The following is a 132,473-nucleotide window of genomic DNA, read 5'->3' as shown; positions in this document are numbered from 1 at the left end:
GGGCTCAATAAAGGACAGAAATGGTATGGGCCTAACAGAAGCAGAAGATATGAAGAAGAGGCGGCAGGAATACACAGAAGAACTGTACAAAAAAGATCTTCATGACCAAGATAATCACAATGGTGTGATCACTGATCTAGAGCCAGACATCCTGAAATGTGAAGTCAAGTGGGCCTTAGAAAGCATCACTACGAACAAAGCTAGTGGAGGTGATGGAATTCCAGTTGAGCTCTTTCAAATCCTGAAAGGTGATGCTGTGAAAGTGCTGCACTCAGTATGCCAGCAAATTTGGAAAACTCAGCAGTGGCCACAGGACTGGAAAAGGTCAGTTTTCATTGCAATCCCAAAGAAAGGCAATGCCAAAGAATGCTCAAACTACCGCACAAGCTCTGTGTTGCAGGGCATTTAATATTCACAAGGATTCCAGATCTGTAAGAAAAAACAAATACCCTCAAGGAATGTCTTAGGTGTTGTCATTGAAAAAGAATTCAGAACAAGGCATGTGTTAATGAAGCCAATTTCAAGATATAAGTTTAACTCACACCTTTTTAAAAAAATCACAAGAAAAGATGTCAACATTGCTAAATAATACCGAAAGGCAAAGCTAAACTACATTGAAGTATCACTTCACATCGGTCAGGATGGCCATTGTCAAACACTCAAACAATAAGTGCTGAAGGCAAGGGAACCCTGCTATTGGTGCTTGGGTTGTAAATTGGTAGCATTCACTGTGGAGGATATTGTGAAGATTCCTTTGACCATGAGAATGAAATTAGAAAACTCCTTAACACCATACACAAAAATAAAGTCCAAATTGATTAAATATCTAAATTTAAGGATGGCTACTGTGAATTGCTTGAGAAAAATATAAACAGGACCCAATTTGACATAAATGCAGCAAGTTCTTTGTGGATTCTCCTTGATGGATGAAAGCTTAGAGTGTTCCGCCAGATTTCTGGTCTCTGAAGGATAAGGTTTAACTCAGGGACCAAAGACAGTCGCAGTCACTCAGAGCTTTGTGTAGTAGAATTTTTATTAAAGTGATAATGGCAGAAAAAATCTTCTGACATAGACATCAGAAGGGGGTAGATTACCGCCTTGTTAGTTTGAAGCAGGGCATTATATACTTTTCTGTTAGTTGTTGAGAATGGAAAAAAGAAAAAAAAAAAAAAACTCATGGCTGTGAAAATTTTTCCCACACCCTTTCCTGTAACATACATCCTGGGATGACATCAGCACGAGATTCAGTTCAGTTCAGTTCAGTCGCTCAGTCGTGTCCAACTCTTTGCGATCCCATGAATCATAGCATGCCAGGCCTCCCTGTCCATCACCAACTCCCGGAGTTCAATCAGACTCACGTCCATCGAGTCAGTGATGCCATCCAGCCATCTCATCCTCTGTCGTCCCCTTCTCCTCCTGCCCCCAATCCCTCCCAGCATCAGAGTCTTTTCCAATGAGTCAACTCTTCGCATGAGGTGGCCAAAGTACTGGAGTTTCAGCTTTAGCATCATTCCTTCCAAAGAAATCCCAGGACTGATCTGAGAAGTACCAAAGGATGAAGCAATCCCATTTTGGGGCATAGATCCAGAGAAAACCATAATTTGAAAAGACAGGTGCATCCCAATGTTCATGGCAGCGCTGTGAACAATAGCCAAGGCATGGAAGCAACCTAAGTGGATAAGGACACGTGAATCAGCAAACAAGACTGGGTACTCACACACAGAGCAGTATCATTGAGCCACTAAAAGGGTGACATCATGCCATGTCCAGCAACAAGGAAGAAAGTAGAGAGGATCATAATAAGTGAAGTGAGACAAAGAAAGACAAGTATCATATGATATGATATCATATGGATATATAGGAACTTCTTTCCAAACAGAAACGGCCTCACAACATAGCAAAGCAACCTCATGGTTACTGAAGGGGAAAGGTGATGTGAGGGGCAGTGAGAAATGAGCAGGTGGAGATGAATATACAAAAATAATCAACAAGGACCCCTAATCAACACTGTGTAATAAACTATATGGGAAGGGAACCCAAAAAAGGACATGTCCACATCTATGGCAAAGGGAATCATGTTGCTGTACAAAAAACACCCTACGACCTTATAAGTCACCTAATTCACAAATACAAATTATGAAAAGAGAATGTTGACTCTGTTCCCCTCAGGCCTTGGTGCCCTGGGCTGCTGGCACATCCCTAAAGCCTGGGCAGGCTTGGTTCCCAAGGATGGACTGTCATGGGGCTGACAGAGCTGGGGAGGATGTACCAGCCAATGAGCCCTGCCCCATGGACCTGGCATGCCTGCTTCCCTCTGTAGGGGCCCACAACATCCAGATCCAGGGGGTCCTCCTGCAGTGAAACTATGCCTACTGCACCCAAAGGATGTGGAGCCTCTGGGCTGGAAGAGATTTGAAAAGCCCCAAGGGCTCCATGTCTCGTGGTGTTGGGGTTCCCACCTCCAGCCTCCTTCCTTGGGGTTCTCCCACCTATGGATGAAACCACCCTCCACAGAGTGGGTGTTAAAGGAATTGGGGTTTGTCCAGGGGATGGGGGAAGGAAGAATGAATGGGACACAGGCCTTGGGTGTTTCTCCTGGCACTTTCCACTCTGACAATCTAGGAACTGGACTTTCCCTAAGGCTACGGTTCCCCCAGTAATCAAAGTTGGGCATAAAGACATGCTGCCCTGTGCCCATTTCCACAGCAAATTTGAAACCAATGCTGATGGGCACTTAATATTCACAAGGCCTGCGGGGCTGGAAGTAAAACACACCTGCCCTCAAGAACTGTCCTAGGGGAGGTCTTCAGAAAAATATTCAAAACAGGGCAGGTGTTCAAAAAGCCAATTTGAATAAGTATGTTAATTCACATTGTTTATAAAAACATCACCATGTAAAGATATCAACATCACTAACTGTGAGAGAATGTGAGAGAAACATAAATCAAAACTTGAGCGAGGTATCACCTCACACCGTCAGAATGGCCATAGGCAGAAACTCTACAAACAACCAGTGCTGGAGAGGGTGTAGAGCAAAGGAACCTTCCTGCACTGATGCTGTAAATGGGAACTGAGAACAGCCACTGTGGAGGACATCGGGCAGCTTTCTTAGCAATGAAAATGAGTGGAGTTGGAATACTTCCTAACACCATACTCAAAAAGAAACTCCAAATAGATTAAAGATCTAAATGAAAGGACAGCTACTATGAAACTCTTGAGGGAAAAAGCAGAACAGGCTTTGACATAAAATCCAGCATTTGTGATCCACCTCTTAGATTCATGAAAAGTAAAACAAATGTAAACAAATGGGATCTAATAAACAATAAAAGCATTTGCACAGCAAAGGAAACCATCACTGAAAGAAAAAGACAACCCTCAGAATGGAAAGTATTTTTGCAACCAAAGACACTCATAGGGAATTTATCTCTAACACATACAAAACACTCCTACAGCTCCACAGCAAAACAAAACAAAACAAAAAAAAAAACCTAATAAAAAATTGTCCAAATATCTAAATGCACATTTTCTCAAAGAAGTCATAGAAATGTCCATAAAGCACATGAAAAGATGCTCAGCATCACTACTTCTTAGAGAAAGGCAAATCAGATATCCAATGAGGTATCACCTCACACTGATCAGAATGACCATCTCAGAAAATCTACAAGTATAAATTCTAAAGAGGGTGTGGAGAGAAGTGAACCCTCCTACACTGTTGGTGGGAATGTAAACCGGTACACCTACTGGGGAGAACATTATGGAAGTTAAAAAAAAAAAAATAGAAGTACCACCTGACGCAGCAATTTCATACCTGGGGTAGATCCAGAGAAAACCGAAATTTATAAACAACACCTGCACCCAAAGATCACGGCACCACGGGGTACAATAGCCAAGACGTGGGAGCAACTTAAGTATTCATGGATGGGTGAATGGATACATAAGATGGGGTATACACACACAGTCAATATTACTCAGACATTAAGAAGGATGAAATAATGCCATTTCTAGTTACAGGGAAGAAACTAGAGGTGATCATACCAAGTGAAGTGAGACAGGGAATGACAGGTGTCATATGATACCACTTCTGGTGGAATCTAAAAATGGATACGAATGAACTTCATTATAAAGAGAAACAGATTCACAGACTTAGGAAAGAAACTTATGGTTACCCAAAAAGAAATACAGTAGCGGGCAGAGAGTAATTAGCTGGTTCCCATTAACATATACACCTTAAAACAGGTGCTGCTGCTGTTAGTCACTCAGTTGGATCTGACTCTTGGCCTCCCATGCCCTGTAGCCCCACCAGGCTCCTCCGTCCATGGAATTTCCCATGCAAGAATACTGGAGTGAGTTGCCATTTCCGTCTCCGGGTGATCTTCCCAACCCAAGGATCAAACCCGCATCTCCTGCAAGTCTCTTGCAATGCAGGCAGTTTCTTTACCACTGAACCAGCAGGGAAGCCACAAAACAGATGCTGAAGGGCTCCTAATAGTCACTAGTCCAACAGGGCTTTAAATGACACCTGCCCTCAAGAAATGTCCCTGAGTAAATCTCACAAAAGAATTCCAACAGGGCCAAGTTTCAAGAGGTAAATTGCACTCACAAGGTGAAAAAGAATAAAAGCACATGGAAACATGGAAAGATACTCCACATCAATAATTATTAAGTCAACATCAATCAAAATTACAATAAGTTATCACCTGACACTGGTCACAATGACCATCATCAAAAAGATCTACAAAGAATAAATACCGCAGAGGATGTACAGAAAAGGGAATCCCCCTACAATCTTGGTGGGAATGCAAAAGGTGAAGCCACTATGGGAAAGAGCATGGAGGTTCCTTGAAACACTAAACGCAGAGATAGCATATGATCCTGCAATCCTGTTCCCGGGCTTAGATACAGAGAAAATCACCATTCAGAATGACATGTGCACCTCAATTTTTAGGGCAGCACTATTTACAATAGACAAGACACAGAACCCACCAAAATGTCCATTGACAGAAAAATGAAGACTAAGTGGTACATCTGTACACTGGAATACTGTGCGTGTGTGCTCAGTGACTTCAGTCGTGTCCGACTCTTTGCAGCCCTATGGATTGCTGCCCACCAGGCTCCTCGGTCCAGGGGATTCTCCAGGCAAGAATACTGAAGTGGGTTGCCATGCCCTCCTCCAGGATCTTCCTGACCCAGGGATAGAACCCACGTCTCCTTCATTGTAGGCGGATTCTTACTGATAAGCCACAAGGGAAGCCCCACACTGGAATACTACTCAGCCATAAAACAAAACGAAATAATGATACTGGCAGCACCATTGATGGATTGAGACATTTTCATGCTAAGTGAAGTAAGTCAGAGAGAAAGAGACAAATATCCCAAGATATCACATGCTGGTGGAATCTATAAAGTCATACCAATGAACTAATTTACAAAACAGACTCACAGCCTGAGAAAACCAAATTATGATAATCCAAAGAAAGTTAGAAGGGAGGAATAAATTAAGAGTTCAGGATGAAAAATGCACACTAATATATACCAAATTGATAATGAAAAAGGACCTACTGAATAGAACAGGGAGCTCCATGGTAAAAAAAAAAAAAAACTGTAGCGTCCTATATAAGGAAAAAAACAGAAAAATAGATATACTTCTATGTATACCTGAACCAAGTTCACATACACCTAAAACAAACAGAACATTGGAATTGGAAATCAACTCTATTCCAATATAAAATAACAATAAATTATAAATTAAATTACATGAACTCAGTCTAGAGGAAACCAGACCGTGGCGACCCTATGAATTAGGTATGTGATATGCTATGATATGACTGTCGCATCACCAAAGGTTTTCACTCAGCAGAACACAGAGCAGCAACTCACTCAAAAGTGCCTGACCTCAAATGAATGGGACAAGATGATGAGAAGAAAAAGGACCATGGGTTAATCAGGGCAACATCCTCAATTCAGATGCTGGGAATCTCAGAGGGGACAAGACACACTGCAGGTAGAGAGCAGGCTTGGGGTCTCCAGGTGCAGGATCCTGACCCGTGCAGCTGGGATGAGACCCACACAATCCCCAGACCTGGCACCTGGGGACACAAGTCCACAGTCTGCAAGGTGACACCTCCTCCCCAGGCCCCGCACCTGGGGTGGCATGACCCTTGGACAGGACACCAGTTTCCGCTGGTTGGGTCCTTAAGGTAGAAATGAGTGGGTTGCGGTAACCTCCTGGGATGGTAGAAAGAAGTGCAGGGTCGGTCCCTTCTCCCCACACTTTTCCGGAGAAGTCCTCCTCTTTTCCCTTTGGTTCTGTGTGATATTAACTGCTTTTACAGCTGTCATGATAATGTTGAACACACTATTTAGTCTGGCAAGCTTGGTCCTTTCTTGTCTCACTGAAATGCTGAGAAAATACAACACATGCAAGGCAGGAAGACTAGGGGCAGGTCTGGTTTCTGTTGAGTAGAAACAATCTGATGAAGATCACAGCAGCAGCCTCACCTGCTGCCCGTTGACTTCTTCCCCGATCCATGTGCCCTGCAATCAGTTCATCAGGGGAACCTGCCTCCCTACTCAATGTGAAGGCGCTAGAAAATTGGAATAATTACCAGGTAGCCCACCTGAGGAGTCTCCATGAGCCCCAGGGAGGGTGAACCTAGCAGGGGGAGAGACTCAGAGCCCACTGCAGCCCCGACCCTGGGAGGGCCACGGAACCCCCTCAGAGAAGAGCACGTTGCCCAGAGAAGCCACCTCAGGTCCAGACCCCAGGCATCTGAGCACTGACATTCAGACGCAGGCAAGGAGTTTTCCAGGACAGAGGCAGGCCAGGTCCTACCCAGGACTCCAGTCCTAGCGCACAGAACAGGGTCAGGTGTAAATGTTCTAACTGTAGAAAGCCCATGGTCTCATCTACACATCATCAGTGTATACAGGACTTAGGGGTGTAAATCCACCATGTAGACTGAACTTGGTCAGGTTTTAACTAGCTTAAAGCTGCTCTCCCAGGAGGCACAGGTCACACACTGGCAGAATCACTCATTGTTGGAGGGGGTTCACCCTCATGTGGGAAATAGGATGTACATTTCTTGAAGAAGAAATCGTTGCTGGGCTCCACACTGCACCTACACCAGGGAACTGAAAGAATCCGTGCCATTGCAACAGGCAAAAGAAAAATGTCACCAACTTCTCTGACCATGTGATGGCCAGGATCCAGGGGAGAGCCAGGAACTTCTTACAGTGCAGCCTGGTGTCCTGTAAAGCCAGGACGTGGCCTGATTCCAGCATTCCAGGCTTCCAGCAGGAGGCAACCACACTGGAAGCCTTCTGGAAAAGGATATTCTTTATCAGAATAAAAATACATTGTTGAAATTACAAGTATACTAGCTATCATTTGCAAACCTAAAATGTTCTTAAAAGCTTGCCACCCTGATCTTTGTGGTTCCCCTTGGTTCCTTGGTATTCAGATTTTCTAGGTAGAAGCAAGCCATCATTTCAAATTAAGTTTCTTCTATTTATATTATTTCTTATCAATGAAAAGTCACACTTAAAAAAAAAAGAAAATTCCTGGAAACAATTAGTGATTCAAAGAGTCCATAAGCTGTGTATACTTCATCTTCTAACAGTTTCATTTTTCTCCCTGAAGAAACCTGAAAAAATAGGCCCGCTGATTTTTTGCTTCTCTATTCAAACTGAGATTAAATGAAACATAGTCATATCAACAGGTAAGAATCTCTGAGGTTTGAGATGTCATACCAGGGTAACAGTGCCTGGAGAAAAGGGAATGCTCCTACGCTTTTGGTAGACAAGCCACATCCTAAAAATAAAGCTTAAAATAAAGCTTTTGGGTGCAATATGATTCCTTTAGGATCTGTTATGGGCTGAACTATGTCTCGCTGCAACCCAAATTCTTATCTTGAAGCCCTCACCCTCAGCACTTCAAAATGTGACAATACGTGGAGATAGGGTCTGTAAAGAGGTAAGTTAAAGTGAGGCCAATCTGACTAGTGTTCTTAAGAAAACAGGAGGTTAGAACACAAGGGATGATGTGTGTGCAGAGGAAATATCATGCAAAAACACAGTAAGAAGGTGCTCACATACAAGCCAAGGAGAAGCCTCAGAAGAAAGCAACTCTGCCAGCATCTTGGTCTTGAATAGCTACCCTCCACAACTGTGAGAAAAACATCTCTGTTGTTTAAGCCACTTAGCCTGATGCTGTTATGGCATCCTAGCAAACGGACACAGGTTCTGTTTACACTTTCCCATTGTTTTTCCTTTCTGCTCCCAGACTTGATAATGTCAAGTTTCCTGTCATCCAGCTCACTGACTCTCTTGCCTGCTCAAACATGCTGTTTATCCACTCCAGTGAATTTTTCATTTCAGTTACTTACTTTTCAGGTCCAGAATTTCTTTTTGATTTCTTTTTATAATTTCTCTTTGTTTATACTTTGTTGCTCATAAAAATTCTCCTGATTTCCTTTCCATGTCTTCCCTTAGCTCTGAGCATATGTAAGACAAATGATAATAGTCTTTGTCTAGTAAGTCCAATATCTGGGCCTTCTCTGGGATAGTTTCTATTCACTCATTTTGCTCCATTGAATGAGCCACATTCTCCTGTTTCTTTTGTATGCTGTGACTTTTTTGTTGAAAACTAAACATCTATTATGAAACAGTTCCTATGGAAATCAAATTCTCCCTACCCTGGGTTTGCTGTGTGTACTCAAAATTATTGTTGTGGGCTGGAGGAGTCCGTTTGTCTTGAGTTCCAAACATTTTTCTCAAACATTATTTCCTTTTGAGGATGATCACTGAGGTTTCTTTACGTCATCTTCAAATTAAGATCCCCTTGACTGCCAAGAGCTGAAATAAAAACGAGGGGAGAGGAAGAGAGGGAGGAGCTCCCTCTCCCAAATCTTTGCAAACTGGCTCTGCAAAGAAGGACGTTTCTCCTCCTTCCCCCTTCAGCTAGGCTTGCTCTGAGTGCAGGCATCAGCGTGAGATCCAGCATGGTTGCTTTCACCCTAGTATCCCTGTCTCACCACAGCTCCTCTCCTCAGCCTCAAGTGCTCTGTTGTAGATAGACCTCCACCAGTATCTTTTTCAGGCAATTGAGGCTTTGTCATCCCCCTGTCGGAGAAGGCACTGGTAACCCACTCCAGTACTCTTGCCTGGAAACTCCCATGGACGGAGGAGCCTGCTAGGCTGCAGTCTGTGGGGTCGCTAAGAGTTGGACACGACTGAGTGACTTCCCTTTCACTTTTCACTTTCCTGCATTGGAGAAGGAAATGGCAACCATTCCAGTGTTCTTGCCTGGAGAATCCCAGGGACGGGGGAGCCTGGTGGGCTGCCGTCTATGGGGTCGCACAGAGTTGGACACGACTGAAGCGACTTAGCAGCAGCAGCAGCAGCATCCCCCTGCAGCACTCACAAGCAGTGCCTGCTGCCTTTCCTACCCACATCCCAAGTCATGGAGACTAAGACACGCCCCTGATGCCCATCCTTCACTATCCCCAAGCAGCTAAGAACAATGGACATGATCATCTACAAACAGGATTTGCTTTGCTCCCTCACGTGTTAAGAAGCTTTCCTACCATTTTGAATATCTTTTTTCTTGATTGGGCATTTACTTGGTTACTATGAATTTTCAACTATTTCCAGGACTACAAAGCCGGTTCAGCTCCTGTTTGCTTCTCCAATGTTTCTGTTGGGGAACAAGGGCCTGGAGTTTCCTATTCTACCTCTTCCTGATGTCATTCCAAATAAGCACTGCTGCTCTTTTTTTTTATTATTTCATCCATTCTTATGTATCTTTGCACCTCCAATTCCCTACCATCATACGTGAGATGCAAGGCTTTTTGAAATGTTATTGACTGCCAGTGAAGAAGAGACATGATTTCAACACAGTGTGATAAATATCATGAAAGAAGCCTGCAGAGCATGACAAAGCTGGCTAGAGTGCCAGGATCCAAGCTGAGAACTGTCCCACTCACTGTCTTTGCTTTTTTGGTATCATTTCTGGGAAATGTACATTGGGAAACTGGCAGGTTTGGGTTCCATGATTTCCCAGGATTCATTGCTTTAAGTGGGACTAACAATGTGTTTTCAACCCAGAAGAACTAGGTGATCTGTCCAGGACAGAGGACTGATGAGTCTTGGGCTTAAAAGTTTCATTTTCAAATCTATTCCATAAGCTAAAGCTATGAGCTAACAAGAAATCTGGGCACTATTTTTAATATTCCTACTGAGTCTCAGTGTGATTTTGTAGCCCTCACTTTTTCCAACTGTAAAATATTATCAGAATATTTCACCAATTGTTACTACTGTTTAGTCACTAAATCATGTCTGACTCTTTTGCAACCCCATGGACTGTGCCCACCAGGCTCCTCTGTCCGTGGGATTTCCCGGACAAGAATATTGGAGTGGGGTGCCATTTCCTTCTCCAAGGGATCTTCTTGACCCAGGGATTGAGTCTGACTCTCCTGCTGGCAGGCAGATTTTTACTTCTGAGCCACCTGGAAAGCCCATTTCACCAATAATTGATGATAAACACTTAGAAGAGCAGTCATTTATTATCATTGTTATCATTATATTTTCTTTATAGGGACCAACATCCTTCTAGTGGCCCAAGAACATTGTTTCCAATTTAATGGCTCTAACCCTGAGATCAGAAATTATATTAACCCTGAATACCATGAATAGAATAGTATGAATGAGAATCCCAAGAAAATTCAATGTCTGAGAAAGGAGGATGTGAGGCAGGCTAAAAAAGAAAAGGGAAGGAAAGAAGGGGAGCAAGAGGAACTGAAAAGGAGAGGCCTGAGAGGCAGCAAAAAAAAAAAAAGAAAACATCAAAGTGATGATTCCTGACTTTACAGCAAATGCAGAAATTCTAAACTTTTGAGCATCAACATATGCTCACACTCAGCTGGCAAAGGCTGTTGGTCTTCTGGCTCACTGGTGTTTAAACACAGCTGGAGGTCAGATCAGTTCTGAAGATGCACATGGAGTCCACTCATGGGTGGCCCGTCTCTGAAAGTGAGCAGAGATGACAAAGGATTTATGAAACCCTACAGAATGGCATTTCCAACTACGTTAAGGAGAAAACCTGACCTCAAAGTGGTCTGTTCTCCAGCTGATAATAATTACAAAAATATATCAGCTTGGTGCTGAGCCAAGGCTAAAACCCAGGAGGGAAATCTGTTTTTCCCCCTTCTTCTTTCTTCTCCTGTAAATAACACCCAAAAGGCTCTGATTTTATTTTTACAAGCAAAAAACACCACCACTTGGCCACTGTGAGAGTCAATATGTGCTTTCTGCCTGGAGGTAGCTCGTACTAACCTGCCAGCCACGCTGCCCACACAGCAAGGCAGGAGGGCCAGCTTAGGAGCTGAGGGCACAGGCCAGCATCACGGGCCTGTCTTCCTGTTCTTGCCCTCTGTGACCCTCTTCATATTATTCTAGGAGCAGCAGTGGTCATTCCATTCTCCACGGGGCCTAATTGCTAGAAAAATATTTAATTCATATCTCCAGAGGCATCATGCTTTGATGGCTTATTACAATGCCATTCTTTCTTATTCTTGAAACCAAGTCCATCAGAGGTGGCACAGGCCAGGGCTGGGGACAGAGGTGAGGATGACTCTGACCCCTTCCTCAGTTCACCCTTCAAGACGGTGACGGTGAGTGGCGTCTCCAGGCTATGGAGCAGCAGCAAGGGACTGGCCTTCGCAGAGGGTGAAGCTTGTCCTGAGACTCCAACACTCTTTCCACCTCACTGTATTTCTACGGTTTCTTCTTGTCCCCACGACCCCATCAAAGAATTTTTAAAACGTGGCTGGTTTTATATGTGGTGCACATGTGACAGGAAATGTGGCAGATGATGGAAAAGTCTCAGAATTCTTCCTCTACAATCTAACCACTTATTTCCCTGATGCTAAAGGACACTAAAATGGTCCCCTAAAGGCAAGGCTATTCCATGATGTGTCAGGGCCAGGCCCCATGGTGCCGACCACAGCACGTTACTAGAGCACCATGGGCACCCACCCCTTCTCTGTAAGGCTGACAAGGTATAAGCAGCAGGACTTGGGGAGGAAGAGACAAAGCTAAGACTCAGGTGACACATGGACACACCCGGCCATGAGCAGTGGTGTCTGGCACAGGTCTTCCCGTAGGCAGAACTGACCAAGGCTGACTGCGGTCCTAACTGGTCACTGAGCCACCTCCACCACATGTCTCAGACCATGCCGTAGTGCCCTTGCTGAATCTGGGTGCTGAGTCAGGGAGTCAAGGTGCTACTGTGAGGGAGGGGGCCAACTTGGGATCCCACCTGGAGAATTCAGACAGGCCCCCAGCCAGGAGGTCTGCACTCAGACACAGATGACAGAATCCTACACACAGGGATCTGCGGGGCCCGAGAGCCCGGCCTTAGCCGGAAGCCGACAGAGAGATGGTGGTGGGGCGGGCACGGAGGCGTTTCACTGCACGAAGTCACCGCTTGGACACCCTTCTTTGCCCCCTTGGCTGGGGCGCCAGTTCAGCAGATGCAGAGTAGGAGCCAGAGGGCCAGGTCAGTGTCTAGTCCCAGTGTCATCTGGTTAGGAGACTGAGCTCCGGAAGGATAAGGACCCCACCCCTGCAGACAGTGGTCTGCAAGGGGAACGGGTGCTCTTCCTAAGAGACTGTGGTGGGCAGCGGCGAGGCTGCCAGATGGAGAACGCATGTCAGGGTCAGCAAGGGGAGGAGCAAGGCCTGGACACGCACCAGCAGCAAGAGTGAGGTCGGGGCTGCTTGTGGCTTGACCATTCTCCTGCTGAGAAGGAGAACTGAAGCGCTGGGGTTTTTCTCAGAACAGGACTGACACCTAGCCTGATGAGGAAAGAGCCAAGCAGGAGGGGTGGCAAGGCCTGGGTGCTGTCGGGGTTTTACCCTGTGGGTTGGCTCAGCACTTTCCGAACGCACTGCTCCGTCCCAGATCCCATCAGGGGCGGGGTGACCATGCACCCAGATGGTTCACATCTACTTCTGTGTTTATGTCCAAGAGGTATGGCCCCTGGACTTGACAGGCTTCCTGGTTCCAGGAGAGGGTGCCACCCACATGGGGGCCAGTGGGCAAGGGGAGTTGGGGCCACGCAGGCCCAAGTCCCTGCCAGGCTGCCCCACAGGGCAAATCCCAATGCCCACACTTGAACCAGCATCACTACCCCACACAGGACTCAGAGCATTCTGAGGTTAATCTCATCAGTAGAAGGAAACAGCTGTACCTGGAATCCAAAACAAAACCTTAAAGGCAGTTTTGCTGACTTAGAAAGGCCTCACAGGATGTTTAAGTGGATTTAGCACAGTTCGGGACTCAGAGATCTAGGACAAAGAGATGGAGTCTCAGGGGATGCAGAGCCCCCTGCCGACCCCCGGGGGAGACAGCAAATCAACAGAAAACTAGAACACATGCAGAGTGCTCAACCAGAGGTGGCAATCCAGGGCTGCAGGCAGAGCGGCCTTGAGGAAGAGCCGGCCTCAGAAGTAAAGCAACCGAAGAAGGAGAGGCCCCAGTCTGAACCAGGACGGTGTCCGCCTGAGCCTAGGGGCCTGGGACGCATGAGAAAGAGGCAGAGACACAGCCCTGAAGGGTGATGAGCCTCACCTGACTGCTGGCCAGCCCTGCAGTGAGGCCTCCCTGGCACCCCACAGGCCCCTTGATATAAGTCAGTGCAGCCTCTCACTAAGCTGGATGGTAGGCCTTCCTGGAGACTTGCAGCTCTATCCTCTGCCACACTCTCTGTTCCCTGGCCTCCCTCCCTCATCTATGCAGCCCCCACTAAGCTCAGGCCCTCAAGTCCCCACCTCCACCTGCTCCCCCGACCATGGACGCATGGCCTCAGGGCAGGTGTTGGAGGTGGAGGTCTCCAGCAACCCTTGGCCTCCTCTGCTTCCTCCCAAGGCTGGAGTCTCCTGCTCCAGCATCTGGAGGCACATGGGACTCACCCCCAGCACAATCTGACATGGAACTGCTCTAGAGAAAGACATGAGGACCTACATTTTTTATAATCCCCCCTGTCCCTGGGTGCCCATTGTCAATGAAGGGCAGTGGGTGCCCCCAGTCCCTGCAGCTGCTGGTGACCGCTCTCCCACAGCCGTGTTACTACCCATGTCCTCTCTGGGGTGGGCCTCGGCACTGGGGGCGCCTTCTGGTGCCGGTCTTTCCGGCCACACGCCCCTTCCAGGACCACTTTGACTAAGCGGGCAACCTACCAGGTCTTTGAACCTTCAGTGGTTCCCCTCGGCTTCCGAAGAGCTTACCTGTCCTTGAGGTGGTCTTTTCCAAAAGCTGAGCTCTGCAGTCACACATGGGACCAGTGTCTCAGTCCACCAGTGAGCATCTAAGTATCGTGGGCCAGTTGGTTAACCTTGTAAAGCCTCGGTTACTTAGGTCAAATGGGGGTTCTAAACTCTCCTTCCCTGGTATTTGTGAAGATTAATTTAGTACCTGCACCAGCTGTTACCAAACCAAACTAGGGTCTGCTGGGGTAGGGGTGGGGAGTGGGGGAATCAATAAAGCCACATTGGGAGCTCAACTCAGTACTCTGTGACAACCTAGAGGGGTGAGATAGGGGTTCAAGAGGGATGGGACATAGGTATACTTGTGGTTGATTCATGTTGCTGTATTGCAGAAACCAATACAACACTGTAAAGCAATTATTCTCCAATTAAAAAAAAAGCCAACCTATTGATGCCAGGGTGCTGGAAAGAAAAGTTCAGCATTTATTGTAGGACCTGGCCAGAAGTTCAGACAGCTTGTGCTTAAAGGACTCAGAGGCCCCAAAGGCTTTTTTTTTTTTCTGATTTTTTTTAATTGAAGGATAATTGCTTTACAGAATTTAGTTGTTTTCTGCCAAATGTTCCCCAAAGTCTTTTAGTTCAGTCGTTCAGTCATTTCTGGCTCTTTGTGACCCCATGGACTGCAGCCTGCCAGGCTTCCCTGTCCATCGCCAACTCCCGGAGCTTACTCAAACTCATGTCCATGGAGTTGGTGATGCCATCCAACCTTCTCATCCTCTGTCATCCCTTTTCCTCCTGCCCTCAGGCTTTCCCAGCATCAGGGTCTTTTTAAATGAGTCAGTTCTTCACATCAGTTGGCCAAAGTATTGGAGTTTCAGCTTTAGCATCAGTCCTTCCAATGATATTCCGGACTGATCTCCTTTAGGATGGACTGGTTGGATCTCCTTGCAGTCCAAGGGACTCTCAAGTCTTCTCCAACACCACAGTTCAAAAGCATCAATTCTTCGGTGCTCAGCTTTCTTTATAGTCCAACTCTCACATCCATACATGACTACTGGAAAAGCCATAGCTTTGACTAGATGGCCCTGTGTTGGCAAAGTAATGTCTCTGCTTTTTAATATGCTGTCTAGGTTGGTCATAACTTTTCTTCCAGGGAACAAGTGTCTTTTAGTTTCATGGCTACAGTCACCATCTGCAGTGATTTTGGAGCCCCCCAAAATAAAGTTATATGTAGAGTACATCATGAGAAATGCTGGGCTGGAGGAAGCACAAGCTGGAATCAAGATTGCCGGGAAAAATATCAATAACCTCAGATATGCAGATGACACCACCCTTAGGGCAGAAAGTGAAGAGGAACTTTCATCACTCTTGATGAAAGTGAAAGAGAAGAGTGAAAAAGTTGGCTTAAAGCTCAACATTCAGAAAATGAAGATCATGGCATCTGGTCCCATCACTTCATGGTAAATAGATGGGGAAATAGTGGAAACAGTGTCAGACTTTATTTTTTTGAGCTCCAAAATCACAGCAGATGGTGACTGCAGCCATGAAATTAAAAGATGCTTACTCCTTGCAAGGAAAGTTATGACCAACCTAGATAGCATATTAAAAAGCAGAGACATTACTTTGCCAACAAAGGTCAGTCTAGTCAAGGCTATGGTTTTTCCAGTGGTCATGTATGAATGTGAGAGTTGGATTGTGAAGAAGGCTGAGCGCCAAAGAATTGATGCTTTTGAACTGTGGTGTTGGAGAAGACTCTTGAGAGTCCCTTGGACTGCAAGGAGATCCAACCAGTCCATCCTAAAGGAGATCAGTCCTGGGTGTTCATTGGAAGGACTGATGCTAAAGCTGAAACTCCAATACTTTGGCCACCTCATGCAAAGAGTTGACTCATTGGAAAAGACCCTAATGCTGGGAAGGATTGGGGGCAGGAGGAACAGGGGACAACAGAGGATGAGATGGATGGATGGCATCATCGACTCGATGGACATGAATATGGGTATACTCCGGGAGTTGGTGATGGACAGGGAGGCCTGGCGTGCTGCAATTCACGGGGTCGCAAAGAGTCGGACATGACTGAGAGACTGAACAGAACTGAACTGGAAATAGTCTGTCACTGTTTCCATTGTTTCCCCATCTATTTGCCATGAAGTGATGGGACCGGATGCCATGATCTTAGTTTTCTGAATGTTGAGTTATAAGCCAACTTTTTCACTGCTTTCCACCAAATATTCCCCAAAGGCTTTCAGGGGCTATTTTAAAGACCAGGTGATGGAAGGGGGTCAAGAGGTGTGTGGAACCAGGTTGCAGACATTCTTCTGACTGGTGAAGTAATCAGGAACCAATATCCTCAACCTGGTTCCAACCCATCCAGGTGCTTGTGAGCAGTACACAGTTAACTTCTTCCACTTGGTGGGGTTTCAGTCTCTGCAAAACAGCTCAAAGGACATGGCTCAGAATATTATCTGTAGCACCTGAGGAGGAGCTAAAGTCCTTGACTTTGTTTAATGGCTAAACTGTGATTTTGTTTTGGTTGACTTTCTGCATTTTCTTACCTCATTGCATTTATTCTTTGACTAAAGTTTTCTACGGACGAAAGGCAGGTGGAGGGTGTGGGGCAGGGGTGCGTTCTGGGAAGGCCCTGTAGGGTCCTGCTGTTACACTAACTGCTAAATAAATGCTAACGGCTCACCCTTCACTGGCGAGCTCAGTGCTGTTACTGTTGTGTTGGTTTCTAAGCAGACGATGCTTTGTTTTCTCCCTAGACCCCTTCAGTCACAGTGCAGGGGGCGCATGGAGCCTGGCCGTGCGGTGGGCATGGTGACAGAGGTAGTGGGGACGGGGTGGGGGCATCCTGGGGCACTGGCATCCGCTCTCACGTGGAGCCAGGTGGAGGGGCGAGCCCTCTGAGCACAAGTGGATTTGGACACAGATGCCTTTGGTGATGAGGGCGCCCCACCAGCACATGGCAGTCGTGGCTCTGTGTCCTCAGCACTCACCTTGTGCTGACCGAGCACCAAGTGAGGACTTAACCCAGATGATCTCATTTAAACCCTGAAACTCCCCTGAGGGAGGTGCCTGTCTCCCTCCCAGAGACAAAGGTTCTCAGAGTAGCTTACACAGCTGCTGGGATGAAAAGCCCAAGTTGGACCACGGTGGGAGGGTGAGTGACAGTGAACGGAGCAGGCAGTGGGCAGGGCAGCATCTTCAGGGGACAGGGGAGGGATGGCAGAGAGAGGGTGGGATTCGGGGGCTCTGAGCTGTGGGGGGTGCGGGGGTGGGGCTCAGGCACAACAGGTGGCTGGGGAGGAGCCGAGGCTGTGAGCGCTGGTGCTTGGAAGGTGGTCAGGGCAGCCGTCGGGTCCTACAGGGGAGCTCAAGGAGGGAGGCCAGGCTCTGGCACCGCCCTGGGCCTGGTGGACACGCAGCTGGACATGCACCCACCGTTGCTCAGCTTCTCTACTTGAAGGCCTTTGCTAACCTGCAAACCATTCTTCTGACCCAGGGACCAGCAGTAATACATCCGGAGAGGACAGGAAGTCAGAAGCCAGTCCCTCCAGACCAGGACACACGCCCCAGGGAAGCTGGATGGCATCGAAAGCCCAAGACCGGGGGAACAAAGTAGTCCCTGGTGGTTCCTAGAGCTGTTCCCTCCTGGGGGGTCCCGCCCAAGGTCCCATTCCTCCTATTTCCAGGCCCTCAAAGGCTTTCCAACCCACACAGGTACTTCCCTGCAAGTGAATGCAACATCTCCCACAAGAGGCAAGTGCCACAGGGCCCCTGGGATGTTCAGCCCCCAGAGCTGGAAAAGAAAACCAAACTGAGTCTGTTAAGTTCTCAGAGGGCACGTGGCCACCAGCCCACACTTTAAATGCTCACCCATGGCAAGGGGCTATGATGAATAAAACTGCTGTATCCATTTGTGTGCAGACTTTTGTATGAACATCAGTTTCCTTTGCTCTGGGACAAGTGGCCAAGAGCACAAAATCTTGTTGTATGTTGTCGCATGGGGAGAAACTAGCTGTTTTCCAGAGTTGGGCTGGACCAAAAATTCCTTGTAGGAAAGTTTTCTTTCTACAGTTTTGTTTTTAGACTTAGTGGGGGTACCGTGGACCACTCTGTATTACCTGTGAAACTTCCTGTGAATCTATCATTATTCCAACAATAAATTGGAGAACACGACTCTATTTCTAAAATGATGATCCTCGAATCAGTATGGCATTTGGAATCTACTGGGTATGCCAGAAAGTGATGTAAGTTTTAAAAGTGTTGATATTTACACCAGCATAGCAGACAGATTCTTTACCGTTTGAGCCACCAGGGAAGCCCATACACCAGAAATCATATACCTAATAACTATACATACTTAATGATTTTTACTTAAGGCCTCCTGAATTCTTTCAGTGAACATGTCAGGTAAAACATCAGCTGGTGTAACTGCATTCATGACCACAGGGTGTGAAGGGGATGCTTGTGTGGTCACGGATAATCTGCAGTGCATGTCACTCAGCAGTCCTGTCTGAGGTCTGGCTTTCAGACTCTTGAACCATGAGCATCAGGGAGTCTGCTCTGCTACCCGACTGAAGGTTAGTGAAGACAGAGTCAGTCAGGGTGACGTCAAGATTTCCCCTTTACCAAATGTAGCATTTTTTATCTCGGGAGATTCCTACAACTGAATATGACACGAGGGCCCTGTCTTTGTATTCCCACTGTTTTTCATTTTTCCCACATCCTCACCATCATCACTATTTAAAAATATTGCTTATCCCGGTACAACATATACAACATAAAATTTACCATTTTAACCACCCTTACATGTATAACCCCAGTGGCAATACATTCACATGTGCAATCAACACCACCATCCATGTCCACAACTTGTTCACTGTCCCAGACACTTTGTCCCCAGCAAACAGCAGCTCCTACTTCTCCAGAACCCAGCCCCAGGCAACCTCCAGGCCACTGTCTCTGGATTTGCCTACTCGAGGGACCTCACTAAGCGGGACCCTACAGTATTTGTTCTTCTATGTCTGAATTATTTCTTGCGGGGGGGGCGGGTGCGGTTTCCAAGGTACATCCATGTAACAAGAAGCATCATTCCACTTTTAAGGCTGAAGGATATTCCACTGCACATGTACAATCATCCCTTGGTAATGAACCAATGTCTTGGTGAACTAGGGCATTGGTTCCAGGACACCCCTCAGGAGCAAAATCCATGGGTGCTTAAATCCTTCATATAAAGTGGCCTAGTGTTTGCATATAACCCACACCACCTCTCAAGTACTTTAAATCATCTCTAGGTTACTTATAATGCCTAATATAGTGTCAGTGCTATGTAAAAAGTTGCTGAGGCTGTGATCGCTGGTGCTCAGAAAGTGGTCATGGGAGCCGGAGCAGGGAGGTCAGGCTCCGGCACTGCTGTGGGATCCGCAGCTGGACACACACCGCTTATGCTCCACCTGCCCCAGCTTCTCTAAGACATCTGCTGTGGGGGAGATAGAAGACCTGAAACAAAGCTTGGGTCCCTTTTCCCTAAGGGGAAAGATTTGGTTGTATTCTTCTCAGACATTCTGTCTGTTAAATGACTACTGATAAAGCCCTGTGCTAAAAGTACTCGGAAGCTGTACTCCCTGTACTCCCAGCTTCTCTCCCTGAAGGCCTCTGCCAACCTTCTGCCAACCATTCCCCTCACCAGGGACCATCACATTCCGCTCGGAAATCAGCTACATGGTCTCACCTGGGCCAATGCTTCCCCTCACAGGCCAGTCCCTTCCAACCCAGTTCAGAAGTCGTGCCGCCAGGCCTGCTAGAAGCCCAACTGACTGCTTCTCCCTGGAAGCTGCCACTGTGAGCAGTTCCTTATAGTCAGTACATAGCTTCCTATGTCTGATGTCAAAATCCTGACTATATTTTGTTATTTGTAAATGTCAAACTTTTTAAAGATTCTTCAAATGCATAAAGGTTAAGCATGAGTACAGTCTCTGAGTACTTTTAGCACAGGGCTTTTATCAGTAGTCATTAAACAGACAGAATGTCTGAAAAGAATACAACCAAATCTTTTCCCTTAGGGAAAAGGGACCCAAGCTTTGTTTCAAGTCTTCTATCTCCCCCACAGCAGATGTCTTAGCATAGACTGCAGTCCCTGCTTAGAGAAAACCTGTGTTTTTTTACCAGAGCAACGGGAGCACTGCTTTACGTCTAATCCACTTAGGGCTATCCCTGCGGTGGAGGGGGCCTTAGGTTCCTCTGTACCACCAGTCTCCTTAAAACACTGGCAGGTGTGTGCTCTGTCCAAGAATGAGCAGAAAGAAACTGGGCTGGCTCAGGTTTCATCCCAGTTCTGCAGGAACAAAAGCACAGGGTTTCTGTTTGTGTGCGCCACGTGTGGAGTGGTGGGAGGATGAGACAGTAGATGCTGTCCTGACCCCCAGCTTCCCATGTGTGAGTGGGCATGTGTGCACATGTCTGCACGGCATACTCCGCATGTATGCACAGCGGGGTCAGAGGGTGGCCCCTGGGGGAACGCCCTCACCTCCGTCCAGCCTTTCGAACCCAGGGTGTGCCTGACCCGAAGCAGGAAGGAGGGAAATGAAGAGGCTGAGCTGCTGCCTTTTTTTTTGAGAAGCTTTTATAAATGAGGTTTAACAAACACCAACGTGCAGGTGTGTTAGTAGCACAAGTCCGTGGCACCAGGCGCAGCCGCAGCCACACCAAGGCCATGGCGGGAGGGGCGGCCTCCAGGCTCCTGCCTCGTTTACACCTTAAAATCTCCCGAGACTCCTTTTCTGTCTGCATGTCGACAGTGACGGGCAGCGACCTTCCAGACCCACACTCACTCCCCTCTCCTCTGTCAGAGCCAGGGCACGGGGCAGCGGGGTGGAGGTTTTAGGGTCCAAGAAGGCCACCCCGTCACCAGAGCTGCCCTCGGGACAGAGGGTGCCTCCCTCTCCGCCGAGAGGAGTTGAGAAGAAAGGATCCTCTCAGGTCTAGCGCTTTCAAGTCACAAACTCAGAGAAGATGCTACCCCAGGAGGATGAAGAGCTGTCTTCCGCTGCTACCAGTTCTCATGGCAGTGTCCACACCACTTAGAAAAGAAAGGTCAACACAGTCTTGAGTGTTCAATTAAAAAACCCAAAGTATAAAAAATTATGACCCTGAACGTTTAGCCCCATGATGACTATGTTCTTCTACGTGAAAACCATCCGGTGACAGATGAGCGGGAGCAACCTTCTGCGAAGCTCCTGCTCCAAAAGGCTTCATGTCAGGAGTGAATGCAGCGGCGTGTCTGAGGCTGGGAATGCCTGCTCGCAAGGAACAAAGGCCTCTGGATGGTGTTCCTGACGCCCCTCGAAACAGGCAGCGGGTCGGGTGGACAAAGACTTCATCACCGTCAGGAAACTGTCTTGAACCCAGGCTCATGCTTTGCCCACCGTCAGTCAGGCCGTCGCCTGGCTACCCTTCCTGCCATCTTTAGAGGCTGGCCTCATGACCCCGAACAACAGCCTCCTGGGAGATGAGACGGAACCTGCACTGTCTTCATGGCAGAGGGACAGCGGAGGTTGCTGTCTTGAAACAAATGTAAATGTGGTTGACAGGTTTGATTTCAAAACTGCCTTTGGCCCTGGACCATCCCATGAACTGCATAAGTAGTGTGTGTGTGTGTGTGTGTGTGTGTGTGTGTGTGTGTGTGTGTGAAAGTCACTCAGTCATGTCCAACTTTTTGTGACCCCATGGACTATACAGTCCATGGGATTTTCAGGCCAGAATACTGGAGTGGGTAGCCTTTCCCCTCCCCAGGGGATCTTCCCAACCCAGGGATTGAACCCAGGTCTCCCACACTGCAGGCAGATTCTTCACCAGCTGAGGCACAAGAGAGGCCCGCATGAGTAAGTAGAAGGAATTTAAAGGCCTGACAGCAGAGCTGCTGTGTTTACTGAGCCACGCACAGCCACAGAGCTTGGGCTCCGGGAAGCCAGGCTGGGGGACCACACGGAGGACCCACCCTTGGACCCCACCCTTCCAGCCCCCTTGACACTATCCTGGGTGGACCTACATGGCAGGTGAAGGGCACTGTCAGAGCTGTTCTGCCCAGGGCCCGTGTCGCGGCATCAGGTGGATGAGGGCATGAGGGCTGGCCTGGAGGCTCAGGAGCCAACTCCGCTCTGAACAGGCATGCGGCTGGTGCACCTGTGTCTCAGGGCCTGGGGTAGGGGTGGGGGTAGGCCCAGGGAAGGTCACCCAGGAGCCCTGCGTCTCTTGTGCACGGACACAAATAGACCATGAGGTTACTCAGCTGGAGTTTTCTCAAAGGTTTCCTAAGCCACCAGTGGTGTTTCCAATTGAACAGGAGCAGTTTGGGCTCCCTAGTTTAAGTTGAACTTAAAAAAAAAAAAAAAAAAGATACAGTATTTAACGGCGTACGACAACTTATTTACAATTTAAATAGAAATTTTCAATAATCAAAATACATCTTTAGCAAAAATTTAGACTGTAAAATTTTATAAAATAAACACCCATAGAAAAGCAGAACATCATGTCAGTACCATTTCAGATTCAGCACAAGATGAAGGCTCTCCAATGCTGGGACCCTCTGTGGATGAGCAGGGTTCCCACAGCTAAGAAGATCCCTCCTTCTAACAAGCTGTTTACTGTCCTGATTTGGGCTGCTGTTATCAAATGCTGACCCAAAAAGAATCCCTCAGATGGACACCAGGACTATCTTGGCAAAGCCTGGGGATGAAGTGGCCCCGGGGCCACTGTGAAGCCCTGTCACTGCAGCCAAGGCTCGGGTCATGACCCTGGCTGCCAGCCCTGGATGCTCATGCTGGCGTGGCCCCACCACGGGACAGGTCACCATGCCTCCTGAGCCCAGGCTGCCCACCTCGAGGCTGGCAGACCCCATGGGGTTGGCTCCGCGAACCCGGCCACTTCCTCGCCTTGTGGTGACTTGCCCATTTCCAGGAAAACTCTTTTATTCGTGTAGCTTGTTAAAAAGTAAGAAAGGAGTAGCGGTCAACTTTGGCCAAAACAAAAGCTTTTGTGCATGTGTCTAGCCCCATCTGGCGCCCCTTGCGGGGCTGCTCCTGGCAGGGTCCCCCGTGGAGGTGTCTGTGTGTGCACATTGCCGTGCCACCATCTAGATCACGAACGAGGACTTGTGTCTGAAGTCACCCTGAAAGGCCAACATAGCAGGTTAGAGGGTGGCCAGCAGGTAGGAAAGGAGCCTGACACCACTTCCCTCGATGTGCTTTTAGATGGGAATGGCCACAAGGCCTGCGGACCGAATGCCCCATGAGCACACCGCCGGGGGCATGCTGAGGGGCTCGTGTGCTGGACATAACTCAAATCTCTCTCCTGGGGACCCGCCTGGTTTTCGGGGGGATGCCATCTTCCCTGTGGAGACACCGTCTCCAGGCTCCCTTACCTCCTCATCTGTCCTGATGTAGTTAACTCCATCTGGCTTCCCTGGGTTCTTGTAGCTGAAACAGAGCAGAGGAGCTGGGTGACGCCTGACAGGCCATAGCAATGCTCAGGGCACGCTGTTCACGCAGGACAGGCTCACCTTTCCCCGCTCCGGTCATGGCTGATGAAGTAGCCACGTCTATAGGCACAGCAGATGCCCCCTGTGATGAGGGCCAGGACGGTCAGCACGACTAGGACCCCCCCAATGATGCCGCCGATGTTGAGGTCATCTGGAGAAAGCGAGGGGTGAGAAGATGCTGTCCCCCCACCAATACCACCCCCAGCCTGGAGCAGCTCTGCCCACAGGCTGTGACACCACCTGCTGCACCACAGCCGCCACAGCCACGGAGCATGGCCTGCGCCCTGGGGAGTAACAAGCCTCTGGGGCACATCCTAGGGCTTTCTTACTGAGAAACGGTTCCCCTACAGATCAGAACTAGGAGCCAGAGTCCTAAGGAAGAAAAACCCCTAAATTTCGAGGGCTTTTCTTTGCTGATTATTTAGCTTCAAGTGGTCGTTAAAAGGGCAAATAGGAGCTAAGAACGTGGCCTTGCAGCCACCAGCCGTCCCTCAAGGAGACCCTCAGCTGCACTCTCGAGCTTCAGTGTGGGGCCTGAGGCTGCACCCTTTGTGCAGATAAAAGCACAGTGGAAACCACACAGGGGTGTATCGACCAACGCTGTCCAGGCTGGGAGCTGCTGCAGTTCTCCCTTGTCTGGTAGAGGGTTCTTGAATGTGAACACATGGTTAAAGATGCATTTGAATTCTGATTTCATAACGTCAGTTTCCAAGCTCCGTCTCTCGGGTCAGGAACTCTGGGGCACAGCCCAGGAATCTTCTTCCTGCCCAAGAGCAGCTCCCCAAATCTGGCAGCAGCTGGGGAGTCCCCTGGGGACCGGTTCCACGGGGTCCCTGTGGGGACCTGGGGTGGGCCCTGGACCCTGCCCACCTCCACTGAGCTCCGACAGCCCAGAGGAAGAATCACCCCAACAGCATAAATTACTGGGGTGAGCCCTAGTTTCCGCTTACTGCAAAAAAGTTAGACTGGGTAAATTCCTAGAGACCTTACACAACCTTACGTTTCCATGATTCTATCAGTTACCAAAGAAATGGAGTTCAGGATACTTCAGTGAAAGCTGTGGGTTGAGCAGAGAACCCGTGGGTCAGTCCTTCAGAGGGTCCTCCCACCAGACCCGGCAGATTCCAGGGAGCCCGTGCGCACTGCAGAGAGCAGCTGGCACTGAGCTGAGGGCACCAGCGAGCGTGACCGGCCCGCCAGCCCCCGGGTCGAGGCTCAGCAGACACTCACACACTTCCATGTCCTGCTCCTCGCAGCGCGACGAGCCCGCGTCATTGGATGCGATGCAGTAGTACTGGCCTGAGTCCTCCTTGTGGACGGCGCTGAACACCTGCCAGGCGTCGGGAGTGAAGGGAGACCCAGTGCTGTCCCACCTCCCCACCAGGGGCTGTCCCCAAACACAACAATGTGGCTCAGTCTTGCCCATGACACCATGAGCAGCCGGAACACACCAACAATGTTGCAATGTCATTGTGTGGCCAGTGAGCAAGGCCCACTGCCTCCAGACTCTGCTCCAGATGGCGCTGGGCAGGCTGCCCTGCACTCCCCTTGGCCACTGTCCCCTCAGCTCTGCCTGCCCTCCTGCACCCACTTACAGGCTTTCCTGTCTATAAAGGGCGGGGTCGGGGGGAAGTGGTGGTTCCTGATATTAGGGTCTGTAGCTCTGGTCTCCTGTCTGCTCACAGGTGCTCTGCCCACAGCACAGACGCCCATACCGCACCTCTTCCCGGAGCTCTTACCAGAGTGCCCGTCTCAGGGTTTAAGACGAAAGAGGAGTTTCGAAAGCGGGGGTTGGCCCTGGAGTCTGTGGGCAGTGGCACGTCATTGCGGTACCAGCTGTAGTGCGGCCGCGGGAAGCCCTCGCCCTCCTGGCAGGACAGGGTGGCCGCCTTGCCCACAGGCACGGCCCTTGGCACCCTGCACACCGGGGCCACCGGCTTCACTGTGGGAGGAGAGTGGGCGGGGGTGAGAACCAGCAGCAAGGCCTGCTTTTACCCGAGCCCACTGAGAAAGCTGCTCCACAGTGGGAATCCCAGCCCCCGTGAAGACCCCCAGCCTTTCCAGTGCCTCCGGCTTGTGAGGGGCGAGGCAGAAGCTCCACTTCCCTCCGCAACCCCGACCTGTAGCTCTCAAAAGCCCTCCCTGCCTAGCCCCTGTGGGTCCTGCCACACCCACAGGGACGTGACTCTGGAAGAAAAGGAAGCTGGTCTTTTCCACCAGCAGACGCCGAGCCGAGGGCAAGGGGCCTCTGCCCCGCGTGCACCCCCACCTTGCACGGTCAACTCGATGACGATCTCGTCGATCTCCTTGCGGTCATTCCGAGCAACCACCTCGCAGCGGTAAAGGGCCGAGTCTTTCCTCGTCACGTTCCAGATCTTCAGAGACGTCTTCCCCAGCAGCTCTGCACGGTCGGTCAGGTCTCCTGTGAGAGGAGAGGCACTGAGGGAGTCCCTGCAGATGCCTGGCTCCCCCTAAGGCTTTCCCGTTAAAGGAGAAAACTAGTCACCCGGCACCAAAAGACAAGGAGCATTCCACAGACAGTGCTGCGACCACAGGGTACCCCCGTGCAAGAGCGACCTGGACCCCGACCTCGCAGCCCACACCATACACAACACACCTTACTGCACGAGCTACACTCAAACCCTTAGGAAGAAAGAGATGTGAACCACATGACCTTGGACTAGACAGTGATCTCTCAGATATGACGCCAAAAGCACAAGCCCTGCACAACCTCTAACACACACAGTTATATTGTTCCAAATTGGGAAAGGAGTACGTCAAGGCTGTATATCGTCACCCTGCTTATTTAACCTATATGCAGAGTACGTCATGAAGCTCCCTATGCTTCCATGTCTTTGTGCCCCGCGTGCTCCTGGCCCAGCATCTCCTGCAAAGAGTCAGACACAACTCTGCACCCCTGCCTTGCTCTCCTGCGAGGTGTTATCGGCATCCAGGTATATGCAGTGGTCACTGCTGTCCCGCTGCTGCTGAAGTCACTGAACTTGTAAGTCATGGCTCACGAGAGGGAGGTGGCCTCAGAGAACGTTCACTAGATACCTCAAAGAGATGGCTGCATGGAAACTAAAGTCCTCCTGAGGAGGTGATATTTACTGAAGCAGAGAGGCAGCTACAGGGAGGCTCCACCCCTATCCTCACCACTTCTGCAGGCTCGAATTCGCCATAGGAAAACAGACAGAAAACCAATTCCGGCTCCAGATGTAGGTCCACGCAGAGCCAAGTCTTGGCCGCAAGTGCACACCAGGGCCTTCTGTACAAAGAGGACCACAGGATCATACCCTGAATCTTGTTGTCGAAAAACACATAGGTGGTTTGTTCATCTTGGATCTTCTTCCATTCAATCCTGGGGTCATTTGTCTGTGAATCCGTAATGATACAAGATAGTTCCACACCTAATGAGAAAGGGGTTAGAAAAAAGGGAGAGAAAACTCTCTGTGATTGTGGAACAATTTCAGGTTCACTTGTATACCCAGACCCTACGAGCTATGTCTATTTAGGTCTGTCGTGTAGATTAAAAATCCAGCTAGTGCCAGACTCTGAGAAAATTTAATTTTAGCCAGAAAAACAATGAAGATGATTAGCAAAGAGAGTGCACGTCCCCCTCATCCTGTGCTTCTACGTCAGAATGCTCTTGGCCATGTAAATGCAGACGCGCCAGGGACCAGGTGGTGGCCAGCAGGGAGCCTGCTGAGTTGCCAAGAGCCGCCGAGGCCATGCTGCGCTGACACGCGTGCACACCGGGGGTGCCGACGGGCCTCTTGGGCACGCACGTCCGTGTGCCTGTCCTGTGTCGGCCGCCAGACCACCGAGTAATGCCCCTTTGCCTCAAGCCTCCGTTGTACTTACTTTCAAATTCCTGAACCACTGGGGTTCGGTTGCTGGATTTGAGATTCACAGCCCCGATCAAGCAGCCTGAGAGGAGAAAGAAAAGCCAAGTCAGAGACGATGCGGCTCTGAAACGGCAGAGAGCCTGCATCTGAGGCCAGATTTTCCTTCATGGAGGCTGCAGTCACTAGCCACAGGGGACAGAAGACATCCTATTCCACAATCTAGTCTTTTAAGAAACGGCAGGGTGACAGCTTTCTCTCGGTCTGACCTTCACCAGAAGGAACCCGGAGAAAAGAGGAGAGTTTCCAGAGTGCGCTCTCTTTCTTTGCCCCAGAATAAAGACGCTAGAGCTCTCAGGACCTTCCTTCTAAGTATGTATTTGTGAGGGACTGCAAGAGAAGAGCTACACATCGACAGATTGGACAACCCAGAGGAAACGGACAAATTCTTAAATCCGTACAACTTTCTAAGACTGAATCATGAAGAAAGAAAATCCAAATAGACCCATCACTAGTAAGGAGATTGAAACTGTAACCAAAACCTCCCCTAACACAAAAGTCCGGGACCAGACAGCTTCCTTGGTAAATCCTAACAAACATTCAGTGATTTGATACCTGTCTTTCTCAAACTACGCCAAAATGGAAGAGGAGGGAAGGCTTCCTAACTGATTTGTCAAGGCCAATATCACCCCGATACCAAAACCAGACAAAGGTGACACACAAAAAGAATATTACAGGCCGGTATCTCTGAGGAACATAGATGCAAAAAACCTCAGCAAAGTATGAGCAAACGGAATATAACAATACACTGAAGAGATCATATGCCACGAACAAGTGGGATTTATCCAGGAATGCTTCAGGAATCCAAAAATGGTTCTACTCAACGTTAGATATGACTGAGCAATTTCTCCACTCCTGGATATTTATCAGAAGAAAACAAAACATTAACTATAAAAGATATATGCACACCAATGTTCACTGCAGCATTATTTACAGTAGCGAAGATACGGAAACAAACTAGGTGGCCATCAGTGGAAAAACAGATAAAAGGTGTGTGTGGCGGGGTGGGGGTGGGGGGCAATGTGAATGTATAAATCCGGGTGGGATGGAATATTACACCGCTATACAAAGGATGAAATCTTGCCATTTGCAACAACATGGATGAAACTTGAGTTGTTATTCCAAGTGAAACGTCAGATGGAGAAAGATAAGTACCGTGTGATTTCAGTCACCGGTGAAATAGGAAAGCAAGCAAAGGAAATGAGAAAATAAATGAACAAACCAAAGGATGATAGGTCAAGAAGAGAGAGTAACGGTTACAGAGCGGGTGGGGACGGGTGTAGGGGTGAGCAGTACAGTGACAGATGGAAACTAAACTTTTGGTGGTGAGCAGCTGTAGTGGAAACAGAAGTATAATGTTGTACACATGAAGTTTATATAATGTTATAAATCAATGTTATCACAATAAAAAAATTTTTTTTTTAAATTTTATCTTGCTTGGAGTCACTGTTAATCTTTCTATCATCTCCCAGATCCACATAGGCCTTCCTGCCATTCCTCCCTCTGGCCTGGCACTTCCCAGTAGGATGGCATGGACATTCTGGGTACAGTTACCAGCCACGCAAGGGTTCACTTCGCTGGATTTGCTGTTTATCTAACCTGTGGTTCCCAACATTAAAGGCTTTCTCCAGTCTTGAATAAAAAAAGAAAAATAACAACATGGTGATTTTCATGAAGTTTAGTTGAGTGAAGCTAATGGATGAAATCAAAATATGCTATTTGCATGGTGATCCCTTTCAAAACTAGCTCCTGACTCTCCATGAGTTTAAACAATGTTGTAATTGGTTATCATGGTCTCAAAATGTTTTAGCCGATTTTCTTGGGTGAAAAGATTAAGTAGGTACACTGACCACCTATGAAGAGTCCTTCGGCTGCTTGGCCTCTAGGAAAATCTGCCATCCCCAGAGACGGCCTTCCTGGGCCTCAGCTGACAACACAGGTAAGAATACGTGAAGACCTGTGCTCTGAGCTCCAGGTCACAACCATCCATTCAACAAGCCAGAGAGATGGTGGGGTGGGTACGGAGGTGTTTCACTGCACGAGTCACCGCTTGGACACCCTCCTTTGCCCCTTGGCTGGGGTGCCAGCTCAGCAGATGCAGAGTAGGAGCCAGAGGGCCAGGTCAGTGTCTAGTCCCAGTGTCATCTGGTTAGGAGACTGAGCTCTGGAAGGATAAGGACCCCACCCCTCTAGACAGTGGTCTGCAAGGGAAAACGGGTGCTCTTCCTAAGAGACTGTGGTGGGTGGCGGCGAGGCTGCCAGATGGAGAACGCATGTCAGGGTCAGCAGGGGGAGGAGTGAGGCCTGGACACGCACCAGCAGCCAGCGTGGGGTTGGGGCTGCTTGTGGCTCGACCATTCTCCTGCTGAGAAGGAGAACTGAAGCGCTGGGGTTTTTCTCATAATAGGATTGACGCCCAGCCTGCTGAGGAAAGAGCCAAGCAGGAGGGGTGGGAAGGCCAGAGTGCTGCTGGGGTTTCACCCTGTGGGTTGGCTCCAGCATCTCCTGAAAGCACTGCCCCCTCCCAGGTTCTGTCAGGGGCGGGGTGACCATGCACCCAGCTGGTTCACATCTATGAGCAAAGAACCAAAACCAGAAGCCAGGAGTTTCAATGCACAGTCCCTACTTCACTGCTCAAACAGTCCCTTATTTATACAGAGAGCAGCAACAGCAGGTGAGAAGAGGATCTGGGGCTGAAGGAAGCCTGATTCAGACCCTGAAGTCCCGCTCACATTACTCTGTTCTGCAGGACCTTCCTTAGCCGAGAGGCCAGGGAAACAGCCTTGAGGAAGCCTCTGGAAGGCATGGCAATGGTGTCTTGTCTCCAGCAGCTCCCTCCTCCTTCCAGGAAGCCAGGACACTGAATCTGGGGAGCAGAGGAGCGGGCAGGCAGGGAGGAGGCCTCGCTGGGTCCTGCAGCCTCCTGTCCCCGTCCCCCACCACCCAGACGCCTGCGTTGCTCTCCTGGTCTGGAACAATGCCACAACTCTGAGTAGCAAGTACATATTTCTACTTTGTTTTGCGAGACCCCCAGGCCTGGGGGTCTGACGCCAGGCAGGCTGTGGGGAGATTACTTTGGGGCCCCATTTAAAAGCCCACGTCCCACTCCACCTCCTTGGCCCTAGAGGACATACCCCGAATTCTAACTCAGCAGGCTGGGAAGGGCCCGGGTCTGTGTCTCTCCAAGCCCCTCATGTCAAACCAGGGTCACCCCAAGTGCAGAGCCCGGTCCCCAGAAGCACAGGCCTGTTGCTGGGTATGAGGACTCGGCTTGCCCCCACTTTGCTTTCTCAAGAATCACTGGCTACCAAGTGCTTCTGGATCCCCAGGCCGAAGGAACTGATAACAATAAAAAACAGTCATAGAAAAGTAGACTGTGAGCTGGAACAGCTGCTGAGGTAAGGCCATCTCGGCCGCAGGCAGCCAACTCCGCAGAGGGTACCCTGCTCTGGTCACTTACCCCAGAGCCCACACTGGTGCCTATGTCCTGAGGCAGTCTGAAACAGAGGGAAAATGAAACCCCAAAGGCACCACTCAACCCACATCCATACACATCAGATGGCGAAGTGCAAACTGCCCATCTTCTCCTCCCGTGGAAACAAAACCAATCTGAATAGCAAGACAGGCCTGCTGGCTCCTGGGCCAGGCCAGGCGGAGGCCTTCCTTTTGCCTTCTGAGTGCCTGCAACCATCTTAACTGCAGAGACAGCTCTCAATGAAAAATCACACTGATCTGGGTTTACATTCATTACTGTAAACTGAGAGGGGAAAGCGACTCTGTTAGAAAATGTTTCCACTAAAGCCGGATGCTTGGCTCACTCGGGACTCGCCTGCCTGCGTGTGTCTGTAAAGAGTTATATTTAGCTGCTGACATTCCGTCCAGTCCAGTGAGCGGGCCCGGGGCCGCGCGGGCGCACAGAGGTTCCACCGCGAGCCGCCTCGCAGGTCCCAGGACTCCGGGCTAAATATAAACAGCAGTGCAGGCCCTCCAGTGAGAAGGCTGCACATCCGCCCTTCGAGACCACGCCTGCGTGCCTGGTGAGCAGGGCCTGTCCCTGGAAGAAGGCCTCCCATCACAGTACGTTTTCAACATTGCTTCGGTTCCTTAAGCAAGTTTTACGGAATTTAAGAGCAGGGGGAGAAGGTCCATGTCAGTGATATTTTCCAGACACATTGTAGAGGGTTCTGATGAGAACACAGGCAGCTGAAGCTCTGGTTAAAGCTGGCCTGTTGTTACTCTGGCTCAACTAAATGGTTATTCAAAGAGACCCTTACAAATCAAGTATGAAGAGAACCAACCAAGCATCATGGAGTTCCAAGTAAATCTGACTGCGATGGTCCAAGTGTTAACTTGAGAGTGTTTGTGTTGTGTGTGTGTGCTAAGTTGCTTCAGTTGTGTCTGACTCTTTGCGACCCTATGAACTACAGCCCCCGAGGTTCCTCTGTCCATGGGATGCTCCAGGCAAGAATACTGAGGTGGGTTGCCATTCCCTTCTCCAGGGGATCTTCCCGACCCAGGGATAGAACCTGTATTCCTTAAGTCTCCTGCACTGGGAGGCGGGTTCTTTACCAATAGTGCCACCTGTGATTAGTATTAAATTGTGGACTTTAACTGCACTGTCCTCTTTAATGTGTGTGTGTGGGGTGGGGTGTGGGCAGCACTCATCCAATCAGTCAGGAGGCACCAACAAATCAAAAATGCCAGTCTCCCAGGCAGGAGGGCACTCTCAGCCCTCCTGGTCTCCAGCCTGCAGGCCTTCCCTGCAGAGTTTCAAGTCACCAGCCTCCATAATCACACAAGCCAGTTCTTAACAGTAAATCTCTGTGTGTGTATAGAACATACATACGTAAAGGAAATGCATTCTGTTCTAGCCACACACACACACACACACACACACCCTGTTTGCTGCATTTCTCTGGGGGACCCTGACTTACACCCTGGACACAGAGCATCTTGTCTTGAATCCCAGATTTATTGGGCACAGCACGTGTACCCCCATGACTCTAGACAGAGCCTCAGCACTATCACATCCTGCTCCAGGGCTCCGCTAAGCAGCAAGACGTCAGCGAGGCCCTGCTGACGCCAATTCAGATTGCTATTTCCTTTAACTCATCTCCAGGCCAAAGCCATAGAAGATTCCTGACCACAGCTCCCACTAACCAGGCCAGGGCACAGCAGATGAAAAGTCTATCAAGTGGTACCTGGACAGTGTCTGAAGAGCTAATGCCCTGGAGGGAGCCCTCCCCTCACCCTCCCTTCTCAGGCAGAGGGGTTCACACAGTCCAGGGAACCCTTCCAGGGTCACAGTGGGAGGAGTCCCATCACTAAAGGAAGCTGAGGGGGGCAACCTGGCGAGGGGGAGGAGGAATGGCTGGGTCCTATATGTCCCTCAGCATCAAACCACCCGGTAAACCAGAGCCTGGGGGGTCAGCCTAGAAGGGCAGAGGAAGGAGGGCACAGCCAGGGTGGGGGTGGAGGTGCTGGGGTGGGGAGGAGGGGTCTGTGCACACTGGTTTTAATGCCACTGGACTTGAGGTGGAAGAATACATTCTGTTTCTTCTCTAACACCAGTGTATGAAAACCATTTCCTACTGATGGCGTCTGAGTCATACACAGAATAAACAAATTATTATGAAGCAATTTAATTTGCTTTTTCTTATCTTAACAAAGAGTGAAACTTTCAATCTACTTATATTTTAAGTTCAGACCAGATTATACATTCAATAAATACAGCCAATGCAAAAAAATATATATTTTTTTAATTTTACATTAAAGCTAGTTGTAAGGAGACAGAAACAGGGCAGTATGAGAGAAAAATCTAGAGTTTAGAGACAGAGGCACAGTCAGGACAAAATACATAAAGTTTACTATATAAATGCACATAAAAATAGACATAGAAAAAGGGAGAAAGTGCAAAACTGTAAAAAAAAAAAAAGTAGATAGAAGAGGAAATGGAATACAGATCAATGGTCGGCACGAGAGACTGCTGAAACATCTGCAGGGGTGGCCTCGGTCTGATTTTTTTAACTGGTCTTCACCTGCTCCACTAGGAACAGGAAAATCAGACATGCCTGTCTAGAGAGGAAATTCTTCCCTGGGAAGCCACATCAAAGACACTATCATTCTGGGACAAAAATCGAGTAAAGCCATGGTCCTCTTCACTTGTTTTGCTAACAATTTCAGTCTAACAAAACAAGGACTCCAGCCCTGGCTGACCTGCAGAGTATTTCATGTCAAAAGCTGCTCTGAAGGAACGACTTTAGCATTACGTGTTTTATTTTAGTAAAAAAACAAAAAATACACTATAAGGACCCATGAAATCATTTATTCTAATAAATAACTTCAATTTTAAAAAAGAGGTGAGGGGCTGCCTGATAGACATAACAGGGTGTGGTGCTGTGATGGCGCATCTGTGGCCAAGCGTTCACCAAACCCTTCAGAACCGTATACCACAAAGAATGAACTTTGTATTTCATGAACACTGAAAAGTACAGGGACTTCCCTGGTTGCTCCAGTGGTTAAGAATCCACCTTGCGATGCCTGGGGCACGGGTTTGACCATGAGATCCCATGTGCCACAGAACTAGGCCCATGCATTGCAAATGGAGAGTCCACGCGCTGCAATCAAAGAGCTGCGTGACACAGTGAAGACCTGGCGTGCCGCAGCTCAGACCCGATGCAGGCAAACATATACACACACACATACATATACATATCATACAAGATGTCCTGGGAACCAGGATGGGATGCAGACTGACAAATGAAACTAACTGTATTACGAGTGAAATAACCTCACTTAAGGGGGAGGGGAAGAAAGGAATTGACAGAAATAACTTTGGAAAATATGTTCTGAATGGATATAACAAGGCTACTAAGACAAGAACGTTGCACAAACACTGCACTCTAGTTGATAAAGTTACGTCTTACAGCAGTACAGGTGAGCAACTCTGAAAATACTTTACACATATAACTGGGTTAAACAAATAAAAACTATAAGGGCCACCATCAATAATGAGAGACAAATTCTTCACTGTCAGAAAAAAAAAGAAGTTATGAATATGCAAGGGGGAAGCCAGAAATAGCTCTGTAGCGCTAGATCAGTCAGAGGCACTAATACAAACTAATGTTTATTTCATGTACACAAGTACAGAAATAAATACAAACGTGTGTGCATACACGGGTCACTAAAAACACACACACTTCCTAGCCCCGTCCTCCAAGAGCCTAGAAGTCCTGACACCTCCATAACAAAGAACACACTCAGTACTCAGATCCTGATTTCTAAATACCATTCCCCGGTGAAGGGAACTAGAATTCCTTGGAGAAATAGCTAATTCTGAGGCTGGGGTGGGGAAAATATTACAAGATAAGCCTGGAACATCTTGTAGTGCCAGAAAGTGAGGAAGTGTTAAAACAAACAAACAAAAACATCAAAGGACCAGAAGCCAAATTGAAAGAGCTTCCAAAGACTAAAGCTGGAAGATCTGAGCACAAAAAATAAATGACAGACTGTGTTACAACACAAAGAATAAAATAAATATCCATGAGTCCATATGATATGCATATGCTAATGAATATGCAAATGGATGGGACAGAAAGAACTTTCTTTATGGAAGAATCCCAATTAATAATGTAGAATGAATGAGGGAAACAGAAAACCATCTTTAGAATAACAGAGTAATAGCTGCTTCCGGCAAGATCCATTGATGGTTGCCAAAATTAGTGGGAAAACTTTAAGGAGAAACAGAACATTTGGACAGTTTCAGAATATCTGATCCCCCAAATATTTAATAGCTATTGTGGTGGTTTTACATATGAACACAGATTATTTGATATTCTGCCCTGTAGGAGGTGAAGTTTAACACCCCTCTCCTTGAGGTAGGCTGGCTGAACCTCAAACAGTGTTAAGGAGAAATAGTAACTTCACAGGGTAGAAACCAGAAGCCACCACCTAAACCCAGAGATTCAGGCAGCATTATCAATGACACATCATGGTGATATTATAAGAAGGGTGCTGTACCTCTGTGGCAGTCACTCAGCCACCCCCTTAAAATCTATGACACAAGTCTAATCATTAGGAGACATCAGAAAAACTCTGAGGAACATTCTACAAAATATCCAACTGCTACTCTTTTCTTTTTTTAATTTTAAAAAGTGATTACAGGTTTTTCTATTACATCCTAGTTTAGGGCTTCCCTGATAGCTCAGCTGGTAAAGAACCTGCCAGCAGTGCAGGAGACTCCGGTTTGATTCCTGGGTCAGGAAGATCCGCTGGAGAAGGAATAGGCTACCCACTCCAGTATTCTTGGGCTCCCCTTGTGGCTCAGCTGGTAAAGATCTGCCTGCAACGCGGGAGACATGGGTTCGAGTCCTGGGTTGGGAAGATCCCCTGGAGAAGGGAAAGGCTACCCACTTCAGTATTCTGGCCTGGAGAATTCCATGGACTGTATAATCCATGGGGTGCAAAGAGTTGGACACAACTGAATGACTTTCACTTTTGTTGATACAGAGTTCTATTATTTTTCTGTTGACCAATCATGATACAATGGTATTAAGTGAGTAATAGTTATATAATCACAATAAGTAAAAGATGTTTATCAGTTTTCACAATCAATAGCCAGATAAAAAATAAAAGATAATTACAATTGCAAGCCGTAATGGGAATATGACTAACTTAACAATACAAAATAATTACATACAATTGAGGGAGGGGGCTCAAGCAGAGTGATGTGGTAAGTGGAAGTGTATAAATGCACATGTTTTCATCTACCCAGCCAGTCTATGTCTTTTGGTTGGTGCATTTAATCTATTTACATTTAAGGTAATAATCGATATGTATGATCCCATTACCGTTTTCTTATTTGTTTGGGGTTTATTTTCTGTAGGTCTTTTCCTTCTCTTGTGTTTCCTGCTTAGAGAAGTTACTTTAGCATTTGTTGTAAAGTTGGTTTGGTGGTGGATTCTCTTAACTTTTGCTTGTCTGGAAAGCTTTTGATTGCTCCATCAAATCTGAAGGAGAGTCTTGCTGGGTAGAGTATTCTTGGTTGAAGGTTCTCCCCTTTCATCACTTTAAATCTCGCCTTCCCTTCTGGCTTGTAGAGTTTCTGTTGAGAAATCAGCTAATAGCCTGATAGGAGTTCCCTTGTATGTTATTTGTCATTTTTTCCTTGTTGCTTTTTAAATATTTTATCTTTTTAAATTTTTGTCAGTTTGACTACCATGTGTCTCAGTGCGTTCCTCCTTGGGTTTATCCTTCTTGGGACTCTTGGTGCTTCCTAGACTTAGTTGACTATTTCCTTTCCCATGTTTGAAAAATTTTCAGCGACTCTCTCTTCAAATATTTTCTCAGGTCCATTCTCTCTACTCCTTCTGGGACCCTTATAATGTGAATGTTGGTACATTTAATGTTGTGCCAGAGGTCTCTTAGGCTGTTTTTATTTCTTTTCATTCTTTTTTCTACATTCTGTTCTGTGACAGCGACTTACATCATTCTGTCCTCCAGGTCATTTATCTGTTCTTCTGCCTCAGTTATTCCACTATTGATTCCTTCTAGTGTATTATTCATCTCAGTTTGTTCTTTAGTTCTTCTAGGTCTTTGGTAAACATTTCTTGCATCTTCTCAATCTTTGCCTCCATTCTTTTCCTGAGATCCTGAATCATCTTCACTGTCATTATTCTGAATTCTTTTTCTGGAAGGTTGCCTATCTCCACTTCATTTAGTTGTTTTTCTGGGGCTGTATCTTGTTCCTTCATCTGGGACATACCTTTCTGCTTTTTCACTGTGATTAACTTTCTGTAATATGGTTGTTGTTTTAGCTGCTGTGAGATGGTGCTTCTTCTGTCTGCCCTCTGATGGATGAGGCTAAGAGGCTTGTGTAAGCTTCTTGATGGGAGGGACTGGCATGGGAAAAACTGGGTCTTGCTCTGGTGGGCAGGGCCTTGCTCAATAAAGCTTTAATCCAATTATCTGCTGATGTGTGGGTTTGCACTCCATCCCTTGCAGTTGTTTGGTCTGAGGCGACACAGGTCTGGGGTCTGGGATCACTTTTTAAAATCCAGATGCATATCAGAATTACCTTAAAATTTTTTGAAGAATAAAAATGCTCAGGTATTGCTTTTTTTCTCTGGAGCTCCAGATTCCTAATGAGCAGTCATGTTTAAAAACAACTAGACTATATGACGATCTTTTACTTTTACCTAGTTTGTTTCACTTTTTCTATTTCATATTCAGTGCTCCTATTTCATTTAGTTTATGTTCTCCAATTTCTCCATCTCTTCATTTTTTTTTGGTATTCCTTCTCAATTTTTATCAAGTGTAGTATAAAAGCTTTTGTGTGTGTATATATATATAAATACATATACATATTTTAGAAAATGTATGAATTTTTGCATAACTAAAAAAATTATATTTTGATTCTGCTTGTTTAACTTAGTATGAATAGAATGCTAGATTTCTAATTTAAAAATATATATTCAATAAGCAACAAAGGTTTACTGTATGGCATAGGGAACTATAGTCAATATCTTGTAATAACCTGTGATGGAAAATAATTTCAAAAATAATATATGTGTATTTTTTTTATATATGTGTATTTGTATAATTGAATCACCCTGCTCTGCACCTGAAACATTGTAAGTCAATTATACTTCAATAAAATATACATTTTTTTTAAATCACAAATTAAAAGCAAACGGTATACAAAATAAACAACGATGTCCTACTGTATAGCACATGGAATTATATTCAATATTTTATAATAAGCTACAAGGGAAAAGCATCTGAAAAAGAATAGATATATATATATGTATAACTGAATCACTGTGCTGTACACGTGAAACTAACATTATAAACCAACTATATTAACTTTTTAAAAATAAATTACATGGCATATATACACACTCTTTAAATACATTTGATTTTTTTCAAAAATAATTTGTAAAATGAAAAAATAAAGCAAACTGGAGCTTGGGAAAAAAGCGTTGTTCTCATTCCAGATAAACAATAAAGCAGGAATCTCTGTGTTCTTTTGAAATAATCCATCTCAATGGAGAAGGTTGTCATTTTTCGCTTCTGTAGACCCACAAATTCAGAGAAGGAAATGGCAACCCATTCCACTATTCTTGCCTGGAGAATCCCGTGGATGGAGGGGCCTGGTGAGCTGCTGTCTATGGGGTCGCACAGAGTCGGACATGACTGAATTGACTTAGCATGCATGCATGCATTGGAGAAGGAAATGGCAACCCACTCTAGTATTCTTGCCTGGAGAATCCCATGGACAGAAGAGCCTGATGGGCTGCCATCTATGGGGTCGCACAGAGTCGGGCTTAGCAGCAGCAGCAGACCCACAAATTACCAGGACACCCACACACCCGATTTCCCTCTGTTGTAACGCAGGTCCAGTGTGGTCCCTGAGCCAAGCCACAGGGTGACGGGGACCCAGCCTCTCCTCCCCTAAACCTCCTTATCACACGGCTGTGATTTCAGAACCCAAGAGGACAACAGGTCTCTAGAAACAGAAACATAGCTTGTACGTGACAGGGCCCATCTCATGTGGCAAAATTTAACAGGGGAGAGCAATTTAAAATGAGCTGTACACTCTGGATTAGAAATGATGTGCAGGTTCCAAGTCAAACTACAACCACAATCTAAACAAGAATCTGTGTGTATACAAATACACAGATACACAGGCTGTGCACCATCTCACACACATGCACGCTGACGTCCCCAGGAGCACTCCTGCGTGCCGAGTGCTGGGCGCCCCAGGAAGCAGGGCAGTGCTGACTCTCCCTCCCCCGACAGAGAGGCCACTGGGGATGAGGGTCAGCTGTGGCCCCAGACATGTGCTCTCGCCCAGGCTTGTGACTTGCTGAGTCCCCAAGGGCTATTCTTCATTTTCTCCCTACTTTCCCGGGACCTGCCCCTAGCTAGCGCTCCCACGGTCACCCCAGCTCCCCATCTCAGGACGTGGGATTCCTGTGGACACAAAGGCCTGTATACTCACATGACATTCTCCTGAACTCATCCATTCTTCATACTTATTCATCTAAAAAGATGCTTATTTTTAATGTAAACACACAGATTTATATTGGCAGCTTCTTCACTTAAAGATATGCTGGAATTTCCACTGAAACGTTTTATTATTCAAAGTTTGCTAGGGCAGGCATATGAATGTCCCCAGGCAAAAGAGGTCTAATCTTCTCTATAAACATCGTGGAACCACTTTTTAAATACAAGAAAATCAGGTAATTTCTTCTTTAATCTTGAAACTTAAAACTAGACTTCTGGGTTTTTTTTTTAAGAAAAAATCAGGACACCAATCTGTACTTCAGATGAAATGTCTTTCCTATATAGAGAAAATAAGTGTAAAAACTTGCTGTCTCATCAAAACAAGCCATCAAGGAAGCTTCAATATGAGAAAGTTCCTCTAAATCAGGATTGTAGGCTAAAGAACCAGAAGATTAATGAAACTCTAGGACTCACAGGGAACAAAGCCGAGAACGGTACCATTTACATCTGCACAGCATTTTATAATGTACAGACCACTTGCACACACAGTCTCGGCTGAACTCTGGAAAATCCCTGAAAAGTGGATATTATCTCCTCTCCACAGATAGAGGGCTCAGATACACTGCTGTTGTTCAGTCACTAAGATATACCAGCAGACAGGAATAGCTTCAAAACTGAACATATCAGAGATCAAAGTGGAAACCAGGTCTTCTGACTCGCAATTATTTTAAAATAAGTTAAGAAACACAAGGATTTCCCTGATGGTCCAGTGGCTAGGACTCCGCACTCCCAATGCAGGGGTCCCAGGTTCCATCCCTGATCAGGGAACTAGATCCCACATGCTACAACTGAGAGCTCGCAGGCCACAGCTAAAAGATGTCATAACAAAGATCCTCCAAGCCAGAACGAAGACCCAGCACAGCCATATAAATACATAATATTAAAAAGGGAGGAAAGGAGGCCATGGTTTCTCATTTGTCCAGGCTGTTATATGTTTGAACAGAAATCTCTGTCAGCCCCTATCTAAAATGGCCAGTGAAGCCCCTGCCTCTTTCCCAAACAAAAACTAAGGACAGACACTCATCTCCGTGCTGCGCTAGAGCAAGGCCACCTGACGTAAGGAGAACAGCAGAGGGGAAAAAGAAGACACTCTTACCTGATTGCTGCTAAGGCGGCTAAGCTCTGCAAATCTGAGGATACTGCTAGGATGAAACTCGGGGTTTGAAAGGGGCCTCTTTGTAATAGTGGAGTCCAAAAGCCTAAGCCTGATGAGGTTCACTTTCGATTTGCCTCTGAATAATTGAGGATCAAACACAGTGCAGTAACATAGTTATGGGCTTCCCTGGTGGCTCAGTGTTAAAGAACCTGCCTGCCAGTGCAGAAGATGGGGGTTCATCCCTTGGTCAGGAAGATCCCCTGGAGAGAGGCATGGCTACTCCCTCCAGTATTCTTGCCTGGGAAATTCCATGGACAGAGGAACTTGGCAGGCTACAGTCCAAGGAGTCACAAAGAATAGGACAGGTCTTAGCAACTAAACAACAACATGGTAATAGTATCAGCAGCAGCAGCAACAGTTAGCACTGACAGTAAATCTCTACAACCGAATGCTGAGAACTTATCATTATGCCCAACCTCTGCTAAGCGCTTATGCAATTACACTAGTAATTGTAATTTTACTATATTAATTGGTATAATTTTTGTTACCACTCATGCAGACACTTTGATAGGAGCATGATACATAGTCACTGGGCTGCAAAACAATCCCACAAAGTTATATGTTTTTCTACTCTTTTATGGCTAAGGATGTTGACTTGGACACGCTAAGATTCAAGCTTCATTCTAGCTTATGTTCTTCCTGCTGAACGTGAATTCAGAAAGCAAGAGATTACTCTAGGCTAGAGAGCTAAGAAAGGCTTTATGGAGAAGTACGCTGAGCTGGATACTAGGGAATGAACAGGACTGAACAGGAAGAGGGTGACCTGCATTCGGGTGGATGGGCCATGATGATAAAGCGGAAACACAGCACATAAGGTGACTCAGAAGCCGGTGATGAAATGCCTTACAGAGCCCAAGACCATGTTCCAGATTGTATGATTCCCTGATAAAACTGAATTGAGTAAATACACTGTAAGGATCAATTCTTCTCTTTATGACATAACCGTAATCTTATAAAAGAAAAGGAAAACGCTGCATTTCTCAAGACTCCCAACTCCTCTATGGAGAGGGCGGGTGTGGACACCCAAGTGCCTCGACTTCGTCACCCCAAGCCCAAACCCTGTGAGCCCCACAAAGGCGATGTTCCCCACTGGAACCCAGCCCCCACAGAGGTGGGGCAGGCAGGAGGACCAGGACAGGGCATCCCAAGTCAAAGCCTCCAAGTGCCGGTTAAAGCATCTTCCTCAAGGGTTCATGAGAGGCAGAGTCAAAACTGAGCCACTCATGAGGACAGAAGCACCAAATCCTAACAGGTTTTATTTACCCCGCATTACTCTGCACGTAGAAAGTGTACCTGATGAGAACAGCACAGAAAGCAAAATCTGTGAGCCGAAGGGAAAACAACACACATACAAACACAGTCCTCCTGGGGAAAGCTGCCAGCCTCAGGGTGCTGCGGGGGGTGGGGGTAGGGGTTAGCCACACGCCACCAGGAAGGTGTGTGTCCTGGCTTCTGTGAAGGCCGGATCCCTCAGCCGATGTCATGAGGTGTCCTTTAGGCCTCTTGCCTCATCCCCACTGCCTATGGTAGAGACAGACGGACAAGGACACTGAGGGAAATGGAAGGGCGGGCCCAGCGAGGGTTTCACTGCTTTTCCTATGGCCTCATCCTGCACACCTCCCGGAGCTCTGCTAACATGATGAAGCACTGCAGAAACCACAGACTGAAGTGTCCCTACAGCCATCTAAATCAAGTCTTCCCTCTGACCTAACCACAGAGTGAGGCAAACTGGCAACGTACGGAGATTATGACCACATGTTTCACAACAACAGTCACCATCTGTAACACAGCCTAACAGAAAATTTGGGCTGGAATAGAGTTAAGGGGAAGAAGAAACAATAAAATAACCCTCCTGGATGTATGCTGGTCCCAAAACCCGCATACAGTCGGCATCGACTCAGAACACAGGCCCTGTGCCCTTGAGCAGGCCGCTCCCCCTGAGGGGACCTTCTGGGGTTTGTAACCCACCCCCCAAGACAGCATATAAAATGTCCATATATATACATGAAAGTACCATGTGGAGGGAAGGGCCCTGAATTTCATCACCTCCTACAGTGTTCACGACTCTGCAACATAAACGACTCTAAAACAGCACCCGGTGAATTAAAGACATGAACACTTGTTCTTATTGAACTGCTGCTTCAGGGATTCATGGCGAAGGGGTTCCACCAGCAGTGGACTTGAAAGCGAGACCGAATGTGGTCAGAGCGAAAACTCCACAATCTGATGCGAGATATCAAACAGTAATCACCAGCCCAACCAAACAGTGGTCCACTGTTTTCTTCCTGGTAAACAAACATAGGAACTCTCAAAATACTAGATCTAGTAAGTAAGGTCACAGCAGATTAAAAAACAAAAAAACCCCAAAAAACCTGAGGTTCTGAAAGATGAATCGTCCTAACCTCTTAGAGTAGAACAGGGCTTGAAACCAAGGTTGTGTGTGTGTGTACCAAGTCACTTCAGTCATGTCAACTGTTTGTGACCGCATGACTGTAGCCCACCACACTCCTCTGTCCATGGGATTCTCCAGGTAAGAATACCAAAGTGGGTTGCCGTACCTTCCTCCAGGGAACCTTCCTGACCCAGGGATCGAACTGGTGTCTTTTGAATCCTGCACTGGTTTCCTGGCTCTAAAAGCTTCTAAACTTTCAGAAGATGAAGACATTTCTATGAATTAGGCTTTCAAAACTTTCACTTACACTTGTAATTAACAAACTAATTCAACGAATCCGTCAACAGAAATGTGAATGTGTTGGTGGGAGGGGAAGAGGAATGCTGCTTAAATTACTTTCAAGTGACTTGGATTAAAACCAATATAATTAATATTTCCCCAAGGTCCCCAAATGAATCACATGCAAAGCTGGGAAGCGGGTCCAGAATGCCTGACACCCACACGGGCTCCCTCCTCCACCCAGAAAAGGATCTGGGAGGCAGTGCACAGCATAGCCTGGGGTGGGCTATCCCTCTCGCCTCATCCAGCAAGAATCTGAAAATCTGGGAAGCTCCTTCCCTGTGGAGAGGGGAGAGCTCCTCCACCAAACACTTGTCTAGTGTGGAACAGCAGTAATTCTCTAAATTTCAAGTTGCTGGGTCTCGAATCGTTGATGCTCACTGCTCTTCAGATAAACCCACCCACAGACGGGGATGACAGCTGTGCAGCAGAGTGTGTGTGTGTCTAAAGGACATTACAGCCCCATCCTGGCAGCACTCAGCAAGGCTCCTTCAACCCCTTCCCCTAAACCTATCAGAACCTCCGTGGGGGCATATGTGCTCCCTCCCCCCCAAAAAAGCCAGTATTTTAACTTCATCTTACACTTGAAAAATGAAAACAGAAGCATTACCTTCATAATATAAAAGTTTAGGATGGTGTGTGACTTAAGTTTTTCAGGAGGAGGCCAGGGTTCCTGTTTACAGCAGTGGTTTAACTACACTCCAGTGAGACCTTATGCAGACAAACTGTAGTTTTTACTGTACCTCTGGGCTCATGGGAAACAAGTAAACAAGTTCAGCTGTAGGCTGAACCCAAGAAGTAATAGGATGGGTGGGCCGTGACCCTGAGGGTCATCATGGAGACTGTGCAGCTGGGCCAACAGGAAGGCAGAGCTGAACCTGAAGTTTCCAGACAATGCCAGGGACCCTGAAAGCCATCCCAGACGACTGCTGCCCAGCACGAGCACATTCTCTCACAAAACACATCCCAGAGCTACATAGATTGCGATCAACCAGACATCAGTTTACAAGGAAAGAGAAACAAGCCACGACGAGTAACGGTCACGAGAAACAACAAGCATCAGGTTTAGACTCCAGAGAACTTCAGATATTTGAAGTCTCACATGTACAATATAAAACAGTTTTGTGCGAAATGTTTAAAAACAAAAAAGAAATGAAAAATGAGCAAGTAAAATAAACTAGATTATAGAAAGAACCAGGTAAATTTTTTGAAATGAATATAATGGGTTAAAAAAAACCACTTCATACACTGGTTAAACAGATTATAGACATGGTTGGCAAGAGAAACAGTTGTAAAACAAAATTTAATAAATAACCCAGAGCAGCAACAAGAAAGAAGAACATGAAATTATGACAGAAAGGTTAACAGTCTGGGAAGATGAAAGACTGAATATATCCAATCGGAGTTCTAAAAGGAAAGAATTAAGAAAATAGAAGCTAGGCAGTGTTTGAATTGACCCTCTCTGAGAATTCTCCAGAAAGATATAAACTCACAGATACACAACTTATAACAAATTAACAAGGAGAATACAGGTAGTAACATTGCAGCATGCCAAAGAAAAGACGAGATCCCTAAAGCAGGTGGAGGAAGACAGGCTGATGACCTGAGAGCAGTTTCACAACAGGAGCAAAGGAAGCCAGACAGCATCAGTATCACAGAGATCAGGCTCTGGGTCAAAGCAGCTGTCACCCAATAAATCTATATCTCAAGAACAAAGGTAAAAATACATTTTCAGATATGAACAAAACTGAATTCAAGAGACTTCCGCTAAGGGGAATGGGCATGAACTACTCTGGAAGCTTCCTAACTGACTCTCCCTCTCCAGCCTTCTTGAATGCAGTATCAGGCCAACACACCTAAAAATATTCGATCTGATCACTTTCTGCTCCAAACTGCCATAGGAATTTCTAGAACCTACATGACAAGGTCCACATTTTTCAGCCCGGCATTGAAAGCATTTTTCAGTCTCACAGTCTAGTTACTCTGCGACATTCCCTTCCATTGGTGATCTGGATCCTTGACTTACCAGCTGTGACCGGGGCCAGGTGACCAACCTGCGCAAGTGTCAGGTTCAGCACCTGCAAAGTGAGGCTTATAGGGACTGACTGCTGAGATGGACTAAGACTCCCGTGAGGTGGCGCAGTCAGCGGTGCCTGGCGCAGCCTGCTAATAACTGGCAGCTGTCCTTAGTTATCATCATGATAACTCACTGGTCCCAGAATACAACACATGCATTCCCAACACCTCTGCTTGTGGCATTTCCTCCACTTTCCTGGCCCCTAACACCTCCACTCCCCCAAATCTGCACTAAGTCAAGCAAATTACCCCAAAAGGTGCTGCTTCTTGAAATGTCCCTCTCCCAGGTCAGCCCAGAGTTAAGAGCTCTCACTTCTGTACATGTAAAACACTTACCCGAAGGGCTGCTCTGTTTGTTAACCACCTAAGCCATGTACTGCTTCTGGTCTGGGCAAGCGCTTATGTTAGATGTCCCTGTTTTGCTGATGTGAAAATGCAAGATTGTGAAATAATTATGGCTTGGCTGATTAAGCTCCAGCACCCTTGTAGAGATGCTCTAGACGAGAATCAAGGGACCAAATTTTAAAAAAAGAAAGAAAGAAAGAAAAGGCAGTTGTCTTACGTTGTGTGGCATTATTTGTAATCCTCCAGACAGCTGCACTTCATTCTAAAAGACGTCAAAAGTTTCCCTTAGAGAAAGACATCCAAGGAGGAAGTCGTGGCAGGCAGGAAGACGTGATAAGGGAGCTTCAGCTCTCGGCTGACTTCAGGAAACATCTTTCAGAGTCAGTTTCCCAAGGAAGTCAACTTGACCTGGTATTCCTATCACCCAAGACAAAGAAAACTGGCCCCCCAGGAGCTGCCCGACTGGCACAGAGGAAGGGATCCTCTAAACACGGGCTTGTGCAGAACAGGCAGACCAAAGCGGCTACTTGGATGATTTCACTTGTTTGTTCAAAAACGGAGACGCAGGTATTCTCATCAGTGCACTCTCAGTCTTCCCACCAAGCACTTGCTGAGGACACCACAGCTGGCGCCCCGACCCAGAAGCGGTGACAGCAAGTCTCTCAGATGAGTCACAAAGGATGCCTGATCAAACCGAGCCCCAGGGCTGCCCCTCCTCCTCGCTCTGCAGCTGGCATGAACTCTGAAGCCAGAAGGAGCCACAGTCACAGGCTAACGCATTAAACTGTTTTCCCATTTTAAAAGAAAATCCTTACCAACTGTCAAACTTAAAAGTCCACTATGTTATTGGAGGACCCCCCAAATGAAATTTTTTCCATTACATATAAAAAAATTCCTTATAAAATAATCAGCCAGGTAAATAAGGGAAAAGTAGAAAACAATCAGCCATAAGACCTGCCAAAGAAAAACAGAACCCCCATCAACATTTTGATTATCTTTCAGTTTTGATTATCTTTTCAGGTCCTCCAAACATCCCCTCCAAGATGTTTTGTGTTGTTGGAATCATAAGGTATATGACTGTGTCACTTAAATGACTTCACAAGCATTTCCCCATGTTTTCCTTCTTAACATCATATAACCGCATAGAGTGGGTGAGAGAAGATATTTAAAGTAAACCAAGTCGAGAAATACCATCCTCATTCTTCCACAAAAACTACTGAGGTAAAAACCAAGAATCTCCAAAAGTTTCTGGGGTCACGAGATAGATACATAAAAAATGCTTGGATGCACTGGAAGTGTTTAAGAAATGTTAACTGACTTTTAAGTGACAAAGACAATACTTACTATAGCCATCCCTGGAAAGATACAAAAGAAATTCAATTCAGCCTCTGTTCCCAATGAATTTTTAATAACATTGAGAAGATAAAATGCATTTATACCCAACAACAAAAGCGCAACATAATTCGGTGGGCAGTCATCCTGGCTTGAGGAGCCTTATTCATGTCTGCACCCCTAGCACCACGGACATATTACAGACACACACTCAATGTCTGTTGCACAGACTACAAGCTCTGCTGTTTAGAAACAGGAAGGATCACTGTGAGCTGAGTGAAGCTGGGCAAAGCAGACAACACACACATGGCAGGGCTTGATGTGGGCAATATTCTGCAGAAAGAAAGCTGAGTCACAGAAGCCTTGGGATACTCTGAAAATGAAAGATGGTATGAGAAAAAGAATGGACTTCCTCCTAGTTCAGTCTGTAAAGAATCTGCCTGCAATGCAGGAGACCCGGCTTCAATTCGGGGGTTGGGAAGATCCCCTAAAGAAGGAAATGGCAATCCACTCCAGTATTCTTGCCTGGAGAATCCCATGAACAGGGAAGCCTGGCAGGCTACAGTCCATGGGGTCGCAAGAGTTGGACATGACTTAGCGACTAAAACTGCTACCAATCTATTAACAAGTTTTATGCTTCTACATAACTAGCTTTGAAATCTCGGCTGTTCATATTAACTACTCATAGGAACATAACACACGGTTGTTGTTTTGTCCCTAAATTGTGTCCAACCCTTTTGCGACCCCATGGATTGTAGCCTGCTGGAGTCCTCTGTCCATGGGATTTCCCAGGCAAGAATACTGGAGTGGGTTGTCATTTCCTTCTCCAGGGGATCTTCCAGACCCAGGGATTCTTCACCCCCTGAGCCACCAGGGAAACCCTGCAACACATAGTAAATACTCCTTAAAGACAAACACCAACACAAAGTACAACAGCATTCCTAGACATCAGAAACAAAGGTCAATTCTCAGAAGGCTTTCTGTGTGTCAGGACGTGTTAGAAAGATGCAGTAAATTAAGGCTTTAGAACTCCATATAGAGAACCACAGTGGATACTGTCCTTGCTAAACTGGGTGTAAAAGAATGTGCTTACCAAAACTTTCTTTCAGGAATGCTTTAGAATCCACTGAAGCTATCTGTATATATTATGAGGATCCAGAAAGTAGACACAAGAGATGTGAAATCTGCGCTCGGCCCTAACAGCATCACATTCACCACCTGATCACAAACACGTCTTGAGAAGGGTCCAACTTCAAGACGAGGGTATCATTCAGCAGACTCCATACCTCCTGACTTCATCCACACACAAACTTCTCTTTGTTTTACCACACTTGTGCTTGTGAAAAAATGCAAAGAATTTGTGGGGAAGGAATTTGCTAATATTACATCTCTAACAGCTGCTGGCTCGATTGTACTAAATCCACAGCCTCTACAGTCACATTATATGGCCATCTCAAAAAGTGGGTGTTAAGACACACCAGGTTTCTTTCAAAAGAAATGATTTAAGCCTACCCTGTGAGGCTGCTTAAGAGAAAGTTTCCCAGAGCTTGGGGTGGCATGTGTGATCTGTCTGTCTAGATGTAACGCTGCAATTACTTATGATTAAGTACCTCTAATAGCTTCCCACTCAGTTTCCCCAGACTGAAGCCCTCAGAACAAATGCCTTCAACAGGCCCTCTGGGAATGAACAGCTGGTCTGAAGCAGTGCATGCTTCAGGGCAGGTGGTCCTTGTTTTTCTGAACACACACATGCACACACATGTCTGATAACAATTATACCAGATATAATTAATTCAAGAGACTGAACACAACATGAAAGAAGAGGTCATTTTAAAATGTTTCAGAAGTCCAAACAAATGCAAATGGAAAATTTAGAACTTATTTCAAAAATTTCCTGAAATCATGATTTTCAGATTTTGCTAAACTTTAACAAATTGTCTTAGCCCAGGAATACAAACTGTAACTCTCTTACCTCTAATGAAGCATCTCTCTAAGACATTAGAAGATTTGGAAACCCAATGGCAATTACCACATAATCATTCAAAAAAGACCTGTGGCATAACATTTGCAAAGAGGAATTGCACCTGTCACCAACTCAACAAAAGAATACTTTATCTGCAAACCACACAGCATTGAACATTTAAAAATTTGGTTAAAATGATCCATAACAAGAACTCCACTGTCAAATGGAACAATTTAAGTAACAACAACAACAACAACAAAGGATTAACACAAATGGTTGACGATTTCCAAACTGACACTCGAGGGATGTCACCCTGAGCAGGTTACTAAATCTCTCTGTACTCAAAATGATACGAACAACCTCTTAAGAGTTGTTATCAACGTTAAATGAATACATATTAAATTTTTACAACAGAGGTTGGCAAAGGGTAACTAACAAAGAATGTATTATATCAGAACCAGATTTTTTTAATGCGATCACTCAAAAATAACAGCAATTAGGAAGAGTAATCATAAAAATAAAAGAGATGCAGCTGTGATGCCCTGTGAACGAATAATTTTCAAGGTATTACCGTACAGTTACAGCATAAACAAAATAATAGAAAAGAGCTCCCTATTAAAATGACAGCCACATCCCTTCAGAGCATATTAATACATCCTACCACTTCTACTCTTTGTCATTCATCCTACTATGCAAAATCTGATTAGTCCTCTTATGCTCCACAGGTCAATTCCAATCTTTAACATCAAGGAAATCACAAACGTGCATTTCCAGGAAACCAAAATAAGAAGTTAGTAAAAATAAGTTTACTGGGATTTCCCTCGTGGTCCAATGGTTAAGGGTCCTTACTCCCAATGCAGAGGGTACAGGTTCCATCCCTGGTCTAGGGACTAAGATTCCCCCATGAGGCATGGCTAGGCCAGAAAAAAATTTTTTTGTTTAATTAAAATTTACAAAAAAACGAAGCTGATGTGAAGGCCTTAGCATCCACTAGTTTTACTAACAAACCAACTTGAAACTCATTCCTGAACTAAACTGCCAAATGTTTCTGCAGTAAAAACTGCAAACTTTGATGTGAACAGATCTTTTCAACAATGGCGAGTTGTTCCAGTCTGTGAATAGGACAGTGTCCGTGTGACCAACAAAGCGGGGAGGGGACATTCCTGACACCCTTGTCCCCTGGCTAGCCTTTGATCATTCATCTCTCCCAAACACACGTTTATGGAACCCGCTTTCAGGCGCAGTATGGGACACGTATTCCCTGAACTCAGCCCTCACCACAGAGTCCTGCTCCCCGGCTTCTGCCGGGACCCTCACTGTTCTCGCCACCCCTGAGGACCACTCCCCTCACTGAGCCTTCAACACAGGAGCCTTTGTTTTCCTAGTGCGCCCACCTCACCCCCAGCAGTCACTTGGGGCCTTGATGTGTACACTCTGAAAACACCATGGGATGACGATGGCAAGTAAGCAGACAAGAAAGTGACCCGGAGAACTGGGAAGTCCTGCGGATGTCCCAGGCAAGCCGGCGCGGCGCCCGGGACCGGGTCTGAGTGTCCCCTGCTCCTCAGTATGCTTTCCGGACACTGCGTTGAGGACTACGTGGGACCGCGGTCTCGAGCGCCCAGCGCACGCCCACGGCCCCCAGCCTGCGGTCCCGCCGTTCCGCTGCCCAGGGCCTCCAGCCGGGGCGGGGGTCGGGGGACAGACCAACGCCCGGCTCGGGCGGCCCCCGCGCCACTCCTGGGCGGGCTGCAGGGCTCGGGGCCGGCGGGACAAAGGGGGCCGGGGACCAGTCGGCTTTGTTCGCAGAGGGACCGAGCTCGGGGCCACGGGACCCGGCCCGGACCCCGCACCCTGGGACGCCCTACACCCAAACCTCCAGATCAGATCTGGACTCCCGACTCCGGGGCCCTCGGCCCCCGGGACTCCCCTACACTCCCGACCTCCACACCTCCCGACCGCTTCCCCGACCTGTCGCGTCTATCCCAACCCCAGACCCGCAGCCCCAGCCCGGGACCCGCATCCCTGGGACCCGGAATCTCCAGGACCGCTCCCCGCTCAGCCCGAACGCCGGGATCCCCGCATCCCTGACCCCGGACCTGAGCCGGACCCCCTCACCCCCGAGACCCTTCCCTGACGCTCCCGGCAGCCCTGATCCCCGGGCCCCCGCGCCACCAGACCCGCTCCCCGCGCCTGGTTCCCTCGGGCCGCGTCTGGCGGAGGCCTGTGGACTCACCCCGCACGAGCAACAGCAGCAGGACCAGGGAGGGCCTTCGCCTCAGCGCCATGTCGAGCGCAGCTGAGGGGCCGCGGGCCCGCTCCCCGCGCACGCGCCCTGCCCGCGGTCCTGCGCCCGCCCCGGTCACCATAGCGACCACGGCGGCGAGCCGTCGCCATGGTGCATGGGACGCCCGAGTCTGGTTGCTATGGAGGCAGGGATGCTCTGGACTGGGCCCCTGGGGTCTCTTTCAAAGAATTTGGTTCGAGGAGGTGAAGGAGCGCGTTCAAGAGTGGGCGGGTTAATTCCCACATTTATAAAACGAATCCGTCACTACAGATCTGGAAAGGAAGGCTCCATTAAAATTTGAGAAATGAAGTTCTTATTTCACAAATAAGATTGGAGCCCAGTTGTCCTAGAAGCATTTTTGCCTGTGCCTTTTTTGGAAAGAAAAGTTAAAGTGTTAGTCGCTCAGTCGTGTCCACTCTTTGTGACCTTTCCTCCTCTGTCCACGGACTTCTCCAGGCATTCCCCTCTCCAGGGGATCTTCCTGACACAGGGATCGAACCCGGGTCTCCTTCATGCAAGCAGATTCTTTGCCATATGAGCCCCTTGGGGCCTGATTCTAAATGTGATGAGAGGGGAAAGTGCTGAAATCTATATAAAACACAAGGAAGACATGCATTATATAGTACATAAAAGTGATATATTTCTAAAATAAAAGTTTGTTAGATCAAAAGCATGGCTGTATATTTATTGATCCATTAGTTCAATAAGCATGACAGTTTATTGCGCAGAAAAGCAAGATAATTCTTTGCTCTTATTTCTGAATATTGAGAAATGGTAAGGTTAGGGAGAAAAAACAGAGAAGAATTTTAGAAGGACAAGCACACAAAATGAAGAGAAGGATTACATGTACTGGAAATTGACCCAAGGATGCAGGAGATGTTGAGTGTCATTTAATACTGTGGGAAATGATTGAAATAACTTATTTTACATTCAACACAGTACATCTCTAATGCTCCAGGAAACAACAAACTCAAAACAAAATTCTTAGTATGGTTATTAGTAAAATAATGCAGAGTTTCCAACAACTAATATGTTTTTAAATGTTTAACTTATGAACGTCACTTTTCACACAGTCATCCTAGTTTTTACAGTATTAATATTTTAATATTTTAGTTTTTACAAAGTAGAACAATGTGTCTATAAGTGTGCATATACATATATAATTTACATATGTACTAAATTATGGATGTCAAGAAACATGAAATCGATTGAAGTTGTCAAGGATATGCTTCAGCTGCCATCACTATGTGATTTTCTTTGTAAGTCTTTGTGCACACTTTTGTTAAGTGTGAATTAATTATATTCCTTCAAATCCCATAAAGACAGAATAAAAATTTAAAAATAACTCAATCACCCAACTCAATCACCTGTTATGATTCTATTGTCTTTCCTTTCCTAAATCTTCTTTCTGCTCCAGATCACCATGTTCTAAAATCACAAGTAAAAATATATAAAAATTATTTTATAGTGGCAGCCTCTGTCCCATAAACAAACTCAACAGAGAAATTTAAAAGAGTAAAATTCTACTTAGGCCCACTGACTTTTTTCCTTCTGCTCTCTCTCTGTTCTGCCATTCCCTTTAGTCCTAATTATACACTCAGGCATATTTGCCATTTTGGTGACCTAGGAAATATGACAAAGTATCTGATTGTGAAAACAGCAGTTTTCAGAATCAGTGCTTCTTCTCTACTGCTGAATTTCCTTTGTTTTCACTGTGAAATTGTTCTGTCTGTTAAACAGTCTTAGGGAATCTTTGGAAACTCACAACACGATCAGAGAAAGGCTCAATGAATATTCTACATGGAGCAGAGATTCCTAGGAGAGTGAATGCAGGTCCTCATTGTAAAACATTGATTTTCCTCTACAGATGGAGTCTGCATGTCGGGACCAGTGGCTGAGATAGAATCCTGAAATGGAGACTAACTAGTGACATGGTAGGATGCACTTGGCTGTCAGATGATCTCCTCCGATGATTTCACTGTTCTTGCGAGAGTTCTGACCCTGTGCAGAAGGGTGTCAGAGCTCTGGAAGCATTCACTGAATAGGGCTGTGGAGTCTATGCTTCTATCACCACATTATCCAACTGACTATGCTTGTTTCTAATGGTGGCTTACTAAGGAGAGACACAAGTCTTAAAAGAGCTAGGGAGGGGCTTCTCTGGTGGTCCAGTGGTTAAGAATCTACCTGACAATATACCTGGACACAGGTTTGATCACTGGTCCAGGAAGACCCCACATGCCATGAGGCAACTAGACCCATGTACCACAACTACTGAATCTGTGCACCCTAGAGCCTGTGCTCCGCAACAGGAGAAGTCACTGCAATGAGAAGCCTGTGCAATGCAACTAGAGAAAGCCTTCACATAGCAGCAAAGGCCTAACGCAGCCCAAAATAAAAACAAATAAATAACTTTTTTAAAAAAGACCTCAGGGAATGAAATATATTTGTGCTAAATTTGAACAACAGCCTTTGCAATACTTTTCAAATCAACACAAAGTGCAAATCAAATAGTAAATGGGGAGTGGAATTTTCCTTCAAGACTTGAAACCAAGCAGGATGCAATGGGGTTTCCTCAGGTACAAAAGCCTTTCCATGTCCCCCGTTTCTTGTCAGTTGTGTTGACTGGGAGGCGGGGGGAAGCACAACTTTAAAGTTCAGAGTTAGGTTTCATTTGGTGGACTTGCTCAGGACTTAAGCCTGGGAGGCAGCCTCTGATGGCTCTGAGGGACCTTTCCAAAGAGGGCAGGGAGGAGCCAGGGCAGATATTTCTGGCAGGCCATTTCTGCAACAAAGACCAGATAGTCAGAACATCAGGAGATTACTGTTAATTAAAGAAAAGCCAGATACCTCAAGTTAATGAATTTTGGGCTTTTCTACATATGGGAAGAGTCCCAACTTATTGAAATCATTCCTTTGATATGTCTCTTAACTATCTAGGGCCAGTATCCTGTTTTTCTCCCTCCTGAATCCCCTTAGAAAGGGGGAGGCTGCATCGGCTAAAGGCTTGATGGCCGAAACATCCTTTGTTTACTGATATGGCAGGGAAATTCTTCATCCAGAGCAGGAAAAAGGCTTCAGCCTTCTAGACCTTCCCTGAATTCCAAAGGGCATGTTCAAACAGTTCCTAACTAGGAAAGAGAGAGGATGCAGAAACAAAGGAGGAGGAGTTAAGAAACAATAGTACCTCGATAAAGCAGGGCCCTGGTTCCTCCTTACGGGTAGTGCACAACATACCTTTGAGTCCTTCAGCAAGAACCAGGGCCCTTGCCCAGGTAGAGGATGGTAATTTCAGGCTGAGCACAAGGTTCCTGGGCATCACCCTGTTATCTTCCCACCAACCAAATAGAAGGAAGTCACACACACTGCAGGGCTCACTCCGAACTTTGCCTTTAAAAACTCTTCCTGCAAAATGATTGGGGAGCATAGGGTTTTTTAGAGCATAAACCCCTTGTCTCCTTGTGTGTCCCTGCAATAAACCTTTCTCTGTTCCAAACTTCAGTGTTCTAGTTGGATTGGTCTCACTGTGAGTCAAGCATGTGAACTTACGTTAAAAAACAGATTCACCTTCAAACAGACTGGAGATGCTGGAAGCAGCATGTCCAAGGGAGGAACATGGGCTCTGGCATCTGATGGACAATGATTCAAAACCTTGGATTTGTAAACCTGGGAAAGTTGCTTCCCTATGTCATGGATTCCTTGTCTATAAAATAGGGATAACAATATCCACCTCAAACTGTCACTTTGAAGATCATGTGAGAAAAGATTTTGAGCATACTAGGTGCTCATGTATGGACAGATAAGAGAGTTGGATCATAAAGAAGGCTGAGCACCAAAGAATTGATGTTTTCGAATTGTGGTGCTGGAGAAGACTCTTTAGAATCCCTTGGACTGCAGGGAAATCGAACCAGTCAATCCTAAAGAAAATCAACCCTGAATATTCATTGGAAGGACTGATGCTGAAGCTGAAGCTCCAATTCTTTGGGCACCTGATGTGAAGAAATGACTCATTAGAAAAGACCGTGAAGCCTGGAAAGATTGAAGGCAGGAGGAGAAGGGGATGACAGAGGATGAGATGGTTGGATGGTATCACCAACTTGATGGACATGAGTTTGAGCAAACTCCAGGAGTTGGTGATGGACAGGGAAGCCTGACATGCTACAGTCCGTGGGGTCGCAAAGAGTCGGACACAACTAAGCGACTGAACTGAACTGAATCAGATGTCAACATCATCTACCTTGATCCAACCCGTCAGGGATCTGAGTGCGTGTGGGCAGCACACAGTTAACTTCTCCCACCTGGCTGGGGTTCCAGTAGCTGTGAAACACCTTCCTCTTGAGAAGGAAATAGGACCTGACCTAAGGCTGCACCATTGTTCCTTGACTTCTCCTCCCTCCTCTCTGCATCTCCTCCCTTCTCTATTAGCAACTGTTTGAACCTGCCCATTAGAAATGAGGGAAGGTTCCTGGAAGCTGATTGAAGCTATTTTCTGCAAACAAGAGAGTGGAGGACACAGAAAGGCTTTTGTGCCCCAGAGCCCCACAGTGTCCAGCTCGGTTTCAGTGTGACTGAATTCTGAAAAAGTAACAGTAACTGGCTCCAGATCCCCTCTCTTCAAGCCCTACCCTCTTGCAATATTTCCAACTCTGTTTTCTCACATTTTATCTTAACTATCATCTTCTCTTTCTCTTCAATGTCTTTCCTTAGTTTTATTTGAGTAGGAGGACACCTCCCCATAATCTCAGGAAACAGTATGTAGACTGAAAAAACAAAGAAAAGCATACAACCTAAAAGTTGCAAATTGTGGTGGTGGTTTTGTTTTTTTTTTTCAGGAGGGTGGTATTTACTGAGGATACAACCAGGGAAACAGCCTCTCATAATCTGAGGGACTGCTTCAGAGAGCCAAGGGGAATCAGGATGTATAAAAGTTTTTACTGAAAAAAATCACATGTAATCAAATGTCAAGAGATGAGTGCTAATCTCACACATACACATACACACACACAAACTGGACATCTGAAATTAATGACTGTGGTGCTTTTCTATTTGTGGGACGATGCAAGAGTCTGGGCTCATTGAAATCATGCCTTGGATATGCACCTTAAATATCTAGGATCTAAGAACCGTTTTCCTCTCTCCTCTCAGGGCTCACTGCCGGTGGGCTGCACTGGCTGATGGCTTGCTGGTGGGCAACGTTCTCTGTTTACTGAAATGACAGGCAACATTTTTTTTGTCAGCAAGTAGCAGACATTTCCTCTAACAATGTAAACAGGGTAGGTGGTCCCTGGAGAAAGAAATCCAGGCATTGCTGTTGTTATTGTTCAGTCCATGAACGGCAGCATGCCTGGCTCCCCCGCCCTTCACTATCTTCCAGAGTTTGCTCAAACTCATGTTCATTGAGACGGTGATGCCATCCGGCCATCTCGTCCTCTGTCGCCCCCTTCTCCTCTAGACATAAAAGAAGCCGTGTTTGGCTTGAGCCTTTCTGTGATCTAATCTTGGCCACAGCGCCTGCCCTTGAACAGGTCTCAGTAATCAATGCTCTTAAGGGAAGAGACAGAATGCAGAAACAAAGGAGAAGGAGCCAAGAAATAACAGCACAGAGGACTTCCCAAGCGGCCCAGGGGCTAAAACTTCAGCCTCCAATACACGAGGAGTGGGTTGGGTCCCTGGTCAGAGAACTAGGTCCCACATGCCTCGCAACCAAACACCAAAACATAAAATACAAACAATATTGTAACAAATTCAAGAAAAACTTTAAAAATGGTCCACGTCAAAAAAAAAAAAATCTTAAAAAAAAATTCTACGAAAAGCAAAACAAACAAAAACTCAACAGTTTAGCGACAAAAAGGAGTCCCAGTCCCTCTTCAAGGGAAATACGTAACCATCTCACACAGCCTCTGAGTTCTGCAGGAACTCAGGCGCCCACCAGGGAGAGCGACAGAGTTATGACGCGGACTCTCGTGGCTGCCATCAACTCAAGCTTGGACTCTGCTGACTTTTGCCCCAATTCTATGCTGAGTTCACCTCTGCTCAAGCCCTTTCATGAAGATGCATGTAACCTTCAGTGCAAAACTTCCCCAATTTTGCTCTTTGGGGAGGAGCTGCTTAGGGAAAGATGCCCCATGTTCTCCTTACTTCCTGAAAGTAATACATCCTTCCTCCTTCCACTCTCTGGCTTGGTTGTATCTTTTGGTTCCACACCCACCTAGAGGCAAACACAGTTTTGGGGGCTAACAATCAGACATGCTGCTTGTGTTGGATTAAGAAGCAAAGTTGTACTCCTTGGTTTATTTGCACATTCGCGATGGCACCCCACTCCAGTACTCTTGCCTGGAAAATCCCATGGATGGAGGTGCCTGGTGGGCTGCAGTCCATGGGGTCACTGAGGGTCGGACGCGACTGAGCGACTTCACTTTCACTTTTCACTTTCATGCAGTGGAGAAGGAAATGGCAACCCACTCCAGTGTTCTTGCCTGGAGAATCCCAGGGACGGGGGAGCCTGGGGGGCTGCCGTCTATGGGGTCGCACAGAGTCGGACACGACTGAAGCGACTTAGCAGCAGCAGCTCCATCGTACTGGTTCACTTGAAAAAGGTCATATGAATGTCCAAGTTTGGGCTTAAAGTAGCTTCCTAGAGAGAAACTTTGTAAGAAGCTATTTAGCAGGCCTTTCATGTTTCACCCAAAGGAGGCTGAGTGTCAGAAGCCAGAGTGTGTCAGCGTGGGGTGTGTGTTTAAGCAAAGGAATCACATGTGCCGTGGGTGAGAGAGGAAGCCTCTCCCCTCTGCCTGCGGTCAGCATCACCCAGGGCCTCTTTGTTCACCGGCGCACAAGGAGCCATGACACCACCACCACCACCAAGGCCAAATTGTGACATGCCCACATGAAAGCCTGACGTGGGATTGGCTTCTCCCAGGATGAGGGCCTTAAGGATGATGGATGCCAGCTCCTGGTCAGGGCTCAGGGTGTCAGCCACAGCGCCTTCTCTGAGTAAGTGGAGGAGCAGGGCTTGGGCGAGAAGAGGGATAGGGCACGGGGGGCTGATAAGCAACACTCCCCATCGCCTCCCAGAAGGACACCTGCCGAGAAATAAAACAGATTAGCTCTTTCTTTCTCTTCCCTTGGCCTCAAGAATATTTCCACTCTCCTGGGGAAAGCAAGAAACTTTTCCTAATCTATGTTTCGAGACTGGAGACATGTGTGATCTGAGTTAGGGCCACACCAGGGTGAGAAGACCAGGGCAGATGGGACCTGTTGCCTGGACGCTCCCTCCCAGAGACCTGTCCTGCTGCTATGTTTACAGACTGGAGGTATTTTTATCTCAACCTTCTGAATGAGAGCTAGTTTTCTCTTCACTTGAGTTGTATTGCCAGTGTTCACTTCCTGGAGGCACTGGAGAGAGACCAGGGCCTTGCCATTGCTGCCGGGCACCTGTGTGCCTCGAACTCCCTCCCAGGCACACCCCTACCTACTCAGGGGTTTGGGAAAGGGGACTCAGCTCCCCCTGCCCTGTCATTCTCTGGAGTCTTTGTCCACAGGTGGGAGAAGGAAATGGCAACCCACTCCAGTATTCTTGCCTAGAGAATCCTATGGACAGAAGACCCTGGTGGGCTGCTGTCCATAGGGCTGCACAGAGTTGGACATGACTGAAGCGACTTAGCAGCAGCAGCAGCTGTCCACAGGTTACAAATTCCAGGGGTCCATCTGTCTCCTGCCTCGGCTGCCTTGGCAGCCTCTTCCTCTCAAGTCCCTGTAGCCCGAGCTGCTCTCCCAGGTAGGCCTGGTGAACGCTCTCCACCAAACACACACAGTGCTCTCTGTGAGTGAAATCATGGCAAACCACCTCCACGCCACGGCCTCCAGCTGGAAGGCCACGGGTCAGTGCTGGCCTTGTGTCGCGTCTTCTGAGGGCCTGCAGCATGCTGCTTGCTTGATGGCCACGTTAAGAGTGTTGAGGTACATCGATGTCACAATCATAACATATGCTACAGAATCACCTGTAAAGATTTTTCAGAATAAAATAATACCTGTGTGTTTGGAATGATTGAGGAACTCTTCCTGGAGATGTGAAAAGTCCTGCATAACCTTTGATGATCACCTTCCATCATTTAACTATCCATCCAGTCCAGCAAACGTCACTCTCATACTGTGTTTGTCCCCGGAACTGAGCGAAGAACCAGAGATAATTTGGGCACAGTTTCCTTCTTCCAGGAGTCTGTAGTCCCGTAGGAGAAACAGAAGGAAAAATAATTGTGCCTTAGGCGTCTAGTAACTCACAGAATGAGCCAGTGTGGATCTCCACTGCTCCGCTGCATCACACAGGGAGATTCTGAATAAAATATAACATGAAAATTAACATGTACATTGAGCTTGAAATGAAGAAATCCTCAAGCGACAGAAAAAGGAAGGAATTTAAAGCCAAAATAGTAAGTCTGCAAACTGGAGCCAATGCACAGCGAATGGCAGGAGGGTATGCAAAGCCAGGGCAGTAGCTCATGACCCACAAGGACGGGGACAGGCCTAGGACCCGTCTGAAGCAGGACTCTGGACCTGAAATTCTGGCTCTAACGGGGAGGATGGCTAGGAAAAATCTCCATCCATCACTTTCTGCCGTAGGCTCTGGGAAAGGGAAAAAAAAAAATGTTTCCTGTGTAAAACTCAAATTTCCAGGTGTGGAGTGTGAACTTTCACTATCTCTCAGGCTGTGGGAATCCCCAAGCCCCCAAATTAATGTAAAAATTGTTCTCACACTGGGGAAACCCGTGGGCAATCAGTTGAAGCAAACCCACAACTGTTCCTGGTGTGTCCTGAGAGAACAAAGGCCCCCACGAAGGGAACAACCCCACAAAGATGCAAACCATAATTTACAAGTCCTGGGAGGAGACGGCCCGCCTCACACAGAAGCAGCATGTGACCAGCAGGGGAATCAGCCTTGAACCCTGAGATAATGAAATAATCCAAAAGGGACAATAAAATAAGTTGCCTTACAAAATGCACAGAGGTAAGAGGGCTAGAAAACACAGAGAAACACCAAGGGCACTGGAAAGATGAGGCAGACAAGAAAGAGCTACATAAGGAGTTAGTAGGGGCTTCCGAGGTGCCTCAGTGGTAACGACTCCATCTGCAACGCAGGAGACCTAAGAAACCTGGGTTTGATCCCTGGGTTGGGAAGATCCCCTGGAGGAGGGAATGGCTACCCACTCCAGTAGTCTTGCCTAGACAGAGGAGCCTGGGGCTACTGTCCATGGGGTTGCTTCAGTCAGAAACGACTGAAGCAACTTAGCACGCATGCACTTGCATAGTTAGTAGGAACGAAACCTTTAGGAGGGAAAAAAAAAAAACTCCATGGAATTGACTGAGGACTTCCCTGGTGGTCCGGTGGCTAAGACCCTGCACTCCCAATGCAAGAGGCCTGGGTTCCACCCTTGATCTGGGAACTAGGTTCCACTTGCCACAGCTGAGAGTTCACACGCCATAGCCAAATATCCCACACGCCCAACCGAAGACCCAGGGCAGCCAAATAAATAAAATATAATTTTAAAAAATTGACTGAAAGAAAATTAACGAAGTGAGAGATCTTAGGAGATTATGCAGGATCAGACACAGAGAGGTAAAGACATGAAAATTCGAAAAAGATGTTAAGACTTGTAACAGAGGATAAGACCTGTAGAGTAATAAAATAAGAACAAGGAAAAAAGCAGTAAGTGAGGAGACAATGACTCAGAAAGGCCCAGAATGGATGAAAGACACAGATCTTTAGTTTGAGGAGGTATCCTGTGTGAGTGCCCAGGAGAGAGAAATGTCTCCTTTCATTTAGTCGCCCAGCCTGACAGGCCATCTCTAGACATAACATGGTGAAGTATCAGAACCCAAAACTAGAAGAAACATCCCACGGTTAGTTACACTGAAAAGACAGGACATCTACAAGGGAACAACAGCAGTAAGAGAGGCTGGAACAAAAGAAAGTAACTGCTCCAAAGAGCTGAGGAAATGACAGAACAGTCCAGGACTCCATCTCCCGCTAAACGAGGGCTCAGGAGTAAGGGTAAAAACAGGTGACAGCTGATCAGCTGTTTATGTGTTGAAAGAAATACTCGAGGATCTAAAAGAAAAGGAGAGAACGATCCAGAAGGAAGCCATGGGGTGAAAGAAGCAAAGAGGAGCAAAAACGTTGGTGAGCAGGTAGGCGATCTGCAGGTAAGCACTGGCTCTAAAAACAGATGATGATAATGATAACCTAGCGTGTGAGTTTTAACAAATAAACCTAAAATACTAGGCACTAGTAACATTAAAACCTATGGTTAGAAGAAACTTAGAGCATAGGGAGAACAGCAAATGTTTAAATTCAATTTAGACTTTTGGAATTAAGAGCGTGGAGTTGGAATATTTAGGGTGCTCCTTAAAAGAAAAGAAGTGCATGGCTTCCAGATCAGTTGAGCAGGTGAAGGAGTCCCTGCAAAGAACCTTGGGTGCCAGGCAGAGAGCTTCCTAATGCATCCGGAAGGAGATGAGGTTAGGAAGGCCTTCTAACAGGGGAGTGAGTCCTACCTTTACCCTCCCCACCACCCTGGGCAGAATTAACCACTTACTCCCGTGTTCCAAAGCATCTTGGCGGTATCTCTGGGCAGGGGATTCTCTAGGCAAGCACACTGGAGTGAGTTGCCATTTCCTCCTCTAGGGAATCTCTCTGACCCAGGGATCGAAACTGAGTCTTCTGTGTCTCTTGCATTGCAGGCAGATTCTTTACCCACTGAGCCATAGCTCATCATTATTTACATAGGTGTGAATGGTATGCAATTGTCTTTCTTCTGAACTGTGAACTCCGAAAGGGAAGAAACATTTCAGTCTGACGCCAAGGTGCTTTCTGTGAGTAGTAGGGGGTGCCGGCTCTGTCCTCCCCCTCTTCAGTTCCTCCCTCCGGTGGGGGCTGCCTGGAGCCTCCAGGCCACTCTCCACTTGCTCAGGGAACCCAGTGCCTGGGAGTCAGCCCGTCCCCGGTGGGGAGGGGCTTCTGTTGCAGGAGAATGAAGCCTGCCCCTTCTGGCTTCCTGGCTTTCGCTCCAGGGTCCACTAAGGCTGGGGTGGGGCTTTGCCTGAAAGGCACACTTTCCCTCCCTTCCCTGACTGCTCACCATCCTCTGACTATCCCGGGGAGCACACTCCTCCACACAAATCCTCATCACCCCAGGGTCTGATTCCTACTCACCTGGGATGAGGCTGGGGTCCTCCGTTATCCTGGCTCTGCCCCAGCCAAGGTCAGAAGTTCAAATCTTTCCAGCTCTTTTCTTTTGTCCCCTCCCCACCCTCCTCTTCCCATCCCCCTCCTCGTTCCCTTCCTCTAGGAGCAGATGAGCCACCATCTTCCAGGGCTGGTCTGGGCTGGGCGCAAGGACCCCAGAGTCATCCACCGAGTCGTCAGTCCTGGGTTAAATCCTCTCAGTTCCCTGGGTTTGTTTTCCTAGTTCTTTCATGAGACTAACTGGGTCTTCGGTCTTCGGTTCTGTGATGATCTATATAAAACAACAGGCAGGAATGAATTTTGGAAGAAGGAAAGGCAAAGGGCACATGTACAGAGGATGGGTATTCTGTGCAGGGAGGTAGAAAGTTTTCCAGCCTCCTCCTCCTCCTCCCCTTGGCTGGAAGCCCTGGTGTGTGAATGCCGGGGCCTGGCTGAGGAGGGCCGCCGGTCCCTCTGCAGGGCTGGGAGCACTAATAGCAAGCGGGAGGATTAGCCATATGCCACTTAATTCCTGTTAATCAGGATTGAGAAGAGCTTGTGCTTGTAAGTAACAGCTGAGCTGCCATAGCGGTGCTCAGGCTCCCCGCCCCCACATTCTCAAAACCCTACCCCCCCCCCCCCCCGCCCCCGCCCCGCCTGGGTTGGTCCTCCTCCGGCCCCTCTCAGCTTCCATCCCCTCCCTCCTCATCTGAGATTTCAACACGGTCTTTGTTCCCAAGTTCTCCGACGACGGCTTCCTGTCCCCAGCCGCTGCTCCCACCTTTGTGGTTTGGTCCTTGCCTCCTCTCGCGGGTCTTTCCCTTTTTTGAACACCCACAGCTTCAGCTCCACGCTAGTGTAACTTTTGTTCTTGTATCAACAAACTCCCTGACCGTTGGCTGACCTGCGAAGGCAAAGTTCAAAGGCAACCGTTCCTGGCTCCTGTGGGCACAGGCGCGTCTCCCTCAACCCTGACCTCACAGAAGATTCCAAACTCTGACTCCCTCTCCTCAGAGCTGAGGACAGACCGTCCTGTTTCTGCTCCACGTCCAGGTCCAGCTCCCTGTGCTGAGCTCCCAGCCAGCCTGTGTGAGATGGAAACAAATCTCCCACCCAAGGTCAAAGGGTGTGCAGCTCACCTTGGGTGGGGGTCAGCATCACCCTGTGTCTGCTGTCTCAGGGTGTGTGCGTGTGTGAGTGTGCGTGTCCACGTGTGCATTCACGTGCACACACACTGGCACGCATCTACCTTCCCACGAAGAGCGATGCCTGTGAGATAATGTGCACGAACTCCGTGAGGAGCCCCGTGTGAGAAGCGTGTGGGGGTGATGTGTATGTGTGTGTGGGGGGGCCTCGGGGCTGGCAGGAGGACGGACCTGTGTGCACAGATGTGTGTCTGAGCTGTGTTTTGCAGAAAGCTGTTGGGAGGGGGTCTGGAAAATGACATTTGTAGAAATGCATATTTAACCACAGAAACAAACTGAGGTGGGCGAAGCGTGGACTTTGGGAAGGCTGGGTTCTGGATGAAAAACAAGAAAGGAAGCTTATTAGACGCATCCAAACCCTCACAAGATAGCGCCTTCAAATGTCCGATCTGCGGCAGCAGCAGATATCCAGGGTTTGGCGTTTGTTTCCAAGAAGCTTATCAGGCTAAGAAAAAAGGCATCTTTGACCTTGCCCCACCCCCACTCTCAAACTCCAAGGACACACACACCTCCCTTCTCCAGCACACCGCACCCCCCGCCCCGCACGCTGTTCTCCCACTGAGCAAGAACCAGTCGCGTGGTCCTAGATGGCTGACAAAGGAGAGGAGAGGGCTGAGAGCAGCCCAGGTCTGGTTCTCCCCGGCCAACCCGCCGTGGCGGCCTCGGGACAGCCGCCCCGCCGCCGCCCGGACAGCAGGTGTCAGCCGCTAGCGGACCAGCCGGGCGCCAGGCTCATGGCGCCACCTCGTGGCCGCTCTCACCATCACAGCCCTAACGCCACAGTGGGGGCTTCCAACCCAGGCCCACTGTTCACAGGGAGTTCTGGGGACCCACGTGCACGCGGCACAGAACCAAACAGGGTTAACCCTGAAACCCACGGGTCCACAATCTGGATGGGGTGAGGAAGAGGCTCCGGGCCAGCTGCGAGAATTCCAGGTATTTCAGGCCGGACTGCGCTGGGCTGGTCCTTCACCCAGGCCTCGAGATGACTTTTGTCCCCTCTTTAAGAGCATTTCCATACCCATCTAAAAATGCAGGACTAAGAACAGGGCAGCCTGCATTGACAGCCTGGGGTCTACCAGCCAGGAGTGGGGAGCCCCTCCTCTGGCAGGGGAGCGGGGAGTGGGCCATGGGGAGGGGCCCAAAGCCTGGGAGGGGGCACCTCTCAGCCTAGGGCCTGTGGAAGGAGTGCTGGAGTTGAACTCAGATTGCTTTTCTACTAATTCAGTGACACCGAGAGAATTCCTTAGCCCTTCTGGGGCTCGCCTTAAATTCTGAACCACCTGTTACAAGGCTCCCCTCGATTTGTGTTCAAGCCACACCCACCACCATCAGGTCATCTTTCGTACTGCCAGTCACTGCTATTCTTGTCCCCCAGACATCACTGGCTCTTAAACTTTGCTGGTATCATTAGGTTGGCTTGCAATGTGCCCCCCCTCGTCTGTACCTCTAAATTCCATCCACCCCCACCGTGAACCCAAATTCCATTCCTTCCCTGGAGCTTTTCCTGGTCTTCCCAGCTGCACATCCCTCCTTTCGTCCTCTCCTGGACCCGCCCTGGGTCTCACTGACCTTTCCCTTGGGTGATGCCTCACACGTGACTCCTTTCACCTTATGTCCCCTGCCAGGTGACCAGCTCCAGTGGTGGACATGATCCTGACTCGTCTTCACGAAGCCCGCCTGGCCCTGCTCTGGCCACACTATATGCCGAGCAGACCCTTAGTGAATGAAACGGGATGTCCCTCTTTTGCCTATGTCAGCTTAGATGTCATTTGTCCCAGTAAGTTTCCGTGAACCCACCCCCCGTCCCACCCTGCATCTGCTGTTTCTGGAACCTGTCTTCTCCCCCCACCTCCCTACTTAGTGTTTGGCCGCAGCTGCCTCCTGGCCTGTCTCACCGATGTGGTGATGAGTTCCTTGAGCAAAGACTGGTCTTCAGGTCTCCATTGCCCGGACTGTTCATGGCACATGGCAGGAGCCTGGTAACGACTGGTGATGGAAAAGATGGATCCAGCTGGGGATGGGTGGTGGTTGTTGCTTGCTCTTCTGTGGCCCCATGGGCTGCAACATGGATGGGTAACTCTCTGTAAACGAGGAGGGCAGGGAAGGGGAAGGGTGGTCTTGAAGACCCCTTTACAAGCTAATATGAACTTCTTGGAAGGAGAGTTATCCCGGCTACTTGAGAAACCACACAGCCAACTTGGTGGGGTTCGGAGATGGCCGTCCCTTGAATGGACGTTATTGGCTTCCGTGGGCATCTGGCCTCCTACTCCATGGGGAATTTCGTGTTCCCTGGGCTCAGCCTGGCCCAGAACTTGGCAAGATCTCTGGGGCGTTCGTTTTGTCACCAGCCCCGGTGGGAGGGTGGACGGGTGGGTGGGAACCGTTTTGGGAAAGAGTGTTGGGGAGTGTTTGTGTGTGTGATGAGTCAGGGCCAGGGAGCTAGTGAGGAGCCCTAATCTCTGCCCCCTCTCTGTGGGGGGGAGTTCTCACCCCTTGGAGGGGGTGGAGGGCCACCAACTGTCTTTGGAAAGTTTTCTTAGTCATAGCTTCTACCAAGTCAGCTGGCGCTTATGTAACGGGGCCTCTGTTCTACAGACAACAGGGTCCGATGGGCCGGAATGGATGGTGCCCACCTTCCCCCCATTGGCTCCAGTCCTTCCTACTTGCCGGCCAGGCAGCGGCGCCCTGAGAAAATAGCACTGGGACATCTGTTCCCACTGGAAAGGGCTCTAGGTCTCTTCACAGGCCCCATGGGGAGGCCTTCCTTTCCTTCCTGTTAGTCCAGCACCAGGCAGGGCTCGGGGAAGAAAGCCCCCCAACTCCTGCCCCGCCCCGCACCGTGCCCTCTGACTCTGTGTCTGCCCAGGCCCCAGGTGAGGTCACGGCCAGCTCCCAGGCTGCTGTCTTATCGCCTCAGTCTCCAGGCTGGGGGATACAGATTTGAGTTTCCTGTCTCTGACACCAGAGCCCATTTGCTTATCACAACACAGTCCTGTCAGGGGCCCAGATAAGGCCTGAAGCGATTGTGTAAACAGAGTGGGGAGGGTTGGGTGCTGGTGGCTTGGCCCGGGGAGGGACGCGGGCCCTGGACCCTGGGAGAAAGCAGTGCTCGGGGACCCTGGGGGTGCTGGGGGAGTCAAGGGCCTTGCACTGGCTTCTGTGGGGGCAGCTGGGGGCCCTGGGAGGGCCCAGGGTTGCTGTCCATTACTCCTTACTGGAGGAAAGTGGTCTTTCTTGTGCCTCAGGTGCAGGGGTTGGATGCTCTGGAAAAGGTGGGCAAGTAAGGAGGGGTGTTTTTTGGAGGCGACTCCCCAGGAGAGGAAGGGACAGGGGACAGGGATGGGGAGCTGAGGATGACTGTTCTAACTGTGAGATTGGCCACTCTCGGCCTGTGGCCTATGCAGGGGCCAGATATGCTGTGGACAAGAGACTTGGGGGTGGGGAGAGCTGGGGAGGAAAGCTGGGGGTGGCAGGGAGCATGGGGGGGAGAGCTGATTGGGGGTTTGCAGGAGCCTCCTTGCTACCTCCGGCCCCTTCCTCCATGCGAGGAAATTTCACGGGGGCCAGAGCCTACTTTGAGCCCAGGCGGCAGAGCCAGAGGAAAGACCTCGAGGGGCCCTGAGATGAGCGGGACCCGCTGAGAAAGAGCCAGGTAGGGATCAGAGAAGGAGGCCGTGAGAAGGACAGGGGTTCCCACGCTGCTCTGAGCCAGGCCAGCAGACCCAGGTGGAGAGGAGGGACACGCCCCAGAGGAGAAGACACCATCCTCTCTTCTGCCTGGGTGCCTAGTGGTGAGAGACACACAACAGAACTTTCTGGGTCCTGTTGAGCAAAAGCTGGGGAGATCCGGGAGGGGAGGCAGGGATAGGAGAGGTGGAGAAGGAGGAAGAAGGACAGAAGTGTCCACCAAACAGCAAGGCCAGGATCTGTTCCACCGTCACACAGAGTCCCCAGGCCCTCCTGCCTTCTCTGCAGCTCAGGGACATAATCCAACAGGCTAGATAGGGTTTGGGGGAAGCAGGAAGGAACCGGGACCCTGGCCCTCAGTGCTCATGCGGGCATCCCTGGCTGGAAGCCGTTGTGCGGTCCGTCTCCTCCAGCAAGTCTTCCTTCCTGGGATGCAGCTGTCCCTGCCCTCCTTCTGGACCTCAGAGAATCTCCACTGCCCTGCAAAGGGCGGGGGTTGTGGGGGGAGGTGAGCGGGGCAGGGTGCACAGAGCAGAGGTCCCGTCTGCACGTTAGAAGCTGAGCCTGGCTGAACCCCTGGCTCTCCCTGTCACCCCGGCCCTGATGTGTGTTCCCTTCTTCAGAGGCGGGGCTCACCTGGGGGTGTGGGCGAGGCCCCTGGGATAACGGTGCTGGAGCATCTGGTTCTGAGTCTTCCCACGGAGTCAGTTCTGGTTTTCAGGCACCACCACGACCTCACACGTCTGATCCCGTTTGTCCGAGACAGAGACAGCGCGTTCCAGCGATGCTGGCCTCCTCCTCCCTGTACCGTGAACAGCCTCTGCTCAGCCCCATTTTCTTGCCCATAAATGTCCTCCCACCTCCTGCACAACAAGCACGCGGCACCCGCACGGCCTCGTGGAGAGCCGCCTCCTCCCCAGAGCCTTCCCTGAGGTTCTAACCCACTCACATCTCTTCCTCCTCTGACTTCCGGTGCTTCCAGCCAGTGCCTGGAGATTTTAACTTCGAAATCATAGGCTGGTAGGATTTGTGAGCTGGAAGAACCCTGACAAATGCTCTTCATCAGGATGGTAGAGAAGTAACAAGACATTGACAAGCAACCTCTGGCTCTCCCCACGGGCATCACGAATTAACCACAGCCTCAGAAAATCCTTCTCAATACAGTGTTCCAGGCAGAAGTGCTACCGCCATCCTTAACCCGGACAGTCAGGGGTCATTTCACATGCAGCGCGGATGAGGAAACTGCTTCAGGCCCCAGGCGCATGGGCTGGAGCTCTGGTCTGGTCCTTACCCAGTGCTCCTTGGACCAACTGGGCCTCTGTTGGTCTCCTGCTTGTCCTCTGCCCTCTGGATGAAGTGACATCTTAAACTGCTCTGGCATCTGGTCAGGACTCTACCCGCTCACCAGCTGATGGGGAGGCCACCTGGGGTTTCTTCTCATGTCCTGTAACTTGTCTTCAGAGCCTGTACAAAGGGGCAGGGAAACGGGCTAAAGGAGGCTCAGTCTGCATGCTGATCAAGCCCACCCAGGCTCCGTGTCCGCCCTCTGTCTCTAGCAGGCATGGGCTCCTGTCCCTGGGAAACTGCAGAGGGCACTGGCCTCTGGGCCAGAGCTCTCGTCCTCTTATGTCTGCAGAGGGACTCTGTCTCCATCCATTCAAGAGGCTGTAGGGAGAAGGGGAAGAAATCAGATGCCCACTTCTCGGGCCCCAGGGTGTGGAGGGGAAGGGCTCTCTGTCCTGGGGGAGGAGTCAGGACACTGGTGTGGAAGGGACACAGCTGACGTCCAGGTTGCTAGAGGGACTTTCGCCCCAACTAGGACTCCTGGAGGCTAAATAGTCTTTCCCCGCCCAGTCCTACAAACTAGAAGCTTCAGCACCCCCTGACCCGACCGGGCCCTCCCTCCCAGCCCCGGCCAGTTCTCTAGGTCCCTCCCTGGCCTCCCCCACCCCAGGCTACACTTGCAGCACCTTTCTGATCTGCAGGTCCACAGGCCCCTAACTGAGCTCTGTGATCATGGTGCAACTCTGCTGGAATGTTCTCTCTTGAACTTAGATTTCCTTATGTCATCCTCTGCTTCGGCTCATCATCACCTCATTTTCTTCAAGAGGAAGGTGAGCTCCTGGCCTGGGGTTCCCAGCCTCTGTAGAATTTGCCTCTCAAATTGCATGCTCGCTGCACAGGGGCGTCCTGTGCTCTGTACAGTGTTAGCAACATTCCTGTCTCAATCAGCTAGAGGCCAGTCTCCTCCTCCCCTGCAGGTTTCACCAACCAAAATGTGTCTGGACACTGCAAGACATCCCCTGGTGCACAATCGATTGAGAACCGTCTTCGCCAACAGATCAGGCTGGTAATAATGACTAATAAGTTAGTGTGTGTTTCACCCTTCCCCAGAATTAATCTTCAGAACCTCCCTGTGGGGCGGCCCTATTAACATCCCCATTTTATAGGTGCATAGAAGGCGCCCGCTTGGAAGGGATTCAAATCTTTCAAGAAAGCCAAAGATTTTCCCTTCTGTGTGGGGTGAGAAGAGAGAAAGATAATCCAAAACGTCTCCTACTGGAGGCCAGGCTGCTGAGCCAGAATTAAGGCAGGATTTGAACCCAGGGCGCCTGCTGGAAGGCCTTCACCAGAAGCGACTCTAGCCTCTGTGCAGGGTGGGGAGAGGGGTTTCCCAAGGCAGAGCAATCAGGAGCCCCCTACCCCTCCTCTCCCTCTCTTTCTTGGCCTGCTCGGCCAGGCCCACAAGACTGGGCACAAGCTGACCCAGGACATCTGGACCACTATTGGGTTGGGGAGGGGGCTCTGTGGTGGTGGGTGGGCTGGGCTGCATGAGTCTCTGGAGAAGCCCAGCTTTTTCTCCCTATTGACAGGACAGAGGAAGGGCAGAGGAAGGCCTTCCTGAGAAGACATCAGTGTTTGGGGTGAGGCTGTCTGGGCAGAGAAGAGAGAAGATGCGGGGACCAGGGCCACACCCAAGACAGGGGCCCAGGACTGTGCCCGTGGCCACATGTTCATGTGAATGTGCCCACTGGTGGGTGTGAGGGGCTGCAGCCTGAGAGGGGGCAGAGGTCAAGGTGAAAACGCAGAGTTACACCCCAGCCCCATCAGACTTCCTGCGGTGGAGTGGGAGGGGGTGGTGGTGCACAGGAGTGGAAGGTCAGGGACCTCTCTGGCCTGCGCACTCTTGTTCCTATGCACGCACCAGAGCTGGGTGGCTGCTGTGCACCACGGACTCCCATGGGCACTGTCTCTGCACCCCCAGGGGTGCCCTCTTGGCCCAGTCTTCTCACATGGGCACACACAGCTTTCACTGCCCCCAAATTCCTCCACTTCTGAAAAAGACAAGGGGAGAAAAGGGCCAGGATACAAGAAGAGATAAAAATAGCTGAAAATAAGCTCTTTGGATCAGAAAGCTCCCTTTTTCAGTGAGTCACCAGTTTTCCAGACTGAGCACACACACACACACACACACATTCCGCACAAAACACAAGCACGCAATCCCGCCTTTAAGTTGTGCAGGAATCCTCGCACAGACCCTCGGTCTCATGCTCTGTCCTCAGAGGTAAAATCACCCCCAAGGGGGGGTTCCTGTGGGCTTTGGGGAGCTTGGCGGGCAAAGCCCCACCCTGACCCCTGCCTTCATCCTGTGCTCAGCTTCTTCTGACTCCCCTGCATTTCCTGGTCCTCCCTGCAATGGGGCGCCCTGAACGGGTGGTCAGGCAGGAGCCTCCGAAGCTGGAGCGGGCAGACAGCCCCCCACCCAGGTCCCTGGAACTGGCCCACCGGGCGGAGGAGCCGGCTGGGACCGGGCAGCGTTTGCGAGCGGCTCTGGTAACTGCATTAGTGGCTCTGCTGGGGGACCGTGGCATGGCCTCCACAAGGCGAGGCGAGCAGACCTAGTGGACACGGGGCTGGGCGTGTGCGGCCTCCTGCTGACGAGAGAGGTCTCCCCCGCTCAGCTGCTGTCAGCTGGGCAGGATGGCCTTCCTTCCTGGTTCCTCCAGGCTCCTCAGGTGCAGACGGCGGCCTGGATGGACAGCAGCCCACCTTCCAGAACTCACTGCCTCTGCCATTGTTTCTCTCTCCCTGCCCACCCCCACCTGCCTTCCCTTCCTCTCTCTCTCTTCCCTGAAGTCCTTCCCTCCATCCTCTCTCCACCTCCACCCCCGTGTGTGAAGCCCAAAGCAGCTTCATTCCAGGCACTGAAAGGAATCCAGTCCTGAGTGGCCCCTCCCGCCTCTCCCCGGGGGCATGACCCCTCCTCCCTTTGAGCTTCTGGGGTCCCAGCACCCCAGGACTTGGCTGGGCATCATGTCCCCAGGCCTTTTCAGGTGGCGGCCAGAGAGGATTTACCTGAAAATTCAGAGCAAATCTGAGGAAACAGCTCTGAGCCTCGTGACGTGCACTGTGTCAAGGATGAGCCCGTAGAGGTCAGGGCTGGGTCCCCAACGCTGGTCTCCTGGGAGCAGCTCTGGGATCCTGTGTCCTCCTCCCCAGACCTTGGTGCCCTACCTAGCTCGGACTTCGCTGTGCTTGGGTGGGATCTGCATTTGGGCTGCTGGCTCTGTGGGTTTGGTGAATTTTGTCTCTGGGCTTTTGTTTCTTCGACTGTCAAAGAAAATACCACCACCACCACCTGCATCATCAGGCCCTTTTATGCCTCTGGTGCCTCAAATAGTGAAGCAGGCACCTGGCAAGCACGTAAGTGCCAGGTCAGCTGGTTGGGCCTTTCCACGCCTCCTTCACCTCAAGAAGCATGCCCCAAGGAACCCAACCCTTCCCTTCAGGAGTTTCTGGGGCATCAGAGTCAAGATGCAGGACCTGAGTTTCCTGTCTCCCTTGGGGGGGTCTCCCATCTCTCCCTGGGGGGTGTCTCCCATCTCCCCTTATGGGGGGCTCCCATTCATCTTTGGGGGGTCTCCTCTCCCCTTGAGCCGTCTCCCCTTGAGGGGGGTCTCCCATCTGCTCTGGGGGTCTCCTGTCTCCCCCTGAGGGGTCTATCATCCCCTCTTGGGGACATCTCCTGTCTCCCCTTGGGGGGTCTCCCATCTCCCCCTGGGGCGGTCTCCCATCTCTTCTTGGGGGGGTCTCCCATCTCCCTTGGGGGTCTCCTATCTGTCCTTGGGGAGCCTCCCCTTGGGAGGGTCTCCCATCTCTTTTTGGGGGTTCTCCCATCTCCCCTTATGGGGGTCTCCCATCCCCCTTTGGGGGGTCTCCTGTCTCCCCTTGAGTCTCCCCTGGGGGGTCTCCCATCTCCTCTGGGGGTCTCCTGTCTCCCCTTGAGGGAGTTTACCATCCCCCTTTGGGGAGGTCTCCTGTCTCGCCTCGGGGGTCTCCCCTGGGGTGTCTCCCATTTTTCCTGGGTTGTACCGCTTTGGGCAGGATGATTCTTGCCCACTTCTGTCCCCTCCTGCCTGTACGTCCCCTTCACAGCTCTGGCCCAGCCTGAGCTGGACACGGCCAGACAGGAAGCTATTTTTAGCCCCAGACAGAAACAGCAGCTGTGCAGCCAGGGCGCAGAGCTTGGCTCTCCAATGGAGGGTCCAGACCCCAGGCAAGCCTGAGGAAGGTGGTTACAGGGGGTCTGGGACCCCAGCTCTGTCCTCCCTCCTTGGAACGCAGCTCATGCCTCACCCCCTACCATGAACTGCTCTCTGGCCCCCTCCCCCAGTGTCTTAATCCCCAGGGGGCTTAGCGGCTGAGCTGCAGAGGCTGCAAAGTGGGACAGGGAAGGTAGAGAGGCTGGGGGCTGCAGCCAGTGTTCTGAGGCTGGGCAGGGCATGCTGGTCCTCGCCGCACTCGGAAGTCTTCTCTCTACAGCTTAGCACTAAGATGCCTGAGGTCTGGGCTCCGAGATACTCTGGGCATAGCTGCCCTGCTGCAGGAAGCTCTCCCCTCCTGTCTGCAGGAGCAAGCCCCCCACCCTCACCCCCAGCCCTGCCAAAGATCTTGGGCAGTAGAGGTATGCTTCACAAAATGTGTCAGGAGGTCTGCATTTGCCTTGATCTCCCCAAGGTGATCGGTACTTCACAGGAGACAAAAAGGGTCCTGAAAAATCAGCACTGAATCATAAAATAATTCTTGCAATTCCTGAGTCACAGCCTCTGTATGACTGTGATTCTTATCATGGTTGCAGTTCAGGTAGTGGTGGGCAGATCAAGACATTAACCACATTTCATCTACTCAGGCACCCACCCAGGCTCTGAGCATCCCTTCCAGAGTGAACAAGAGGGCCAGAAACTTACCCTGGAGGAACTTAGATCCTGCAGCTTTGAAGTTCTTTCACATTGAAAAAAAAAAAAATACGCGCACAAACCCAGGGAACAGGAGCCCAACCCCTCTCTGTCTGTAAATGCTGCAAAGACGCTTAGCAACTGGTTGCGAAGATCTGATTTCTCTGGAGTCCGGATTCCTGATGCTTTTAGCCAACGACTCTCAACCTTTCACGTCCTGTAGCTCTTTGTAAATCGATTAAAGCTGTGAGCTTCTCTCCAGAAAAATGTCCAGAGCACAGACACTCAGATGTCTGCCTACGATGTGAAGGGCTCACAAAGCCCAGGAAGCTGACGCAAGGACCTTGTGCTCACAGGGCCCCGTTTGAAGAGCCGGAGGCAGCTGCGTGGCGGGCGCTGATGGCTCCACCGCAGCATTTCCCAGCGAGAGGCATGCGGTTGAATTTTAATCACAGTGCAGATTAGGGCCCAGACTGTCTAGCCTTCAGAAACAATTCTAAGTTCTACCAGTTTCTAAGTTCTATAGTTAGTAGTTAAGAATCTGCTTGCCAATGCAGGGGGCACAGGTTCAATTCCTGGTCTGGGAAGCTCCCACATGCTGAGGGGCAACCAAGCCTGTGTGCCACAGCTACTGAAGCCCGCACGCCCTAGAACCTGTCCGCAGCAAGAGAAGCCACCGCAGTGAGAAGCCCGTGCACTGCAACTAGAGAGTAGCTCCTGCTTGTCACAACTAGAGAAAGCCCACGTGCAGCATCAGAGACCCAGCACAGCCAAAAACAAATACATTAATAACAAAGAAAACCCATTTGTAAAAGCTTCTAACACCTTATAGATCTTGGTGGTGGCCTAATGAACTCTATGACCTTGGCCAAGCCCCACCTTCTTTGGGGTCTCAGGTTTCTCATTTGTGGAATGAGGGGGCTGGGCTCTGAAATGGAGCTGAGGGTCCTTCCAGCTTGGATATGTCTAGAATATCTGTTGTGACCCCTACAGGTCCATCCTTCACAGAGGGAATGGGGAGCAAGGGCCCTCAGGTCGGGGGCTGGGACCTGGGCCAGAACCTAAGCCCTGGGGAGGAGACTTGGGCGGCTGGTGGGAACTGTGCTCTCAGCCACCCCGACCCCCTCAGGCCCCACAGGCCCCCCCTCCTCCTGCATGAGTCACTCTTCTGCCCCTGCCCTGCTGCTGGTATTAGGATTTATCACCAGTCCCCTCTGCTCTGGGCCTGAGGCTGAGGCCACCTGTTCTGACAGTTCCCTGGGGCTGATCCATGCATCCCCAACTGATGGAGGGGGAGTGGTCTTCTCCGTGGTAATGGGGCAGCCTCCTGGGCAGCCAGCGCCCTGCAGGGAGGAGGTTCTAGCCTTCAGCCTGGGGCACCTGCTGGGGAAGTCAGGAGGGCAGGGCAGTCCAACTGCTCCAAGGCCCTGAGGGGGTGCAGCTCTGGGCTGCCCCAGGCACAGGCAGGTCCTGGCACCACCCTGACCTTTGAATTCCTGGCCCAGTGGAGCTCAGGGGATCCAGGTGCTGAGTGACAAGATCTGCAAACTCCAGTCCCTCCTTCCGAATCCACGCCACCTTTTCCTTCCTCTTCCCTGGCCTCCTCAGCACTCCTGGCTGGAATTTAAATGTCATCAGCTCTGACCAACCTGAGGTCCTCTGCTCAGGTCTTCTGCAGAGGTGGGGGATGAGTGGGGGTGCTGCTCAGAGCTCAGATTCACTCACCTTTTCATCTTTTCATCCTGGGAGGAAGACCCCCTGAGGTCCCTGGGATCCGAGAACAGAGGTGCCTGACTCAGCATCTTAGTGGCAGCGCCAGGAAGTGCCTTGGCTCAGGTGAGCTACATTCCTTTACACACTTGCTCCCCGGCACTCACACACAGGTACATGTGTGCACACCAATGCATAGGCGTTAATAAAGGACACTTACGTGAACCATCTGCACAACTTCCTTCTCACCAAATACTGGCCCTGTTCACATCACGCAGGGAGAAGTCCCTCCCTCCTTGTGACGTGCATCTTCCAGACTCGAGTTTGCCGCAGGTAGAGGATGAGGTGCACGCTGCACAGTGACCTCCAGCTCTCATGCTCACCCTTCCCAGCTCACCTTGAAAACATGCCATGACATGTGTGCTCACACCATCCCCGCCCCCAGTCCCCTCTATCCCAGGCCCCGGGTAGGGTAACAATCCACCCAATACTGCCCCCTCTTTCCTCAAGCAGCATCCCTGGGTCACAGGTCTTCCCTAGCATCTTCCTGTTGAGTCTCTTCCTGTGGAGCTGAGGACGGGAAGCAGTGAATACGGGGAAGGAGGCTGGGAGCCTGGGCTCTCTGCTCAGCCCAGCTCGTAATAAGTTCCATTGCTCATTTATCTCTGGGCAACCTCATGTGCCTTGTGAGGCCATCAATAAACAGACTCTTAAATCCAGTCTCACTTTCCTCATCCATAAAGTGGATTAAAACATTGCTTTATCTCATGGCAATGAGATAAATGTTGCATGGCAATGTTACGGGAACCAAACCTGATATGCGAGGAAGCAGCCTGGCAAGTGTGACACGCGTGACCCATGGGTGGTCCCACAAATGAAGTCCATTCCGAGATCCGGCCAAGCATTTTCCCAACGTGAGTGGGTCCCAGAGCCGGTCTTGCCCAGGGCCCCTGGTCCAGCGCTCAGTGAACAAAACAGAAATTTCATTTCTAGTCATCCTTCCTTCCTGCTGATTTCACTCTCGTCTTCACTCTTGTCTGCCACAGACAGGTCCTGGCTATGGAGCCAAGGGCTTAGAAGGGCCAGGAGGGCCTGGCATGGAGCCCAGCATCTGTCCTGGCACGTGGGTTGCTGTGGTCCTGGCTCCGAGGCTACTGAGGGCTTGTGCCTGGGAGAGCTCCTTTCAGCCCCTGGGTCCTGGGGCCATGCCAAGCAGCCGAGTCCAGAACAAGAGGTGCTGTGGCGTGAGGAGTCCTGCCCACTGGGCTGGGCTGCTATTGCCTCTGTGCCACTCCAGCTCCGTGGCCCCGAGGCAGCCCCCAACAGCACCTCGACCTCTGAGCCTGGTGTGGGAAGGCCAGATTCTGCCCAGCCTGCCTCGGGGCCCTGAGCCATGGTGGCTGGTACAGCCAGGGGTAGTGAGAAGAGGTGGGCAGGGTGCTGGGGCTGATGTCAGCTTTGAGAGAAGGCCAGCAACTGGCCTTGAGCAGGTTTTTGTCCCCAGGAGCACGTGAGCAGCGACGGGGCCACCCTGTGGGGGTGCTGTCTGGCCCTAGGGCTCAGAACAGTCCCAGATTCAGCTCAGAGTCTTTATTCCTTTAGCTCGGCACTGCAATCCCAGGGTAGTGCCTGGCTTGCTGTTGGCCTCCCGCAGCACTATTTAGAGAAGAAATTCCACTGGGACACCTGGTACTTTGCAGAGCAGACGAACATTTCTGGACTTGCTGTGGGGAGAGGCAGGCTGAGGCTGGGGTGCCAGGAAACAGGCTCTCCTAGGTGGATGCAGATGTAATGGACAAGGGCCGCAGGTAAGCCTTCTGCTGGGGTGGGTGAGTGGGACCCTCCTGCCTGCCTTTTTCTGCAGGGAGGCTGGCCTGGAGGCCTGGCTGGAGCTGGGCAAACAGGGCCCAAAGCTGAGCTGGTCTGGGGGTGGAGCCTGTCAAGTCGCGGAGCTCCAGCCTGGCTCCGCCCCTCCCTTCCCAGGGCTCAAAGGGATGACATCACCAGGCTGAGGGCTCTGACCTGGATGGGCTGGGCTTGTGGAAGCTGGCTCCAAAGGGATCCAGGACTTCCTGGGGTGGCCGGGCCTGCTTCTCCGCTACTCATCTGAATCCCCCTTCGGCCCCGGGATTTCTGCTTTGGGGGTCCTAGAGCTGGCAACTTGCTTTTCCGATGTCCAAGTCTGGGGCTCGGGTCTTCCACCAGAGACCATGCCTGGGGCAGGTGGTCAGGCGCTCCTCCCTGACTTGGCCCGCACGGGCTGCTCCATAGTTCTGAGGGGGAGTCAACCCCTGGTTCGAGCCGGGCAGCAGTCAGCCGCAGCAAACCTACCATCCCCTTGTGGCAGGTCCATGCCACTCTCTCCGCCCCCTCCCCCCCCACCAACTGGGTGCTGGTGGTGCCTGTTTGTGGAGCATATGCTTGGCTGGCTGCTGCGTGTCTGCTGTTTATCCGTCTCTTCCCACTTAACTTCTGTTCCCGCCTGGCCCATCTGGCTCCCTGGTACCTGTCTTTCTCGCGGGCGCCTCCATGCGACACTGCATTCCTGCCCCGCAGTCCTCCTCCACCACTTCCCTCCTGGGGCCTGGCTCTCATCCAGTCTGGGCCACCACCGGAGCCCTTGACCTTGGATCTAGGGGCAGTGAGCTGCGTCGGAGTCCCTGCAGTGTTCTGGCCGCCCTTGGGGAGGGAGGTTGAAATGGGTGATAGAGGGTAGCATGTGAGGGGCCTGGGACTTGGTGGGGCAGGGTCTGGGGCTGGGGGGAGTCCTGCTTCACTGGGTCCTTCTGAGCTTCCTTCCCATCAGGGGGCTTTGTTGGGGTAGGGCCATGGAGACACTGCCCTCTGCCTGCAGCAGCTGTATGAGAGTGACCTGTGAGTAGCAGTAGAGAGAATGAGGTCAGGGAGGCCCCAGGATTCTTCTGACCAAGAACCTGGAGTGCACCCTGCTTCTCCCTGCGGAGGGGGACTGTGGCAATCTGGTGGTCTGGGCAAGAGGCCAGGGAGAAGCTGCAGGATGCTTCCAGTGGGCACGAGGCGGGTGGGTTAGGGTTGGCCTCCCCTCAACCACTAGATCCGTCCCACTCTGGCCTCCCCTCAACCACCAGATCCGTCCCACTCTAGCCAATGGCCCAATCACTGCTCCCTCCCCCCACCTCCCACCTGCTTCCACACCCCAGCACACACAGCATCTCCCGGGTAAGATGCAGTGGCTTCCCGCTTCCCCGGGACTCACACATGAGGGGCTGGTGGAGCCTGGAGGAGGACGGAAAGGAAGATCAGGGCGGGGACTGGGGCTGCTCCTGCTGGTGGAGGCCGCGCTGGGCCCGAGTCAACAAGGATCTTCCACATGCTCCCTGGAAGCGACTGCTTCCCTCGGAAGCCGCAGGGCTTGGCGGCCAGGCCTCGCCGCGTGCCGCTCCATCTGCCCGCTCCGCCGGCTCCTGGCCCGCTCCCTTGGCCTCTAATCTTCTTCCTTCCTCCTGAGCCTCCTTTCTCCTGCCTCGCTTCCCATCTCTGTCCGGCCAGGTCCGTCCGTGCTGCGGTCCCAGGCCTTCCTCCCCTCGGCCTTCATCCATCCAGCTTCCTCTTGCGCCTCTGCTGTTTCTCGTGTTCAGATTCTCTCTCTCATACATATTCAGCAGCTCCTTGAAAATCCACCTGGATCATTCTCAGTGCTAGAAGCTTAGATCCACTTCAGGAATAAAGAATAAAGCTTCTCACCCTGTGAATCTGCGTCCCTATCTCTGGACATGGGCCGGGATCAGCCACCTGGCCAGTGTTGGTGAAGCCGTATGCTTTTCCACACAGACGCACTTACTCCCTCAGTGCCTCCTCTTCCGACCTGGGACCAGAAGGACAATGATGTCCAGAGACACACAGTCCTGTGCCTCGGGGGCAGCCCCCCTGCCCTGGAGGGATTTGAAGATTTTAGTCCTGGAAATGTATACTCCGAGCGTCTGAACCTTTGTGATTTACAGCCCGTTCACACTTGCCCTGTTATCCCCTTCCAACTCCTGTAGGAGGTTCAGAAACGAAGGAAGTTTCTGGCACCAGCAGTGCTGGACAAACAGCTGGCATCAGATGGGCTCAGGTTCCAGCCCTTGACCGCGGCAGGTGAACAGAAAGATCCAGACAGATGTGGGGGAGTGGTGGTTAAGGGAGGAGGGGGTGTGACACTGAGCCACGCCCCACCCTCCTGGGGAGGGTGGGAGGCTGAGCAGGAGGAGGAGAGGGAGGCAGACCCAGCCAGGCCACTGCACAGGAGGTGGGAACGGGTTCGTGGTTCCCCAGCCCCATTGTTCCCGGCTCCTTTCTCTGCCTTTTTTTTTATCATCTGGCCTTGTGACTCCTTTTCTGCTTGATTCTTCTGCCCCTGCCCGTCTTTCCCCGCATCCTTGGGGTCTGCCACTATCCTCTGCTCCCTTTCTCTTCCATCTTCCCTATTCCTCACCTCTCTTTGCCCCCTGACTGCCTCCACATCAGCTCCCCAGCATCTGTCTCTCAGCAACAGTGTCATCAGTGTAGCCTCAAAGTGGCTGGACAGCCCAGGGGCTGGTAGATCACATCCCTTCCCTAGAGTTCCTGACTCCGGTCTAAACTCCCAGGCTGAACCCCGTGTACCCTTCGTTTTTGAACCCCTGGGGGCTGTCCACTCAACCCCCACATGACATGCACCCAGTCACGCGGACTCACCTCGAGGCCCGTGGTGGGGCCTTGGGCAGACAGAACTGCTCTTCTCTGGGGACGACTCCCGAAACCTGCCCCCTCCAGATCCTCCCCCAGTCTCAATTAGCCAAAGATGGTGGTTACACCCCAGAAGCCTACCTCTAACTTTTCCTCCACAAGCATGTGATTCTTCAGTTTTCAGAGTGACTGCTAGGCCAGTGTCCTAACTTCCCTTATAGTTTCTTTCACTTCTGTCCTGAAAAGAAGAACAAATCTAACAAACCCTTCAAAACCCACACTGTATGCCACCAAAGAGATTCCATCAGGTAGGGGGGGTCACCCGTGCCCCTGGCTCCCTTCATCAGCACCCCTTCCATGCTGACCCCCCAGCTGCTTTGGGAGGTAGAGTCAGAGCTGAGGCTCGCGAGCTCCGGGCCGCCTGTCCTGGGGCTAAAGGTGATGTCAGTTTTAGGAGAACCATGAGCTGGGGCCCCTCCAACTCCCCAGGGCGGTTTCTGAGGCAGCAGCTGGTGCTGTGAGAGCTGAGTCCAGTTGAGTGGTCTGGGGCACTCATACGCCCCTCTGAGCTCAGGTCCTTGTCTGTGAGGAAGGAGCAGTAAAATCCTGCCCTATGGCTTTGTTGAGAAGATTAAATGCAGAAGCAGGAGTGCAAGCGCTAGGTACGTGTACGGAGTTCCAGAGAAGCGGGAATGGAGCATCGAGGCATCAGGTTTGCCGGGGAGACCGGCAGCAGGCAGCCCCCGGCCTCAGAGAGGTCTCAGAGAAGCCCCACAGATGCCCCGGGGCCTTGGGAGAGGCTGGCAACCTCACTGCCTCCACCACCTCCATCTGCATCTTGTTGTCTGCCTGGACAGGCATGACCAGCATGTCACAGTCTTCAAACCCTTTGCCCTTGGTGCCAGAGATGTGGGAACTAGGTCAACCCACTCAAGTTCGGAGGTGAGGCCCCGGCAGGAGAGCAGCCTGATTTCCTGCCTTGATGAGACGGCAGGCAGGTATGGAAAACATGATCTGGCTATAAAATTAACGTGGGTAAGGGACGCAGCAGAGGCACTGAGAAACCCTTGGTCCTTCCGAGTTCTGTGCTGTGTTCATGTGGAACCGCAAGTCCTCAGGACAGCACGTTGTCTTGGGTTCCATGGCTTCACCGAGCCTTGCAGACACATCCACTTAGCAGGGGTTACTTGACTGGGTGGTCTTCCCTGGTAGTTCAGCGGTAAAGAATCTGCCTGCAATGCAGGAGATATGGGTTTGATCCCTGGGTTGGGAAGATCCCCTAGGAGGAGGGCACTGCAACCCACTCCAGTACTCTTGCCTGGAGAATCCCATGGACAGAGGAGCCCAGTGGGCTACAGTTCATAGGGTCACAAAGAGTCAGACATGATTGAAGCGACTGAGCACTCATACACGCACTTGATGGGGTGATTGGGAAAGAGCAGGAACAAAGAGAGGGAAATAAAGGCGGGAGAGTCAAGCTGTTTTTATAACCCATTGTGTGGAAGGGCCCAGCTCCCGGCTTTTGTGCTGATTGAGGCATGGTTTAAATTCGACTTCCCCTCGAAAGAAACCACAGCACCAACAAAATGACTGTCTCACATGTTCTGTATGTTGGCAGGTCTGGGTAGGACAGAGGCCCCTGGCTGCTGGAGGTGGAGGTATTGCCAGGTTGGGACGTGTGGAGAAGCTGCAGAGCTCACAGGACAGTGCAGAAGGTTAGGAAGGGCCAGATGGTCCAGTGGCTACAGGAGGGGAAGCCAAGGCCCAGACGCTCAAGATCACCCAGCCTGTTGGTGGCAGAAGTGGGCAGAGCACAGAGGTCTTCTGACCCCCAATCTTGAGCTTCCCAGGACTGCAAACTGCCCCCTAAGAAATGATTCCAAAAGGAGTCATGGCGCCAGAGACGGCTGAGCTTGGTCTGCTTCTGTCATTTGGAGGGTGTCTACCACAGAGAGAGGGGAAACTGAGGGCACCCCATGAGCCTGGCACAGCCTGCAGACATGACGGCTTCCCCAGGAGGCAGAAAAATGGGGGAAATTTGGGGAGGCACGGGCTGCAGCTTTGGGTCACCCTGTCCCCAGGCTTCTCTGATGACTCTCCTTTGTGCTCAGGCCTGGTGAGGACCCCAGGCTGCCTGCCTGCTGGGGTCAGAGGAGGGGACAGAGCCAACGAGCCTCGCTCTGGCTTCTGCTGGTTGGCTGTGACTCCTGGTCTGCCTGGATGGAGCCGGAGGGTAAGAAGAACAGGAAGAGAAAGGAAAGCAGCTGGAGGATGCAGGATGCCCGTCTGCTGTGTGGTGGAGGGGCCTGAGGAGGAAGGAGGCATGCGGGCCCCCAGGCAAGAGGCTCAATTAGGGTTCCCTGGCATCCACAGGCCCGAGGAACAGCCAGTGCCTGTGGGAGGTCAGAAACCGACAGACTTGGAGCCAGTTGAATCTGGGCTGAAGACCTGCTGCTCTGCGTCAAATTGCCAACCTCCTTGAGTTCTGAGCAGAGAAGGCAATGGCACCCCACTCCAGTACTCTTGCCTGGAAAATCCCACGGACGGAGGAGCCTGGTAGGCTGCAGTCCATGGGGTTGCGAAGAGTCAGACATGACTGAGCGACTTCACTTTCACGCATTGGAGAAGGAAATGGAAACCTACTCCAGTGTTCTTGCCTTGAGAATCCCAGGGATGGCGGAGCCAGTGGGCTGCCGTCTATGAGGTTGCACAGAGTTGGACACGACTGAAGCGACTTAGCAGCAGCAGCAGCATGAGCTCTGAGTGTCACTCCACGGTATAGGCGACCCTGCTGACCTTAAAGACTTAGAGTAAAGATTCAACAATGAAGCTCCAGCCCAGCTCCTAGCACAGAAGCCAGCACGATGGCCGTGGTCCTGGGTTCCTGGGGTGCCTGCGGGCTGGCTCCCGCCATCCACCTGCTCCTGGAGTTCACACACTCAGACCAAGAGGAAAACGAGGAAAGGATGCAGGTTCTCCCACAGTGACAGAAGCCAGCGGCTGAGCCCAAAGTCCACACTGGGTCTCGACTTTCCCAATCCACCCTACTTAATCGATGGGTTCACAAGCTTGGCCAGAGCAATGCCATCCTTCGCAGGGATATGAGGGGAGACAGAGGGGGAGAAGGTACTGGGCATGTGTTGGAGAACCAGGTTATGGACGTCTGTGTGTACGCCGCCGTCAGGATCTGCTACAGATCCGGCTTTGAGAAACTGGAGCCCAGTTACTTGAAGGAGATCCCTGAGAAGGTGAGGTTCTTCTCAGACTTTCTGGGGAAGAGGCCTTGGCTTGCAGGGGCCAAGCTCACCTAGCTGGACTCCCTGGATTATGACATCCTTGACGGGCACCGCCATGTTTGGGCCCAAGTGTCTGGATGAATCCCAAACCTGGAAGACTGCCTTTCCCATGTTGAGGGCCTGAGGATCTCTGCCCCTGAAGCCCAGTCGCTTCTGCCCAGGCCCTCTGTTTCTGGAGACTGCCCTGTGGGGCAGCAGGTGGGGCCTTCTAACCAGATGGAGTGAGGAGCCGGTGCCCTCAAGAGCAGCCGGACCTCCCTGCCCCCAGAACCACCTGTCCTTTCCTTTCTCCTTCTGGCCACTCTAGATGCCTTCACAGCCCCCTTGTCTCCCTCCCAACTCCCTTCCCATCCTTCCTTTAAAGCTTCAGCTCCCGTTTTTCTTCAACAAATTTCCTCCCCCACCCCCATGTTCTTCCTCCTGCACTAAAGCTCAACCAGACCGTCCTTCCTTTCCGTGGTTGCTTCTGCCCTGAGGAGTCCACCAGACCCCCGTCCCAGAGAGCTCTGCCCTGAAGACCTGACTTGGCTAGTGTGGGGGCCATGCTTCCCTGTGTGGTTCCTGCGTGCCCTATCTGGTCCCCAGTAAAGACTTAATCATACCACCAACAACTACAAGACTCTAGTACGTGTGCTAGAATCTGAACGTAGCAGGCGCTTCTCATGGCTCACTCCCTTCCTCCCACAAACCCAGCCAGCCCCACCACTTCGCTTGGTGCTCCAAGGTTCTGAAAGCAGAGAAGGCAACGTCCTCTAGACGCTCAGGCTGTCCTGGCAGCGGAGGGTCCACTGATCCCAGACCAGGGTCTTCTTCCTATGGAGCTTCCCAGAGTTACTGCCAGGCACCGCCAGGCTCCAGAGCCCTGGACAAAGGTTCTCGGATGCCTGTCTTTAGACATAGATACAAAGCGATCAGCATACTAGATCCCAGAATTCAAGAGAGATGGAACTGCTGGTCTAAAGCCATACATCATCAATGCACAGTGAGGGGGAACTTTGGCCACGTGGGCTCTGAACCCCAGAGCCGGCTAGGAGGGGCTTGTCCTTGTCTGGAGAGCCCTCGGGTCCTCTGCCACTCTGCAGGCACATCAGTAAGAGATGCATTTGCAGGCAGACAGACGCCAGTTCAAATCTCAGCTGTATTCCTTTCCAGCTGCATGACAACGGGTTTGACCTCTCTAAGGTCTGCTCCCTTGTGTGAAAAGGAGGATGCCAGTTCATTCGGAAGGCTGCCCGGAAGAACAGCTTGAGAGAGGCACACCATTTAACCACCACCCAGTGGAGGTGACTTGACGGTGCTTCAGACCAGTGACCGGTGGTCCTGACACTGCACTGTTCTGCTCCTTTCTGTTCTGTCCTGAACCTCTTCTGCTTCTTTGCTTCACTTGAATCAGATCCAGTGCCATCAAGTCCTGATCTTTGACCCCTCCCATCAGCCTGACCCTCCATGGTCCCCACATCTTCAGAATAGCCCTGCTGGAAGTGACCCATCCCATCTGACCCTGGCTCACCTGGGATCAGCAGGTAGGTCTCCCTCCCAGGACAACTCCTTGAGCCAGGAGCCAGCGTTCCCCAGAAGGAGGGGCCAGGGCCCCAGGAAGAGGAATGGTTCTGGGTTTGGGCCTCCACTTGGGAGCTGGCTCAGGCCCATCTCTGGCCACTCAGCCTCCTGAGGAGCCTGCCGTGAGGGACGTGTGACTAGCCCTAGACCCTCAGTGCCCTGGTCCACTCCCGGCAGATCCGTCCACACCTCATTTAGCCACTTAGGGAGGAGAAAGAGCAAGGGGAGCTGGAGAAATCTGTCCAGACCCTGATGAATAGTTTCCCAAGCCTGCTGTTGCCATGGCAGCCAGCTGGGAACACCATTTCCAGGACCCGAGGCGCTAAGACCTGCACGGGGGGGCTGCCCTGCTGGGCTGCTGCCCACTCGCCTACCCCCACCCGGCCTCCTGGCTCCTTAGCAACTGCTATCACCATTGCCATCGCAACCACGGCTGCAGCTTCTGCACTGGCGGCTGGATTGGGGGAGGGGGCAGTGTCCAGGGATGTTCTAGGAGGAGGCGGGGAGTATGTGCCTGGCAGAGTCGAGGTTCTTATGCGGTAGGAAGGGAAAACCTGGGCCGCTTTGCCTCAGTGGCCACAGGCTCCTTCCTGACTATAGACTCCTAAGGATGTGTTTGTGTATCTTGGTGTATGTGGGTTTTTCTGGAGAAAGAGTTTAGAGTTTTTATCCAACTCTCAAAGAAGACCAAGGTCCCCAGTGAGTAAGAGCCACAGTCATGGACACTTCTGCTTTCAGAGTCAGAATCATCTCAGGGACTGGTTGATCCCCAGGCTTCGGAGATAAGCACAGGGGAAAGGTGGAGGCAGGAGGCGTACTACTCAGGGACCCCTCAGGGGTGCCCCCTGGGGTCGTTTGGGAACCGGGGCTGGCGTCTCCCTCCTGACCACCTTACATGGTCCATCCTTCTCATCTGCCCCGGCTTGCAGCTCTGCCCCGAAGTCAGCCGTGCAAACCATCTGTGTTTCCTGTGCCCAGCCCCTGAGTCCCGTGTCCTACACACCCTCTACAGTGTCCCAGCAACCTGCACACTGACCAGCAGGGATGTTCACTCACCACTGCCATTTAGAGATGAGAACTTTGAAACAGCAGATAAAGTGAGCCATCTGCCAAGTCGATGCAGTGGGTTTCCCTGTCCCCGAGGAGCAGGAGTCACGGGCACCATATTTTCTCGGGGGACACTGTGCAATCGCCACTGTTGGCTACATGCAGATCAAAGGAAGTGACCTCGGGACATCCCTGTAGACTGACCTCTGCTACAGAGAATTGCCCATGCCCGCAGGTCAGGTACCCCTGGGTACCCTGGGTGGTACCCTTGGGCGGGCAGATGGCACAGTGTCTCTGGCTACCAGGTGCCTGGGTCAACAGTCTAGGTGAGGGATTTTGAAGGTTCCACAGAGGGAGCAGAAAAGACCAGATGCCCCACACTTCACTGGCATGTGGGGGGCGGGCAGGTGTTCATGAGGGGCCTGAGAGGGAGGTGAGAGGCTTGGAACACCCCCAGGCCACGTGGGCTGTTGGCATCCTAGCAGAGGATGACAGGGACGCTGTGTTCGTCACTGCTGTGCAGAAACACAAGGTACCATCCGATCCGCAAGTGGGAGTGGGGGGCTCCGTCATCTGCAGGCTTCTGTGGGAGCAATCTCTCGGCCCCTCTTCTTGCCCCAGAGGCGCAGTGCTGAGAGCAGATGGTAAGGGGGAGGAGGGTGGGTCCCGATTCCTGAGTCACTTGTCTGCCGGGCTTCCTTTTGGGGGTGCTGGCAAGTACAGCACGCTCCATCATCGCGGACAAATTGGTGGCCGGATGGCAGGGAGGCGAGGGTCAGACAAAGGAGGTGACGCTGGGAGTGCCTCACACCCAGTCAGGAGGTGATTAAGCTGTGGAGGAGAAAGCCGCGGAGTCATCGCTGACTCAGGGATGAGGCTGCTGCTCTGTTCTCGCCTCACCTGCCCGCTCACTCGCAGGCTGGAGCGGGGAGGCTGGTTGAAAAGGTGAGTGATTCAGAGGCACTTTAAAAAGCAGCGCTTCTTAAGCTGACGAGCTTCTGAGACTGAATCAGACTTTTTTTTTCCTTTAATTTTCCAATGTGAGGAGGTTGGAGTCTTTTCTGAGAACTAGGGACAGAGCCCAGGGTGGACACAGCTGGGGGCCTGGACAGGCGAAGCAGCCATGTGCCCCCTAGCTCTGAGTGGGGTGTGTTTGAGAGAGGCTGCCGGCTGGCTAGTTAAGGGCCTGGGATGTGAGCCCAGTCTGGACTCACTAGCTCTGGGCAGTGACCACTCCCTCCAACTCCACGGCAACCCCAGGTCTGTTTTCTCATCCATAGGAAGAGACTAGAATTCCTGGGTACCAGACTGGGAGGGGAGAGGGCAGGGCAGCACCGGTGCAGCCCTAAATGAAGAAGTAACTTCTCTTCAGTTTCTCTCTCCTATTCCGAAGAGAAGTAAGACATCCTGATTTATATCACACGCTGTGGTCACAACAGAACAGTAAGATGGGTAATTCAGTGATGCAAATTACCCTCAAATACAATAAACATTTACTGAAAGACGCTGCTTTATTGTTGGCGACCCCCTCTGGGAAGGTGCTAAAGGTGCGCGGATCTGGTTGGTGGGTGTCCAAGGAGACTGAGATGGTGCTCCTTGTGTTTTGGGTTCAGAGTCTCAAAGACAAAAAGTCAGAAAACTAAGCTTTTGGAAGGGCTGAATATAGAATAATCAAGACCCTAAACCTTGGAGGGTTCGTCAAATGCCCCATGTCGGGCTGGGTAACACCAAACATGTGCCTTGAGAGTGAGTCTAATTCTCTTCCAATTTTTCTTTATCCCAAAGGAGAAGGAAGAATCTTTGACCAGCAAGAGCAGCCAGCTTGCAAAGACAGGATGGCTGACATGAGGTGCAAACAAGCAAGTCAGGGAGGTCACTTGTTTGACCTCCAGGATGCATTGCCCAGAGCCCGCAGGGTGATTCCAGCTGTGCAGGGCACCTGTGCCCAGAGCCCCTGTGAGCCTGGCAGCTGACAACATGCACCCAAGGGGCCAGGTCTCGGCTGGGGCTCACCTGGAGACACACCCTCCATCCTGCTGTCCACGGGCTCCCTCCTGCCTGGTACCACTCCCACCACCTGACCGTTCTGGGCTCTGCCAAGAGCCGCCTGTTCAGCCGGTGTGAGCTGCTCACACATAGCTTTCCTGCTGTTTCCTGGGGTTTATTATGACCTTGGGAAGAGTCAAAGCCATTTTCTCCTTGGCAGGAATGGGCTTTGGGCTTGTCTGAATTCTAGCCACAGATGCATCCAGAATGTTCCCACAGCCACAAGAGCTCCACAGTCAGGGTCACTTAACCATCAAATTGGGAGCCAGGTAACCAAGATCTTGGTTGGTTCCTGCACCCACTGGTGGGAGGGGCCTGACAACCCATGAAGCGTCCTTTTCTCCTCCCAAAGCCCCGCTTCTTATACATGCCTGGCCTCCACCAGCCACACAGACAACTCTCCTAGGAACTTCCCTCCTCACTTGCCATGCATGGGCTGCAGCCTCTTGCCATTGAAAGCACAGACCACAGCCATCAGCATATAGATTGAGCTGTTAACACAGGAAGAACAGAGTGAAAAGGGAGGGGGCTTATAGACCTGAGGTGGGCTTTTCTGGGGGAAGGTGGTTTCTGAGATGAGGGGTCAACCAGCTGCTTCTGCCACCTCACCAAGGAGAAGGGGAGAGTCCGAATAAGGGGGTCATCACAATGCCTGGCCCCTCCCCCATAGGGGCAGAGGAAGGGGCAGGAAGCAGGGCTGGCGTGTCTCTGCACCCCCACTGCCAGTCCCAGGCCATCACCCCGACACGTCCTGCTTGCTGAAGGATCTCCCTGTCCAGTCTCTACTTTCCATAGTGGGTCTTGATTCTCCTTTGAATCTTGGCCACAAGCAGACCTTTGCTGAGTCTGTGACCACAAGGCATTTAAGATGCAATGTTAGTTTCCCCCACCCCGGTGGAAGGGCGAGAGGCAGGTGGCAGGGCTGGATTGGAGCCCAGGATGATGCTTGGTGGGAAGCTGGAGGGGCAGGTAGACTCAGATTACACACTTGGGAGTCCAGACGAGGGAGCTGATGCCTCGTGAGATGAAATGGTTTGTTTACCGAGAGCTTGTGCTCATTGATGGGAGAGCAAGACTGCGCTCAGGTCATTGGACACCCGAGCCTTCCTGCAGCTGTGGAGCCTATCCCATCCAGCAGTGGCTCAGGTGATGACGGGTGGCACAGCTCTGGGAGCAGAGGGGCACCCCTGTGTAACCTCGACCCCTTCCAGATGTCCCTGCCTTGCACCAGGGGTTACATGCATCCTGGGGGCACACTTGGGAGGAATGACCTTTTAGAGGTGTTATGCCTGGATAAACCTCCAGACCCTGTGGGAATCAAAGCTCTGAGTGGAGTCCTGCAGTGTCTGCTGTGGCCTCCACGCCTCCCCTGTCTCCTGAATGTCTCCTGCTTCCAGGGGGCTCATGGCTTTCCTAGTGACACTGGGATTCGTGGTTGTCACCACTCCTGCAGTTGACCCTGTGTACTCCCTCCTCCTACTTCTCTCCATGTGCTGCTCTGTGAACAGCTGTTCCTGCCTGGGGAGGAACACCCAGATCTGCAGACCAGGCTCCTGCTGGTGATGTGAGTGCCACTGCACACACGGCCACACACACTCGACATCATCTCTCGCACACTTGCCACGTGCTGGATGGCAGAGTGCACATCACATGTGACGGGATCTCTGCCCCAAGCAGTGGTCAGGTGAGTGAGGAAGCTGCCTAGTCAATCAGTGGCTTCGCGGCAGCACGATATGACCCATGTTTGGCCATGACAGGCCCAGGCCAAAGGAGTTTCAAAACAAAACAGACGGATGGTTACATCAACCTGGGAAGCAGGAGGTGCCAGAGAGGGTGGGGCTTGGCTGGATCCCTGGAGGATGCCTGGGGGGTCAACCAGGGGAAGGGCGTTCAGGAAGGGAAAACGCAAACGGGACATATACCAGGCAGGTGTCCAGCTGCTGGAATCCACTGGAAATCTCTCCACTCCTCACCCGGAGCAGGCTATCATGGTGGGAAGGGCTCCCCTGGCAAGAAAGTCAGACACAGGTGTGGGCCAGGGCAAGTCACTGACCTACACCTCATGGAACATGAGAGGACTAGATAAGACGGTCTCTCAAGTCCTTTCCAGCCCCAGAGCTGCCTTCTCCCCCTAGACCACTCTAGAAACCCCAGACAGAGCAAATAAGGTTCACTGACACTAAGACCTCCTCCCAGGAAGGCAGGTGAGGATGGAGCAATAGGGCTGCAGGGGAAGTAGGGGGCTCACCTTTTTGGTCAGGCAGGCCCCCTCCTCCTGTGGGCAGGAGGATGTTGGGGCAAGAAACTTACATCTGATGGACATGCTAGTGGGAGCTTTTCTGTCACGATGTTCCACTCCAGTGCCTTCACTTCTATTATTACACCAGTGATTTATTCCAAAAACATAAACTGAGCAACTGGCTCCCTAGGGAGAGGTTCCCCCCCGCCCTGTGAGCCGCCTCCCCAGCCTACTGTGTCTGCTGTGCTTGATTCAAGCTCATTCTTGGGGTGGGTGGGGGTGATGGCAGGGCTGGGCAGGGGGGCTATGTCCCTGCTATGTCCTCCCGGACACTGGATGTTAATGGCTCCGACCAGCGGTGCTGCCTGCCCGGTGCTGCTCTAATGCATTTGAAACCTGGGTGAATGTCATTCTTGGAGCTGTGGGTTCCTCACCTCTGAAACATGGAGGAAAATTCTGAGAAGACAGTTTCCCTTTTAGGAACCTGGGGACAAGCAAAGACTTGAGTTCCAGCCGGGTGCTCTCTCCCCTGGTGGCTGGTGCTCCCCATCCCAGGAGGATGGACACAGCTCTGGGTTGTGCCCCTTCTCCAGGGGCCACTGTGGGGATCCCCATTAGCACCGCTCCAGTACTGTGGGGCTGGCAGGAGAGATGCTGTCACAGAAGGCAGGGTCTGGGACCACCTGCTGTGTCCTTGAGACAAAAACCCTGGAGTTTAAAACACCCTCCCAATAATCCATTGTGCTTGGCTTCTCCTGGCTGAGATGGAAACTGGTGAAGGTCGTGTGGGGGCTGGGCTGGGCAGACGTGTCACCGAGGCATGCTGGGTAATCGCTCCCTCCTCAGGACCCAGGAGATGTTCTGCCTGCACGGTGCCGTCATTTGTCACTTGGCATATGTGGATGTATATTTTAGTGATTTTATGAAACACAGCCCATCTGTATTTCAAGTCTTTCAAGGGAAAGAGCAAAGTGATACATAGTAAGTTTTCAGTAATTAACTGATTTTCTTATTGCAGACGATTATAACCCCAGTTTCAGAGTTCATGAGTTTATTAAAGAATTGGAATTTTAAACTGTCAGAACATAGGAGTCTTAGCATCCTAGGCCAATTTCCTTATAGACCTACATACACAGCATAAGTTATAGTATCTCTCATTAAAATCTTCCAGGAGGGCTTCCTTGGTGGTCCAGTGGTTAAGAATCCATGTTGCAAGGCAGGGGACACAATTTCGGTCCCTGGTTCTGGGAATATCCCACATGCCCTGGGCGGCTAAGATCGTGTGCTGTGAATACCGAAGCCCACATGCAGTGGCTACTGAAGACTGTGTGCCTACAGCCTGTGCTCCACGACAAGAGAAGCCACCAAAACATAACTAGAGAGAAGGCTGCACTAGAGAAGAGCCCATGCAGCAACGAAGATCCAGTCCAGCCAAAAATAAATAAATAATATAAATTGTATATAAAAATATCACCGGGGGAAGGGGAAGCAGGTGCCAGGCTGTGAAGGTGGCAAGAAGAAGCCCCTGAAGCAGCCCAAGAAGCAAGACAAGGAGATGGATGAGGGAGATAAGGCATTCAAGCAGAAACAGAAGGAGGAGCTGAAGAAACTTGAGGAGCTAAAAGTGAAGGCCAGGGGGAAAGGCCCCCTGGCCACAGGTGGAATTAAGAAATCTGGCAAAAAAATAAGCTGTTCCGTGGACCTAAGACAGTGATGATCCTTAGTTCCATTCCTCTGCAAACACCGGCATTCCCTGCCATAACAGCCCTTTGCATCCTCTAGCTAGGATGAAGTCTTGTCTTGGAACTTATTGTACATTTAAGAATAAACTTTTGTAAAAAAAAAAAAACACAAAAATCATACACTGGCTCATTTGTCTTCATTTCTTCTCAGCCATTTCTACCTTAGCTATGAGATCCATATAAACCCAGTCCAGAATCCTGCCAAAGTGTATTCTTAAGTCTATGTTCTATTCTGATTTCTGTACCACCTGAAATTAAACCAACTCATTGGAAAAAAAAAATCCTCCAAAAGGTGTGTATGGCTGGAAGGCTGACATCTGTTATCACTTGGCTCTTTTTGTTCCTTGCCCAGGGCCAGTCGGCAGTGACACAATTGAGTTGGAACATTGACCCTAGGCTCATTTTCTTTCTACCATGTCATGACTCTTCTTGGTGTGTGGGCCGAGGCAGTGGCTTCTGGATGGTTCTGTGAACTCAGCTATGCATCAGGAGGCTGAGGCAACGGGGGACAAGACGGCCTTGCCAAGTTCAAATGAGCAAAGAAGAATGTGTAGACTTTCTAACAACAAGAGCAGCAGGTCATCCAGATTCTGGAGGGGGAGGGTCACACCAAGTCCCCCGCACCCCACATGATGCCATGTCTCCTTCCACCAGGAGAGGAACATGGTCATGACCATGCCCCGTGGACTGCAGCATGCCGGGCTTTCCTGTCCTTTACCATCTCCAGGAGTTTGCTCAAACTCATGTCCATTGAGTGGATGATGCCATCCAACCATCTCATCCTCTGTCGTCCCCTTCTCCTCTCGCCTTCGTTCTTTCCCAGCATCAGGGTCTTTTCCAATGAGTCGGCTCTTCGCGTCAGGTGACCAAAGTATCGGAGCTTCCACTTCAGAATCAGTCCTTCCAATGAATATTCAGGATTGATTTTCTTGAGGGTTGACTGACTGGATCTCCTTGCAGTCCAAGGGACTCTCAGGAGTCTTTTCCAGCACCATAGTTTGAAAGCTTCAAGTCTTCGGCGCTCAGCCTTCTTTATGGTCCAACTCTCACATCTATCTGTACATGACTACTGGAAAATCCATAGCTTTGATTTTTACAGACCTTTAGACATCCTAATAGAGGCAGAAGAGGTCTAAATGATTTTTACCTTGACTCCTTCTTTACAAGGAGAAGAATCTGAAATCCAGAGGTGACATAGAGCTTCCTCAATTTCTTCCCCCTACCCCAATTCACCTGTAGTTCACCTGCCCTTACCTTTAGGTGTAATGGCTTTAAAGCCACCTCTCCTCTTCCTAAACTTCTTATACGAGAAAGTGTTTTTAAGCTCGTACAGAAGATGATCCAGACACCTCTAAATCTCTAAGGCAGGACATGCCATCCTAATATCAGTAAAGACTTTCCATCTCACTTTCATTTGTTTGCTGCTATATTTCCTAAACTTTTCAGTAAATAGAAAAGGGATCCCTCCCTTATATATTAAAAAAAAAAGTGAAGGATACTAAAAAATTCTTTTTGGCTGCACTGGGTCTTCATTGCTGCTCGCAGGCTTTCTCTAGTTATGGTGAGCGGGGTCTACTCTCTTGCGGCACACGGACTTCTCATCGTGAAGGCTTATCTTGTCGCGGGGCACTTTCTCTAGGGTATGCAGGCTTCAGTAGTTGTGGCACACGGGCTTAGTAGCCCCGGCATGTAGAATCTTCCCAGACTAGGGATTGAGCACGTGCCCCCTGCATTGGCAGGCAGATTCTTAACCACTGGACCACCAGGGAAGCCCGTTATGTATTTTTCCATGGGTGTCAAATAGACAGATCTGCCCTCCCAGGGGCCTTGCTGCGGGCTCTTGTTGAGGTTAACACAAGAGAGCTTCCTTGCTCATAAGCCATCTAGCTGCTTAACCACCTAAAGTCAAATGAAGGTCGTTCGTTAGTCCCTTGGAGAACTGACTCTGCCTAATGACAGAAAGGTAATATCTTTAAAAGCTTTCTCTTTTATTTCCTGCCAAAGTTCAGGTTGATTTATAGGCTAGATCCAGCCTGGGCTTCTGGCACCCAAGCTTGTCAAAGAGGAAAACTAGCATAAGACCACTGGGACTTCCTGATGGTCCAGTTGTTAACACTCCTTGCTCCCAGTGCAGGGGACCCAGGCTCAATCCCTGGTCAGGGAACTAGATCCCACATGTTACAACTAAGAGCCCACATGCTGCAACTAAAAATCCTGTGTGCCAAAACCCTCTGCAGCAAAACAAAAAACAAAAAAACCCACAGAGACCCTCATAGGTGGAGCTATGGAATAAAGATGCTGTGGGTGGGTCTCAGGAGAGCTCTCCCCAGTTTTGTACCATGTAGTTCTCAAGATGTAGCCATGAGCATCTTGAACAGCATCTGAGAAACTGCTAAGATGCCAAGCTAAAAACACCACAGAGCAGCGCAATCAAGGAGAAACACAGAGCTGGGCATGACTCCCCTGGAAGGTGTGAGACTCAAGCAGGGGCCAGCCTGCCATGCACACCTCAGGCTCTCGTTGAGGGGACCGCCCTGGGACTCAGCCTGATGGAGAGTGAAGGGACAAATGCTTCTGGCTTTAGACCCTTTTATTGTTGAATCAGGTAGTTGTCATGCACATGTCTCACGAGCACCCACCATGTGCCTAGAACTGAAAGTGGAGAAAACGCCACTCCTTGAGGACATGAACTCTGAAACCTGTTGTCGCCCTTGGTGACAAGTGTAACTTGGCTTTTGTGGCTTCTGGCTCTCTGCATCCCAGTTTCAGGATCTACTTCTTCTAACACTTAATCATGTGTCCCTGATGAATATTTTCTCTAGTCTGCTTCTACGAACAGTCTGTTCCTGATTATTTGGAACATTTTACCATCCGCGCAGCGGCCTCCCCTCCCCCCACCACTGCTAGGGGCTCCATCAGCAGTTTCATGGTCTCTGGGCAGCAGGACCCACTTCCCTCAACCTTTTTGCTGGAGCTATGGCCAAATCTCATAGGCCCCCGCTCAAGGTTCTCTTAACTTGAGGAGTGAGGGGTGGAGGGGGAGGACAGATGAGTAAGGGGCAGTCTTGCTCCCCATATTTTAAAATGACAATTGTTATTAGAGACAAAGCCTTGTCTTTGAGGAATCAGTAGTCTAAAGATAGATGTCCTGCTATGGGCAACCATCCACAGGACACAAAGAACAAACTTTAAAAAAGTAACAGGAGGCATTAGCATTTATATCTTGCACAGATCAAGGTAAGCATGTTTGCACTCTGATATAATTTGGTTACTCTGTCCCTGGCTGTTCCAGCAGGAAATGCTTTCTTCCTCATATCCTAAATTATTTTTGAAGACTATTCCTTTTAGAGGACCTAGGTGCAGAGCCATGCACCCCTTCGGGCTCTAGCATCTTGCCGCTGACTTGTCTGTCATTTGTGAGATGGATGGAGCAAGAGGTCATGAGGTGTCTCAAGAGAGCGTGAGTGCTATTGATGAACTTTCAATAGGTTTTCAAAAATGTAAAATACTTGTTTTCACTTGTCCAGCCTTGACCCATTTGTTTAACTTTCCTTGTGAGTGCTGTCTGGAAATACCCCAGCCACACTGGATGCATGGCCTTACAAGTGGATACTTGAGTTTACCTTGGAGATAGGTAGATTTTGCTTTGCCTAGAAACTCTGAAGTTTTGCCTAGAAAACTCTTCAAGTTTTGTGGATGGAGAAATAGTAAGTTCCTTAGGGGCTGGAATCCAGGGCACTGAAGCAGCTCTGCTTTTCCTGGAGCCAAGATCCCCAAGATCTCCTGTGGGCTCCTCGGCACAGAGGGAGGCAGTGAGCAGGTGAGGAAGGTTGTGGTCAGCTCCCACCAAGCATCCTCCCTGAAGTGTTGCTCTTTGGGAAATTTCTATTAGTACCAGAGCACCTTGAACAGTAGTCGGATTGGTAACAGAGCCCTGTAAAGTCCCCGCACACGAGCCCAGCCATGGCAGCCTCGGCGAGAAAACAGGTGTGCGCTTGGGGCTCTGCTGCAGGGTGTTACTAGAGAGGGGAGGACTCAGTGGCTAAGCCCCTCCCAAGGAGTCTACAGTGACGGTGGGGGGAGGCTGGGGGGCTTCTCCGGGCAACTAACACAGGTCTGTGAGCTGTCCTTGTGCTGAGCCAAGGGCTCAGGGAAACTGTTTTCTCTGTATCTCCACTCTTCTTCTGGCAGGTGCCGTTTGCATAATGTGATCTTGGCCAGATTTGCCGTATCCTGGCGGGGATCCCGACACCTACCTTGTCTTCCTTGGGCCCTCAAGGACGTTGGAGCCAGGGGAGACGCTCACGCGAGGGGGTGCAAAGTCAGAGGTCTCTGCAGCCTTGTCCTGTCAAATGGCATCACCCCATGGTCCCAGCTGCCCTTCCTCCTCACAATTAGCCTTCCGTGCCCCTGGTTCTCCCTCGAGGGACAAAGCATCTGAGCACATGGGCCCTGACTTCATTACTCACCAGGGTAAAGCGCTGGTGACTCAGACAGTAAAGAATCTGCCTGCAATGCAGGAGACCCCAGGTCGATCCCCGGGTTGGGAAGAGCCCCTGGAGGAGGGCATGGCAACACGGTCCAGTATTGCTGCCTGGAGAATTCCATGCACAGAGGGCCCTGGTGTGCTACAGTCCAGGAATGGGGCGGTGAAGAGTTGGACACGACTGAATGACTAACATTTACAGTTTCAGGGTAAAGGGGGTCAGTCAGAACCGAGATCTCTGGGCTCAGATTCACTGCCCTGCAGAGCTGGGGGCCCAGGCTCACGGCTGATCTCTGTGGTGGCTGGACAGAGAGTGATGCACTGCTGGGCAGCTTATCCTCACCTTGGGAGGTGAGCTTTGTCACTGTCGTTCCTGCCAACCCCTGGGTGCCCACTTGGAAACTGCAGAGGAACTGAGGCCTGTGCTTGGAGCCAGCTGCCACACCAGGAGGATGTGGAGCAACCCCAGGCGGAGGTCTCCCTGGGACAAGCTCCAGCCAGAAACCTGGGGAACTTTGCCAGGGTGACTGAGCCACTTGGAGGTGGGTCCTCTAGCCCCAGTCAAGCCTGCCGTGACACCGCCCGGGCTGACACTTGCCTGCAGCCTCGTGAGATACCCTGAGCAGGGGCCTTCCAGCAGAGCCACTGTCTGCTTCCTCCTGGGTTCCACAAACTGTGTGGAACTATATATGCTTATTGTTTCAGTCTCTGGAACATGTTCCAAACACTCCAGGACTGATCCCGTCAACCCTTCCTCCAGACACCCCAGGACTGACCTCATCAATTTGTGTTTCAGACACAAGGACTGACCTCATCAAACCATTTCCTGACATCCAGTAATTACCTCATACCTTTTTCCAGATACACCAGGAAACAGCCTCTTCAAGAGGTGTTTCAGACACCCCAATATTGACCTCATCATGCCTTTTTCCAGACACCCCATGATAGACCTCATCAAACCTTTCTCTAGACACCCCAGGACTAACCTCCTCAATGGGTGTTCCATACAACCCAAGACTTTCCTCCTTAAGCGTGAAAAGACACCCCAGGATTGACCTCATCAAGCCTTCTCCAGACACCTCAGGACTGACTTCATCAAGTCTCCAGATGCTACAGGAATGACCTCAACAATCTGTGTTTCAGACACAAGGACTGACCTCATCAAGCCATTTCCTAACACCCCCGTAGTGACCTCATCAAGCCTTTTTCCAGACACCCAGGAATGACCTCATCAAGCCTTATTACAGACACCTGAGGACTGATCTCATAAAGTCTTTTCCCAGAAAACTTGTGAATGACCTCACCGAACCTTTTTCCAAGCTCCCCTGGACTGACCTTATCAAGGAGTAATCCAGACACTCCAGGATGGACCTTCTCAAGGCCTTTTCTTGAAACCCCAGGACCTATGTTGCAGGTCCCCAGCTGCAAACTCTCACTCCTCTCAGTAGTTGATTTCCTCGCCTCCCATGAGAAAGGACAAGACCATCTTAGAAAGAAGAAATAAGACTGCTACCAAGCAGGGTCCTTGGACTCTTTAATCAATAGGAATTGATCAGAAGGCAGAGGCCTGAATTCAGGGAAGGTTTAATAAAGCAGGGGCCTCTGCTGCAGCAGAGAGAAAACAAGCAACAGGTGTCCTTGCTGTTCCTTGAGGTGGTGAGCTGCTCCCTTAATTAGGGTGGAGTTCAGGATTGTTCCAGGGGTTATGCTGGCATGAGGATTAGGTGGTCTGCCTGCCCCCTTGTTAGTACCGTGTGCAGGGATCAGGCACAGAACCCTGGTTTCGCCCCTGGCACCTCAGAAGAGGCAGCTGGGTTTTGGCTCTCTGTATCTTGTTGAGAATTTGCCCCCACTGTGTATGCAGTTATTTTTAGTCCCTTATAGTTTTTTTGTATCTGTTGCTTGGGAAGAAGTTTGTCCAGGTGCAAACACTTCACAAACGGTCCAGGTCCCAGCTTGTCTTAAAACCAGAATTTACTCCATGGCAAGTGTGCTGCTTATATAGCTGCATTTAAACTTGATGGCGACCTTGTGAGAGGCAAGCTGTTATCATCCCCGTTTACAGGCTTCCTTGGTGGCTCAGATGGTAAAGAATCTTCCTGCAATGCTAGAGACTGGGGTTCAGTCCCTAGGTTGGGAAGATCCCCTGGAGAAGGGAATGGCAACCCACCCTAGTATTCTTGCCTGGAGAATCCTGTGAACAGAGGACCCTGGCTGGTTTCCGTCCACGGTGTTGTGAAGAGTCGGGTACGACTGAGGGAGATGAGAATGGGGTCCATTCTCTTAAGCAGTGTGCCAGGCTCACAAAACAAGGACACGCAAGACCATCACTGAGAGCAGTGTTGCCTGCTTCCAGGCCTCCTGTTAACAAACACAAATCCTGTGTCCAACAGGTCCCAAGGATGTGCAGCGTCAGCAGCAGAGACCAGAAAGGCTGTTAAAGGACCCACAGACCCTCGAACTCCTGGAAGGTGAACAGCAAAGTGGTTTTTTAAAGCCAGGAGAGGGAGGGGTGGTACAGGGTTGTATCAGCTGTGCACAATTCTAACTGGCTTATGGCGAGGTTAGGGCTTCCCTCATAGCTCAGTTGGTAAAGAATCCACCTGCAATGCAAGAGCGGAGAAAGCAATGGCACCCCACTCCAGTACTCATGCCTGGAAAATCCCATGGATGGAGGAGCCTGGTATGCTGCAGTCCATGGGGTCGCTAAGAGTCGGACAGGACTGAACGACTTCACTTTCACTTTTCACTTTCATGCATTAGAGAAGGAAATGGCAATCCATTCCAGTGTTCTTGCCTGGAGAATCCCAGGGACGGGGGAACCTGGTGGGCTGCCGTCCATGGGGTCGCACAGAGTCGTACATGACTGAAGTGACTTAGCAGCAGCAGCAATGCAAGAGAGCCAGTTCGATTCCTGGGTCGGGAAGATATGCTGGAGAAGTGATAGGCTACCTACCTACTCCAGTATTCTTGGGCTTCCTTGGTGGCTCAGCTGGTAAAGAATCCGCCTGCACTGCGGGAGACCTGGGTTTGATGCCAGGTTGGGAAGATCCCTTGGAGAAGGGAAAAGGTGATCCACTCCAGTATTCTGGGCTGGAGAATTCCAGAGTTGGATATGATTGAGTGATTTTCACTTCACTATGATGAGGTTTTTGAGGTTATAGGGCAGAGTCACAGGTGTTAACGTTATCAATCCTCAAGCTCTGGGAGGCCTGGGGACTATGAACTCTTGGTTGTTAAGAAGTTCATTTCTTCCATTTGGTGGTGGTTTTAGCATCTGAAAAACAGCTCAGGAAAAGTGCAGCAGACACTGTTATCTGAGTATGTCAGAGAGGAAATGAGGGGGGAGGGGTCTGTCCCAGGAAGCCCCATGGGGTCCTGCTTGGTTACATTCCCACTACTATCATTCACAGAATCCAAGCTTGGGAAGTGACTTCGGAATTTCTAGAAGAGCTCCTCTAACACAGTGGCACGCCACTCCAGTACTCTTGCCTGGAAAATCCCATGGATGGAGGAGCCTGGCGGGCTACAGTCCATGGAGTCGCAAAGAGTCAGACACGACTGAGCGACTTCACTTTCACTTTTCACTTTCCTGCATTGGAGAAGGAAATGGCAACCCACTCCAGTGTTCTTGCCTGGAGAATCCCAGGGACGGGGGAGCCTAGTGGGCTGCTGTCTATGGGGTCGCACAGAGTCGGACACGACTGAATCGACTTAGCAGCAGCAGCAGCAACACACTTGAAGAAGTGGAGACTAAGAGGTCTTGAGACTGATAGAATAGCTCAGCCTTTGACAGTGTGACCAGATTGGTTTTGGACTTCCGGTGTGTTTTTCTTTTCACATCACCATTGGAGGATAAGATCTGCTGTGTTTGTCCCCCACAGCTCCTGGACGACTACTCAGGGTTCATGAGGACTCGGAAGAGTGACAGAGTTTTAATCCACATCCTGAAGACCTCCTACTTTTAAAAATAAGCCAAAATATCAGACTATTGATAATGGAGGAAGACAGCACTTTCATTTCCCGGCTGCCCTGTGTACCGGTGAGAAGACGGTGCACCTGGCTCCATGAGGGCCACCCCGCTGTTCCCGGAGGGGCTGAGGATCAGCCAGGTAGCTTCGAAGGCCTAGGAGATGCTCAGGAGGATCACAGCCAATTCTGAGGTCTTCTCTGATAATAACACCAGTTTAATTACAGTCCAGAGTGTAAATTCCAGTTTGCTTATATTTCTAGTGTGTTTCATTTCAAATGTGACTTTCCAGCTCCTTCTCTCTCCTTTTTTTCTCTCCCTGCCATAAAATATTTGCATATTTGAATGTCAAATTCTCCAAGTGCTGGAAGCAACAGGCCCTGGTATGTTCTTGAGTTATTTTGTACAGCAGCATCTGTCTTGTTTCAGCAGCCACCAGAACTGAGAAATGACCCAAGAGCAGCCTGCCAGGAAGATGGAGGGTGGGATCCAAGTGGGAGAGGGGTCCCTCTGAAATGGAGCCCATCGGGACTGGGGCCCTGCTAGTCCAGGCAGTTTCAGAACAGAGGTTTCCCCAGCTTATTTTTATTTATTTATTCATTTTAAAAGAAAGGCAGATTACCAGAGGAAACAAATACTGAATGACGGCTACAGAATGTATCTTTGGAACTTGCTAGACTAATTACGGAAGCTCCAAAATCACTTTAAGAGCAACACATTTTGTTTTGCAATATACATTCTTGTTGCCAAGATTTTTGGGGGGGAATTTCAATCAGAGTCCATCTCAAACTGGATTGGTGATGCTGGAGAAGTGGCATTAGGAGGGAATACTCTCAATAGGACAGCACCTTTCAAGGAGTTTCCTGACTTTTTTATGTATACACATGCAATATTTCCTGCCATATCCTTGGGCAAGAAATGTCACAGCTATCAGTGATTTAGGCCTCCAAATGTGAATGAGGATTCCCAAAAGGTAACCCAAAGCCTGTGATCCAGCAGATGCCACCTGCCCTCCCTCCCGCTACCCCTCCCCTACACACAGTGATTGTTAAGGAGCTGTGGTTGGGGGGTAATGCAAGAAGCAGCCATCTGCCACACCTTCCACTCCTTGTGGTGAACAAGGAATTAAGGATGTAAACAATTAAGAAACAGGATTTGGCCCCAGATAGTATTCTTGGGGTTCCCTGGTGACTCAAATGGTAAAGAATCCACCTGCAATCCAGGAGACCTGGGTTCGATCCCTAGGTTGGGAAGGTCCCTTGCAGGAGGGCATGGCAACCCACTCCAGTATTCTTGCTGGAGAATCCCAAGGACAGAGGAGACTGGTGGGGAGAGGAGACAGAGCTACAGTCCATGGGGTTGCAAAGAGTCGGACACGACTGAGTGACTAAGCACAGCACAGCTGAGGTACACGTGAAAAGAATGAAATCAGTGAGCACAGAGGGTTGCATCTTCCCATATATAGAAGAATGCTGAATTCCTTAGCTTGATATCTGGCTTTCTTTATTACTTAACAATAATATTTGATGTTCAAACTTCCTGCCCCCTTTGTTGCAAACTTGTATATAGCCTGGTTATATGCAACCATTCAATATCATGGTAATCCAAGTCTATGCCCCAACCACTAATGCTGAAGAAGCTGAAGTTGAATGGTTCTATGAAGACCTACAAGACCTTCTAGAACTAACACACACAAAAAAACACTAACACCATCATAGGGGACTAGAATGCAAAAGTAGACAGTCAAGAGGTACCTGGAGTAACAGGCAAGTTTGGCCTTGGAGTACAAAATGAAGCAGGGCAAAGAATAACAGAGTTTTTCCAAGGGTCATAGCAAACACCCTCTTCCAACAACACAAGAGAAGACTCTAAACATGGACATCACCAGATGATCCATACCAAAATCAGATTGATTATATTCTTTGCAGCCAAAGAGGGAGAAGCTCTATAAAGTCAGCAAAAACAAGACCAGGAGCTGACTGTGGCTTCTATTGCAAAATCATGAACTCCTTATTTCAAAATTCAGACTTAAGTTGAAGAAAGTATGGAAAACCACTAGGCCATTCAGGTATGACCTAAATCAAATCCCTTATGACTATACAGTGGAAGTGACAAACAGATTCAAGGGATTACATCTGATAGACCACCTGAAGAACTATGGGTGGAGGTTCATGACATTGTACAGGAGGCAGTGATCAAGACCATCCCCAAGAAAAAGGGATGCAAAAAGGCAAAATGGTTGTCTGAGGAGGCCTTACAAATAGCTGTGAAAAGAAGAGAAGCTAAAGGCAAAGGAGAAAAGGAAAGATATACCCATTTGAATGCAGAGTTCCAAAGAATAGCAAGGAGAGATAAGAAAGCCTTCCTCAATGATCAATGCAAAGAAGTAGAGGAATGGGAAAGACTAAAGATCTCTTCAAGAAAATTAGAGATACCAAGGGAACATTTCATGCAAAGATGGGCACAATAAAGGACAAAAATGGTATGGACCCAACAGAAGCAGAAGATATTAAGAAGAGGTGGCAAGAACACACAGAAGAACTATAAAAAAAAGATCTTCATTACCCAGATAATCATGATAGTGTGATCACTTATCTAAAGCCAGATATCCTGGAATGCACAGTCAAGTAGGCCTTAGGAAACATCGCTAAGAACAAAGCTAGTGGAGGTGATGGAATTCCAGTTGAGCTATCTCAAATCCTAAAAGATGCTGCTGCTAAAGTGCTGTACTCAATATGCCAGCAAATTTGGAAAAGTTAGCAGTGGCCACAGGACTGGAAAAGGTCAGTTTTCATTCCAATCCCAAAGAAAGGGAATGCCAAAGAATGCTCGAACTACCACACAATTGCACTCATCTCACATGCTAGCAAAGTAATGGTCAAAATTCTCCAAGTCAGGCTTCAATAGTACATAAAATGAGAACTTGCAAATGTTCAAACTGGATTTAGAAAAGGCAAAGGAACCAGAGATCAAATTGCCAACATTCGTTGGATCATCGAAAAAGCAAGACAATACCAGAAAAACATCTACTCTGCTTCATTGACTACGCCAAAGCTTTTGACTGTGTGGATCACGATAAACTGTAGAAAATTCTTCAAGAGATAGGAATACCAGACCATCTTTCCTGTCTCCTGAGACATCTGTATGCAGATCAAGAAGCAACAATTAGAACCAGACAAGAAAGAACAAACTGGTTCCAAATTGGCAAAGGAGTACTTCAATGATGTATATCGTCATCCTGCTTATTTAGCTTCTATGCAGAGTACATCATGTGAAATGCTGGGCTGGATGAAGCACAAGCTGGAAGCAAGATTACTGGGAGAAATATCAATAACCTCAGATATGCCAATGACACCACCCTTACGGCAGAAAGCGAAGAAAAACTAAAGAGCCTCTTGATGAAAGTGAAAGAGGAGAGTGAAGAAGTTGCCTTACAACTCAACATTCAAAAAACTAAGATCATGGCATCTGGTCCCATCACTTCATGGCAAATAGACGGGGAAACAATGGAAGCAGTGAGAGACTTTATTTTTGAGGACTCCAGAATCACTGCAGATGGTGACTGCAGCCATGAAATTAAAAGATTCTTGCTCCTTGAAAGAAAAGCTATGACAAACCTAGACAGCATACTAGAAAGCAGAGACATTACTTTGCCAACAAAGGTCCGTCTAGTCAAAGCTATGGTTTTTCCAGTAGTCACGTATGGATGTAAGAGTTGTACTATAAAGAAAGCTGAGTGTGGAAGAATTGATGCTTTTGAACAGTGGTGTTGGAGAAGACTCTTGAGAATCCCTTGGACTGCAAGGAGATCAAACCAGTCCATCTTAAAGGAGATCAGTCCTGGGTGTTCATTGGAAGGACTGATGTTGAAGCTGAAACTCCAATACTTTGGCCACCTCATGCAAAGAGCTGAGTCATTGGAAAGACCTTGATGCTGGGAAAGGTTGAAGACAGGAGAAGAAGGGGACAACAGAGGATGAGATGGTTGGATGGCATCACTGACTTGACAGACTTGAGTTTGAGCAAGCTCCAGGAGTTGGTGGTGTACAGGGAAGCCTGGGGTGCTGCAGTCCATGGGGTCACAAAGAGTCAGATATGAGCGACTGACAGCCTGACTCCCTCTCCTGACTCTTAGGAGCAGTTTTCTCAGAGCTATTGAGATGCCATCTCTCAGGCTCAGCATCCTAAACATTCCCACCAAATAAAATAACTCTGCTTTCTGGGTGTGACGGTATTTTTAGTCGACATATAGAATGATGTCGGGAAAACTTTTGTACAGTACTTTCTCAGAGCTTTAAACAGCTTCCTTTTGAAACGATGCCTCTGTTTAAGTAATTAAAATAATAATTTCTTACATGTGCCAAGTGAAACCTGGTATCATGCTCACAGTGCCTCTAGGTGGTAGGCATCCTTTTTGTTGTTGTTTAGTTGCTAAGTCACATCTGACTCTTTGTGACCCTATGGACTGTAGCCAGGCTTCTTTGTCCATGGATTTCCCAGGTAAGAATACTGGAGTGGATAGCCATTTCCTTCTCCAGGGAATCTTTCCAACCCAGGGACTGAACCTACATCTCTAGCGTTGGCAGGTGGATTCTTTACCACCGAGTCACCTGGAAAGCCCAGGAAATCCTTGTTTCCACATCTACAGGTGAGAAAGTTGAGGCTCAGTGAAGATACTTTTCCAAGGACATACAACAGGAAATGGTGGAGATGACTGGGTTGGAGATTGTACTTACTGTGCTCATTGTATTACTGTTATTTGTAAAGAGACCATGACAGCAACATTTGCCTGTATAATATCCTGATGTTTGATGCTCAGACCGTGAATTTTCTAGAGATCTTCCTGATAATTTCCAGAATATATGTTTTTCCCCTGAACATTTGATCAAGGAAATAGGACTCCGGCTTAAACACAGAAATGTGACTGCTTCGAAACCACACTTACTAGAAACATTTGTTTATTTAATGAAAATGTATTCAGCACCTACTGTGGCAGTGACTGTGGTCGTCACTGGGGAAATGATCCTGCGGAAGTAGAGCTGTTCTAGAAATTCAGCTTATATTAGGGAGTACCATGAGAAGGTCCAGATGGGCTGGACCTCTGTTCTGTCTCTCATCAGAGTCTTATATCCTGATGGTAGATAATCTCAGAATCTAATAGGTGACCTAGTTCATCTAAGCATTCACTCATTCATTTGTTCATGTAATTCATATGTATTTAGTATCTAGTATGTGCCAGGGGCATAAGTCAAGTACAGTTCCCGTTCTCATTGAATCTAGAGGCCGATGACAAATAGCAACATATAAACATGTAAAAACATAAATCATGACTTATAAGCCCTAGGGGTCAGGAACATCTGTGAGGAATCCTTGAGCTTGGGGGCCACTTTCTGTGGTTGTGGAGGTTAGTGAGGTGGTGCAAGGCAGCCAAATCCAGGCTGCTCTCCAGGCTGAGGGCCCGCATGGCGAGCACCACCCAGGGCGGACACCTCTTCCTCATTCTCACAGTTGCCCATTGGTGTGGCAGGTGGCCCTGAGGAGGTGCCAGTAGGTGTGTGGCAGGGTGACAGGAGGGTGGCATGGATAGGTGTGAACGAGCTTGGAGCAGGGCCTCGTCAGCTTCACATGGCTTCAGGACTCAATCTCAGGGTGCGAGAATCCATAGAAGCTTCAAGCAGGGTTTGTATTTTTGAAAGCAAACTCCATCTTTGGCTGTCTCACAGTGTATGCAACCCTAGTCTCCCCACAACCTCTGGAAGTTGCTATTCCCTCATTTGGATAATAGGGCTTGAAACCGTGTGTTCCAAGGCTTTTTAAAAAGCATTTAACAAAGGGACACAGTCAAGTTCCCATGAGTGCCTCGTTGGTGGGCTGTGCCCAGAGTGGTCATAAGGGCCAAGATTCAGGGCTGCTTCTGGTGCCCTTCTGTGAGGCTGCATCGTCCCGCTCCTCTTGTGGGCATGTGGAGGACTCCCATCTCACAGTGAGGACACCTGAGGCACAGAGTAGCTGAGTGCCCAGGCCACCCAGCAGGTCAGAGGGGGAACGTGAATCTGATGGCCTGGCTCTGAAGACAATGCTGGGGGTGTGGCTTGAGTTCTGCTGATCTGACTTCCCATTTGCCCTAAAGACTTGTATTTCCTGTTTGGAATAAGAACTATTCTGATTCAAAGAAGGACATGGGAATTGACTGGGGGTGGGGGCAAGCCTGGGTCAGTGCATTAGCCCCTCCAACATCTGTCCCTCCATCAGAGCTGGAGACTTAGCAGAACTGTGGGAAGCACCGGACCCCACCATCCTCAACGCTGGTGTGTATGTCTGTGTGTGCGTGTGTGTTTTACACCCCTCCTTTGCAGGCAATCACCAGAGGATGTGACGTGGCTGAAAGCTCCTTTAACTTGAGAAAACTACAGAAGATGAAGCTTTAAACAAGCTGACACCTCTGTTATATTTTAGTATCTGTGTGTACGAACAGGGCATTTGGAGACCTGCAGCGTTCTTGCTGACAGCTCTGCAGGTACAGTCTGTCCTGAAAGGTATTTCCTCTGGTTTCAGGCCTGGCTGGGAGGGATAAAGTGGAGCCCCTGGGGACAGGGACATCTGGGCCGCATCTCAGGTCACTGGTGCCTGTGGCTTTGCCCATCAGGACGTGGCTGTCACTTTCTCCTTGCCTGCCTGGGCCACTCTGGAGCCTGGCCGGCCTTGTTCAATGATAGGAGGAACAGACAGACAGGCTGGACCTGGTGCAGCTCAGGAGGGACCCGGAGCTCAGGTGGCTGAGTGGGGTCAAGGGGTAATGTCAAAGTGTACTACATGATGAGTTGACTTACACAACCTTTAAAGTCAGTCACATCTCAGTAAAGCTGGAAAAATAAATAAATCCCTTCTGAAAAAAAAAAAAATGAAATGAGGGTAAGGACTACAGCAGTTAGAAAGACATAAATGGGCTGTAAAAGTAGAAAACATCTTAGATCCTTAGACCCAAGGTTCTGACCGAAGCCGTTGAGCCCTCGTCCTGGTGCTCAGCTCCCTTGGGGAGGGGGCAGAAGGGAACCCCTGGACACATACCCAGAGAGGAGGCGACTGCCTTGCTGCTGCGTCTAAATGCAACCTGTTTCTGCCAGATCTGTCAGCAGAATGCCACCACCTTCTCAGGTACAGCCAGGAAGTAGGTACCTGCAGTTCCCAGGGGGAGACTTTGGGGGGCTGGGCCCAGCTCTGTAAACAAGTGGGTGATTTTTCATTAATAAAATGGCTCAGGCCTCTGGTTTCTCATCCACCTCTGAATTCCTTACCCCAGTTCAGTTTCTAGACAGACTAGTTCTGCCCTGAAAGTTCCTTCCTTGAGCCCAAGACACAGACAGACACAGCCCTGCCCACCTGTCTCTCAGCTTGGGGGTGAAGAGCAGGCCTGGGGGTGGCAGCTGGGTGGCAGAGAGCAGCCTTGCCTGACCAGGTGCCCGGGGGCCACTCTGCAGGACTCGGCAAAAGTAAAGATCGGAGGCCCGGGTGAGGACCGTATTCCCCACTGCCAGGTGGTATCAAAAAATATGTCAAATATCCCCGATAAAAATTTATAGATCAAATGAAAACATGCAATATTTGAAAGTTAGACTACAGTCTATATTGCAAATTATATTATTTATTAGAGTGCATTGCTGTTGTGTGAGCTTTATCAGAAGATAATAAAACTCAGTTGAAGGAAAATGGGGCATTTATAGATGTGATATTATTTTTTTAAGATTTTTTTTTTGATGTGGACCATTTTTAAAGTCTTTATTGAATTTGTTACAATATTGCTTCTGTTTCATATTTTGGGTTTTTTTGGCTGTGAGGCATGTGAAACCTTAGCTTGCGATTCTGCATTGGAAGGCAAAGTCTTAACCACTGGACCCCCAAGGAAGTCCTCTGCTATTATTTTTGATGAACAGAAATCTCAAATCCTGAGGATACTTGGCAGTTCTCTCCCTAAGCAAGGCCATAGCCAGCTGTAGCAAAAGATGCCCTGGGAGGGAGCAGTGGCTGGTTTTCTGATTTCGCTCTTGCTTTTCTCCACTTAACATTTCCAGAGTTCCCTTTGAATAATTTCAACCATGAATCAACCAATCGAAAGGAAACAGGTAATTGTTCCCACTGCTGCTGCCACTGGAGAGCAGACTGTGACAGGCAGTGACACCTGGCGACCCCCGCCTGCCTGGAGTGCTCCCTTCCCAGGAGAACCTCTCCAAGGGGTGACCCGAGGCGAAATTTGGAAACAAAAGCCTTTGTCTCAGCACCTCCTTTTTTTTTTTTTTTTTTTTAGCACCTCCTTCTTTTCTGGCACCCTATTCTGGCTCCTGGCTAGTGTTTGATCTGTTCTTATGATACAATGAGAGCTGGGTAATACTGCTGTTCCATGCCTTTAGGTTTTCATATTAATAATAACATCTGTATAATCAAAGCTATGGTTTTTCCAGTAGTCTTGTTAAGGATGTGAGAGTTGGACCATAAAGGAGAAGAACTGTGGTGCTAGAATCCCTTGGACTGCAAGGAGATCAAACCAGTCAATCCTAAAGGATATCAACCCTGAATATTCATTGGAAAGACTGATGCTGAAACTGAAGCTCCAGTACTTTGGCCACCTGTTGCGAAGAGCCGACTCATTGGAAAAGACCCTAATGCTGGGAAAGATTGACGGCGGGAGGAGAAGGGGACAGAGGATGAGATGGCTGGATAGCATCATCATCAATCGACATGAGTTTGAGCAAACTCTGGGAGACGGTGAAGGACAGGGAAGCCTGGGGTGCTGCAGTCCATGGTTTCCAGGGTCAGACACGACTGAGCGACTGAACAACAATAACCTGTACATTTTTAACAAAAAACTTCTGGAGACTGCGTTGGACTACAGTCAGGTAACCAATACCTGGAGCCCCATCTGTGGGTGTCTGGCTGTGGAGTCGGCCGTGGTCTGCACAGAAGATTGTTACATCTGTCCTGCTTTGCCATCTATCTGTCCACACGCAGCCTAGAACTAGGCTTCTAGACGTGCCATCTGTCAGGTTAGAGGTTTGCCAATGTGCCCCTGGGACTCAGCCAACCTGATGTGCAGGGGTCCAGTGAGGACCAGGTCAAAGGCCAGTTGGCACCCGGTCCTGGGTGGGTAGTCTGCTGGTCTGACCTGAGTGGGTTTGTGCAGAAGGTAGGCTGGGGTCCTGGAAACCTGAACTGGAGGAGGACTGAGGGAAACCAGGTCTAGACAGTACAGGGCTGGGTAAAGTGCAGCCCACACTGTGCCCACAACTGGCCCTAGAGGGCAGCATTAGACTGGGGAGGTGAGGGGGGCCTGGGGCAGGTGAGGTCTGACATCTGGAGGCAGCTTGGGTCTGGAGGGCTCTGGGGGCAGAAGGAGATCGAGGGGTGTCTGCAGTCAAGCAGCTTGGAGGTGAAGGGGTGCCAGCACTCCTGTGGGCTGAGGCCAAAACCTGGCTATGTGAACACCTAGTGAACATGTGGGTGCTGGGCCTTCACCCAGAACCCCCAGGGCATGATTGCTTTTGCTGAACGAGAGCCAGAGCCTGTCCCTCCCTTCCCCCATGGGTGGGAGGCCTTATTCTACTTTGAATTGTACATGCCAAGCACAGAGTCTGGCTCATTATAAATTCCTAGTCTAGGTCTAATCAGTACTTACTGAGCTCCCACTGTGTTCTGGGAATATGGGGGAGACTGACATGACAATCCTGCCCCCACACAAGTGGGTGGACAGCGGTGAAGCATGATGTGACGGACACGATGATTTCCGAGGGCTCTGGTGAGTAGAACAGAGAACTGGAGCACATCCAGGTGGAGGAGAAATAGAGTAAGACCCTATGGCCCTTTCCCCATGTCCTCTACCTGCCCTTCGCCTTTAGTCAAAGAATAAGTTTAATCAGGGAAATGAGAACATATAAAAACAAAGGAAAGTAGTCAGAAGAGACCAAATAATAATAATGTAGCCATTAAACATAGTCAAGGACCTATTGCTCATTCTCAAGGACTATAGATCATATTCTGAGCCATGTCCTGTGAGCTGTCTTATAGATACTGAAACACTAGGTGGAAGAATTTAACTACATGATGACCAGACTCGATCCATGACATAAGCTGCCACAATTCTGAAAATTGTTCTCAAAGAAATGGAAACAAACTGACCCTGGAACTGAAGCTTAACTGTACCTAAAACGACCAAGATGACTCTGGTCAGACCACCAGTCTGACCAGATGACTGTCAGCTGACTGTGCTGTTTTTCTGCATGTAGCCCCCTCACTTCTGTCTATAAAAGCTCTTGCCCTACTGGTTGCCAGTGGGCGGGGAGTGGGGGCAGTCAGCCTTTGGACAGATGTCTGACCCTCCTCTCCCAGTTGCTGGCATCTGAAATAAAGCAAACTTTCCTCTCCACCAACCTGGCCTGTTTATTGGGTTTGATCAGCGAGCAGCCATACCATACTTTTTTTGGTGACAGAAGGACCACGTGGGATCTGGTGGTGATACATGAAGGACAAGAAAGAAGAGCCAGGCAACCATCTGGGGGTGGGGTGGAGTTGGGTGGGGTGGGGGAGGTGGCTCCAGGCACAGGAGGTAGCCAGGGCAAAATTCCTGGACAGCAGCAAGCTGGCCCAGTTTGAGAAGCAGAAAAGAGGCCAGTGTGGCTTTGGCGGAGCTGACGAGCTTGGAGAGGTTGGCGGGCATGGATCCACCATGGCTCCTTCTTAAAGCAGTACTGTTGGCATTTGGGGTGAAGTGAGCATGTTGTTAGATGGCATTGAGCATCGGCCCTCTGTTAGTAGTGACTCATCTCCCAGGTCATTCTGACAACCGAAAATGCCCCAGGGCATTTCCATTGCCACACGCTGCCTATCAGGTAATATAAGTGTGTTCGTCAGGGTTCTCAGAGAAACAGCACCAGCAGGATGTGTGTATGCTGCTGCTGCTGCTAAGTCGCTTCAGTCGTGTCTGACTCTGTGCGACCCCATAGATGGCAGCCCACCAGGTTCCCGAATCCCTGGGATTCTCCAGGCAAGAACACTGGAGTGGGTTGCCATTTCCTTCTCCAATGCATGAAAGCGAAAAGTGAAAGTGAAGTCGCTCAGTCGTGTTCGACCCTCAGCGACCTCATGGACTGCAGCCTTCCAGGCTCTTCCGTCCATGGGATTTTCCAGGCAAGAGTACTGGAGTGGGGTGCCATTGCCTTCTCTGAGGATGTGTGTATAGGAGAATATTAATCATATGGAACTGGCTCATGCAATTATGGAGGTTGACAAGTCCCAAGATCTGCAGTCAGCCAGTTGGACCCAGGAGAGCTGATGGGTGTGAGGTCCAATCTGAAGGCCAGCAGGTTCAAGGCCCAGGAAGAACTGATGTTTTAGTTTGAGTCCAAAGAGAGGAAAAGACCACTGTCCCAGCTCAAGGCTGTCAGGCAGGGGGAGATGCCTCAAACTTACGGGAGGATCATCCCTTTTGTTCTGCTCAGCCCTTCAACTGATTGTGACAGGGACAGAATGAAGAGACAGAGTTGGTGATTAATAGTTAATTGCACTAGGGGACTGTAAGTAGAAAAATATGGGAGACCCTGTGAAGTTAATGATTACTCGAGAAAGCAGATTTGTTTAACCACAAAATTAAGCAGGCCTGCTTAACAACAAAACCATGCCACGGAAGCACGAGACATGCCCCCAAACAATAAAACAACGTGGCATGAGACCCACATCCTGTCCAGTGGGCTCAGTAAATTAGTGATTCCTAGGACATGCTCTCTGCACACATGAAAAACAGTAAATTGTGAACCCAGCTTGACCATGCAGGAACAAGATAACTCCCCTGCTTATCCTGGAGGAGGAGCTGAAGATGGAAACATGACGTCTACTCAAGAAAGGCAAAGAAGGTCTTCTCTCCCTCCCCACTTCTCCTTTGATTATAAAACTGTAGCCCAGTAAGTTCTTGGGGCGTAGCATTTCTCACTCACCCACTTGTAAACCTCACAAGTGTCCTATTCTAATAAATCACTTCTTATCTACCACGTTGCTCTTGCTGAATTCTTCTCCGTGCTGAGACATAAAAGACTGATACCAGAGCTCTTTGGAGCCCCCCTGAAATGACACCAATCGGTTTTAGCTGGCGACTGCGGCAAGACAGTGGTAAGATAAGAATGTCTGGGGATGGGTCCTAGCAGGGCTGTGGGATGCCGTGGGCCAGGAGTTCAGGGAGGAGGCTCCACCAATGACAGCCCGTTTCAGTCAAGCTGATCAACACTGAATGCCTTGGAGCTCTGCTGGGGTGCCTAGGACAGGCCAAGGGAACAAAGATATGAGTGCTTAAAGACAGGGAATTGGAAGAACGTTGACAATTGGCATGGGTTGCTACAGAAAGCTGGTATGGAGATGAGGGGGATTTCCCTGGTGGCTCAGCAGTAAAGAATTCGCCTGCAATGCAGGAGATGCAGGAGACACAGGTTCCATCCCTGGGTCAGGAAGATCTCCTGGAGGAGGGTATGGCAACCCACTCCAGTATTCTTACCTGGAGAATCCCATGGACAGAGGAGCCTGGCAGGCTACAGTCCATGGGGTCAGAAAGAGTTGGACAGGACGGAAGCAAGTGAGCATGCACATGCATGGAGATGGGGAAGGGATCTTATTGCTGGTGCAGCAGACAAGCGAAATGGTATAGGAAAAGGAAGAATTTCACTGTCTGGTGACTTTGGCCAGGTTCAAGTCCTGGCTGCAGAGAAACGTAAAAAGGTTATAGAAAGGCTTTGCTGTGTGCATCCAACAGCAAGCCAGGGATAAAACAAGCTGCTGTAGAATGTTACAGGATTTCATAATCCACACTCTTTCACTCTGAGGTTTTCCTTCTATGCTCTACATCTGCTTCTGTTCTGTTTCTTTCCTTTTTAACTCCAGAAGATTTTTACTGCATTCACTAGAACAATTCATTCTCTCTTCTCAGTTTATTTGACAAGAAAACAGCTTAATTCTGAGACTTTTCTTCTATCCCTGATTAAAACTCAAAAGACTATGTGTTTCTCACAAGGCCTCTTGCCTTTCGAGATGGCCCACAGCTCTGACTATGAAATGTGTTTCTCTCTAAACAAATACCCCTCACTTGGTTTCTTGCTGATTTTTTTCTGTGATGAGACATCAAAAACCTGAACTTCATCAAGTCCTGAACCCAGGTGTGCAGTCTCAATTAAAAGACCCTGGGTTCAAGTCCTAATCTGGGTTTTATGGTTTCAGTCCTAAATTTAAAAAATTAATCTGTAAATTAAACAGTCAGGGAAGTCCAAGACAGCCGCTTGGCTCTTTCTGGCTCCCCGATAAATCCCATTTTTTTAATTTACTGCATTAAAGCTTTCTTGACTATAAAACTAATGCTCTCAGACAAAAAAGAATGGTTAAAAATGTGTTTTTCATTTGGAGTAGACTTTTACAGTTTTTAGTGACCAAGGCATCTTCTTTATTGGACAAAATATACAAGCCTATGTGATCAATTAACCAGACTTATTTGGCAAACAAATCAAACTTAATTTGGCTATATTTGGGAAAAGTGAGGGTAATTCAGTGAGAAAATTATTTTAATAAATATGAAATTTTCATTTTGTTACTTGAGGTCCATATTTACTGTTTAAAACACTTTTCAAAATGGCTATTTTTTGTTATAGTAAAACTTAATTGAGTTATTAAGAAGATATTATAAGCTTGTTTCTGAAGCTGATCACTGTAATCTCTCTTTGGATAAAGACCAAATGCTTATAATCTACAATGAGGGGATATATGTTTAAAAAATCATTTGAAGGACTGTGTCCCACCTAGATAAATGACCTCTTATTGGTATTCTTAAGTACACTATGCCCCAAAAAACTGAAGGGAATGGACTTCCAAGACTTAAGGTACTTTCCCCCTAATTGCTAAAAGTGCCCAACAAAGGATGTCCTGAGCCTTGATGTCAGTCTTTCCCTTACTCCAACCCTTAAAAATGCTGATCACTTCCAACTTGCAGCCAGACCAGCCCTTGCTCACTGTCAACAGTGCTGGGGACTCCTTTGTGGCAGTTTCTTGGACTTTAACACCTGGTTGGGAGACTGCTTTAGAAGGGATAACATCTAAAGTTGTAAGTACAAATCTTAATTACATGGAAGGTTTTGACACGGGAAGAAAACTCTTGGATCACTCTTACCCCAGTGAAAGCTACTATATCTTTGGAAATGGCTGCCCCAACAAAGCTGTCTCACAGGCAGAAGCCAAGTCTGCAGTCGAGGCTGTTACAGCCAGAGCCCGTGCAGACCAAATGGCAGCCCAGCCCAAGAAGACCATACGGGGCACCGGGTGGGGAGTGACACTGTTCCAGACACACATCCACAGTGGAATCGCCAGATAAATGTTATTGATAGAGGTAGATGGGACCATATGATTGATGAATAGAGGGTGTAGAAAAGCTCACAATAGAGCCTGTTAATTATGGAAAAAATAAAAGAAGTCCAAGAGGGGCAAGATGAAAATCCTGTAGTTTTCCAAAGGAGATTAACAGAAGTTTTTAAAAAGTAAACGAATGTGGATCCCTTCTCCCCCGTGGGACAAGCCCTTTTGGTTATACATTTCAGAGCCCAGTCTGCCCCAGACATCAGGCACAAAATTCAAAAAACAACTGCTGGTCCTCAGACCCCAGTGAGCGATTTGTTCCAATTTGCTTATTTGATTTTCAATAATAAGGGCATGGCCAAAAAGGCTGAATGCACTCAGAGAGGCAAACAAAAGGCTCAAATGACCGCAATGACTCCATCCACTCAGAGACCACCAAAGGTGAACCCAGGCTTTCTGGGCTAATCTGGCCATGGGGGACCACAAGGCTCATGGGTACCCAGACAGAATCAGTGTGCCCTGTGTGGACAGAAGGGACACTGGAGGAAAGACTGACTGATGTGTCCTTTGCAAACAGCCAAGCCATTGGCAGAGGGAATGCCCCAGATGCCAGTGAGCGGTGGGGGCCCCTTAGCCATTGACGGTTTCACAATCAGGAGACTGACAGGGCCCAAGGCCAGAAGTGGCCTTGTGTAGAAATGGCCTCTATATAAGGAAGGCTGAGCCTCGGGTCGTCATTGAAATGGCGAGCAAATTGATAGAATTTCTCATATACACTGGTGCAAACTTATTGGTTTTAACCCAGAGGATTGGTTAACAACTGTAAGAAATATTTAAAGAATATTTATACTTAATAAAGTTGTTAAGAAAACTTTAACAATTGCAAGTAATGGGAGTGTCAGGAAAGAGACAGGGCACACTTTCCTGAGACCCCTTTTTCGCAACATCAACAGCTGGTTGTTTCTACATTGCTCTCTCTTTGTGACTGATTGTCCTAGTTCTTCAATGAAAGGGACTTATTAACTAAATTAGGGGCCACTCTGTGTTTCAAGGGACAAGGAAACCACCCTCATCACCAAATGATATTAACAGAAGAATGAAGGAACAGATTAAATCTATAACTGAGATGAAGGACTCAATGGACCCTAAAATATAAAACACTGAGTTTCTGGGCCTAACTAAATGCAAACAGATTGAAGCTTTAAGTGATCCTCTTCCACACTTGGAAACTGTTTGGGGAAAGGAAATGGTTCGGATCTTCAAAATTTTGGTTATAATCTCTTCTAATGACTTTTCTGAGGCTTACTGTTTTATTTCTTTTAATTTATAATGCTTTGTAGACTCATCCTCCAATGCTCAACACCTAAGAGAGCTAAAAGGATTCTGCTAGTCAGAATGACATGGACTAAAATTCTCCCAACAGTTGCTATTGTTCAGTTGTTCAGTCAGGTCCAACTCTTTGTGACCCCATGGACTGCAACACACCAGGCTTCCCTGTTCTTCACCATCTCCCGGAGCTTGCTCAAACTCATATCCACTGAGTCAGTGATGCCACCCAACCTTCTCATCCTCTGTTGTCCCCTTCTCCTCCTGCTTTCAATCTTTCCCAGAATCAGGGTCTTTTCCAATGAGTCGGCTCTTCGCATCAGGTGGACAAAGTATTGGAGCTTCTCCCAGTAGAGAAGGGGTAATCAGCCAGGTGTTCACTCCTTCCCCAGGCAGTCTATGCCCCATCTCAGCTGAAAGCTGCTAATGACTGAAAGAATTTTACCCCTTATCCCCTTCTAAGCATAAAAGGGTAAACACCTGGAGGGAGGAATGGTAGAGACAGAATGAAGAGACAGAATAGGTGATTAAACAGTTAATCCCACTAGGGAATTGTAAGTAGAAAAATACAGGAGACCCGTGTAAGTTAATGATTACTGGAGAAAGTAGGCTTGCTCAACAACAAAACCACGCCACAGAAGCACAGGACATGCCCCCAAACAATAAAAGCAACGGTGACATGAGACCTACATCCTGCCCAACGAGCTCAGTGAGTTCATGATCCCTGGGACATGCTCTCTGAATACATAAAATAATAATAATAATAATAATCTGTGGACCTAGCTTGACCATGTAGAGACAAGAAAACTCCCCTGCCCAACCTGGAGGAGAAGTTGATGATGGAAGCATGATGCCTACTCGAAAGACAAAGAAGGTCTTCTCCCCTCCCCACTTTTCCTTGGATTATAAAACTATAGCTCAGTAAGTTCTCAGCAGGTAGCATTTCTTGCCCGTTCACTTGTAAGCCTCAAAAGTGTCCTAGTCTAATAAATCAGCTCTCATCAACCACACTGCTCTCACTGAATTCTTCTGTGCACTGAGACATAAAGGTTGGGTACTGGAGCTCTTCGGAGCCCCTGTAATGACACCAATCGTTTTCCATTGGGTGAGGCCCACTCCTAGGGGAAGGGCAATCTGCTTTACTCAGTCTGCAGATTCACATGTTTATCTCATCTGAACACGTCACGGACACACCCAAAATAATGTTGTCCAAATACCTGGGCATCCTGTGCCCAGGCAAGTTGACACAGAGTTAAGCATCACAGTCATGTAGGGTCCTGATATTCTTCCCCTGGGTCGGGACCCATGTGGAGCTGAGCTTGTTGGGGTAAGTCATGCTGAAGCTGAGTTTGTTGGAGTAAGTCATGGGGAAAGTGGGAGGTGACAGTCCTGAGGCATAAAACTGCCCCCACTCCACCTGGTGGTGATCAGATGTGGGGTGCATTGTCATGCAGTAAAAACCATTTTTTAATGATGCTTAGCAAATCTACACACGATCTCATTTCACTTCTGGTAGCCTCATGAGGCTAGCCAAAAAAGATGCACTATCACGGCTGTTTTACAGATGAGAGGGCAGCCTCAGGGAGGGTCAGAAGTTTGCCAAGGTTGTACATGTGGTGCACCACGGCTGGGGTGACACAGGGCTCCCCGCTGATGCTGGGGATGTGGGTGGATGAGCTGGGTGGCCACAGAGCCTGGAGGGAGCTGCAGAGGGTGGGGGACAGCCATGCGTGCACTGCAGCAAGAGAAGTTCTTCAAGGACGCCAGTGCTGCCTGAGCTGCATACGGTGATGTAGCAGAGCTGTCACTTCCAGGGAGAGGTGGCTGTGGGGACAGAGCCTGCCGGAGGGGGCAGCTGGGTCATGGTGACTCAGGCTTGTGGGGAGGTGGCCAGACAGTGAGGTGAGCAGCCAAAACCTGCCACGTGAAAAACTCAGAGGAAGAGACCAGGGAGATGGAGGACAGCGCAGGGGGTTGGGGGTCGGGGGCGGACACGGGCAGCTGTATCTCACAGCCCCCTTCTGGGGACTGTTGCCCGCCCTGTTCTCCCCCCCGGGTGGGTTGCTCTGACTCAGGGAGTCTGGAGGAGGCTGCCCAGGCCTTTCAGGGTTGATGGTCAACTCACAGAGAAGTGGGCCAGCTATGGCTTCATGCCCACCCCACCCCACCTCAGTTCCTTTTGGGCATCATGTCATGTTGGACCCCTGCATGGTACCTGGGGTCCCTTGATGCCTGCCTACTGCAAGGAGTGGGGTGAGGGGTGGTTAGGAGCCGGGGGTGGGGCTGTCCTCGGGGCTCTCCTCGCTGCATAGGGGAGGACAGCTGACTCAGAGGTCCTTGCTGCTCAGGGGTCACAGCGAGCCCCACCGTGGGCAAGGCTGCCTGTGCCCGGGAGCAGGTTCATGGCCACGGCAGAGCCTGGGTGGGAGGCCAGGAGCGAGGCTGCAGGGAGGCTGGTCTCCTAGCAGTCCTGCACCCACAAAGCCACCTCCTCTCAGGGAAGTGAGGTCACATGCAGGACGGAGGAAGAAGTTTGGAAAACAATGGCTTTTCTCTGCATAGGGCTCTCAGAGGCGGCCTGGTGGCCGGGGGCACTGGCTCTGGGTGGAGGCCCGAAGTGAGGATGGCGTGGATGTGGGCCTGGGTGCCCCCCGGAGCTGGACCTGCACCGGCTGTGCCAGGTGCCGCAGCTGCTCCGCCGCTCTGCTCTCGGTCCAGGTGGCCGCCTTCTCTGGTGGGGCCCCTCCCCAACTATCTTTCTGGCACTGGGCTCAGGGGCAGAGAAACCCCTCATTTCCCGGCCAGTGTCACTGACCTGCTACTGGGCCTACAGCCTGAGTCCTCACTGCAGCGAGGCCTTACTTTCCCGTCAGTTCAGTGTTGTGCATCAGCTCAGCGCCTCACAGGCTCCACCTTGCACTGTGTCTCTGCATCAATCACCCCTATTCATGATGGTCTCTATACCCATCCATCCATCAACCCATCTAGCCATCATTTGTTATCCTTTGCAAAGTTAATTATAATTGATGTATAACATTATATTAGTTTCAGGTGTACAGCATAATGATTTGATATTTGTGTACATCGCAAAATGTTTACACAGCCAGCCTAGTTAACCTCTGTCACCATGCATCACTACAAAAAAGTTTTTTCCTGTGATGAGAACTTTAAAAATTTACTCTTTTAGCAACTTTCAAATATGAAAAATAATGTTATTAACTATAGTTGCCATTCTGCACATCTCCATGACTTATAACTGGAAGTTTGTATCTTTTGATGTTCTTTACCTGTTTCACAACTCCTCACCCCCTTCCCTTCCCCCAACTCTAGTAATCACGTCTGTTCTCTGAATGTATGAACTTGTTTTTTTTCAATTCTATATATAAATGAGATCACACAGTATTATCTTTCTCTGACATTTCACTGAGCATAATGACCTTAAGGACCATCTGTGTTGCTGCAAATGGGAAATTTACTGCTTTTTATTGCTGAATAATATTCCATTGTGTGTGTGTGTATACATATATATGCCACATCTTTATTTTTTCACCCATAGATGAATATTTAGGTTGCTTCCATGTCTTGGCTACTGTAAATAATGCTGCAATAGACATAGATGTGCAGACTTTTTTTTTTCATTTTGAAGTGAAAGTCACTCAGTCGTGTCCGACTCTTTGTGACCCTACGGACTATATAGTCCATGGAATTCTCCAGCCCAGAATACTGGAGTGTGGGTAACCTTTCCCTCCTCTAGGGAATTTTCCCAATGCAGGGATCCAACCCAGGTCTCCCTCACTTCGGGTGGATTCTTTATCAGCTGAGCCACCAGGGAAGCCTGTTAGTGTTTTTGTTTTCTTTGGGTAAATACCCAGAAGCGGAACTGCTGGATTGTATAGCGATTTTATTTTCAATTCTCTGAAGAACCTCCATTCTGTTTTCCACAGTGGCTGCACCAACTTACATCCCCACCCACAGTGCACGAGGGTTCCCTTTGCTCCGTGTCCTCACCAACAAGCTCCCTTTGGTTCTAGAGGGTGAAGGCACCTGGGCAGAGAGCCAGAGATAGCAGCGCCTTGAATCTAGATTCCATAGGACGAACATAAAAGTTTTCTCCCAAACGAGAATTAAGAGTTTCCTAAGAGCAAATCGATGGGAGAAAGCTTAAATGAATGTATTATTTACTTTTAATCTGCACCAAAAAAAAAAATATGCAGCTCTCCAACTTGCCTTTTCTGACTAAATGTAACAAACATTTTCCCTTGTCAATAAAAAGAAACCTTTTCTTAACAGTTTTTTTTTTTTTTTAAAGCAAACCAATGGGGTGTTATCAGAATTCAGGCCTCTCGTGTTCCTTTACCCCTGAAAAAGTCCCCTTACCCTTTCCAGTATTCTTGCCTGAAAGACAGAGGAGCTTGGCAGGATACAGTCCAAAGGGTGGCAAAGAGTCGGACATGACTGAGCAAATAATCACAAACAAAACAAGACACAGAGTCCTTCTTGAGACGCTTGCTGTCCTGCCTGACTTTGTCCCCTGGTTGGGAGCGCCTTGCCTGAGAGGGGAGCTGGGGTCCATCTCATCCTCACAGGGCCTTCCTGCCTGCCAGGGGAGACCTCCCACCCTGAGAGGACTCACCTGCAGGCCGAGTGTGAGGGGCCCGTGGACTGTGCTGGGCTGGGCTGGGCCGGGCCGGCGGGGCTGTGGACGAGGGCCCTGGCGGCACGCAGGCTAAGGGAACGTCCTTGGAGCAGCCCCGCGCCCCCTCACATCTCAGGGTCCTTCAGCTGCTCGCTGTGTGTTAGGGGCCAGGGCTGTTGGGGACCAAGGCTGTTCTGCTCTGCAGGGTGTTGAGGTGTTTTCCCTTACTCTGATGTCCATTTTTGGTTCTCTAACTAGACATTTATTACAATGGCACTCCACTCCAGTACTCTTGCCTGGAAAATCCCATGGATGGAGGAGCCTGGTAGGCTGCAGTCCATGGGGTTGCTAAGAGTCAGATACAACTGAGCGACTTCACTTTCACTTTTCACTTTCATGCATTGGAGAAGGAAATGGCAACACACTCCAGTGTTCTTGCTTGGAGAATCCCATGGACGGAGGAGCCTGGTAGGCTGCAGTCCATGGGGTTGCTAAGAGTCGGACACGACTGAACGACTTCATTTTCACTTTTCACTTTCATGCATTGGAGAAGGAAATGGCAACCCACTCCAGTGTTCTTGCCTGGAGAATCCCAGGGATGTGGGAGCCTGGTGGGCTGCCATCTATGGGGTCGCACAGTCGGACATGACTGAAGTGACTTAGCAGCAGCAGTAGCAGCCCCGTGATGTGACCTCAGAATAAGTTTGAGCTCTGACACTCTCATAAATGACCAGGAAGGGGCTTGTGGGACTGTGCCCTTTGGGCTGCTTCCTCCGCTGCCCAGTCCCCTCGAGTGTCACCGAGAGCAGGTGTAATTGTGCCTTATCCCTAATGTAGCATCACCCAGAGGCTACAGGCACTCTTCCCTGTCTTTACAGTTTCCCTCTGAGCGGCATCTCTTTCTGTCTGCAGAGTAGGGAAATTAAACTAGTAGACAGGAGTTTGCCCCAAATACTGAGCTGTTTTCTGGGCTTTGGCTTGACACTGGCTGTGAGAAGCTCCCTCCCAGGGGCAGGGATGTGGCTGGGTCCAGTGTGACTCCACCCCAAGGCCATTTTGTATGACCATTGGCACCAATCTTTATTGACTGCTGAGTGCAAACAGTTTCGCTGGGTCTGGACTCCTCCCCCCAACCTCTTCCTTCTGTGTACCTCCCTGCCTCCCGCATCTCAGGACTCTGTGGTGGGGGAGCGGGAAGGACCAGCCTTCTCTCCAGCCATAAAGCCGGCTCCCTCTGCTTAGTCTGCTCACAGCCGAGTTCTCTCCTGCACATTAACAGCCGGGGAGAGAGGGAAGAAACTCTGGAAAGAACCCAAAGTGCCCATTAGATGATTGTTACAATGTCGGTGACTGTTCCAATGATATAAGTCTGAGGTCTTAATAAAATCCAGCATTTTCCAATTAGCTGTTGCTTAATTAGTGCCATGAATATTCAGAGCCACACACCCTTCAGCCCCCCTCCCCAAGTCTCTCCAGGCCCAGCCTGCCTCTCCCACCCCCACCCCACCCCACCCACCGTGCTGCCTCATTTCAAGGCTGGGCATCCACAGGAAGTCTGAGATTCTAGCTGTCACTTCCTCCCCTTTCCAGGGGCCAGAAGGCTCTGGCCATCAGAGTTCCCCCTCGGGAAAATACAAAACGCACAGATTCCCTTACTTGACTTTAAGCCTGTAAGAATGGTTACTTCTGGAGAAGGCCATCCTGGACCGTTAAGCACAGGCTGTTGGAGCAGTTAATAAATCTGGTTGCTCCTGGATGTTGGTGACTCCCACTCTCCCTCCCTCCCTCTCTTCCCTCCTTCCTTCCTTGCTTCTTTCTTTCCCTCCCTTATCCACTGTGTTTCCTGGGCAGCTCACCTAGGAGACCAGACAGAAGTGCAAGCCCAGAGGCCCCTGGTGAGGTGAAAGGAAGACAGTCTCCCCTGTCAGAAACAGGACAACAGGCCTGGAGTGGAGTCTCCTGTGCTTACGCCCCATCACCAAACCGAGCCTTCATACCTCACTAACGTTTCAGCCTCTCTGGGAGTGGACTCTTGACCCAGTGCATCTGGAGTGACCTGGTCAGCACTCGGGAGGCAGTCTGCTGGGTGGACCCTTGCACCCTACCCCCAAAGGAGGGTGATCTTGCCCCAGCCAACATGTGTTCTGGTGACTGTCTTCCCTGCCTCCTGCCTGCAGAAGTCCTTCATTTTGCTTCTCGGAGCCTCTTTCTGTCTGCTAGATGGATGCAGCTGATTCATGAATCTTTGAATCAAGCCAATAAGAGCTTCGACATTCACTGAGTTGTATTTTGTGTTTTAAATGCCCCAAACTGCACTAAGGCCTCTTTTCCCATATTTCTCCCCACCAGGCAGCACGGCTCCATCCACGCCCAGCCGTGTAGAGGGACAGGAGAGGAAGATGTCTGTCCTCTGCTGTCCCTGTCCTGGGCAGCCTCTCGCCCCTCAAAGGCTGAGCGTACTGCAGTGGCTATAATTTGGGCTGAGTTTGGAGGTAATTTCCCAGTGGCGCCTGCAGCTTCTTAATGCAGGCTGTCAAAATGATGTAAAATTGTGTTCTGCCAGCTGCCTGGCTGGCTTTATTCAGATACATCTAATGTGACAATTTTGTCACAGCTCGTTTTACAGAGCTGTTTTGACTGGGGGGTTGAAGCAGCCTTCCCCATCAGCTGGTCCCCTCACCAGGAGTAAGAGGTGATGATTTTCTTGTGGAGAAAGGTCCTGCCCTCCCTGGAGCCTGCCTGGCCTGGGGCTGAAGGCTGAGGGGCACAGGTGAGGAGTAGGTGGAATCTGTGCTAATAAGCAAGTCGGTGGACTCAGAGAAGCTGGAGCCAAGAGCATGGTCTCGAGGGGCCCAGCCACTGGGTGACTCAGTGAGGCCTCTGGTCCAGCCTCTTTGCTGGACTGAGGTCTTCCCGCTGCATGTCCGGGCTGAGGAGCAGCCACCAGGGCCCTGGGCCAATAGCAATGGGCATGCTTAGAACCCTAGCCGGGTCCAGGCAGGGCCAAGTCATCTGGCTCACCTGAATTCCGGTTTCCTCATCTGGGCAGAAGATGCAGGATGGCAGACTTCATCCTCCCATCTGGCCTCTGCTCCTGGAAGGACTGAGTCTGGGCCATGCACGTGGATGAGAGTCCATCTTCTGCTTCCTCAGTGTTTGTAACAGCCCTCCTTGGTTTTCAAGCTCTGTGTGGGTAAGAATTGGGAATTTAATATATATTCCAAGGACCCCAGATATTTCTGCAGAATAAGGGCACCTGATTTAGATGAGATGGGGATTCCCTGGTGGCTCAGACAGTATAGAATCTGCCTGTAATGCAGGACACCCGGGTTCGATCCCCGGGTCAGGAAGGTCCCCCAGAGAAGGAAATGGCAACCCACTCCAGTATTCTTGCCTGAAGAATCTCATGGACAGAGGAGCCTGGTGGGCTATATAGTTCATGGGTTCGCAAAGAGTCAGACACTATTGAGCCACTAACATTTTAACACTTTAGATGAAATGTCCAGTCAACAGTTTGAACTATCATAATTTAAACCAATTTCTCTACCCAGTGAATCTTATCTTCTGAGGGAAGCAGATGATGAAGGAACAAAGGAAGATGATGGTGGCTGAATTGCTGAGACCTGACCTGTGCAGGTCCTCACCGCCTGCTGTACCTGAAAGTCGCTCAGTCATGTCCAACTCTTTCAACCCCATGGACTATACAGTCCATGGAATTCTCCAGGCCAGAATACTGGAATGAGTAGCCTTTCCCTTTACCAGGGGATCTTTCTAACCCAGGGATCGAACCCAGGTCTCCTGCCTTGCAGGTGGATTCGTTACCAGCTAAGCCACCAGGGAAGCCCACTGTACCCGTGACACACCTTAGCCAAGGCCCCGTGGCCTGCAAAGCATCCAGCTCCTGCCACTGGGACATGCCTGAGCTCTAGTTGGAACCACGTCGTCTAGCACCAAGCCTGTCCACTGCATCATTGTTGACCGTGGGGCACTGGCTGCTGTGGCCACTGTGGCTCTGGTCTTGAGAACAGGCAGCTCCATTGTGGCAGGTCCTGAGAGGTAAGGGGACGGGGCATACCTCTGACCCCCAAGGTCTTGGGCCAGACTTGCTCCTGGTTTAGGAGCTGCACCTCCTGCCAGTCTTTGGTACGTCACCCTTCGTTCGCTTCTCAAAATGTCCCCTCCTCTCTGCAGGCCGTGGGCTGCTGACATTGTTTTTAACTTGCTTGTGATAAAGATGAATCAGAACTGCCCCCACGAGCTCAGGTGGTCCTAACCAGGGCCTTAGGGATTTAGGCCTCTGGGTCCCCTGTGGGGCTCCCCTCTGTCTCAGTTGAATTGACTCTGGCCACTTTGATGTCCTGTCCTTCTCCCAGGACCCGCTAACTTGGCCACAAGAGTCTTTGGTGCCCTCTGAATGCCCATGTTCCCTATCTCCCCTTCCTTGGCCTCCCTGGGAAAATCTGTACTTTGGAAGACAATTTGTCTTCATCAAATAAGAGTTAAAAATGAAAATCAATAAGCACCAGATTATCAAGGGAGGATTAATTCAACTTCTGTAAATGCTAATGAGATCTGGAACTCTGGCCAGCGGCACAGGCGAGGATTAACGCCCTTCTGCCAGCCTTCAGAGGGCTTAACAAGGCTCTCCCGGAGGCCTGTGGACTCTGGCCTCTGTGACCTCGGCCCAGCGAAGCCTGAGCCCCCAGTTCTAGGGCCACATCTGGCCCCAGTGTCTTCCTGCTTGTGCTCTGGCAGAGTGTGACGGGAAGGCCACCTCCCTGGCAGCAGAATGGTCTTGGGTCAGGACTGTTGGTGGGGGTGGTGGTGTGCAGCTGTGGTGTGACTCGGAGAGACTGCTCCCCCCATGAGCACATCCTTGGCGGACTTCAGGTGCCCTTCCACAACTGGCCCCCCAGGATGTCTCGAAATATCATGGCCCCAGGTGGAGGCTGAACCCCAGCCCCTGAGGGCATGTCCCTCCCCCAGCCATCCTACATCATGAGCACTGCTCCAGCAGGGATCCTTGTCTCCTCGCCAGGCTGCTCAGCCTTCAGAAATCACGAGGCTCCTCTCCTTCCTGCAAGTCTTGGCCCATACGTCTCCTTCTCCGTCTCTCAGCTCGGCCCCTGCCCACACTGCTCACCGCTCCTGCCCCTTTCTGTTCTGCCCCCGCAGCACCCAGCCCCTTTAATGCCCCACGTTGTCCATTCATAGGGTCACTATTCAGTTTGTCTGCGCCCCGAGTCACAGGGTGTGCTTACCCACGGGATCCCAGCCCACACCCTCTCAGGGAGAGAGATGGAAAGTCCAGGGGTCTTCCCTTCTTCCTCTGCCCACCATGTGAGGATCGAACGAAGGATGAAGTGGACCCAGAGGCGAGCGGAGCAAGTTCTGGTCTATCCCCCGGGACACTGCCAAGCAGACAGACCAAGCGGAAGCTGCTGGAACAGGAATCTGGTGGGCTTCTCGCCCAAACACAACAAGTGAGAAAGCAGCGTCGGAGGCTACAGGCCACCTTTCCGCTTGTCAGACACACACGGTGCTGATGGCTGGGGCAGTCGGGTGGGTGAGGGCTCAAGTACAAAGAGGGGGCGGAGGGAGATTTTGCCGGGGAGGCGGTGATGGAGCTGTCATGTGACCTGATCCAGCAGTGGTTATGTGGACCTGTACATGGGTAGAAATTCACAGAACTATTCACCGAAGGAATAATGAGCCATGTTCGCTGCTATATGATAACGATAAGATAAATAAAAATGTCTTTAAAAGAAAAAGGGGTGGCATTTATCCCGAGTCACATGTCCTAGGATTACCCATCACTGGAGTGTGGGCCCTCAGATGGCTCAGGCCCTGTTTGTGAGTGGGGGGTGTGACCCCCACCTTCCCCCCACCGCCTATGTCCAATGGCAGACATGATGCAGGGTGTCTGTGTGTGCCTCTGAAAGGACAGCAGGGTTTTAACACAGAGCAAGACGTCTTTGGCTGACTCTTTGCTGCGATCAGAAGGAACTACTCCATGAATAGAATTTTCTTTGCAAATCCCTTTCCCTGCCTCAGGCCCAGTTATGGATTTCCTGCTGCTGATAGACTCCGGCTCTTCTTTTGTCTCTTCTCGCCTGCACTACCGAATCCTCACTAGCTCTGTGTCCTGAGAGCTCTAAGTGTCCCAGAGTCACTGCCTCCATCACCAGCGGGCAAGTGGCAGATCCCACAAGGAGAAGTGTGGGACTGTCCCCCGAGGGGTGCTCTTTGGTGAAAGGCCGGCATTCCAGGAGGGCTGCAGGGCTGGTCCTACTAACGGTCTCTTGCCGCACCGCCCACCCTGGTCCTTCTCCTCATGAGGTCATAGCGTTACCCAGTAAATAGTGTTATCGGTCACTGTCCTCATGAGTAGGTTAAGGACTGAGACCTCTCGTGCTGCGTCCCCATCACCTGGCGTGGTCCCTCTGTCAGGAATGAAGTTCCAGGGTAGAATCAGTGCATGCCGAGTGGAAGCTTAACAGGTCTTTGTTAAGGGAGCGAGTGAGTGCCTGACAAAGCAGGGCCAAGTCAGCCTGGACGAGATGACTAGGCCCCGTAAGCATGGCTCCAGCCTCTCCCACCTTCTCCTGGATCCTAGCAAACCACCAGAACTTTCTTCCATCTCTTTGGGACCTTAGTTTGCCTCCTAGATCTTTCTCCACCTGATGGTGTGAAAGAGGGGCCAGTGGGTGGCAAAGATTAAAGATTTGTGGGCTCCAAACTCTGGCTTTGGACACTGTTAGCCCGGAAGATGGACAGAAGAAAATGACCCCCTGACCTCATGTGCAGGAAGGGGTGCTGACTCCAAGGCCAGCCCCCAGTGGGGGTGGGGTGTAGATACAGGGAGGGCAGGTGTGAAACTCAGGATGCTGGCATCTCGTCAGGGACTGAGGTTATCATCATTATCCTATGATTAAAATATGATAATACAATGATCACCAGGCAGAGCTCTGTTAATACAACACTGGACTGGAAACAATACCCACAGGAAATGGCATTTGAAGCCTCCCACAGCATCAGTAATTTGGCTTCTTACACTGTTCGCTCAGATGAGGGTAAGAGGACCCAGAGGACAGGAGCTGCAGCCGGCTTCCTGAGGCTCACCAGCTGTGGGACCTCAGACCTGCTGTGCCCCAGGGAGGCCCCAGGGTTCCTCCGTTCATTTCACCCACAAGCAGGAAGGGGTTGGGCTTCCGTGTGCCAAGGCAAAGATGGTTTGGGGCCCAGGTGCCTCGGGTGTGGCCTCTCCCCCGGACTCCAGGGCCTAGGACAATCTTTCTCTCCCACTGGTGACCTGTCCTTTCCTGGGGGCTCCTGGCAGGGGCCTTAGGGAAAAATGTTCCGACGTCTGCTTCCCTGTCCTCGATGGTGAAGTGGATATAGATGGAGAGAGAAGGACACCCTGCATCTCTGGGTGTCACCTCCTCCCCAGGGTACTGGGGCCAAGTCCTCAAGACCAGGCCAGGCTGGCACTGTCTGCCCTGAAGGAGCACCAGGGGCCGGGATGGTGGCGGGAGGGACAGCATTTAGGCTTGTGGTCTCTGCACCCTGACTGAGCGTTGTGTTCTAAGTCAGGCTTGTGCAGGGTGACAGGAGGGTGCCTCAGTGTCTAGGAGGAAAGGGATGGGTGGCTTGACCTCTGACTGACCTCAGAATCCTCTCCCCACCCCCTTCACCGACATCTGAGGCTTCCAAATTTCCAGCTCTGGCTGCTGCTTAAGACAAGGGATCAGGTGAGAAGGGGCACTTCCAGAGCAGAGCCAGTGTAGTGTTTCCCCCAGAAGTGACGTCCGGTTGATGAGGTGAGTGGTGGGTGCTTGCCAAAGGGCACAGGGGGACGCAGAAGGAAATGAGGGAAGAGTCGAGTCTGGAGACCGACCAGGGCCATGCTGAGCAGGCAGACCTCCGATGGCCCTCCCCACCCACATTGCCTGCCTCCCCAAATACCCTGGAGCCTGAGTCCCATCCTCTTGGCCAAACCTGCATTTCCAGCAGTTTCCTATCTCGTGATGGTGGTGGTAGCTTAGTCACATCTGCCTCTTTGTGACCCCATGGACTGTAGCTCGCCAGGCTCCTTGGTCCTTGGGACTTCCCAGGCAAGAATACTGGAGTGCCTGTCATACCATTTCCTTCTCCAGTGGGCAGTGAAGGATCCTAACTATTGTAAAATGCGACCCCATCTTCAGTGCTTGGCTCCACATTGCCATATAAGCCAGAGCCAACCTGGTTGTTGCCCGTGTCATGTGGCCCCAAGAGCAAGGAGCCACTGTGCGTCTCATCTCCTTGGGGACCATAGCAGGCTCCTGCCGAGGACCGGGGCTGGTCGGGCTTGTGTGGGCATCATTGCTTCAACATCTAGTCTCCAGACAGATTCCCCGGGACCAGCTGTCCTCACCTTTTCTTCTTGGCCAGAGAGACAGTCCTTGGGGTCAATTTCGCTTGGAGAGGAATCACCACCTGCTTATTTTGAGAAGAAAAGGGCTGAGGGAGGATGCAGAAGGGGAGGTGGTGGGGCTGAGGGCAGAGGAGGCAGAGGTCCCTGGGGCACGATTCTTCCTGGTCTGGTCACTCTGGTCTCACCGGAAGCTTGTTGGAGAGGGTATAGGACTCACGATTTCTGGCTTAGAGGTGAAAAATCAATCAAGCCAAGTTTGCAGCTTCCTCAAGGCAAGCAGCACATGGCTCTGATGTCTGTCCTCTGGAGGGGAAGCCCAGACATCAGGTTGCTCTGGCCCTGTCCCTCCCAGCCTGAAGCCCAAGGGCCCAGGCCGCCCTGTGGGCTCCTGGACTAGAGCTGTATCTTCTCTCTGGGAAAGACCACCTCTTCTCTTCCTCTTTCTGGGCTAAGGGGACACAAACGACTGACTCAGGCCACATGGTCCCTGTTTGCTGTGTCTTAACAAGGCAGTCAGTGCATTCCCAGTACTGTTTTCTTGTCCATCCCCAGCTTCTGGATGGAACAGACCTCTCTATAGGCTGGTCAGAAAGAGGGGGTGCCTGATACCCTCTTGCCTCCTGGGCAGATTCTAAGACAGGTGGCCGTGGAAAGTGAGATCTCTTCCACCTGCTGTTCCCTTTTGTGGCCACGGGTCACTGCGCTGTTCAGAGTTTGAAGAGTGAAAGTATTGTTGCTCAGTCCTGTCCAACTCTTTGCCACCCCATGGACTGTAGCCCGCCAGGCTCCTCTGTCCATGGGATTCTCCAGGCAAGAATACTGGAGTGGGTTGCCGTGCCCTTCTCCAGGGGATCTTCCCAACCCAGGGGTTGAACCTGGGTCTCCTGCATTGCAGACAGATTCTTTACTGCCTGAGCCACCTGGGGAGCCCTTTCATAGTTTTCATGGAGCTTCCCAGGTGGCTCAGATGGTAAAGAATCTACCTGCAGTGCAGGAGACTCAGGTTCAATCACTGAGTTGGGAAGATCCCCTGCAGAAGGAAGTGGCAACCCATTCCAGTATTCTTGCTTGGAGAATCCCATGGATGGAGGAGGGGCCTGGCGGGCTACAGTCCATGGGGTGGCAAAGAGTTGGATACGACTGAGTGACTTTCACAGTTTACTGCCACCCAAACAACTGATCTGCTTGTGGCTGGTAATAAAAGCCACAGCCTGCAGTTTTATGGGGCCTAATTAATCCCCAAACACCTGCAGGCACAACCAAGTCATTGCTGTGACCATCTTGGTGGGAATCTTCTCCACCTGCTATTCTCAGCTGACGGGGGAAGAAGGCAACTCTTGCAGGAGGGAGGTCAGAGCCAGCTGCACGTCCTTTGGAGGGGCAGACCGCCCTCCAGTCCCGGTCGTCCGCCTATGCACAGTGCTGCCAGTGGGAGCTGTGAGCAGAGATGCTGTGAGATGGTATCAGGGCTGGCCACTTATGGTTCAAACGGCTTTCCTTCTGTTTCGTGCCAAGTGGTGGATGTTATGGGCAGCAAGGTTTTGACCCTATTTGGAGAGAATGAGAGCCATTCATCCCCAGTCTGGATGAGGGTTCTGCATTCCCCAAGTGTTCAGTGCCTATGTTGGCAGGATGGAAGATCACTTGTCCAGAAAGTCCTCAAGGAAAGGTGGGTCTTCAGAGGATGGGATAGGGTCTCTGATAATACCTGTGCCTTTTCTACTACTGATATTCTGTGCTTCTGTGATTTGACCCAGAGGGGGTCTGGTGTGAAGCTGGTGGCCTAAGTGTGTGTGTGTGTGTGTGAGGGTGAGTGGATGAACTTGACCTCAAGGGCAGGGGGCTTGCGATCTGAGGCCATATTGGGGCTTGACCTTGAGGGCAGGGGACTTCTGCATGGGCCATATTGAGTGGGGGTCCCATTTTGCCTTCTCTCTGCTCCACACTTGACCTCTCTTTGTCCCCATACCTGAGCCAGGTGGAAGTGGCCTGCTGGCTGTCAATATGCTTTGGCTTCTGGATGGTTTAGCTCCCTTTTCCCATCATTTGGGGTGCAGGAGCAGACGCAGGCCACGTGACCCTGTGGATGGAGGTGTGGAGAGCACCTGGAGGGGCTGGAACTGGCTCTGCCAGGTGAAGAAGTCATGAAGGGCACGTCTCAGAGGTGTGAGTACTGCATCCCACACGACAGCAAGGGTTTCTGCCTGGGGCATGTCAGAGCACATGGGGCTTCCACAGTGTGAGTGTGAGTCAGGCCCCGAGTTTATAGCTTGGGTGGGGGTGGGCAGGCCTGCAGAGGAACTGGACGTCTGCTCTCCACTTGGCCAGAGTGTGCTTGTGGTGCTGAAGTGCCTCTTCTCCTAGCCAGCAGTGTGTGTGAGGCCTCATGTGTGTGTGTGTTTGTGAACACTTGTTCAGATGTGCATGAAGGCACTCAGGAATGGGGGTCAGACTATTTCTGTGACTCCACGCGAAAACCTACTTGTGGCCAGTGTGCACATACTCATCCATGTACCTTCCTGGGCATGTGTGTGTGCACATTTGTGTGTGCAGGGGTGCATGTGTGTGCAGGAGTGCACATGAGTGTATGTGCGTGTGTGCACGTGCAGCGTTTGGGTGGGCAGGCCTGTGCTGGGTTTTGCTGCGGTCTTCCATTTCCTGGAGGGGAGTTTGGGTTGGTCCCCCTGTTCCAAGTCAATGGCATTGATTCAGGAGGAGTGAAGGATCAATTGTAATTTGGTTGCAGGGCTGGCGCCAGAGTGCGTGCAGAGTAATTAGAGATGGGGAGCTGATGCAGAGGGCTGGTCCCTGCCCTTGATGGGCCGGGCATCTGGGGGCAGCTTGGGGCACCAGGGAAAGGCGAGTCATTCACAGGGGTCCCAGTGGTTCTCCCTCAAGTCCTCATGTCAATGTGCTTCCCTTGCTTGCTAGGCTTG

The 132,473-nt window shown here is 49.9% G+C and overlaps 1 protein-coding gene, 3 long non-coding RNA genes and 1 pseudogene across 13 annotated transcripts; 3 read left to right on the top strand and 2 right to left on the bottom strand.

The window, feature by feature from the left end:
• Window positions 1–17,290: 17,290 nt before the first annotated feature.
• LOC147342204 (uncharacterized) lies at window positions 17,291–18,181 on the top strand. Its single transcript, XR_015157545.1, has 2 exons — window positions 17,291–17,425; window positions 17,768–18,181. It is a non-coding gene; the product is annotated as an uncharacterized LOC147342204 (long non-coding RNA).
• A 4,552-nt stretch (window positions 18,182–22,733) lies between these two features.
• Window positions 22,734–51,678, bottom strand: JAM3 (junctional adhesion molecule 3). Its single transcript, XM_086383659.1, has 9 exons — window positions 51,614–51,678; window positions 27,668–27,733; window positions 27,100–27,213; window positions 26,073–26,225; window positions 25,543–25,745; window positions 25,034–25,133; window positions 23,825–23,954; window positions 23,687–23,741; window positions 22,734–23,434 (listed from the first exon to the last, which is right to left on the bottom strand). Exons 1-9 carry the CDS (start codon window positions 51,663–51,665, stop codon window positions 23,399–23,401), a joined length of 909 nt encoding a protein of 302 aa, XP_086239785.1. The 5' UTR covers window positions 51,666–51,678; the 3' UTR covers window positions 22,734–23,398.
• Window positions 51,679–52,282: 604 nt separating this feature from the next.
• LOC147342202 (uncharacterized) lies at window positions 52,283–80,224 on the bottom strand. Of its 7 annotated transcripts, none has more exons than XR_015157543.1 (9): window positions 74,026–80,206; window positions 69,069–69,241; window positions 68,414–68,579; window positions 65,986–66,171; window positions 63,664–63,786; window positions 62,871–63,174; window positions 62,254–62,484; window positions 59,692–59,879; window positions 52,283–58,743 (listed from the first exon to the last, which is right to left on the bottom strand). It is a non-coding gene; the product is annotated as an uncharacterized LOC147342202 (long non-coding RNA). The 7 variants fall into 7 exon arrangements; XR_015157544.1 differs by having other exon boundaries at window positions 62,254–62,477; XR_015157541.1 differs by lacking the exon at window positions 62,254–62,484 and adding an exon at window positions 68,727–68,822 and having other exon boundaries at window positions 63,664–66,171; window positions 74,026–80,224.
• An 11,841-nt stretch (window positions 80,225–92,065) lies between these two features.
• LOC147342201 (translation machinery-associated protein 7 pseudogene) lies at window positions 92,066–92,356 on the top strand (annotated as a pseudogene). The gene has a single exon (XR_015158181.1). The product of XR_015158181.1 is annotated as a translation machinery-associated protein 7 pseudogene (transcript).
• Window positions 92,357–98,146: 5,790 nt separating this feature from the next.
• LOC147342200 (uncharacterized) lies at window positions 98,147–101,583 on the top strand. 3 transcript variants are annotated; one of them, XR_015157923.1, is made up of 3 exons: window positions 98,147–98,481; window positions 99,219–99,296; window positions 100,710–101,583. It is a non-coding gene; the product is annotated as an uncharacterized LOC147342200 (long non-coding RNA). The 3 variants fall into 3 exon arrangements; XR_015157921.1 differs by lacking the exon at window positions 98,147–98,481 and adding an exon at window positions 98,734–98,911; XR_015157922.1 differs by lacking the exon at window positions 98,147–98,481 and adding an exon at window positions 98,734–99,072.
• The last annotated feature ends 30,890 nt before the right edge of the window (window positions 101,584–132,473 follow it).

Source organism: Bos grunniens, chromosome 29, assembly GCF_055505025.1.
Source record: "Bos grunniens cultivar Pamir isolate PY7600 chromosome 29, Bosgru_T2T1.0, whole genome shotgun sequence".
Lineage (NCBI taxonomy): Eukaryota > Metazoa > Chordata > Mammalia > Artiodactyla > Bovidae > Bos > Bos grunniens.
The sequence above is the reverse complement of the archived record's forward strand: the minus strand, read 5'-3'. Positions and strand labels throughout refer to the sequence as shown.

What these genes read in the sequence shown, in the direction of transcription:
- JAM3 (XM_086383659.1), bottom strand. Translation starts at nt 51,665, where the DNA reads ATGGCGCTGAGGCGAAGGCCCTCCCTGGTCCTGCTGCTGTTGCTCGTG. An exon ending in CATCGAGTTGACCGTGCAAG is followed by an intron (nt 25,746 to 26,072) that starts GTGGGGGTGCAC and finishes CTCCTCCCACAG; the next exon opens with TGAAGCCGGTGGCCCCGGTG. An exon ending in ACATCAGGACAGATGAGGAG is followed by an intron (nt 23,435 to 23,686) that starts GTAAGGGAGCCT and finishes TTGGCCTTTCAG; the next exon opens with GGTGACTTCAGACACAAGTC.